This window comes from Thunnus thynnus, chromosome 15 (genome assembly GCF_963924715.1).
Source record: "Thunnus thynnus chromosome 15, fThuThy2.1, whole genome shotgun sequence".
Taxonomy (NCBI): Eukaryota; Metazoa; Chordata; class Actinopteri; order Scombriformes; family Scombridae; genus Thunnus; species Thunnus thynnus.
This window is the reverse complement of record NC_089531.1, coordinates 9,634,029-9,741,933: the sequence shown is the minus strand read 5'-3', so window position 1 is coordinate 9,741,933 and position 107,905 is coordinate 9,634,029. Positions and strand designations below refer to the sequence as shown.

Here is a 107,905-nt window from a genome sequence, read left to right as displayed (position 1 = left end):
GGACACCATAAACGTCATTATGATACTTCGTCTGAGAACCACTAATGTATGTACAAAATGTTTGTGCCAATTCAACCTCTGGATGTTGAGCTATTTCACAGGATAAATGAAAACTTTGATCTGCTGGTGGTAGATAAAAATCAAGAGATCACCAAAGTAATTATGATTCATCCTCTTTCATGACAATTCACTCAATACCCGTTGAGATTGATGACCAAAGTCAGTAGGATTCATCCTCTAGGATCATGAATGTCTGTACAAAATTGTACAATTGGCAATCCAGTTCAATCTGGACTGAAGTAGTGAACCAACACTTAAAAACCCTTTAACATAGACAAAAACACCAAGATTCTTGGCTTGTCAAAATCTGAGAGATCTCACAATCGTCTCTGTTAGTTGATCAAACGGTGTCTGTGTCTGACAGAGCCGATGATCAGCAGTTTATTCTGAGTTTAAAGGCAGGAAGTTATGTGACATCCAGTTTTTCACAGCAGTCAGATGAGCCTCTGATTTACCAGCAATGGTGCGATCGTTTGCCTTCATGAGCACGTACAGCTGAGTATCATCAGCGTGTTAGCGGAAATTGAATTCAGTGACTGACTTTAATTTGGCTGAGAGGTGAAATATCAAGAGACAAGCAGAGGGCCAAGAACAGAGCCCTGAGGTCCAGATCACCTCTTCTTCATTAAACACTTCCAGAGAAATACCACATTTCTGCTTAACCTTAAAGACACAAATGTATCTTGTCCAGCTGCAATCACAAAAAAACCTCTGATTTGATCTGCACTCGGATTGACTTTGGCTAAGAGAGTGGCAGCTGAGGGCTCAATTAATAAACAATTGTTCTATTATTGGCGTTGCATTAGCTCAAAGCAAACAAGCTGTCTTCTTAGGAAAAATGTGGTTATGTAAACAGGTTTTAACATCACACACTGCAATGCATCTTGCACTGAAAAACCAAACACATCTCAATTTTTATGTGGGTGTGCAGACAGCCTGACTTAAAAAAAAAAAGAGCCAAGTCTCATAGAGAAAACTGAGCAGCCTCTGTGATAATGATAACCATCATTCATTCATACAAAATAAACCAACATACAGACAGAAATGCTGCATTAATGTTCAGATCTCTGTGTGGAAAGACAACCTCTTGCAAAAAAAAAAAAAAAAAAGTTCCACTATTCAAATGTGCCATTTTAAGTTGTTGTAGCAGAAACAGGTGAGTCATAAAGCTCAACTGAGCCAGGAGTCCCACTGTGCAGTCTGCAGGAAGCTTGTGATATGATGGTGGGCGGCTGTCACACAATCACTTATTAATGAGTAGATTTGCTTCACTGCAGCAAAGTTTTCTTTGGGTGACAGTGTGTTTCTCAGAGCTAGTTTGCAGCAACTGCAGCTACTGACTCGATATAAAAAAAAAAAATAAAAAAAAATGTAAAAACTGTTCAGGCTGCAGTTTAGTTTAAAATCTGGGTCATCTGTTCTCACACTAAAATTGTTTCCAGTTTAAATTAAATTAATAAAGCCTGTCGATAGCGTGATGCATTCTCATTCAAGTAGATATCTTTCAACGTTAGTCTTTTTAGTGCCAAAGACCCTTTTTTTTGTTACTTCCACTGCAGCTCAACAGGGAAACACAAAGAGGGAATGCTGCTGAAGCCTCATATAAGCTGCAAATCAACTTTTAAATGCATTTTTGCACAAATGGACTGTATTGATACACTGTGGATTTTGGCCTCCATCACTTACACTGAAAGCACATTTTTAAGGGCATCTTTTAATAGCCAGTACGAACAAGTGAACCTATCCTTTAACATTTTTTCATCACATGTTGCTGTTGCTCTGCTAACAAGGTGCTGCACATGGAACCGGTTGCCAGGTGAAAACGTTTGATTTATTTACGCATTTAACCGAGAGCTATTTCTGTCTATATGGCAAAAAATAGCATGGCCTTTTTGGTTCAGTGATGTGTCATAGATGGACTCACTCACTCTCACGGTCACCATAATTTAAGGGATATAGACAGAGGATAAAAATTAGATGCACTAGTGCACCCAGGCAAGCATTGCAGGAGGTTAACCCAGAAAATATCCACCTTAAAATACTAAATAAAATAGATAATCACAAATAATAATAAACAATAGTTGCTGCAAAAAAATCCATCTTACCACCTTATATCAGTAAGTCTAAAACTTTACTTTTTTAAAATGACAAAATCTGTCATCTTGTTTATCAGAACTTTCTCTAAGTGAGTGGGATGTGAAAACATGCTGCATTATGGGGTGGCCTTGATTCATGGCACTCTCACATATTTATTAAAAGAAATGTGAAAATGAGCAGGAGTTAAAATTTCCCTCCCCTGCTGTTAGATCTTTTTGTCATTTTTTGTCACTTGTTAGCAGAAAAAGCTACCGTGGAAAATGTGAGTTGGACACTGGGGAAATACTAACGTGCAAAAAGTGAGAGTAATTCAGAAAGGTCATCTGAAACGCCACCTTACTCATTTGATTCCACACTATGTGTTCACATATATACGTTGTAACCAAAAGATCTGTACATTTGGAGTAGTTTTCCAACTGATCAAATACACAAATCTGTGGTGGAAGAAGTCCTCAGATCCTACACTTAAGGAAAAGTACCAATACAGCAACGTGAAAATACTCCATTACAAATAAAAATCCTGCATGAAAAATCCTACTCATGTAAAAGTATATAAGTATTGGCAGCAAAATATACTTTAAGTATTAAAGCATAGTATTCATTTGGTCCCTCTGACTGGCATATTACCATATATGACATCATTAGATTATTAATATTGAAGCATCAGTGTGCAAGCAGCATGTTACTGTTGTAGCTGCTGGAGGTGGAGCTAGTTTGAAAAATGCTAACTGTTTGCATCAGCTAATATTGGCTCAAGTCCTTGTTTAAAACATTAAAGATTGACAGCAATTATGTGTTTTGTATTTTGGTGGCACAGAGACCTTTACAAAAGTTTTTTGCAGTCAAAAAATGTTATTGTATTAATGAAAGAAAAGTGTATTTTCTCTGGAGATATAGTAGCTGCTTTAGCCTGACTGACAGTTGAGCTAACAGGGAAACACAATGATAATAAACTGGTTTTGCTAACTGACAGACTGTAAAAATGTTGGCTGTGATACTGAAGAAAACATTTAACATATTTCAGCTTCTAAAATGGTCAAGCTATACGACTAAAGGTGATCTTTACACCTGGAGGTAAGTTTTCAAGCTGTTCACATACAAGGTGCTGCAGCTAACTAGCTTAGCTCATAGCTAGCTAGCTAGCAAGGCTACAAACTGACATTGCTAGCTCGTTAAACAAGCAAAGTGGAAAGACAAAGATGTGTGATTATGTTTGAGGATAAGAAGACAGCTAATATTTACTGCTTTTCACAGTTCAGTGCTCTTTTGTGGTTGTTTTAAACCAGTTTGTTTTGAGTTAGCTTCCTCTCACCCTTAAAACGGTGTGATGGTTACTTCTTTACCCAAATTAAGTTGAAAATGAAATGTTTGATTGGCTATATACATAAAAAAAACCTTAATTCAGGTAAAGGCATGGACAGGTTGGACACAAAATGCATTTGACACAAAAAGCATTTGAGCATTCATTTAGCTATTTGATTATTGATTAATCTTCAGATTTTCTCAATTAATGTATGTATAATTTGCTCTATAAAATGTCTGCAAATAGTGAAAAATGATCTTCACATTTTATTGTTTTATCCTACTGACAGCCCAAAACCCAAATATATCCCATTATACTATCATAGGAGACTAAGAAAACCAGAAATATTTCCATTTGAAAAGCTGTTGCCATTTTTGTTTTAAAAATCACTTTTAACAATTAGTTGATTATTAAAATTGTTAGTTTATTTTTTATGTTGTGCGACTAAATGATTATTTGACTAAATTGTTTAAGTTCTAATTAATGAATTAAATTAACTATATTTATTTGTCAGGGACCATGTATAATATACATGTATTATTGCAAACAAACAGAAGAGATGCTTTGTTCTTTTAGCTAAAACTACTTTCCATCTGCAGTCAATACAAAATACATTACAGAAATATATTTATTATTATATATGCTGTATACATTTAGTTAATTTCAAACACCATGCAGACATTTTAATGGTTTTATGTTTTTTTTTTATAACTTGGTCCTAATTTTATTCTGCCACATTTTTCATATGATATATTTTTATGTTATATATGTACAATTTTATATAATTTTTAAAATGACAAAATAAAAATTAAATACTAACTGCAATGTACAATAATAATAACCATAATTTTAAAAAAAAATACCTACCTTACTTTTATTAATTGCTCCAATTTTATATTTTACATAATTTCATGTAGGCCTAGTTATGTTGTGGATTTATACTGTATTTATGTATCCATGTATTCATGCAAGGCTCTGTACAGACTGTGGCAACAAATTTCAAGCTATTTAAATAGCAGATATACAAAATAAACACCAGAACATGGTTATCTGGGAGGACAAATCCCATAAAATAATCCTTTTCGTGCAGTGTTTTTGAACTGTAGTTACATCAGTGGCTGATTAGCACCAAGTGGAGGCTACAGTTCACCCATGTTTTTGTTATTTACCACCACGGGCATCAGTGCCGGTGCAGAAAGGCCCACTGTTATGTCCCTGCTGCGGGTTTGTGCATGGGAAAGCCCGGTCGGTAGTGGCGGAGGGGCACAACGTGACCTGACAACAAGGAACCTCCGGGAAAACCGTCAGTCCTAAACTATGTGCCGAGGAGAGGGCGGGTGGGGGTCCGCCTAGGGGGGGAGGTTTACGACAAACGACGCGGCATGCGGCCACTCGTTTTCGGACAAGAAACGACTCGTACCGCGAGAATTAGGAGGAGGCTTAATTTTAACGAAAATGGATCCAGACCAAGACAAATTTATGGTTCCGCTGGTTTTAAAACAAATTATCAGCTATGCGACTGCGACCGTCGGGAGCCCCCCGCTGCCCGGAGAGGACACCCCGTGGCTGGGAGGCGGAGACGGGACCCCCGTTGACGTCAGTGGGCCTGTCTGTTTCCTGCAATAGAAAGTGAGAGACAAGGTGAAGGGAGAAATACAGAGCCGTATCCCCCCCCTCTCTTTCTCCTTACACTAAAGGTGTGTTACAACCCTGACACTAGCTAAAACTGCACCTGTGAGTATGAATAAATTCAGTTTGAGTGCGCTTGTTTTGTTTTCCTGCGTGTGTTTTTGAGTGAGAGCCGCTTGCCGGAGCGGGGTTTCTGTCACTGTGATATAGGTCGCTCTCGGTAGCTGCAGCGCCTCAGAGAGTCAGACATGCTTCTATCGCTTTTCCACCGTGTGTCTCTCGTCCGGGGTTTTGGCCTGTCGTTAACTTTAAACGGTCTTTAAAGTCTAGTTAAAGCAAGGCAAGAGGTTGCGTAGCTGGCCGGTTTTGGCGCAGTGTTGTTTTTGTTGTGTGTGTGGACTTCTGCAGCAAACCGTGCAAAAAACCACCGAGGAGAGGCAACTTGTGATCCTCTACGCTGCGCTCTTTGTTGCTCCGTTTTTTTAAAAAAAATTATTGTGCACCGTTATAGGTAAGCCAGAAGCTATTTCTGTCAGCTCGGGTACCTCTCATGTGTTCACTGTCATCGCTAATGTTGTGATTAAATGTGCATGTGTGGAAAGGGCTGAAGGGGAGCCGTCGCGGCGGGGGTTTATGTCGGATGAACGGGGAAGTGTCCCATTCGAGCGCTGTTCCAGAGACAGTGAGGGGTTTTCCCTGGCTCCTCCCTCACTTACAGGGCGTTCACGTGTTGCAGCAGGCACAAAATACGCTATTCCCACGCATTGTTTTTGCTGACTTCATTCCATGCAGCTATGCCAATAATTCCCTTCCCTTTTAGCTGTGTTTACCATGACTGCACCAGATGAACCTCACTCTCACTCACCCCCCCTAACCGCCTTCTGCAACGTGGAGCAAGAAAAAACATGTTCAGCATCGCTTTATGTTCATATGTTGTGATTTTTTACAAGCTTTCAAATCATGCCACACAATCAGATTCCCGTCACAGTGCGTGTATCGTCGCTTTCCTGCTTTTACATAACGCCGGTTGATGATCCTCAGGTGTGAAATCATCATTAGTCACCTGCCTTTGCATTCCAGCCTGACTCGGTTAGGACATAGCGTTACAGCGCAGCTTGAGTCACCGGTATGCTTTTTTTTTTTTCTTTCTTGTGTCACTTGGGTGTTTCCTCAAATATCAAACACACATACATACACACACATACACACACAAACACACACACACACACACACATAGATGCAGGCAGGCAGGCAGGCTGGCAGACGGACTGACAGACACCCCAGGGAAAAATGCGCACATCTCTCTCCTCCCGCCTCATCCGCGCCGTCGAACCTGCACCAAAACAAAAAAAAAATGCATTGTGCATCACTGACTGAAGCAGCCAGGTGAGAAGCTCTTCATGTTTCTGTCGTGTGACTTGAATGTGTGTGTGTGTGTGTGTGCCTTTTTTTTTAATGTGTGTGTGTGTGCGCGAACCCGGTGCAGCTATAAGGCTCCCGGCCGTGCACAGCGAGTCCACCGAAATCCACCGTAAGATGATGTCATTGCTCTAGCGCCACATGTACCAACTGTATATGGAGAGAAAAACCATCATCCAGTTGTAGTAAGTGTTATGTAATAATGGTGAGGGGGAGACAAAAGGCTGATTCCTTAAGCACTGCAACGTGCATTGCACTGGCATGGGTAAGAGTTGTCGTTGGGGGGGACCATGGGAGAGATGATGCAAGGGGCAAGAAAGCATAAAAAAATATATATTGATATGAGATGTTTACTTCATGATTTGATGTTTTTCTGTCTAAGATCTCTCATTGCAGTGGTGAGCTTTTCTTCTGTGGTTGTTTATGCATATCAGGCAGCTCTGTGGGCTTCACACGTCCTTGGTAACATTTAACTTGAGCGCCCACCTTTTTTGCCTGACGTTGCTTTAACCCTAACCAGAATTTGCATGACACCTTTAAAAGCGTTTAATCTTTTGTTTTATAAAAGGGCAACCGAGTTGAAACATTTCCCCTGTGAAGGTGGGTTCAGTCACTGTTGTTTTGGTTTTTTTTTTTGTATGTTTTGCGTAGACTTTCTGCAGTGATCTAACGTGAGCAGGGAGATAACTCTGATAGTAACCTCTGTGTGGCCCGGTGGCCCCGAGCGATCACTGCTGGTACACACACAGAACACACTCACAGGACCTTATTGTTTGCATGATTTGTCATCCGGGCTGACATTCATCAAAGTGAAGAGCAGGCACCCTGTATCAGGCGGCTGACATGTCAATCAGACATTTCCCATAAACAGCAACGGATCCTGCACCTCTCTCTTGTCTTTTCTGTTGAGATCAGAGTGGCAGATAGCAGCTGCTGCAGAGGTTATATTGATATGGGGAGAAGATATTCACACCTCCTCCCACTGACAGCAGACAGTAGCCTGAGCCCACCGCACTTGCACATTATTACAGAGCAGCTCAGAGAGGAGAGGCCTGAAATGAAAAAGTCCAGCCTGGGCACCTGTTAGAGGAATAAACTCAATCAGTAGCTCTGTCCTGGACTCCCAGACAGCTGCCAAGTGAGAGCAGGAGGAGGCTACACGCTGCAAGGCCAGTATAGTGCCTTATTGATGCGTTGAGTTCATGTTCAGCTGATTCTGACTCTTGTTTTTCTTTTCTGTAGATGTACCCAGACTGCGGCTCAGGAGTCGGCTCTTCTCGAGGTCCAACATTAGACCCCGCTTTCCCCAAGATGCACCTGTGAACTGAGGCGGGAAAAGATGCCGCGCACCAAGCAGAACAACCCGAAAAATTTAAAAGGTGAGTTTGCGCTGCACCTACTCACGTCTATGCTGTGTTCGGAAGTAGCATTTCAAATCGATTGGCGGATTTGTTGGTTTGGATGCAAAGAGGAAATGCTCGGTTGTCTCGCCTAACCACAAAGCAATTAGATCATCACTTACTTTTGGCCTGAAAGATGTGATGAGAATAGCCTTTATTTCCTTCCTGTGTGATAGAGGTGGAGCAGGCGTTCTTCTTAAAGACGTAAAGATACAATCATGTGATAAAATACTGAATAATATTGACTTGATGTGTTAAAAACAACTTGTTGTTGATGTCTTGTCTGGTTGTTTAGACCTCACATCAGCTTTTTTGCTCTCCTCATGGGATTTCTAAGTTCCACTCACACTCATCTGGGTACCTCTGCTTGAAATAAGTCTTTTGCGGTGTCGTCACTCTCTTCTTACACTGTTGAAATGTTACCGTGCTTTGTTTTAGATCTTTTACAACCAAACCACTTCCACACTTCAAAAGTTGCTTCCTTTTATTTTTGGAGCAAACCAGTGTTGCCAGTTTTGGTGGGGTTTTTTTCCACCTAGTTTAGCTATTTTTTTATTTGATTGTTCAGGTAAAAATCAATTTTGGCAGCGTTTGATCGTTTGGATGACTTTTTGTAACATTTGGACGGTTTCCTGGTTTCCTTCTCTAACTTGTATAGAGATTAGGTTGACATGGATGCTGGAGAGGATGTAACTTGCACATTTCCAGGTCTATATTTTTATTCTGGGGCTCTACTGGAATATCTCGTCATGATTTACAGTTAAAAAAAACTCCTTATTTATCTTATACTGGCTATTTATGCAGCCCATCAGTTCAGCCTCTGTCTGAAACAGGCAGTTTCAGCAGTCCAGTCTCTCCTGAACGCTTCATTTCTCCTCTTGCACTCAACCACAGAACATATCCGAGAGGCCTGATGCAGCCATAGTTAGTGTCACTTTAACAAAATATCATCATATCTCAGTTCAGACTTATTATTTCAAACTCGCATATGTTGGAAGGAAAAAACACTCAATCTGATGCAAAAATTTGGATATATTCAAGTCGATTGAGCAGTTTTGAGGCTCTAACTGGGCTACTTGTCAGTCAATAGTGGCAGCACTGTAATGTTACTTCCTCTTTCAGCTGTGCTTGTGTGTTATCGTGATACGTGGACGCACATATTATGACACATCAACCTATCAATGATACCGAAGCTTAATTTTGATCAGATTAAGACTCATGCCGGTATTATCATCAACAATACGTTCACCCCTCTGTCTTATCACACTTTCTGGTTTTTATGGTGAGAATCTGCATTACTGATGTTATACGTTGTCTTTGCCAACACATGTAATAACACACAGCAGAGTGTGTGGCTGCATTGTTTGCTTTTGATCCCCCCTCACTGGCCATCATGTGGTAATACAGTGACTATAGTCCCAAATCTGATGAGGTCAGAGCGGCGAACGAAGACGCGTATTTATCCAAACAGTATTTAGCGTGTAATTATATGTCGGCACGAGAGGGAAAATACATTTTAGATGAGGTGAATCTTTAATGACCCTCACGCAGCAGCAGCAGCAACAAAGACTCAAAAGACACATATTACAGATAATGGGGCTGACAGAGCATATTGAAAGCTACAGCATCCTGCCACGCTAATACAAGGACACCAATTGGCTTGAAGGGTTCCGTGTTATGTTGAGAATTGACAGATTTACGTGTCAACAGACGTTTGCAGTTCACAGATCTCCGGTTTTTGCAGCGTTACATGCTGGGTGTGAAAATGTGCATCATTGCCATTCCCCAGCAGTAGATCCACACAGCAGATTTCCTAATGTCTGCGAGCAGCGAGCCAGAGTCCTCTGTTTATTTATCTTATAAACACTTCCTGTGCGCTCTCTTTTTTTTTTTTTTCATGCAGCTTACTTGGCCAAACAACATAAATAATTAAGTTTCAGAACAGTACATTGCATCGCCCAACAGAGGACAATAGAAACAGCAGCCAAATGATACTTGATTCTATTTTTAATGGTAATCGGTCCCCTGCTTCTTGTGGTGCAGACAGTAGCGCTGCAGCTGCTGCAGTGTTTTTGGATTTTTTTTTTTTTTTTTTTTAAATTGAGGATGAAAGACTGGACTTGAAAAGACTGTAATTGGCAGTAATTTGATTTGCATGGTAAAATCTTTAATGGTGATTAAAAAATGCTGGTGCTTTTCCCTTTTCTGCAGGGATTATTCTGAAGTTCTGTTATCCAAATCCGAGGCTTTACAGTGTTTTAAAGGGTAAACAATTGAGTTTAAATGCCTTTTTAGGAAAAGCAGAAGTGTTTTATTCTTTTGCCTGAACAGCATAATAGTATCTTGGAGTGTTAATGTGAACTTGACGTGACTCGCCATCCTCAGTTCTGGTGAAATTTCTCAACATTATGTGGGGACTACCCAGTTCACTTCCTCATCGTCTAATAACTTGTTGAGACATTTGTTTGGCTTCTTGTTTGTGGCATTTGACCCAGTTCATCACCGTTCCTCACAGCCAGCCTGCACTTAAGGCGTTTCCTTCATCAGACAGGAAATGCTAATTGCATGGCATGCTATCACATGCTTAAAGTCTGCTGTGGAGAATGTCTTTTTCCTGGAAACTCAAAAAAAAAAAAAAAAAAAAAATCCTCCTCATACTGCCTTGAAGCCATCACATGATGATGCTTAATGCCCAAGATTGGCTTTAAAAAACACTCAGCTTGAAGCTAAATGGGCCTTTAACACAGCTATAAGAATTTTTATATTCCTGTTTTTTTGCTAAAACTTTGCAGCAATTAATCTTAGCAGAGATTATAACCCCCAAAGGTCGTATTTAATTCAGTATTCTGAGTTTTTGGCTGGATGAGAGGAAGCCTCGTCTCTGGGCTTTTCTGCCTCAGAGGCTTGGCAGCAGTCTGACACTCGTATAAAAGGAACCACACTAACGTTTTCTCCCCTGCTCGTCTGAAATCTTGACTTGACACACTTTGTCCTGTCAGGGGGGGACACAAAGACCTGAATTGTTTTATTGACACCATCCAGACCCGGCTGCATTGCTGACATCTATCAGGTGAATTTAAGGCATTCTTGCAGGTTTGTGTGAGAGCAGAAAGAGAAAATGTACAAGCTTGCTGTCAGTAAAGCTGCTCTAGATTAAACTTTATACGGACCATGGTGAGATAGAGTGAATATATTGCATTATTTAAAAAAAAAACCCTGTGTAAATGTTACAAAGGGTGTTTACTTTTTGCATTTTATAGTTATAATCTAATACAGCAACCCTGCAATGAATCCTTATCTGATGAACATATAATGATTAGTTTTTGTTGACACTGTGGCAGAGGGAAGTAAAAAATCTCCGTTGATTGACAGAAAATTAATCTGCAGCTATTTTGATAAACAAATAATTGTTTGATTTATCTTTTCAAGCAGAAATGCCAAGAATTAGCCGGTTCCACCTTCTTATTTATGAGGATTTGCTGCTTTTCTCTTTTTTTTTTTTTTTAATATAATTGTAAATTGAATATCTTTTTGAACTGTCGGTCGAACAAAACAAGAGATTTGAAGACGTGACTTTGAGCTCTTGTGAAAGTTGAGCTGGATAGTTTCACAGAGTTTCATCATCACGACAATTTGATAGACAAAACAAATAATCGGAAAAAATTAGCAGCCGATGAATCAGTGGTGATATAATCGTGAGTTGCAGCCGTAAATTACATTCATAGTGGTGTTTTTTTAATGCCATCCTCCATTCACATCGTCAAAACATAACAGTGACGTTACATACAGTATATGAAGTAACACCAGTAAATGAAGTAGTATTCTCCGTCAGATAAAAAGGCTTTGATGCTGTGTTTAACTTAAAATAATGAATTACCTAAATTAACTGTGCTTATTAGTTAAATGTTCAAAAGTGAAACTGGTTTATATTTAAGGACAAAACTCTACAACCTGCATTCAGGTTGTTTTTAAAAGGTTATTTGTCGGTTAAAGTGGGCGAGTTGTCTCCTCACTTTCCTCCATTGCAGCATCTGCAGCTTGCGTTGCAGCCAGTTCCTTTTTATGTAAGCGAACGAATCAGCTGTTGTTCTTGTGGATCTGATCAGGTTTGGTTGTCTCAGACTGTGTTGAGGGGCTGAGATTTGATGTGTTTGAGCTCATTTAATGCGACAAATCTTTACATCGCTTTCTCTGACTGTCACCTTTTTGTGCACCAGTGTGCATGTTCAGGATTGTTATGTGGCTTTGTTGTTTTTTTTTTAACATAGAGAAACATTATTAAAATATCCTAAAAGCACTCAAGTCACTTTAGGATCCACTGCTGTAGAAACACCTGCATGGCTGTAGATTGTTGCAGGTGTACATAATAAGCTGGTAACTCTGCGTGTAAGTGCACAAATGAACAAAACAAACAGCAGAGAGGAAGGAACTTTGAGTCTGTTGTGGTTTTGGCTAATCTTTGGGCTACTTTTGGGAGAGCATACTTGGCTGTATTTTTTATCTGAATCATCACAATAAACCATCACATGCTGTAAACAGTAACAGAGGAATTGTCGGACTCAGTTATTTTCTGATCCCTTTTTTTCTCTCCTTTAGACGTAAGGAAAGAAAAACCCCAGTCACAGGCAACAAGTGATTCATTTACCCTCGAGGGACAGTCGGGAGATTCATTCATGATACTTGGCAGCCTAATAAAGTAAAGGTCAAAGTGGTGAAATGCAAAAATATTAAAAAAAAAATTCACTCACTTGCAGAAGCATTTTATAAACCTTAAAGGCTGCACATTCCACATGTTCTGAAGTCTGCCAAGTGCTTGTCAGTATATTCATGTGCTCCTGTGTGTGTGTGTGTGTTTGCATTGTCAGGAATGAGTCTATGACGCAGGTTGCGGGTAACAATGCAGGAAGTTAGGAACTCCTGTCCCCCCACCTCTCAATGTTTTGTTTACTTTTCTCAAACAGCTGGTCTCCAAGCAGCTCTGGCGGGATATGCAGTGGTTTCCCCCTCAGACAGACACTCATTCTCTGCGGACATCAGCAGAAACACAAAGCTCACTGCTGGCAGGAGAAACTTTGAATTCGTGAAATATTATTTTACTGATATATTCAGTACAAACTGTTACACCAAACTTAAACTTCAAAAACAAACTAAACCGTAGAGTTCTACCGACTGTATCACAAGTGTTTCTCTGTGACTCTAAATTGAAAGTAAATGCGTGTCGCTCATGCACATTGAGCACCCACTGATGAAGATATGAGATGTATTTGAAAGCTCCAGAAAAAAGCTAGAAAGTGGACCTGGAGTTTAGTCTTAACTATACGTTGCAGTCAGTGTCCCCAGGTAATCAATCCAACCAATTTAAATGTCGGTCTAGTAGGCCAGCCTACAGAGAGTTTCACTGTGTTTTTCCACCCTGGAAAAAAAAAAAAGTCTGTTGTTTCATAAACCTAAAATAATTTAACGTTTTGTTCCATGCTATGAATCACACCCGCGAACATGTCAGCTGGAAATTTTCAAGCTGAACAATTTTAGCTTGTGTTTATAACTTGTATGTTTGTATTTATCAGTGGTGTGTCCGGTTTAAAAGGGTGTTTATGTGTCTATTTTAACAAAATGTTTGTGTACGTTGGAAATCTCTTGTTGGATGAGTGAAGCTAACTTCCTCCTCTCATTGCTGCTAACACAAACTACTTCAGAAGCTCAAGTAAATACTTTAAAGAGGACGTATCATGCACATTTCCTGGTCTATATTTATATTCCGGGGCTCTGAAAGTATATCTTAACATGATTTACAGTTCAAAAAACTCCTTATTTATCTCATACTGGCTCTTAATGCAGCCTCCGTCTGAAACGGGCAGTTTTAGCTCCTGTCTCTTTAAGGCCCGCCTCCTGATGAGCCCGCTCTGTTCTGATTGGTTAGCTTTCAGCTAAGGAGGCTTCAGTAAGATTTAGCTTTTTTTTTCTTGTTAACTCGAAATGGAAACTTCACAAATACATCCGTACATGTTCGTGCCCGATCAGAATCTGATTAGAAATATGCGAGTATTTTAACGTAAACAACCTGTGGAACAACCTTAGCAACAAAGGCTAAAAACAGATGTAGGCGATCTGACATCAGTTTCGATGAGGAAGTGGAGTGTCACTTTGCAAAAACAACAGGCTAAAACTGGCAGGGAGCATTTTTAAATACATCTTATGTCAAATTTTGGACCTTTGACCATGTTTAACAAAGACATCCAACATCATAACACTATAAAAATAACAGAAAATCAAAAAATGCATGATATGTGTCCTTTTAAATTAAAAAAAAAAAAGTTTCTGCTGTGGTGCATAGCTGGAACCATGTTGATAAATCTGTTTGTGAAAGTGTTAATGTGTGTGTAAAACCATATGAATAGTATTCACCTCAGTTTTAAGTACAACAGTTGTGGCATAGGATGTGTGGCCTAGTTAGGTGCAACGGAAAAATGTGACCCAAAGTTGAAACCCACTGATTCAGAAATGAGTGCAGTATATTAACCTTTTCTCACAACGTGCGCTGAGCTACTTTCTCTCTCTCTTTCTGTCTCTTTGTACATTTAGTCTCTGTGGTCCGTTTCTCTTTCTCCTGCGGCTGTAAGTGGGTTCATCCAGACGGTACCTCCACCGTCTGTGTGTGTGTGTGTGTGTGTGTGGCGTTTGGTTTTTCCTCTACCGTCCTCTGCAGCGCCATCCCTCCTCTCAAAGTGCCCCCCCCCACCTGAAAATGCCCAGACTTGTTAGCAACACCAGTGTTTATAGAACTGACTCTGCATTCCTCTTGTCTTATAAAAGGCTGCTCGCACCAAAGCCCCTACAGGTCTGGTCCCCTGTTTTAACGGAGAACATGCTGCGTGATAAATGGTGAACAACTGCAGTGAAAGGGGGTACATTTAACAAGGTGGAAAATGTTTACCCTATAAAGCCGATGCAGGGAGACGGAGATGGAGTTTCCCATCCCTCTGACATCCTTCACTGCGTTGACAAGGATGTTTATGCAAAGAAATAAAGTTTGTGTATTTTATTACATTAACCTGATGGCTGATTAATGTTTAGAAGTATAATTTGCAGGGACGGTGGATTTATTACGCTTTAATCAGGTGCAAAATTGTCTCCGCGAGCCAAAATTTGGGGAAGGATGACGACAACCAGATAAATCCAGTTCAGATCTCCATCTTTTTAAATTGACAAAGTTCAGCTTGTGTTATTTTTCACCGCCTCAGTAATTTTCAACAAACTGACAACAGTTTCCTGTTAATGATCAACCGTGACTCTGAGCTCAGCGCTGACTGTGGTTAAATATCCAGGGTCAGAATCAACTACGCCGGCAACCAACACTAATCAAAGTTACACGCTAACCTAGAGACGGGCCCGACTCTGGACACACACACACACACACACACACACACACACACACACACACACACACACACAGGCGTTTGTTTGTTGCTTTACAGCTACAGCGGGCTTTTCTGGCCTTGTCTGCCCTTGTTACAAGGAGCTTCATTTAACCCTCACAAGTATCTTATAACGAATGTCTGAGAGGTTTGAGATGCCTGTTCCGTCAGCTCTTTAGTTTGGCCTTTTACTTCGTCTCTGACCTGCCGTCGGGTTCCTCCCAACTTTATATAATCTCTGAGTCAGGCCACAGTTTGTGTTCCTGCATACCACACAGGCAACCATTTGCATTGTAGAAAACTGAATCATTGAATGACTGATGAGGAAATAAATCTTTAACCCTGTGCTGATCGCTGAAGTTTTTGAAGCCACACTGAAATTTAAAGTATTTTCTTACAGAAATCAGTGTTTATACACTCTAGATTCTTGGTGTTTGTTCCTATTTATGAAACTATCAGGTCAATTTTTTTTTATTTTTCCGCTGTGATGGTGCAATACGGTGCAATATCTGTTTGGGTCATCACTAAAAGTAGTTTATAATGTCTAAGGCTGCTACTAGTTGTTATTACCATTATTGATTAATCTCTCTTGAGTAAATGTTCAGTAATAATTCAGAAAACAGTGAACAGTGTCCACGTTGATGTCTCCAAATGTCTTGCTTTGTCCAACCAACAGTCCCAACACCTCACACAACATATCCAGTGACTGAAAAACCGAGAAAAGCATCAAATCCTCATAAAGTAGCTGCTGGAACCAGAGAATTCTTGGCATTTTTTTCTTAATAAGGGTGAAACGATCAATTGATTATCAGAATAGTTTCTGATTTGTTACAGCTCTGATAATATCAGTTCAACTCCAGCAGCCACACAGGCGGTTAACAAGCTCAGCGGCTGATGTTGTTAGTTTTGTTTTGTCCCGTCTGTGATTTAAACACTCCCTTAGTTACTCTTGTGTTTACGTTACAGGACTGCTTGTTGCTGTGAGGTTTGACAGGTCTTTTATTTTGCTGTCAAGACATCTGGACACATAAACAAGGGACGGCTAATGCTCTAACGCTAACGAAACACAAAACAGTGTGTGTAGGAGCAGCTGATGACTCATCAGGTGTTGAAATAACATGAATCTAGTGGGAACGCGCTAACATTAGCTAGACTAGCTTCCAGTTTCATAGTGGAATATAAACATAACAGCACAGTGTATCTGTCCAAACGTTAAATGTAAAGAAAAACGTCTTAAATAATTAATTATATAACCAACGCAGGTTTGTCAAACAATAGGGAAAAAAACGTGCATCAGCATTCGTGAGCTAAAGGGATGTTCTCCGGTTGGTAGTTGACACTGCGTCTCCTAGCAACGACTGTTCTCAAGTGTCATTCAACCGTTGCCATGGGAAACACCCACCCAGAAGCTCGAAGCTTAAGATGCTATTTCCACATGTCCAAAAATATATGGATGTATTTGGAAAAAATTAAAAAATCTGCACATTAATTTCTGTTTTCTTACACAAAAAGTGCAAAGAATTCAAATTTCAGTTGGACTTTAAATGTGCTGTCAAATAATGAGCTACTGCGGTTTAGCTTATAAAAAAAACAAAACAAAAACAAGTTTGCTTATGTAAATGGCCGAGCAGTGCAGAGAAAGAGTTAACAACCTGGCCTCAGCGAATGGATTTTTACATGTTGTGTCATGCTTAGGCAGCCAAACCAGTGTTTCCGTACGGTCCCTTCAAATTACAGTGTGTGTGAATGCGGCGAGATTCACACAAAGGGAACTTCTCTCCCAGAGGCAGGAATAAACCCGGGTTTTAGCAACAGTAACTACAACAGACAGGCTGAAACTAGTTCAGGGATGTCTGTTTAACTTGGTGGTAACCTCAGAGAAGCTTTCACTTTGACAGAGAGGCAGAGCTCGGACAGAGAGGGAGGAATTTTTATGGCCATATTTTGTGTGAATGAAATTGAATATGATGAAAAAAAAAAAAAAAAAGAGAGAGGGCTTCTGCTCACTTTGCCATCCTGAAATGTGGGTTAATATCTATTCCTTCTTTTTAATGGAGTAAAAGCATATACTTTAGTCCTTTTTCACCGTGTGCTGGCTTTAACAGCAGGCGCATTGCACAAAATACATTTTTGATGATGGAAAATGTGATTATGAGCTTCAGCTTTTTAAAGTGTCTTGTGCCCTTTTTTTTCCATTGTGTGTATGTGTGTGTGAGCTCTAATTGTGAGGTGATTCTCACAAATGGAAGTGTTTTTAATCACCTCGGGCCTCCGCTAAGTGGAGGGCAGTCGCTCCCTGACAAATCAGCCCTCAGGGCAACGATCGCGATGGTGGCCAAGACGGGAACCTCCCCAACACCTGGTAACATCTGGTTTTGAGGAAACCAATTTGTCAGTTAGCTAATTTGCAAAGATTTCAGATGGCAGCTTGTTGTTGTTTTATTATTATTTTAGAACTTTTTTTTTCGCATCTACATTTCAAGGCTTGATGATGTGAACCAAACCACCAGTGAAACACATTTCTTGTCTTTCTTGTGTTTATATGTAGTAAAATAAGAAAATGTTGAGGATAAATATGAGGATTGATGATGCATATTTATAAATGAATAAGTAAATGTTTGTTGGATATTAATTAGGTGCTGAAGCAGTAAAACAAATCAATGTGTTTTTATCTACAGTAGCGATGCCAGACCGTTTGATTTTAACAGGTCTTTCTAGTTTCGAGACACATCTTGATGATTTTGCCTGCGGTGCTCAGAGATAAGTTGTTGGCAGTTTTTCTTTCATTCCTCACAGTAAGAATATCCTGTTTTTTTTTTTTCTTTTCCTATTGTGAGCTGAAATTTATCTCCCATAATAACAGCTCTGTGTTGAACCAAAGACCTAATATTGAACAATCTGTTAATCCTAATGTGCGTCTTTAATTACTGCTCTGGAAAAGGTCAACCAGTTGAACCTATAAGACTGTAACTGAATGAATGATCAATAATTAGGCCGTTTTCAATCAAATAAAAAGTATAAAAAAACCATATAAATTCAATTTAATTGACATATTTTTTACATTAGATCTCCTGTACAGTGACCGTGATGCAGATAAAGCAGGAAATGTTTTAAATGTCAAACCTCACAGAGGCTTTCAATTTCGTGATTGTGTTTTAATGATACTGTTACAGTTCTGTGGTTGTAAATTAGTGTCTCTCAGCCTCCTTCTGCTGAAGTCCTACTTCAGGTTTTTCTTCCTCCCACCTCACCTAAACCAATTTCCTCTGTGCAGACTCTCAGTTTGAATGTCTGTCAAACTCCTGCCTGTTTATCAGACGTTGGTGACTAATACCATAGCTAACACCCCGCCCGCCTGCTTGTGCAGAGAAAGGTCTTGCGTTTGTGTGTTTCAAATGTGAGCACGTATATATATATATATATATGTGTGTGTGTTTGTGCGTGTGTCCCTCTGTTCGTTAAGCCGTGAAGCTTCTCATCTGTGCCGTGAGCGTCGCTCTGTGGAGGCAGAGATGTATTTTTCTTGCGAGACAAAATGTTCTACAAATCATCAAGGCATCATTCATTAACGGCCTGTCAGAGCCCTTTTTACCTGTCGCTGATAAAGACGTCCACGGCTGAGGCAGATGTGCGTTCATCTGTCACCATGAGCCCGCCACCCACTCTGCCATTTACGTACGAACCCCCGAATACCGATGACCTGCCTGTTCATAGCCTCATGTGTGCGTCCCGGCCTTCATCTTGGGTCTGTAACAAGGACTGCCGCCCAATCAGTCAAATTATTTGGCTTAAACTTTTCAAAGTGAAGCATTAGTGAAGGGCTCAGGCAGTCCGAGTTAAATTGGAGCTAACGAACGGTGACCTTCTCGTACTTGTTAGCCTCATAAACCTTTTGCGTGCACACACACACACACACACGCACCTTTTCCCTCCACAGGTGAGCTCTTTGCGGCCTGGGGAGCCACTTCCTGGAAACTTGGTTGAGCAGCATTGATGTTGGCAACTCAGAAAGGTGAGCGTTGGCGTCGGAGCGGGAATGATGAGGGGAAAAAACAGGGTGGGGGCCGGCAGGATTTGCCTCTACTCGCGTCAGCACAGAGACTCTAGAATAGTGGAACAAATTCTCCCTGCGGTGGCGAAACAGGACCGATGCAGGGGCTGGATGTCACATTATTTGGAGATGTGCTCATGACACATCGAGGGGGTGGAGAGCTCCTATACACACTGAGGATGTATGTCATCTGCAGCAGTGAAATGCCCCAACAAAACCTGCCTCTGTTAAGACGGGGGCTGCTGATTCCCGGGGGGTCCTTTTTTACGATTGTGGGGAAAATGTGACGCGAGTTAAGCTGCTGGAGTTAGAGGTAAAAAAAAAAAAAAAAAAAAAGAAATAAAATAAAAAAGCTTTGGAAAAACTGCTCAAATTTTTTAAAAAGAAGCTATCGTCTGCCAGCCGGAAACCCTTAAATGGGTGGTTGTGTGGGGGCGCTTTTCTCTGTGTGTTTGTGTGCAGCTGCATGTGTGTGTATGTGTGTGTGTATGCAGAGCTGGCATTGCTTAATGGTTTGCACAAGCAAAGCCCAATGTAGGGGTTGCCAGGGAAACAGAGCAGCATGAGTCTCGGTCTGCAGGTGCTGTTCCTTGTGTCCTACTGCTGGAACCTCCTACGAATACGGAGGGAGGGAAGAGAGAGAGAGAGAGAGGGGTAAAAAAAGACGACTGAGGGCAGGAAAAGCATTGAGATAGAGCTGAGATAAAATGTTAAAAAAAACAAAAAAAAAAAACAGAAAAGTTGGGAATTTGGTGACTGTAACATTGAGCAAGAGTTGAGTAGATGTAGAGACACATACTGAAGCATGTGCAATGACAGAAACGGGGTAATTTCACACCAAGGGAGTCTTTGACTATAAGTCGAGGACCTCTGCAGCCTCGCACCAGGGGACCGTAACCAAAGTCACACTCATGCTGTCAGAGACGGTTTTGGAGGAGGAGGGGGGGGGCTCTAAAGAGGGAGAGAGGCAACAACAATACTGTCAATTCAAGCCAGAGTGTCTGGCAGAGAGAGGGGCAGCGAGGTCTGAGGTTTGACAGAGGTGGCTCCGTTAACAATCGCTGAATGTGTGCATGTCAGTTTAGATCTGGAGGGGAGAGAGGGGAGAGGGGAGGGGGGGAGCCGCCGTTTCCACTTCTGTCCTCTCCTTGGCGAGTGAGTGACAAGCCCAGAGGTACATTCAGACACTCCTAGCTGCTTCAAAAAACACGCTCCACCATGAATCCCCCCCTCCCCCAACCCCACTCCCCCACTCTTTTTCCTCGTCATCCTTTTTCCAGTCAACGCTCGTCTGGTCCAGTCAGACTCCCGCTCAGATCATGCATTGATTCATAAGGCCGTTTGGAGAGCTGCTGACTCTGATTTCCCCCTACGAACGTTTATGGACACAGCCATCCTGCTATTAGTATTAATGGGAGCAGATAGCTGCAGCAATATAATAGATCACTACATAATTAATTCAATGTCAGTGTCTTAATTCTGCACACGGCACACACATTAGACATCTGGGACTTTAACCCTGATGTATTCTCTTCAGTTATTACACATATTATGTTGAATTTAAGATCATAAAAGATGTGAAAGTTTCAGTTTGTCAGTCCGGTCAGCCTTCATGGGACCTCGTCCTTGACTGGAAGCGACAGGTCTTCTGTTGCCGTGCCCACCAGATGTTGAGGGCTAGGTGGGCAGATGGGTGAGAAGCCTGTGTAGTTTCCTTAAGGTCGGGCCGTGGGCTGTATTTATCAACACTGACACTTGCTGTTTCTCTGCTGCGTGGGACGTCTGCCATCATCACTGCAGCACACCAGCCAATCAGAGCACAGCTGTGTGGTTGTGTGCTGCTTAAGAGTCACATGCATCAGGGGGGGGAATGACTAACTATCAGGGGCCCCCATGGGAACGGAAGCTGTTGCTTTGCTTACAGGCGACAAAAGGCCCTCTGTAGCGACCCCCTCTAACAACATTTAAAACCCCCGTCAGAAGACATGTCAATTTAGCTTTCTTAAAAATCTCCACACAACAGTTTCTCTGCTCCATTAGAGATTATCCTGCCGCCTCGCCTCACTGGTCCTTTCAAGTGTTTTTTTTTTTTTTTTTTTTTTTCCTCCCTCCTAAACACTTAGTGATCTGTGAAGATGCTCGGGAAGGGGTGGGGGGGGGGGGGATTTTTAAGAAGGCTATGCATTTAGCAGCACAACAAGCAATTTGAAATGATTAGAGGAAATTGCAGTGAGCCTTTTGTGGTGTGCAGTGAAGGATATTCTGCTGTGTGTTTGCTGATATGACACAGCTGAGACAATAGTTACTTATGATGGTGCTGCTAACACATCGTGTCTGCTCTTACTTGCTCATTTTATGCATTTGTGCCCAAAAAAAAAATTACCTGGGTTTTTGGTGCTGATACCAAAACAATACTTTTTTGATTACTTACTCTGAGAGCAGCGCTACCAGACACTGAAAACTAAATTATTGTACAAAGACTGCAGAATTATCATGTTTCAGTGTAAATATTGTACATTCAGGACCAGGCTGCAGCACACCTGGAACTGACTTTGCAATATGTATGAATTTGTGTCGCTCTTGAGTTCAGCGAGTAAACGTCTGTAAGCTCCGACTTCAGGCCAGCGTTTATTATGTAGGCAGGGACACCAGGACACATAGCGTGTAAGCAAATGGTTTTCAGCACCATGAACCAAAGGTGACTTGTGGAGTTTTTTAAACAATAGTTGTGCCATGAATTTATTAGAAATCACCATTGTGTTTGTGTTGCAAAACATTGCACGCACACACACGGGTGACACAGGTCACATCCTTCCTGGTTTCTCACCATTCTGCTGATTAACAGCTGGCGGTGGTAACACACAAAGAAACCTAGCAACAAAGTCAACATTGATTATAAACGATGCAGGATTTGAAATATTCAGAAAGTTGAGTTCGTTAATATCTTATGAAGAAGGACATGCGTGTGACACACTCGTTAGGCGTCGGTGCGTTTTGGTGGTAAATACTGAATGTAAACAAAACTTGTTTGTTTACAAGAAAACCGGTTTGTGCAGCATGCCGTACACTTTCGGTCAATCTTTGCTCGCAGGCATTCATGATGTTTGCATGCACTCGTTTGTACAGATGTGTTCTCATTATCTGTTAATAGATTAAATACTTAATCTGCACAGATAGAAAACAGATAAGAGTAATTGATTAGTCGTTTGGTCCATAAAGTGTTAAAAAAATGCTGAAAAATGTTGATCACTGTTTCCCAAAGCTAAAAATGACGTCCTCAAATATCCTCTTTCTTTGTTTACGGTACAAATATGATCATTATCATGCACCTGGCAACACTGTTTGAGAAAGAGAAACATTTATTTTTCAACAAAACACTTCACACATTTCTTTCTTCATTTCATAAAAGAAGCCAAATTCCTCAAATGTAGATGTACATCTGCTTGTGTTTGGACAACAAGACTTTTTCTTAAGTAAAACTGCCAAAAACTTGATTTAAATCAGCAACTGTCTGATCAAAGAGTAAGTAAACAACTCCAGGAATCTGACCAGATATTTGATGTCAGCTTTCGCTACGTGACTGTTTTTGATACTCGATACAATGGACGCCCTCAGCCTGTCATGGTCTGGATGTTGTTCACTCAGAGTCAAGGGACACATACGGGTTTCACTCGTCAGTCAGCAGAAAGCAGGATGCTGAATAATGAAGCTGAAAGCTATATAACTCCAGACTGGGGGCGTTTTACTGGAATCACTGGACCCTTCGCATGTCAGCAAACAAGTTCCGTCTGTGTGGCCTCTTAAAAAAAAAAAAAGAAAGAAAAAACAGGGGCCCCGCCTCATATCGCTGCCTGTTCATTCATAAACTCTGCTCTTTGTTTTGTTTCCTCGCTGCTTGTGTAGGCCAGTTGCCATCAGCAGGAAATCTGTTGTTTCATCTGTGCGGTTTGTGTGTTTGTAAGGTATTGACTGAGCGTGGAGGCGGAGGAGTGGGAGGAAGTGAGCGTGTATGGCCTGAAGAGTTAGATGTCAGAGGAGAAGGAGTGGACGGGTGAGGAGGAGGGGAGAGGGGGAGAGGGGAGAGAGTTTTGTCCTTGACTGGTCAGACCTGGTGGATTCCAGCAAGTCAATAGTGAAAGATTGAAAGCCCCAGGACAGCATGTGAGTCATCAGGAAGGTATCACGGGGTCAGCAAGGTCAGGTCAATATTTTAAAGACATGTAGTGGTGTATGTACGCACGCACACACACGTTTAGAGAGGGGTCAGGAGGTTGACGACCATCCTCGGCTCGTTTCAGGAGTGGAGACAGCAGTGACAGGTGGGAGTCAGGTGCGAGAACATGATACATTGTCTGACGAAAGCTTTGCGATCGAGGGAAACTCGTGCTACGCTCCTTTCGGCGGGGTCAATCGGTCACGTCGAACATCCGTCAGGCGATAGCGTCGAGCCGGTTATCAGGTCAGTCGACTGTAGGGAAAAAAAAAAGCTCTTTCAGACGGAGAGCCGCTCAGCCGTGCAGCGATGCCGTGTTTCTGCAGCCACGGACAAAGATAAATGCCACCCACCTCTGTCGACACCCACCGAAAAAGCCTCGACGAGAGGGGTGAAAAGGAGTGAAAATGAAGAGAAGGGCGAAGCAGCAGTTGAGGGCGGGGAAGGGGACGTGGATGGCAGAGAGCCAGAGCCGAGGGTGTGAAAGAGAGGGAGAATGATGTCAGGTTAGGAGAACGATAGGGATAAACGTAAAGAGGGTTAATAGGGAGGCTGTGAAAATATGTGTAAGAGGGAGGAAAGAGGAGGAGGAGGAGGAGGAGGAGGAGGAAGGGGTGCTGCCTGCTGGCAAAGCTTCATCCTCTTGCGTAACATGGGCCATCTCTTCCTTTAGCTGCTGTTGCCATGGGGAGAGATGGTGGTGAGGGGGGGCAGGAGGGGGGGGGTTCTCAGCGCCGTATCCCTCACGGTTGGGAGAGACTCTGGGGAATTCTGAGCCGAGCGACGATCCCCGACCTCTCCGCCAACAGCGCTTCGCTGAGGAAAAGCAGGAGGGAAACGGGGTTGATCTTAAAACCCGCCGGTTATATTTTTAGACTTTGCATTCTGGAAGATTTCAGAGGAAGCACTAAGCGAGGCTGCCGGCCACCGACTAAAGAATTTAAAATAAAATTAAGGAAGCTACTTGCATGTGAAACTGGCATGTGAGGGAGTCAGAAGTTGTGTGTTTGCGTGTGTGTGTTTATAGGAACCTGCAGGGCGTTGATGTGTGACTCAAGCTCTGATTCAGGTGTGTCTTTATAAAATTAAATCCTGGCATTGTTTATAACCGCGTTGTTGATTTGCATGTGCACGCCATGACTGTTGGTGAGTTTCAGCAGCATGTACAGGTGTTGCTGCAGTTCAGGTGCTGTGTTTCTGAAGGTGTGTGTGTGTGTGTATGTATACTACATGTATCCTGGGTAGTAGTGTCGTTACTTACAATTAGTAGAAATATTGGTCAGTAAACTAAAATGAATCCACAGCAAGTCTGACCATCACTTAAAAGATTTCAACATTTTGCTGCTTTCTTTCTAACACACAAAGCTGGAGACAGGATGTGGTTAGCTTAGCTTAGCATAAAGGCTGGAAACAGGTGGAAATAGCTAGCCTGGCTCTATCTGAAGTGGTAAAAACAGCACCTCTTATCAACACGTTATATCATTTGATTTGAAACAGAATTGGAAAAAGTGGTTTTACTGGGAGTTACATGCTGTAATCTCTTTTGGTGAATGACAGCTGGAGTCTTGTCATCACAGCAAGACTAAACACTCCTGACCTGTGACTAATGCACAGACATGAGACTGATATCTATTTTCTGATCTCGCTCTCAAAAAAAAAAAAGCAAAGCAAAACAGCGTCTTCCCCCCCCACATATTTTCCTTTAGCTATTGTGTAAAATGCTAAACATTCTCCGGTTACAGCTTCTCAAATATGAGGATTTGTTGATTTTTTTTTTTCACAATATAACATCATTTTAACTAAGTATATTTAAGATTTTGACTGTTTGTTGGACAAAACAACTGTTGTTTTTCACATTTTATAGACTAAACCCTTATAGGCATCACAAAGGCGCAGCGTGTGACCCATCAAAACACCCGCAAGCATTGTTTTCTACATAAGCCCACACACTGATGGTGTCCTGATGCGCGTCAGCTCGTCAGGATACACCGCAGTCATATTTCCCAGCATCGATCCGCATAATCTCTTCAGAAAAGTATAATTTTTAAATCACATTTGCCTCATTGGATTGACACATCTCGGCTGCTTTTTCCGTCTGGTGTGACTGACGTGACACAGCTGGTTGTGTGAAAACTTCAAAATGAATCATAAAGAATTAATTAAGAGTTTAATAATTTATTTTAAAGACTTGGAATATGTGCGGGATCAATTATACAGAGGTCGCCATCCTTTTAATACCGTATTCCCTCAAATAAAAGACAATAGTCAATTAAAAGCTGGGTCTCCTAATAATGGCTGGGGGCCAAAAACAAGAATGGATAAACTCCTGGTGCCTGTTATATAATGTGCCAGTTAAGCATAAATAGTAGTTACCTGGATGTAAGTCCAGGTCTATGAGTACATGCGTAGCTCTCTAACTGACCGTCACAGAGGGGAGGGGCACAGAGGAGACGTTATATAATTTAAATACAGGGATAACAACACATGTTTTAATAATAATGATGGCAGCGACACTACAGTGCAGATCAGCGTCAAGGAGGCTTTGTACTAAAATATGAGCAAATATGCTTATCAAATGAAGAAATAAAGGCTTCTCTCTCTAATATAAGCCTGCTTCCAATAAAGGTCTGGTCCCCTCTGCTGGGCCGCTATTAGAGGAAATACGGTATCTCTTGTTGCATTTAATTTCTCAGGTATTAAATTCACTTAATTGCTCCCATCTGGTTATTTTATCTGCAGCCTGTTTCTGAATTGTTTCCATAAGACATCATGATACTTATTAACATCTCAATAATAAACTACATACAGCGTGACAGAAGATTATTACAGCTGTACTCAGCAGACCTCTCTCCCCGTGTGTCGATGCGGAGGCGGGTTGAGGTTAACCCTGTGCGTCACACGTCCCTCTCTCTCTCTGTCTGACTCTACAGATTATTTTCTTTCAGGTTCTTCTCCTATTAGCGCCTTCATTAGTCCCACCGCGGTACGTCGCGGCTGTCCCCGGCGCTCGCACCTCACCCTACACAGATAGGATCAATGCACAGAACAGATAGATAAGTATTTATAGCCTCTGTAGGGGCGTGGGAGGTTGAATGCCACAAGTAGGTTAGCGGCTAATCTGATGTTGACACTGTGTGTGTGTGTGTGTGTATGAGAGCGAGTTGCATATAGAGGAATTAAAGCTGTTTTTAGAGCCTCCATCCTTCTTTGTTTTTGCTTTTTTTTTTTATAGAAAGAGGGCTGCTCTGCTCGGGGAAGTCAGTGCACAGTGAGGCAGGCAGGCAGGGCTTTCCCTGATTTAGAGTAGGGATTAAAAAAAAAAAAAAAAAAGGAGGACGAGGAGGGAGGAGAAGAGAAGGAGGAGGAGGAGGAGGGGAGGGGGGGGAGAAGGAACACGAAGGCAGGCAGGCAGGCAGGGAGGAGAAAGAAGCGTGGTTGCTACACTGACAGTGGAGAAACCAGGCAGAAGTGGGAAGTGAAAGCTCGGCTCTCGACACACACACACAGCTGTGTGTTACTGTGTGTGTGTGTGTGTTATTGTGTGCGTGTGTGTGTGTGTGTGTCTTGAGTGTGAGGACAGACGGCGGCCAGACGCTCGGCTTTCCGCTCTGCAGTGGCATTTCAGTTTTTCTCCTTTTTCTTTTCTGTTGTTTTTTTTTTTTTTTGGGTAGAGGGGAGAGAGAGAGGGGAGAGAGAGGGTGTGGAGGAGGAGGAGGAGGAGGAGGAGGAGGGCGGCCCAGGAATGTCAGCGGTTATTGGTTGGGAAAGTGTCTGTCTGAGTCGGGAATGTCAGGTGTTCCCCCGTAAGCGCGTCTGACTCCGGGAGGGAAAGCCAGCCTGCCAGCCGCTCTCTGAGAAAAGTGTCGACTTGAAAACACAGCCGACTTCTTTGGTTCACTAACAGGTATTGTGCAGCGCTGCGAGAGCTTGTCTGTGTGTGTGTGTGTGTGTGTGTGTGTGTGTGTGTGTGTGTGTGTGTGTGACTGCTGCTGATCAGTGTCTGTTTTTATTCCTCGCTGCAGGCTTTTGTTTCAGTGTGGGTAGTTCAGTTTCATTGTCTGTTTGTTTTATTTTATTATTATTATTTTCAGTCTTTCTCCTCATTTTCTCTTGTGCTATTGCATCATATCAAAATGTAATTGTTCCCTTATCAAACTTGCAGTTTTTAGTGTTGTTTTTAAAGAATGCTCGATCCTGCTGTTGTTGGGTTTCACATCTTTTAAGGCTCTGATTTATTGATTTAATTTGCCGATAATTTTCTTGATTATCATTGGTTGATAAAGTCAGGAAGTGAAAAATGTACATCACAATCTCCCAGATCCCAAGTCTTCAGATTGTGTTTTTTTTTTTTGTTTTGTTTGACTAACAATCAAAAACCTGAAGATGTCCAAGCACTTTTCAATAACAGGGCAATTCAAGACATTTTAAAAAAGCATTTTTAGGCACATATATACATTTATTCAGTTTATTAGTATATAAGTAAGATAAACTGGAACCATCTTTGGCATCTTTTTGGGCTCGACTTGATAAACTGATTATCAAAATAGTTGATCTGTAGATCATCTAATCAACTAATTGTTTCAGTTCTTTTTTATTTTATATGATGAATTCAACAGAAAAGAAGCCGAATGTCATAAAGTACAAAAGTTTTCTCAAGACTTTTTCCTTATTAAAGTATGATTGTCACGTTTATTATCACACACCAGCCAACGAATCTCCTTCTGCTCGTCCATCCTTCTGCCTTTTTGCATCTTTTTCTAAGTAACAACAATGTCGGTCAAGGGGTTAATGGCTCCAGCGGCTCACTAACCCGGCTCCAGCGCTCGTCTGCGGCGTTGTATTCCTCCTCCTCCTCCTACTCCTCTTCCTCCTCCTCCTCCTCCTTCTCCTCCTCCTCCTCCTCCTCGGCCAGGCAGAAGCAGCAGTAGCAGCAGCTTGACGTACTACAAGAGCGGGAGGACAGGATAAGCCTGTGTACTGCAGCCGGGGATGAGCTGTAGGTGTTATGCAACAGCTCGGTCCAGAGATAGAGCAGAGCTGAACTTAGACACTTCTGACTTCTTCCACACACCATGAGATCATCAGGCTCACTTAGCTTCCCTCCCGCCCGCCCGCGAGCTGCTCCCCCGCTGGGCTGCTTCATGTAAGAATAGATGTTCCTATTATAGAAGAAAAATACTACCAAGTCAGGTACGAGTGCTGTTGCATTAGGACGTCCTTTTTTGTTAATTGCTTTGCTTTTTGTCTTTTCTGCTGTAAATGCATTACGATCCTTTTTAAATGCATCATCTTATTAGCGCTCCTGGTAACATCCACCTCAGCAGCTGCCTCCGTTAATCCCCCCGGTGTTGCAGGATTTCCTGTTTGCCACATTGTCTTAATTAGAGAAAAGGATGTTATTAGAAGTTGATTAGTTGATTGATGAATCTGAAACCGTTTTGATAATCGTTCAAGTCGTTTCTCAGGCACATTTGGTTCCAGCTTCTCCAAATGTGAGAATCTGCTGCTTTTGCTTCTCTTACATTAAAGTGAACAGAAAGTCTTTGTCGTTACTCAACTGGCTGAAAACGGATGAATTCAAAACGATCTGTTAGTAGATCAACAGAAAATTAATCTGCAACTATTTTGGCAATCGTTTTAAGTCATTTCTCATGCAAAAATATCAAAAATGTTCCGGTTCCAGCTTCTCAAATGTGATGATTTGCGGCTTTTGCTTCTCTTACATTAAAAGTGAACTGAAATTTCTTTGTTGTTACTCAACCTGCTGAAAACAGATGCAGATAGAAAAAAGGATCGACAGGCAGCAGGAAATTTGTTAGTTGCCATTAAATGTGATAAAAAAACAAAACAAACAAACTACAGACTTTTGTACTTTGATATTCATCTTTTCTGGCTGAATTCAAAATGTGAAATAAGTAGAGTTGCAACCATTAGTTGATTAATCAACTAGTCGATTCAGAGGAAATTATTTCTGCAACTATTTTGATGTTTGATAAATCATTTCAGTCCTTTCTTGGGCAAAAAAGGCAAAAGAATTCATGGTTTCAGTGGGTGAGAATTTGCTGCTTTTGGGGTCTAGAAAGTTGTGATTGGTTGTTTTTCATTGTTTTCTAATGTTTTATTGGCTAAACGATTCATCAGTTACGAGAATAATCATCAGTTGCATCAACATTTTTGTGCTCGGATGGACGGATGAACATTTGAGCATAACAGTTTTGTTTCGTAAGACACAGACATGATGTTTGTTACCACTGTTGTAACTCTGATGTGAGGAGAGAAGAACGGGCAGTTGGAGGGCTGGAGGCAGGAAGGAGACGGGGAGGGGAGAAAACAAGGGGAGTAAAAGAAGGGTGATGATGATAGAAAGAGGCAGAAAGAGGGAGGAGAGCTGGAAGACAAGGTGGGGAAATTGAGGATTGAGAAAATGAGGAGAGGAGGAGGAGGAGGAGGAGGAGGTGGAGGAACATGAAAAGACAGTGAGGGAACGCCATGTCTCCACACGGCGCTGCGCTGCGCTCGGTGCAGTTATGTAACGTTACCTCCCGCCTGCTACTGATGGCAGAGGAAAGCACAGAGTAACAGCAGTGAATGGCGTGGAAGTGGGCGGCAACAACAACAACAATAACATCATCACAGAGGACGAAGCGGTATCCATCAGAAACATATCAAAGGTCAAAAGCAGCTTTTACACCCTCTGTTTTTTTAGCTCCATGTAATTCCCCAGAAATCAACCTGCTACAGAGGAGCGGTGTTGTTCGCCAGATTGTCGAAACCCTGAACATCACCGAGGATCAGGGACATGCGGTCACAACGGGGCTCTTTACTAGAATAATATGTCATTTGGCACAATCTTTGCAGGGTCATGCGGATGCACAGTCTCACTCTGGCTGGCAACTGTTACATTAAAACACCTCTTGTACAAAAAATTAGCTTAACCGACTTATTTCTGTCACTGGTTTTAAAAGGTGGATTTCTGCTTCACTGGTTGAGGTCTACAGGGGCTGTCTGTTGGGGCCGCTGTCGAGACACGTCCCTCTGTGTTTACATGCAGGACCGGCCATGTATATGTGAGAGCGTGTATGTGCTAAATGAGCTATAAAAGCAGATGGTTGTCTGGCGGCATCCACAGAGAGAGAGAAACCAGAGAGAGCCTCAGAGCAGCTGCAGGAAAGCCCTGTGGGAGTCCACAGAGCCGGCCACCGGTCTCCCTAGGCAAGCCGACAGCAACACAACACGCTGTAACTACACACTGTAACTACACACCGCGCGCTGCTGCAGAGCGCAGGAACACACTGCTACGTATATATAAATCTCCCTTTGAAAACACTGCGTCCGTGTTGGATTTCATCACTAAATGCCTTCGAGAAGTCGCGGCGCATGAAGACTTCAGGTGTTAATCTGACAGATTCTTGACAGTTATTTATTAAATGATATACTGTATGTTGGGGGCTCATACTGTGATGTTTTCATACTGCATTTCCCAGAGGTCTCCTGTCAGTCAAAACTGTTCTGTGATGTCTTTTTCTTCGGATTTTTTTTTTTGTTGACAAGGTGTCTGTAAGTGGCGATGATTGCTCACTACGACCAAGTTCCTTATTCGCCCCTCCTCCCCAAAAAAACAAAAACAAAACCGAAGACTATCACTTCCTTTGCACTGTGCCAATTTTACACGAGGTTTAGTTTACTGGTCACAAGGACAAGTCACTCATTGAAAATAGTTGTATAATGTCTTCTGTAGCACAGGAGAAAATAACCCTCATTATGTCATAGTGATGTCATCGGGGTTGATGACAATGTTGGACTGGGGACTTTAAATTTAGAACAGAAAGCCTTCATCACAAACCGAGGAGTTTTTAAGATGTTAGTGTTTACAGGGCAGGAAGGGTTCAATGAAATATACTGTTAGTTGCATTATGGGAAATGTAGGATTCAGTGTTTTTCGGATTCTTTTTGTCACAGTGCAGTTAGGTAGTTGTGTTGAAGCTGAGCTGCTGCTGTCAACAGACAGAATGATCCAACTTCCCGTCCTCGGATGTTTGTACCCCCAAGTTGAACTTGCCATGTCTGAGCTCGGCGTACTTGGTATTGAGAAAAGTTTGATGTCAAACTGGCTTCAGTCAAAGCCCGTTCACCAGGTTTTGACTCGGTCTTGTTACAGTAAGATCTGTCTTTTGAAAGTATCCCAACTTTATGAAAGTGCTACACTTAATTGCTGGAGAACCCCTCTCACTACTGTGCTCAAATGATTTTGTCGATCGACAGAGATATAATCAACAACAATTTCGATAATTAATTGACAGTTTGTCATTTGTAAAGCAAAAATGTCAAACATCTGCTGGTCCCTGCTTCTCAAATGTGAGGATTATTTCAGCTTTTTGTTGTTTTATATCAAAGTTTTTAGGCTGTTGATCGGACAAAACAAGCATTTTGAAGATGAACCTCTGGCTCTTGGAAATTGTGAAAATTTTCTGACATTTTATAGACTTAATGATTAATTGATAATGAAGATATTTGTTGCAGTTCAACCAAATACTGGCTGTTAAGTGAGTAAGTAAGGTAAAGAAATGTGTCTTCATCCTGCAGTCAGGCAAAGGAGAAACATTTGCTTAAAGTAAATCATAATGGGCATTTATGGTGTTAACAGGTCTCACATATTTCCATGTTCAACACTTTACACACACTCACAGCGATCACAACAGCCCTCGTTAACATCGTAGCTCCTCCCCTGAGGGCGAGCAGTGGGAGGCAGCGGGTGGAGGAGAGTGTGATGGTTGAGAGAGAGAGCCTTGTTTTGCAATCTCAACAGAGGAGAGGAGGAGGGGGGGGGGGAGAAAAGAGGGAAGGAGGAGGAGAATGTGCGGGAACCGAGATACTGAAGCCGAGGCCGAGCGGGATCCGATTGCTGTTTTGTAACATGATCAATGACCTTGCGTACCTTCAGATCCTTATTTCCTGTACAGGCTCGTTGCCTTTTTGTTACACTCACTGATTCTCACTGTAACAGCCTCATAAGCTCCAGATCTAATTAAGAGTTGTCTCTTTTCCTAGAAGGCTCTGTGTTTGTAATAGTCTCTCCTCCCATAGCGGGGATGGCACTGTGATTAGATTCAGAGATACGAGAGCAATATCTGTCAACCAGTTAAAACTTATTGGCCAAAATTGTGTTAGATTCCTCTGATTGGACTGGCGGTGGCATCAAAGCCTCTGACTTATAGATCGGTCTGATAGTGAGCGGTCGTGTACCGGCTCCTCTGGGACGATGCGCTGAACTTCTTGACAGTTTAACCAAAAATAGCCGTCAATAGTCGGCCGTTAGTGACTGCGCTGGGTCTCAGACTGCAGTCCGACATTTGGGTTTTGATAAAAGCTTGAACGAATCTGCTCATTTTAAGACGCACAAAAGAACATTTGAATGTGGCCTTTGTGCTCGACTGTATGCGTTTAAGTTTTGAGAGGAAGCCAAGTGAAAAGAAGGTTATGATGGGAGCTTTCTGAATAGAAGTAGTGATAAAAAAAAAAAAAAAAAAAAAAAAGGCAAAGAAAGTGTGTGATTGAGTTTTGTTATTCATCAGCCTTTCCCACATGGTTTTGGATTGGTTTTCCGTTCGGTATTCAGAGTATGATGGGGTCACCGTGGGCGGCTGGTTGCACTTATACTATGCAGAGAGAGGACATTTTTGGCAACAAAGACGGTTCAGTTCGTGACTATTTTGCAGCTGAATGACTGCGAGGGTGAGCGTCTGTGTTCTGTTTGTGGACGTCTTTAACCTAATGGACACCCGGCACACAGAGGGCAGGGTATTAGAGGTTACTAGCTGGATTACTTCATTCAGGCCTGTTGCATTATCACCAGCTCAGCTGTCATTAACTCAGATGTTCCCACAGGGATGAGACGGCGTCCTCCACTGCTCCCTGCACTTTCCACTCACGCACACATGAAGGGGTGCAGTGTTTGCAGAATGATCCGTCTGTAGGTCATTTTTAAGAACAGTAGAGACTCTGCGCTAAGCCGTCGAAGTGAGTCAGTGCTTATTTTTTGCTTTCAACTCGCCAACACCAACTTCACGCTGTTGCTTTGGGCAGCCTAATTACAGAGCACGATGTTGATGGTTGAGTTTTTGCCTGTGAAGTATTTATCTTCGGTACCCCGGCAATGACACTGCAGAAAGTGCTTGGTCACACTGTTTGTTGTCCCTGGCCTCGGTAAATATTTACCAGATTTGCTGAAACCTCTTTTGCGGCCAAACTGTAAAACCCTTAGAATTCCCCTCAGTGACTAATCCAAAAATAAAACGAGAGGGAGCTTCCTCTTTTTTTTTTTGAAGTTTCCCAAAGTACAGTACAGCGAGGGGAGATGTACAGGCGAGCAGGGGGATGCTTTTGTCATTTAACGCCTGGCCGGTTGTGTTATGTAACGCAGCAGGCCGAGCGGGGTGAATCGTCCTCCTTTAAATATCGACCCCGGGCCTTTTAAAAGCTCGCTGTGAGCCCTCACACAGTGACCCGGAGGCTGAATCTGACTGAGACCCTGCAGCTTTATCTCATCCTGTTAGTGTGAACATCTCTCTCTCTCTTGTCAGTCAGTCAGTCAGTCAGTGTTTACCAGGCTGCTCTGCAACTCCTTTTTAAGAGCTTCAGCTGAGTGGCACAAATAAATGTTGACTTGAATTCTCACAAGATCCTGCAGTTTTCATGGCCACGCTCAGCCTCGAGTGTCTCTTTCTGGAGTTAAAAACAATAATGCTGCTGAGTATCTTCATTTTTCACAGATTCAGCAGCAGGTGTTTACTGTTCTTAAGGCGCAATGTGACAAAATGTATTTATAAATGGTAGAGCTGCAATGATTATTTGATTGAGAGAAAATTAGTCTGCAACTATTTTTTAAGAAAAGATACCAAATATTTGCTGGTTTCAGCTTCTCAGATATCATCTTTTTTATTTATTTATATAGCAACAAATCATTTACAACGACCCAATGTTCCCCCGTGAGCAAGCACTTGGCAACAGCTGCAAGGAAAAAACTCCCTTTTAACGGGAATAAACCTTGAGCGGAACCGGGCTCTAGGTGGGCGGCCATCTGCCTTGACTGGTTGGGTTGAGGAGAGATTTCAGATATGAGGATCTGCTGCATGTTTTTTTTTTTATCATATATGATAGTAAATTAAATCTGTTTTGGTTGAGGAGGTCATTTTTGACTCTGGGAAGTTGTGAGGGGGGGAGGGGTTCCCCACTTTCTTATTGATGTTTCATAAACTAAACAATTAATCTATTCAATTGAGAGAATAATCTGCATATCAATCATAATGAAAGCGCTCATTAGGGGCAGCCCTAATATATGGAGATTTTATAGAAGGGGAAAATTGAATTTGACTTATTTTAATTAAATGAAAACACATTTAAACTTGACTATACAAAGAAGGAAATTCACAGGTCAGAGCTGCCAAAAATAGAAGCAAACGGATGTTACAGTTAAAGAACAAAAGCCCCCTTCGCTTAAAAAAAAAAAGTTTGTTTTTTTTCTTGTTCCTTCAGTCGGATGTTTGAGCTTCACTGTGTAAAATGATGTATGTGTTTGACACTAGAAGACTGTTTTCACATCCATCTGCTGAAGAAGGAAAGTCTCTCTGCGTTCACCTTAAATCTGAGTTTAAAACATTTACATAACAGCACGATTTGCGACATCACAATGAGTTAGGAGTTAATTGTGGTCCAATGTGCAACTCACACAAGTTTAATGTTTAAACTTAAAACCTCCAGTGCAAGTAGGAAACGTCTTGAATCCAGAACAGCCAAACTTTTAACCTGTATTTAAAGAGGGATCAGGAGTAATCTTAACAAAATGATTTAACTTTTGTTGGGGGAAACCATATCAGACACAAATTATTATTCAGCACAGATAAGTTTTATGTCTGAAACCATGTCTGAAGAGGAGCTTTAAGGAAACTCTGTCACATCAAGCACACAAAAACCAAACACAAACAATACTACTGCTAGAAAAGCAATCTCACTATTAAAAGGGAACAGAAAAAAAAAGACGCTGTAGGATCAGAATTTGAGGTTTTAAAAAAAAAAAGAAGAAAAGAAGTCATCCTCTGGTGAGTTGTCCTCACCCGTTCAGTGAGCTGTTGGGCAACCAGCAGCAGTTGGGAGGGCACGTTAAATCCCTCCCCCTGCGAGGCAAACGGAGAGAAGGAGGGAGAGCCAGAGAAGGATCCCCTGGAGGGTGCCAAAGCCTTAAGTGACGTCACTGGCCTGTTCTGTTTGGGCAGGCCCTCCTCTCCTCCTCCCTCCTCCCTCCTCCTCCTCCCCTGCCCCCCCCCACCCCTCCTCCCCCCCCCCCACCCCTCTTCCTGGGCCTTACAGGAATTCCCCTCCTCGTCACATTATTCTGAGGAAACCGCTGGCAACGCCCTGAACCGCTGAAGAGCCACAGCTGATAGGGCGGAAACACAGACTTGTGACTGCCTGTGTTGACACAGGAGTATGTATGCACTTGTTGTTCTTTCTCCAGTCGCCTTTTGTTCCCGAAACAAAAGGAGTCGCTGAGTGTTTGTTCCATGAAACATCAGCAGAGTCGGGGGTAAGAAGTGAACATTTTGTCCTATAGACTATTGTGAAACACGCTCAAACAAAGCACACACTGAGGTGATGCATTATTTACTCTTATATAGTAACTGTTTGTGTTGTTTGGGACTCTGACGTCAGATGTGTGTGTGTGTGTGTGTGTGTATACGTGCGTAAAACTCCAGTTACGTTTTCAGCGTCTGGGATGTACAGATTTGACTTGCTGCTAAAAGCCACCGTCCACAGAAACATCTCTGCTCTCGTCCAAACTGAACAAGACAGCTGCCGTCAAAGTGAACGACGCAGACAGGAAGCAGTGTGCTGTCACTCAACCGTGGCGCCGTGGTAACCAAGAACAAGTGGGCAGTGGGACAGTCGGGCCTGAGGGAGCCTGTTTTTTTTTTGTTTTTGTTTTTTTTCTGCTGCTGCTGCTGCTGTGAAGTACAGTTCCTTCAATGTAAGGCTTTCAGTTTTGATTTGACAGATGCTGTGGGAACCAGGCTGTTCTGTAGAAAACAGACTCATGTCTAAGTTCTGGGTTTAATTTGTAATGAAGTTTGATTTTTATTACCGTTACTAATTACTGTACAGCTTTTCTCTCTCTGTGAGGCAAACATCTGGCAAGCTTTACTGAAATGTTGTATCGATTTAGTGCTTAGCTTTTGTGCATAAAAACAAGTCAACCTCGGGCAAAGTACTGATTGATTTACAACTGTTTTCTGTATTTATCTCAATTTTTTTAATTGTTTGGTGTATAAAATGTCAGAAAATAGTCCAAATTGCTTGTTTTATTGGACCAACAGTCCAAAACCCAAAGATACTAAGTTTAATTGAAGTTGAAAGTTTGTTCTTGACGTTGGAAACAGTAGTTGACACAAAACCACAAGGTCCATTCAGTAGCTGTTCTGGAGCTTTTGATCATATCACATGATCTTCCTCAGCAGACAAAGTCGCCCTGTGATGGAAGAAGACATTTTTTGAGCATTTAGTAGACTTCTTGTCTTGAGCTGCAATGATTAGTCGATTAATCGATCGATAGAAAATTAATTGGTAACTATTTTGAATCATTTATTGACTCCAGCTTCTTAAATATGAATATTTCTGGTTTCTTTAATTGTCCGTGATAGAAAGGTGAATATCTTTGGGTTGTGGACTGTTGGTTGGGACAAAACGAGAAATTTTGGGTTGCATTTTTGGGAAACTGGTGAGCAACATTTTTCACCATTTTCTGACATTTTATAGACCAAATAACTAATCGATGAATCCATAATGAACATAGTTGTTAGTTGTAGCTCTATTCTAGTCCATGTTGGCTGCGATCGAAAGCTCCAGAACATTTGTTGAATGAACCTTGTTGTTGTGAGATTGAAGAACTGTCACCGTCATAGACAATGAAAAGCAGAAATGTTCACATTTAAGAAGCTAGAACTAACAAATGTTTGGCATTTTTGCAATTGCAATCAATCTTTTCAGCTCTAATTGACATGAAATATATTAAAGGTCTTTTGAAGTCTGGGCTGCATGCGACGCCCCTTCCTTCCTTAGCTGAGGTATAGAGTTTACTGTATATGCAAAATATGTTTTCGCACAGAAACACGTTTCCTGTCCCACAAGGCGCGTCGATACATCGTTTGAAAACACTCTGGCCGACGCTCACTGAGCTCAGTAAAGTGAAACCGCCGCCGCACTGTTGGTTCTGTGTCACGGTCCTCACGATCCCGGGGGGGAAGTGGAGACACTGACTGGATAGTTTGACATGCAGCTTGTTTTGGTTCCACTTTTTTTAGCCTCCACAAAGAAAGAAGTGGGTGTTTGTGTACAGTCGAAGGTTTTGTTGCTGGATTTCAATGAGTGTTTCACTTCTTATCTGAGACAGTTTGGCTCAAAGGATGACAAAAATCAGAACTGAGAAGTTGCTCAGAGTTGAAGACTTTTTATGGATTTTATAGAACAGTAGACGTGTAGTAGAGCTGAAACTAATCTAATCTAACTGTAATAATAATAATCTAATCTTATAATAATAAATTATTCAAACAATATAAAACACTAGATGCAACGTTACGCCATAACTCATGGAATAATCGTCCACCATCTTACCTTGGTATTGTTTACAGTCGCCACCTATGGGCAGCAGCTATGGTTGTCGGCTGTGCAGCACCTAATTTTACTGCCATCACTTTCCACACATATATAATATAAAATATAGTATAGAATAAAAAGTCTTTACTGTTTGCTACCAAGTAACGGACCGGCTGAGTTGTGAGCTCTCAACAGCATTGATCTGTTAGATAAACAGATCAGTTATAACCAGCAAACATTGTTTTAATGTTAGCTACACTAACTTAGAGCTCAACGCTAACGTTTAGTAGCATTATAACAAAGTCATTAATACAACCCAAACTGCTGATTCCATGCCAGATTTATTTTTTGCCAGAATTTATGACGTTAATAAATATATTAATATATTACAGCAGGTTCAGTTCTCTCTTGTAATTGCCTTCCAATATAAACCATAATACTGAATCTATTTAGCATTTCTACATAAAAGATATTGCTTAATGTAGTATATTAGCCACTCAGAACATCAAAGACAGTTCTTACATATTAAGTTAAGGCAAAATGGAAAAATTAAAATCACCGTCTGCAATATAAATGCACAATTATGAGATTATTTTCATGATTGAGAGCATGATTTGTTCTCTTGGAGCTAAAATAATCAAAATTCTACCAGATTCCCTGTTTTTTGGTTCATTCTAAACAGGCACAGTCGTCTCATTACTTTGAATCAAAAACAGTGTTGGTGTATTGGTAGAAAAATACAATCATTATAAAGACGACATAAGCCTCTTTCACTACAGGTTCCAATTACAGTGAGTTTAAAACTGGATCCAGTTAAGATGGCTGCCATATGGCTCCGTCCCAGAATGACAAGACATTATGACACATCACATCTAGTCTTTTATATCTATGAGTGTTACAGCCACTATCTTATATCTATAGACTGAAGAACCCAAAGCTGACACTCAGACACAAACAATAATCTTGTCAACCTGTTTTTGGTTTTTTTTTATCAGATAGCTCCTGATTTAAATCTTTTTTTTTTGCCATTTTAAAACCGTTATTGCTGCCACCATGACAAAAGTCAGTTAAATATCAATAAAAACGAGAAAGGTTTCTCATAATAACATGAAAAGGATCGTGTTATAACGAGAATAATTTGTTGTTGTAACAAGAAACTGACCACTTTTTTTTGTTAAAGTGCATCTGCTTGTGTTCAGAACATTTAACAGTAGCAGACAAACATGTTTCGGTATCATTTCGGTGATCGTTACTTGCAGCCCTGCTGTGTGCTGATGTGCAGAATGTGGGGTCTGATTGTAAATACCTGATTCTATTCTTAATTTTTCTGGGCAGCTTGTGATTTGTTTTACTACGGCTGAAAACAGGCTTTACAGGCTTCACACCTCCGTGATTTTTGCAACTGCGAGGGAAGGAAATCATTATTTTGTGTTTCTTGGCACCGCGTTTCTGTATTGTGTTTTGGAAGTCTGGCTTTTTATCATCTATTTTGGTGCAGGCAGATTTTTTGGGGAAGGTTAAATGTGTGTGTTCTGAAAACGATGGAAGAGGGTAATATTCACATTCGTCTCCGCCTGCACCATTAAACCCCTTACATACATACACACACACACACACATACACACACAAACACACCTCTTCCCACCCAGTAGATTTCTCGTTATATCAATTTTTCACAGGGGTGCCCACGCAGTCCCAATAATCAGTGGCCTCCAGTCTGCTGCTTCTTCCACCTACAGTTTCCTGCGGGGGCAGCAGTACTGTACAGATACCGCACCAAACCACTGTCTTTGTCTGTGTGTGTGTGTGTGTGTGCAGGAGAGAGATTGTGATCAATATTTCATTTGTTGACTGGGTGTTGGCAGTTTCATCACGAATTATTGGGAGGACAGAGTGATAACGACGCCTCTAAACACATCCTCTAATTATTATCATTATATAAAACAGGGCAGGTAATTCAGACAGGTAAATCCACATAACTATATTGTTCATCATGTATGTTTTTGTTGTTCTGTGTACAAGATGTGCATCTCTCCCCCTTTTATAGCCATATATTATTAAAAGGTGCCTGCCCGAAGCTCTAGTTAATGCTGTAATTTTTTTTTTTTTTTTTTAAACTCATACCTGGTCTGGCTCCGTCGTTACCGTTCAACATGCTGTTTCATGCCGCACATAAACAGTCTCCCTCAGTCTTTCCCAGCGGAGGGTAAACAGCCAGAGGGGCTGCTTCCCTCCACCTTGTGGCTCCCAGTAGTGGGATGTTTAGCAGTCAGCAGCTGATCTCCAGGCTGCAGAGAAAGCAGGACTTGCTTCGCTTGAATGCTTTGTTTTTATGCCGAGTATGAAATCTAAAATCTTTCCTTCTCTCCCCTTCTTTCTTTTGTCTGTATTTAGGGATCAGTTTCAGTATCATTTCTAGCGCCAGTCTTACATGAAATGATTAATCGACTCGTGGATCGACAGAAAATCAATCGGCAGCTATTTTGATTATGGATTAATCGTGTTTCCAGCCTCTCCAGTATGAGGATTTGCTGCCTTTTTTTCCATTTTGTATCATTGCACACAAAGTATTTTGGGTTTTTAGACAAAACAAACAATCTGAAGATGTCAGAACATTGTTATGGGTTTCTTTCATCATTTTGGGACATTTTATAAACCAAAACAGTTCATCCATTAATCGAGAAAATAATCAGTAGATTAATCTATGATGTTACAGCCCTTAAAAGAAAAGTTTTTAAACATTAAATCTTATTACAACTAAGCCTGAATAAAATAATCCACCTGATCAAAGAATAAGTAAACAACTTTTCCAACCTAACCAGATGTGCCAGCTTTTGGTACGTCAGTGTTCAACGTTCTGTGCTACAAAACTGAGCTGCAACTAATGACTATTTTGTAAATATTTATAAATCGATTTACCACTTTGTTTGTAAGATGACAGAAAACAGTGAAAAATACCATCACAAGCTCCCAGAGACCAAGGTGATGTCTTCAAATGTCTTGTTTTGTCTAACCAACAGATCAAAATCCAAAGATATTAAATTCACAATGATATAAAAACATAAAAGTAGCTAATCCTCACATTCGAGGGACTGGAACAAACAAATATTTGCAGTGTTTCCCTTGATAAAAGACTTTAAGTAATGAACCAATAGTTGATGGTAAATAAATGATAAATTTTCTATTGATTGATTTTTTTCAGCACACATCAGTTGGCACCAAAAAAGTAGCTCTATCTGTATCTTTTCACTCTCTTTCCTCAGTCTCCATCTGTCATCTGTCGGTCGTTCTCTCTATCTGTGTCCTTTTGTGTCCATTAGGTTTGATAGAGCGAGCCACTGCAGCTCCCAGTCCGGCTAATATGTGGAAGGAGAGGGGGAGGAAGTCACTTTGCGCTCTCCTCTAAGCAGGCTGATGATGATAGACTGCAGGGTAATAGGACACTCTCGCTATGGCGGGGGATTCCTCTGCTCTGCATCATCATCTTAGCACACAGTACTTCCTGTAGCCCCCCCCCCCCCCCCCCCCCTCCCTCTGCGAGTCTCTCAGTCTCAGCCTTGATTTTCGGTCTGGTTCATCTCCCTCGGGGCCGCTGGGAGCGTCTTTGTACGGGCGTGTCCGTGAAGATAAAGAATGTGTCAGATGCTGACAGTAACCCTTATGTCTGCTTACTGCATGGGTCAGCTGCTGAGGGCTGCAAAAACTGCTGCGTCTCCTCTACAGGCCACAGAAAGAAAGCTGAGATAAGATCAACAGACTTCCTCTAAAGATGACGAGGAATTCTGCAAAGCTCATACATCCCCTCTGCTGTACGAGCCGTTCCTTGTTGAATAATCCCATTATTATTGAGTCATGGTTGCTATTACGTGTGTGATATAAAAATGTAATTATATGAAAGAACAAACTGAGTATTTGTCAAAGTTAACAAAACTCAGGATTTGGCTACAAACTACTTTCTTTTTTACAGCTGGTGCAACTGGCAAGCTGTCAGCCTCTCTGTCTGTTTATTCTCCTCTAATCACAGCTAGAAAATTTAAAACGCTGTCCAAAAGCCGTGTAGGGTAGAGCTGTAGATACTGCGGTACTTAATCAATTGTCTGGTTTATAAAATGTCAAAAATAGTCCTGATGTCTTCAGACTGCTTTGTTCTGTCTGAAAACTTCAAAACCAAAAGTGATTCAATATATTATGTAAGACCAAAAAAAAAAAAAAAAAAAAAAAACAGCAGGAAATGTTCACATTTGTCATCAACCACATGATTTTTTGTCATTTTTGATTGAAAAATAATTCAACATATCACAATTGCTGTTGATGAATTTTCTGTCGATCAGCTAATTGGTAAAATGATTAATCAGAGTTTTCAGTTCTGTTGATAGAATTTAAATGTCTTGCTGACTGCTCTGTTTGTCTCGTTGTTGTTGGAAAATGACCTTGTTTGGCTGTAGCTGACGAGTATTTTTTTTAAATCAGTTAATCTGCCAAATACTTTGTTGATTAATCGATTGTTTGTTCCAGAAAATATCTTTCTATTATATCACAAGTTCCCAGGGGCTGATATGATAAATTTAGATAGCTTTTTTTTGTCTCAACAGCATTTAAAAACACAAAGATCACAAAGACCAACTAAAGCAGGGAATCTTGACATTTAAGAGGCTGAAACCAGCAATTTTGGCATTTTTGCTTTGAAAAACAACAAATTTTCTGTCAATCAGCTCATGAATTAGATGTGCTGTGATGTAGTTTTCAGTTCAACCAGCAGCATTCAAGTCTTCCTGTACGGCCTGTTTTTGTTGAGTTGGAAAATGTCCTTGTTAGTGGCTGCTCTAAGAATGCATCACCCTCTGTGAGGGTGTGTTTGCTGTGTGGTGTGTGTGTGTGTGTGTGTGTTTGCGTGTTTGCACACAGCCGGGCGTGTACAGCAGGCTGGTGGAGGTGCTTGAGTTACATAATCTCCATCTCCCTCCCGCACAGTGACAGGGAAGAAGGGGGCAGCTGCCGACTCCGATCTCGTCATCTTCAGCCTGCTGAGGCACTCCTTTTCCTTTCCTCTCTATAGTTTAGTACGCTACACTGTGCAGCCCGCATCCAGCTGGCGGTGCAACCATCCCTTTGTCTCCAGACATCATCCTGTTATCATCCAAACATCAAACTCAATCCACCTGGCTGGTCCTCTCCTCGCTGTGTGTGTGTTTGTGCGTCTGTCTGAGCTGTTATATCAACGAGCGCTTTATCTGCACTAACAGGCAAATGACTTTAACCTTTAACTCTTACAATATCATTTGTTCTAGTTCATTAAATATGCCGTGATAAAGTGTGAGATGATTTACTGCAGCACTTGCATCATTACTGCTGGTGGACGCCCATCTGCCCGCACACAGTGGTCCTCTGGTATTGTTCAGGCTTGTTGCTGGCATACTGGTGTTTACAAAACAACGATTCCTCCCTCCCCCACTCCCCCCAACACATATCTTTGATGCTAGCAGGAAGAGCCAAGCCATCAGGGCCATCTGAAACACGTGAACATAGTGCATATGGACCCCGTAAAAAGCTGCCACTACGTCGTTGATGGCCGCCATTTGGCATGGTGAGGCCCAGCAGGGCAGGCTGTTGAACAGAATATGAGTGTTCCAGGCTGGCTGGGAGGGTAGGAGGGTGTGTGGAGCCTGGTGGTGATTTGTCGGCCAACAGGCAGAGGGAGAGAGGGGGGGGGGGGGGGCAGTGCCAGGAAGATGCAGTTGTGTTGCTGCTCCATGTGGGCTGCCACTTCGCTGTAGTGTAATATGTTATTCATTCGACTGGCAGAAGTTTGGTTTATTAGGTCCATTTTCCAGAAGCGAGTTGGCGTTCCAGCTCATTAGAATGTGTTTGTATCTGCGGTTGTTACGACCACGTCTTCCCTGATTATTGTCTGTCAAACGCCTTCACGTAGTTTTGGATGGGCTTCCCCTCCCACTGAGCAGCCCCCCTCCTCCCCCCCAGCCATAGCTGATGGGTTGTAGATTTACATCAGGTGGGCGTTGGGATTCAAAAGCCGGCATGTTTCTCATGTATTGACGTCACTGAGGCCCTCGAGGCACGAGTGATCACATTTCCCACTCGGAAGATGCGGGGGGGGGGGGGGCATTAAAGATTCGTGGTCGTCATGACAGCGATCAGTGAGGAGGCCGACTCCCTCGCCCACAAACTCCTGCGTAATTGACATGCACTCGCCCACTCTAGTCCCTCCCATCCTGATCCTCGCATATCTTTTAGATATCACGTTGCGTAGATCAAAGATCACGAGTCTGCCACCTTGAGACTGAGGGCGAACCTCGATCTGCAATTCACTTCCCTCCTGTTCTCTGCTCAAAGACCCAAAACTATACGCTGCATTACAAGAGTTATTAGAGGGGTCAGGTAGATAAAGGAGGGATAGATCAGTAAACAAAACAAAACAGGCATTTATAATTTATCTTTTCTATGTTTTTTTTGTTTTTTTTAACAGTGAGTAACAGTTATCAGATGTAGATCAATCTCTTTTATGATTTGAGTAAGATGGAATATCACTTCCACATGTTTAAGTCACATTAGAGGAGAGTGTTGATTTAAAGTCTACTAAATTATTAAAGCCAGTCAGACAATTCACATGCTTTTTGCTTACAATACAGCCGACTTAAGCATACCAAGCCCCTTAGGCAAGAGGTTCAATGTCCTTTTCAGAGCCTTGATAATTGTTTGTGTCATTTGTTGGTTGGAAGGAGCTTTAACTCTGGTAAAAAAAATAAAAATAAAAAAAAAGAGTTTGTCAGTACTGTACAGTGTTGTTAAGTGGCATCCTACAAACCTTTTCTCTGTTTTGTTTCAGACCATACTTTTAAACAGTTTAGTTATAAGTGGGGCCTTTATGAGTTTAGTACCCTCTGACTGTTTTCTCTCCCTGCCCTCGCAGTTTCGTGGTCATGTTCCACAGTGTGCTCTGGTTTTCATCACGAGCAACACGCAACATTTGTGTACATTCCTTTCCGTGTTTTCCCATGGGTACGGGACAATTACACGCTTTTCAGATGGCATGCCGAACGTCTCGAAGCCCCCATACAGCCGTCGTAAAGACCACCTCGGCAACCCCAGCAGCCCTAACGAGGGAAATATGAACAACCGTATAATCATTCCCTGCTGTCTTAATAACGGGCACTGTGGATGGAATATTTTGTCCTTATTGAAGGGTGAGGGATGAGGGGGAGTGCTGCCTTGTCCCTTTCCACTCATTGGAGCTGGTGTTTTCCGTTTTTTTCCACGGTTCAGAGCTTGACTTCATGGGTGTCATTCAGCATGAGGGGTCTTGTTTGTGGTTTATTATGTAAGGAGTGCAATCTGATCTATAATAGCTTATACTCTGCTCTCCTACCATACACAACCACTAATAAGATTTTTGTTGGGCAGTAATCACTTACGCCTTGGTTTGCCAGTGCGGTCTAATACAAGACATATGTATCAAGCTGTGCAAACAATGAAGCATATGCTAGCGAAAATCTACCTCCAAATCTTCTAACCGCTAAAATAAGCATTTATTATCTCAAATTGGTTCGCAATAACATAGCCATTTACTCGAGGAAGCTGTGAGGTTACAGTGTGGTAACTATGACACAGAGGAAAGCTCCAGGAGCCGCTCTGTTTGGAGAAATACCAGCTTCATTGCCAGGAAAACACAGCCTACCTGATTCTTTTGTCGGAGGGCGTTCACCGTGGTCATTTATATGCAAATAGACAAGATACACAAGCACATAGCTATCTCCTCTGTCTGTCTACCTTTTTTTTTTTTTTTTTTTCCCAAAGGCTCACAAATAAACAAACACTCTGCCCTCTTCTCATGCGCCTCCGTTGCTGTGTTTCTGCTGGCAGGGTGCCTTTGTTTTGCTCCACGGCAGCGCAGGGGTGGGGACACATTATGTAATCTGTGGCGTGTGCCTGGGATATAGAGAGAGAAAGAGAGAGCGAGAGAGATGATGAAGGGTGTGACTGTGGTGTAACACACACACACACACACACACACACACACACACGTACGCGCGCGCGCAAACGCACACACACGCGATGACATAATCCACTGACCTCTTCTGTGGCCCGCTCGTGTCCACCCCTCCTCCGAGTATTCCCGGCATTGCATTACTGTGATTTTGGGAACCACAAGAAGAACATCCTCTTTCACCCTCCATTAACATTTGTGCAATCTAGGACAAAATTGTTACCATTGGTCCTCGAGGACTCTAATGTCATGTGCAGGGCACTGAAGCCACAGTGGGTTTATTTTTCCGTCTATTTTCCGCGGTCACGGGAGGCAGAAACATGCTACAGTCGTGCTGTGCTCGATATTTTCCTCTGTGCTTAATGTGAGTGTGTTGCATGCACACTTGCACTTTCAGATGTAGAATGCTAATCATTGTTGTTGTTTTTTTTTTACTGATTTTCATGGTGCAATACCCGATTTTTAAAAATTCAGATTGGCTGAAACTGCAAGAAGACACAAATCTCTGTAGTTTCAAGTGGTTTTACAGTTTTTTAAGTTTTCTTGCAGCAACCACAGCTCAGAATGTATTTCAATTAACAGCAAAATGGGGAGAATATAAAAAAGCTGCTGATTCTGCATGAGATTTTTTTTAAGGTAATGAGAAAAACTAATATTATTTTTTATAAATTAGACTTATACATTCACAGATTTATATATGCCTCTTTCAACAGCCTGTAGAAGTGCAGGAAAACAGAGGCTTTACCTCTTCTCTCTCACTTTATTCCACTGTGTGTGTAATGGGTTCACATCACGTTGAGCCAGCGTATATAATTAATATTGATTACAGTAACACACAGTCAGTGCTGTGTCACCTCCCACACATCCATATGTCTCATACAGAAACATGTTCTTCACCTGCTGGATTGTGGGTGATGATTGTGACTTATAAAAGGGCTGAGTGGAATGAATTTGTCTTCCCCGAAGGGTGTAAACAGCGTTTTGATATGTAAATTGATCTGTGGGTTTAGTGCTCACTCAGTGATAATGAGAATGAACCCACCATATTGACTTGTTAGTAGACTTTAACCTTTATTTCATACAGGTTCACACTTTTATTTCTGTAAGTGGGTGTGCTTGTATGGTTGTATTTTTATGTGCACGCACAGGCGTACTCTCTTCATGATTACAGTAGTTTCCATAATAGAATAGTGCTCTCTCTCGGCTATGGAAGAATATCTGTTTTTCATTTAAAAGACCTTCATCCTGCTACAGCCGTGTGGGAAGCATCCCCAGTAGTTACATGTAATTATATCACATTAGTTACATTCTGCACTGCCTTCACCGTGGAGTCTGTGTGCATCTGTGCAGCAATGTTCCTCGTGCTCAATATGGTTTCTATTCTTGTGTTACAGATAAAATCGAAGAAGCACAGAAAGAGCTTAAAGACCCCAAAAGCTCACAGAAAGGTAAGATTTTTTTTTTTTCTCAACACTTTGGATTAAAAGTAACGAATTAAATTTATTTTTAAAGAAGAAATGAATTGAATGCCTTCTCTTTTATTTGGAAGGAATTTCGTAAGAGATTTTCTGTTTTCTTATTCACCACCAGCTTAAAAGGAATAAAATTAATGATGTAACCTAAAATAGGGTTTTCACTAAAATCACAAAATAATTCAGTGGTCTGGATTGTAAAGGATTTACACACAATAATCAAATTTATTATAGGGTGTGTTTATCATTGCAGTGTTCTTTTATTAAAATTAGCTTTATTTACATGTAAGTGGAGTTAAAAATACTTTCTGGTTACCACTTGTTGCAGTAGCAGATCCAGCTGCTGTGAAGCATCTGGACTTTTGCGGCACTTAAATGTTTCTGCTTCAGTGAAACTATTTGCAATATATTAAAAGTTTCATTTGGGTTGCACATTCCTTAGAGAATATTTCACAGCAGTGACCTGTCATAACAACAGTTTTAAATTCACATTTCAATTTCTCTGACACATTGAAATGTGAGGACCAAGTTAATGATTAAATACGATAGTTTGCATCCGAGGAAGTAATGATTATACAGGAAATGTTTTATCACTTAAAGAAAACAAGAGATATCATCAGGTAACAATGCAATAACTGTAGTGTTACTGCAATGTACAGCACTAACGCTACAGTAATGGGAGTATTATGTAACTTCATTCAAATAGAAAAGTCATCTTGGTTAAGCAATTGGCAGCGTCATGGTGTCTGTTTAAGCTTTGCCTGAGAATTAACCAGCTGAGCAAACTTTAAAACTGCAACGTTGTCATTTAAAAAAACACCCAACTTATTTGTAGGACATGCAAGCTTTGATTGAATCATCCACTGTAAATGAGATTGGGAGGAGACGCTAAATAGAAAGGATACAAATAAGAATATCTCAATCCCCTTCTCAAAGTACAGCAAGTACTGATGACCCTTCCTTACCAGTCAAAGGTTAATCTCCATTACAACCCTCTTTAAAAAGAAGTTAAATCTGTCAGTAGTTCCTTCACACAGGATCGCTAAGGCATGGTCTTTATTTTACATTAAAAATTAGCTTCAGACAGTCATGGAAAAAGCTTAGCTACTGTTTGAAAGAATTTGCTGATTGGATGATTTCTTATTTTTATATGAAAATAGCCTTAACAGCTTTTTCTAACAATAAACATTATAGCTGAGGATTGACACTGACACATGTTTGTTTATGAAGTACTTTTTTATGATGGAAAACTTGCGGTGAAGTCATGGAATCTCTTTTGCAGACGGAGAACTAATCCTTTTCCCATGTCTCTTAGCAGTTGATATAAATGTGTTTCTTTGCAAGGCATCTTTCAGACCGGGTTATTGTAGAAAAATCACAAGGTTTACTTTGAGAGCATTTCATATTGGTTTTGTGCTGCCTTCAAGGCTCTTTGGGTGCATGTTTGTGTGGAGAATGGATTAACTCATGTAAAGACAAGGCGTTCCTCAAGCTAATTATGCCAGTGGCCCCGAAGGAGCCCTGACCTCATCCTGGGAAATACCTACACACGCCAGGAAACAGTGACAGGGCATTGCTAAACTTAAGCATCGTGTCCTTTTAAAAACACCTGCTTGAATCAGTATTGCAGGGACAACATGACAAATTATGGGACACCATGGTATGGGCGTGCCCTTTTAAAACAGAGCTGCTTTATTATTAGTGGCAGTGTTGAAATCATACACATGCAGTTTGTCTGTGCTGCTTTAGTTAATTGTTTTCTTTTTAATCGGCCAATCCTACGTAGGTTTTTGAACAGCAAGAAAAGGAAGAAAGGATTGTTTTCTTATGTAATGAAGTGTGGGCCTCTTCAGCATTAGTCACACACCAAATAAATAAAAGTAAGGGTGATGTGTCTAAGTTGAGTATATCCCACTTCAACAAAAACAGTTACTGATGAAATCACTGTAAACACAAAGTAAAGATTAAAGAGATTTAATGTGGTTATGGTAATGTGGTGGTAGGGTTATGCTTTACTTATGCTGTAGAGCACAATATCTTGTTATATAACAGCTGTGAATGTTATACATAAATTATGTCATTGTATTGAACTATAATTAAAATGCTGCAATCACACATGTATTCCGCATGTTCGTCAGCATTGAATTGATGGTTTTAAGAATGACTGTATGACATTACAAAGCAATTAGAACAAGATTATTATTTGTGTTTCAGTCTGAAAACAGTGTTAAGTGTTGTAAAACCATAATGGTCACCAGAGCTTATGTGTGTGTAGGTGTAGAAATAACATTAAACATAAAGTTTTTACAATAGGGAGTAGTAATATAAAGTTAAAGCAATGAGGAGGTAATGCATATATAACAATTAAAAATACTGTAGTAATTTAAACATTAGTGTTTTGTTGTTTTCTTTTTGGGTCTAACAAAGAAATGTAATGTCATGTAGGTGTACCAAAAACTTGTTTTTCATGGGTAATGTCTTCATTTTGTCCTCTGTTTGCCAAAAGAGGTTTTAAGGAAAATGTGACTAATAGATGACAAGTGTAGTAATTAGACTTGATAATTCCCTCTACAATTAGTTGATGCTTATCACTGGATATTAAATGTCTGGGATAGAATCATGTTTGTTCATCATTATGGGGAAAAACTGTACTCATTGTTTTCTTTCATGGGTTAAACTGTGGAAGTAAATTTTGGATGAGAATTCTATTTAATATTACAGATAGACAGAGCTAAAAAAAAAAAAGAAGAAAAAAAACCACACCAGGTCAAGCTTTGAGTCTTGGTGGACTTTTGGACTCTTGGAAATAGTCTCTCTATTTTTAAACCAAATGACTAAATGTCTAAAAATTCTGATCCCTTAATCTAATATAACATGCTACATTTATCTGCAGTCTATTTTTTATTTATTTAAGTGTGTCAAGTTTCAAAAGCCAATAAGGAATCCAATTCAGCACAGAAAATAGAATTTATTTTCTCAGCAGGGACTGTTGTGCTCAATCTGCCCATATGGTACAGTGGAGAAAAAGGTTTAGAAAAAGATGGTGTTTTTGTGCCAACTCTGCTTTTCTTTGTTTCTCATTGTTGTCTGTTTGTCCACAGGGATATCTGAAAGCAGTCGAAGAAATGCAGATAACATAAAAGGCCTGAAGAGGAAAAAGGTTGTTGCAGAGAATCAGCTGAAGAAAATTCCTAAATCTCCAGTGAAGAAGCCTCTGCAGTTGAAAACATCTGAAACTGCTCTCCACGGATCATCGTCCAAGGAAACTACAACTTCTTGCTCCTCCTCCTCCAACAGCCCTTCCCACAATCCTTCAACATCACCCAGTGAGAAAAGAGACCAACAGTATGCCCAATCAGTTGCACCATCCCCTGATAAAGGGGCATCTTCCACTGACCAAGAAAGGCTGAAGCAGGAGGAAACGTCTTCTAGGCCACCATCACATGAGCCTGCAGATGGTGAGGAGGGCTCTTTGATAACAGCTGAAGTGTCTCAGCACAAAGAGAGCAAAGATCCCAGCTTTGAGGGAGATCCTTACCACACCAGTGCTCCACTTGATGTCCTACTTAAGGCCATGGAGCCTGACTTTAGTACTCTGGCTGAGAGGAAAAACTCTTTGCAAGTTACAGCCATTGGAAAACCAGTTTCCACCCTTGATGCTCAATCCAGTGGTGAACTAACAACAATGCCAGCTGCCAATGTTGGTCTCCAGACCCAAACTTCCCATATGCAGACTTATTATATTGACAAACAAGGCAACTTCATTGGCATTGCAGCACCACTACAGGGAAATGTGCAGACATCTACACAGGGTACCCCCTTGCAGTCCTCTCCGCTTGCCACACCGCATTTTATGCCCGTTGCTTCGAATCCAGAAAAGCCTGGCTTGCACATGAGCTTTAATACTGGACCATCCACTATAACTCATGCGCCTGTTCCCTCCGGCTCCAATGCTTTGCCACAAAGCCAACCACCTATAGTGCACACATGCCAGTCCCTCTCAGCAAGTGTTCCCAGCACCATTCAGGTCCCAGTTACACCTGGAAGCAACCAAATTCAGATGACAACTGTAATGAACTTTGGTGCTGAACAGGTCTCAAAGGACCAAAAACCTAAAAAGCCAGGAAAGTATGTTTGTGAATACTGCAGCCGAGCATGTGCAAAACCCAGTGTGCTGCTCAAACACATAAGGTCTCACACAGGAGAGAGACCATACCCCTGTGTTACTTGTGGCTTCTCATTCAAAACCAAGAGTAACTTGTACAAGCACAAGAAATCCCATGCTCATGCTATAAAACTGGGTCTCATTGCACGCTCTGAATCTGGAGGTGGATCACTATCACAAGAATCTGACAAAGCCCTCGGAACACATTCGGAGGCGGAGGAGAGCGGGGACAGTGATGAGGAAGGTAGCACTGCAGACTTGGACCCTGAATCATCACAGAGCAGTGTGGCAGCTTTATCGGAAAACAGTTTACAGAGTGCAGGTACAACCCAAGCAAGCCACGGGGAAGCGGACTCGTCAGCTGTGTTTGACTCAATGAAACCAGCCCTTGGTCAGAGGGCTCATGAGCCCAAAGTGACGGCTGCACTTCCAAAAGTTGTTGTATATCCAGTTAATGTCTCCCCTCTGAGGGCAGATAGCCCGAGAGTTACAGGTGCAGCACCTGAGCAAGCTGCAGCACAACGGCAACGAGAGTGCCAGACTGGTAATCTGAGATCAAACATCACAGTCCTGTCATCTCTGAAAGAAGTGGATGGTACAAATCAATCACTAGATACTGTAAGTGAAGATGAAGACCAACAGTGCAAGTCTCCACTGTTAGTTGGACACGCACAGCTTCAGAGGCAACAAGCGACAGACTTTTCTCAACAGCAACAGGCTAAGTGCCTACTTAGTCCCCGCAGTTTGGGAAGCACAGATTCTGGCTACTTCTCACGCTCTGAAAGTGCTGACCAGGCCATGAGTCCACCTAGCCCATTTGTAAAGATAACTCCCCCAGACATTGACATAGCCAAGAGTACTCTTCCCATTGTCCCTCCTGTGGTTGCTGCAGTAATGCATGTAGCAGCTGAGCAAAAGCCAAGGGCCATAGAAGGACAGATGCGTCCACCATTAGAAGCAAAAGCACTCTCTCTGGAAGAACGAATTTCAAAGTTGATATCAGATAATGAGGCAGTGGTTGACAACAAGCAGCTGGACAGTGTCAAACCAAGGAGAACATCTCTCTCAAGGAGAGGTAGCATAGACTCCCCTAAATCATACATATTTAAAGACTCTTTTCAGTTTGATCTTAAACCAATGGGAAGACGGTCAAGTTCCAGCTCAGACATCCCTAAGTCCCCATTCACCCCCACAGATAAATCAAAGCCAGTATTTCTTCTCTCTGTACCTTCTCAATACCCGCCAATGGATTGTTTGCCAATAACAAGGAGTAACTCTATGCCTACTACACCAGGACATTCTGCTCTCCCCCTCAATGTTGCCCCCCTCCCCCACCCTTTGCGAATTTGTCAGTCATTTGATGACAAAATTAGTTCATTGAATGATGATGTATTTTCATCAGCCCCGTCAACCCCAAATCCAGCAATACATTCTCGCACCTTAGTCAGACAAGCAGCAGTGGAGGACTTCTCCACAAGTGAGGGGCATGGCCTCCCTTCTGTTCGCTCTATGGATGAAGGCTATCATGGTCTAAGCAATTCCACAGAACTAATGCAAAGAAGCAGATCTTTTGAGTACAACCAGGACAGAAACAGAAAGCCTCAGCAGAATAAAGGCACAATGTATGAGTGTGAAACTTGTCGTAACCGGTACAGAAAGTTAGAGAATTTTGAAACTCACAAGAAATTTTACTGCTCTGAGCTCCATGGTCCAAAAAACAAGCCAAATGCTGTTAAAGAAACAGATCAAGATGTTTTTCATGTTAACATACAACAGCCTCTAGTCCCTAGATCAACTATTGGTTCAGGAATACTTGATCAACAGACATCAATTAGGAAGAGAAGGAAAATGAAAAGTGTTGGAGATGAGGATGATCAATCTCCAACTGACACCATTCCACCTTGTTCAGTTAGTTTTGATTCATGTCAGCTACCAACAGCTCTGGCAAGTCGGACTTTTTCTCAGCATGCTGTAATAGTAGACATCCAGCCCAAAAACAACCAGTCAAAGCTACCTCAGATTCAGCTCATAGCAAGAGGTATGAATACTTCAGATTCCAGACTGTCACCAATACGAGAAACCCAAATCAGCACCTCTAGTAAAGGAGAGATGCAAAGGCAAGGCAGCGGTACTTCAGTCATTAGACACACCAACTCTCTCAGCAGACCCAATTCATTTGAGACAGAATCTATTGACAGGGCCTCTCCTGTTGATTGTATGGAAAAAGATCCCTTAAACAAGCCCAAAACAGATGCAATTATAAATGCTTCAGCTGACAGCTACCATGAAAAAATGTCCAAACCCAAGAGTGCTGACTTTGGAAAACAAAGGATGGAACAATGCACTGATGGTACAGTAACAGCAGTTAGTGAAAACTCTACTCCTGTCCATCAGTCTCGTCTGGTTCGTCAAAACAACATCCAGGTCCCTGAGATTTTGGTCACAGAGGAGCCCGACAGAGAACATGAATCACAGACTTCTGAGCCAGCAGATAAGCCTGCAGATCAATTCAGCTGGCCTCAGAGAAGTGAGAGTTTGTCAAAGTTACCCGCAGAGAAACTTCCGCCTAAAAAGAAAAGAATTCGTCTTGCTCAAATGGACCACTCCTCAGGTGAATCCAGTTTTGAGTCCAGCCTCTCACGAAGCCTCAGCAGGGACAGCAGTCTATCTCGCTGTTCGAGCATTTCAGCCTCTTTTGACAGGGATGAACAATCTAGGTCAGAGAGTCCATCTAGAGGGGAGTGTGTCAGCAAAATTCCAGAGGCTCAAGGTCTGCCAACAGCCTTCAACACCCTTGGTGTGCCTGGAATGATGAGGCGTGCCGCATCTGAACAGATCACTTGTACTCAACCCTCTGTGGAGATTTCATGTGACTATCGTAGCAAGTCTTTTGACTGTGGCAATGTATCTCCCAGCAGATCTCTGTCACCTGTTGGCCAGCCAAAAAGTGGACAAATCTCGCAACTTTCTCAGGTGCCACTTATTGAAAGGAGGCGGGGGCCATTAGTTCGCCAAATGTCTTTAAAAATAGGCCCAGAGAGTCAGCAACCTGTTCGGAAAGCTGTCATACCTCTAGATAAACCTCCCATTACAAATGTTAGCTCTTTATCTCAGAATAGATCCCAGCAAATTCATATTGCCAATAGGCGCAACATGGCTCAACCTTTTATCTTACATTCTGGAGAACCACCCTTGCAAAAGAATGAGCAAATGGTGCAAAGTATTCATTTGGGCAGCCCGACTCAGCAGCCTCAAGTCCATGGCCTTCCACACCCTTGGCATCAAACATCAAGGGTTCAAATATGCCAAAAGTTACAACAACCTCTGAGCCAGATCTTAGTTTGTCGTGAGAATGTCCAAAATAAGCCAGCTGACTCTGAAGAAAAGAAATGTTTTGTGCCCAAATACCAATTGCAGTGTCCTGCCATGAGAGCTAGCCAAACATTTTCATTCTCCAACACACAGGGAACTCAGATAGCCTTGCCAGTTTTAACAATACCTATTGCCAATCCAATTTTGAGCATTTCAAAATCATCAGATGTACTCCAAAATGTATACGTTGCTCAACCCAATCAACGGGTGTCTGAGATTAAGACAAAGACTGGAGTTTTGCCAGGTGAACAGCAAAGGGATCCATTCAGTCAAACCCAAGGTGCTATAACATTGCCACAGATCCTGATCACTCCTGAGCAGATGCACCCTGCTCCCTCTGTGTCCAATAAAAATACCATCCCATCCAGTCACAGTGTAGATAGTGATGCCCATGCTGTACCAGCTGTTAAGAAGGATAGGACTCAAATTGTTAGCAGTCATAACCATACAGGAGAACGAGCACCTTCTCTTGGGTCTTTACATTGCACACAGAAACTGGCATCAGTAACACTCTGCCCACAGCAGGAACCCACTGCCTCAAGTAAAAGAATGCTGTCACCTGCCAACAGCTTGGACATCTACATGGAAAAGCACCAAAAACGAGCTAAAGATGAGCATGGTGTGGCCTGTCTAACTGATGGCAGATCAGTCAATTATCTTAACTCCAAGATGTCAGAGGTGACCCGACAGCGGAAGCTAACACTTGTTAGGCAGGTTTGCACAACTGAACCAGTGGATAGTCCCATCGAAACTGAGGCACCACCTTTGCCTCAGGTTAAAACAGACAGAGAGAAGGACTCAGAGGCTATTGATGACATTAAGCCAATGTCACCTGACAGTGCTGGGCTGGAAAAAGACATAAGCACTGTTATTCCTGAAGAGGCTGGCCCTGCCCTAAATACTACACCTGGTGGCCAGGGCAGCTCTATGCCAGCTAATAACACTCTGAAGCCTCAAGAGAAACCTGAGGAACAGAGGTGGACTCCTACCAAATCTCCTATTAGGCCCTCCAGCTTCCATGGTGGTCAGGTGAAACTGACCACATCTGTTTCTGTGGTTAACACAAAAGACAGCCATCGCCTGTCTTTCCCCAGCCTGAAGACTGCTACCACTTTCACATGGTGTTTCTTGATGAAGAGGAAACCTCTTCATGTGCCACAGACTGACCTGAAGACTTCAGCATATGCTGCCTGGACAGTCAGCCCAAACAACCCTAACCCACTTGGGTTGCCCACCAAGGTGGTCATGTCTTTGTTTGACTCCAAGCAGAGCTCTAAGAAAATACACTACACCTCGGCCATAAGAACTTGTGGAAAATCTGATATCTTGTCTTACTCAGGCAAGCTGAAAGACATCATGCCAAGGGTAAGAACTAATTTCCTGCACAGTTTAGACAATCTTAATGTTTCTTGTATATTACTGCCTTGTTTATTGAATCATATTGATAAACACATCAATTACATCTCTCTGCAGCTGCCAATAACCCAGAAGTCTGTATCAATTGAAACCAGAAGTAAAGTGCAACCAGAAACTCAGGCCAGCAGTGAGTCAGACAAGGACTTGGCATCTAAAACAGAACCAAGACGGGTCAAAATATTTGATGGCGGGTACGATTCTAAACAATTAATTAAATGAATCAATTAATTAATTTAATATCAAAATTAGAACTCTTATTTGCTTAAGTTTTATGTGTTTGTCTTCCATGTTATGTTAACCTTATGCCTGCAACCCCACAGATACAAATCTAATGAAGAGTATGTCTACGTACGTGGGCGTGGGCGCGGTAAATACATCTGTGAGGAATGTGGGATCCGCTGTAAGAAACCCAGCATGCTGCGTAAACATATTCGCACCCACTCTGATGTCCGGCCATACCACTGTGTCCACTGCAACTTCTCCTTCAAGACAAAAGGTTAGAGCTTAGTGGTTAGTCAGTGTTTAAAGCTGTAAATCTAAAACCACAACTCCTTTATTTGGGTACATATGTTATGATATAATAGAGATGTTTTTTTTTGGCAATGAAATATTTTCCTATCAACCTTTGATTAAAATTCCAAGTTTGAAGTTAGTGAAACTTAGTTTTTCCCTTCTTGCAGTGCATAGACAGTGTCAGTACTTTCACACTAATCAACTGTCTAGAAAATAATTGAAATGTATTCTCAAGTCAAGTTAATATAGTACATCATCACATAGTACATGATCCAGATATTACCCATATATGAGATTTTTGTCTCTTTTTTGCATTATTTTATGATATATTTAATTGTATGTAGTTCTAAATTACTGGATACACTCACCATGATGAATTTAGTTCCACAAATCTTAATTGGAAAAAAAAAATGTTCGCACACTTCACTTACATCTGAACATACAATTTTTTTCCACCACAATTTACATCTGAGACTATATATTTGAATAGACTTGAACTGCTACATTCACTTATTCTTTTTAGGAGCTATGAAATTAAAGATGTGGTTTCACCATCTCTTAAACCAAGACAGTATGATTCACCATTCTTTATCGAACTTGCCTACCCACGCGACACTGCAGAACAGTACTTGGTGTCAGAGCAACCCACGTTCATTTAAAAATGTCTTTATCAGTTACTCACCCTTTACATACAGCTTGCCCAAAGACCGTATTCTCTTACATAAACTCCTTCTGTGCTATTGTTCAAGCTCTACCCACCTATAAGACCTTTCTGCCTCTCTTCTTGCAGGAAATCTGACCAAGCACATGAAATCCAAGGCCCACAGTAAGAAGTGCATGGAGATGGGGGTGCCTGAGGGTCTCATTGAGGATCAAGATGCAGAGGACTCTGGTACAGTGCTTCACCGCTCAGCCTTAGCCTAGGGGAAAATATAGTAGGATTATTGTGTGCTTGAAGCCACAGTTTTTAAAACAAAATTTTAAAAAATGAAGGGTTTTTTAATAATTAAGGGTTTCTTAACAGTATCTTGTCAGATATGTATTAGTGACTTCTACAGAAAGGTCTTGTTTACCCCATTTGCTTTGGTTTCAAACAACAGGATCGCCCTTCTTTAAATAGTTCTGTTGATGGCATGAGATATAAAACACAGATTGTCCCTGTTTGTGCTCTGTTGCTATGTCGATCAATAGCTTTGCCATGGTCTAATTAGAAATTCTAAATGCAGCTTCTTCCTCTGTTAACTCAAAGCGCATGTGGGCGGCATGCACAGCGTTTAGAAAGAGGAAATTGCTGCGTCTAATTTTAGAAAAAAAAAAAAAAGAGAGAGAGAAGCTGCCTGAAAGCATTCTATGGTCCCAGTCTCTAAGAGCATATTTGTTTTTCCTCCTCTGCCTGTGATGGAGCTCAGGGGCGTATAGTGGTCTAGGGTGTAAAACACTAGTGCTGCACCAGCACAAAACATCAATTTTATTCTTAGTGGTGGATTTTCTCACCGTGAGAGAGAAACCTAGATGATAATGGAAGACTTTTAATGAATGAAAGTGATAGAGATGCTTCTGAAGATGCTTTCTTTTTTCATACTAGCTGTGATGACTCATATTTTCTGCAGAATACTGAGAATAGACATCCCCCTCACTTACAGTATTCTCTCATCTGCAGGAGACCGCAGTCATGTGAGCAGTGCTGACCGTCAAGATTCAGATGGTGATGACTCCGATGGCCCTGATGATGAAGAGAATGACGACAACGAGGAGGAAGAGGAGGACAGCCAAGCAGAGTCTGGCCTGTCTACCAATCCTTCTGTTTCTGCAAGCCCGCAGCATATTCCTTCCAAAGAGGCTGAGATACCTCCTAGCGCCCTCCTCGCCCAGATGTCAATCAGCTCAGTTTCCCTCCCTCTATCCCAGCCTCCAGCCCCTGAATCCCACACATCAGACTCAGAATCTGTCCCCATGATGAGCCCCGTGTCCCTGAGCAAGCAGATATCCATCTCTGGGTGCTGCTCCAGCTCAATGCCCCTTCCTTACTCTCCTCCACCTGTTGCCACCACATCAGACTCCTACATCTCAGACACAGAGTCAGTGCACATGATGAGCCCAGTGTCACCATGCAGGCAGATGTCCATCGACTACCCTGACTTTGATGTGCCCCCTAGTCCCCCAGTGCCAGGCAAGGGCTTCAAGCTTGGCCAGGTGAGACCCATGTATTCTCATTGTGTGTCTCTCCACCACCCCCTACCTGCCTCCCTTCTTTCCTATCCATACCCTTACTTTGAATCCTGCATGCGAGGCACTTCCACAAAGCTCCTGTGAATGCTCTAAAAAAAAAGAAAAAGGTGAATAGTCTTATAATAATGATTTGATTAGGCTTGGTGGATTGATCCAAATACGATTTCATCTTCTTCAAATCTTCAAGGATTGTGCCACAGCTAAGTCACAAAATAAGATTGAATATCTATTTTTTTTTCTCTCTTTTCATAGGACACCATTTCTGCCCCTCATTCTGTGCCAACCAGTGAATCGGGCATACCAGTGGACCGGAGCACTCAGACTTCCTATGCTTCTCAAGGTCTTATGCACTTTCCCCAACATGGTCTATCTCAAACACCAGGAGCAGAGACACAGACCCACCTGTTCAGTCACCTGCCTCTGCACTCCCAGCAGCCTTCTCGCTCCTCTTACAGTATGGTCCCAGTTGGGGGGATCCAGCTGGTGCCCGCTGGCCTGGCAGCTTACTCCACCTTTGTACCGATCCAGGCTGGCCCTGTCCAGCTCACCATTCCAGCAGTGAGCGTCATTCACAGAAACACGAGCCCGTTACCAGCTCCCAACACTCCACCCCAGCCGGAGGGCTTGCAAACACAGCCCCTTGTGGTCCAGGAGCCAATCAGTAGTGTTGTGCCCTGCTTCCCCCTGGGGCAGGTCGCTGGCTTGCAGGCTCAAACAATACAGCCAGTGGGTCTGGAGACACTCAACCTCATGGGGCTGACCAACACGGGCCTGGCACCCACCCAGCTGCTACCCCAGCAAGGGCTCACCCTCAATGCCACCCTGGGCCTGCAGGTTTTAGCTGCCAACCCCACCTCCCAAAGCAGCACCGGCCCCCAGACACATGTGCCGGGCCTGCAGATAGTTAACATCGCCCTGCCTGCCATCATTCCTTCTCTAAGCCCTCTGTCTGCCCTTAGTCCTCTCCCCGGGTCTTCTGAGAGGCAGGGCAGCCCAGACGCTCTGGCAGCACAGCCATCTCAAATTGAACATCCTTCAAGGAGTTGCATGCCTGCTTCCCCGCCGGCCCCTTTGATGGTCAACAGCCCTCCAGAACTGACCTCAGGCAGCAGGCCCAGCCCTGGAGGTGCAGCAGAGCTCATACAGACTTTGGAGAGGGAAGAAAGAAATAAATCCCCACAGCAGCATCCATCACCAGCTCCACAGAGTCGAGCAGACAGTGTTAAGGATTCACCAGTTGAGGGAGCTAGTGATCCTGCACCTCCCAGACCACTGCCAGTGTCCAGCTGGCAGAAGGTAACTGATGACTATAATGAGGTATCCAGTGATGATGAAGACAGACTGGTCATTGCCACCTGAAGACCCCCAAGCGGAAAGCTCTTCTATGTTCTCTTTTTGTAATTCTTGTCACTTTGTAAGACTGAAAACACTTCTTCAGGGGTTTGTTTCTTTGCAAATCACCTTTCAAAGCACAGATGCTGACCTTCATATTGTACGTGCAATCATATGACAATTATAATGATGACCAATCATTTTATTTTTACTTTTTTGTCAGCTCCAATTTTTTTTGTACATGTTGTATAGACAATTGTGCCTTTATGGAGTTTCTTGTTTAGGAACCTGTACATAATTCCTTATAAATTCAGTAGTTGCTTGTGTTTATTTCAAAAAACTAGAAGTAAAGAGAGGCATAACAATGGAGGATATGAGTTTTATTTTGGAGGACTTGTCATTCGTAAATTTATGGAATTATAAATGTTGTACTGGTATATGTACATTTCTATGGATTATGGGGCAATGTTTCTGTGTACAGATGTTGTGTTCAACTATTTATTATAATCCATCTAGTGCCCATTATGATTCATAAGTCCATAGGTATGTGCATTATGGTAGCTTTACATTGCTGTATCAATATTCTTAATTGTATCAGTAAAAATTTGTTTACAAACAAAGTGATGTCACTGTATTTTGTTGGTCAAACACTAAAAATATAGTACATATTTCACTGGACATCAAAAACAGATAACACATTCATACACTAACATTAAATCATAGACAATCAGAGTATTAGAGTATTAATTCTAATTAACAGATGAAATTTATCAATACAAATTGTTGGAGTCAGTGTTAACAGTGGGGCCGTGGAGTGGATCAAATTCTCTAAATCGTTTTGAAACATCATGATTTACTCTTATTGATATATAATATTGTAGTGATCATATTTTCCATATTAAAACATAAAAGAATTGGAGGAACAACAATGAATCGATTAGTCAACTGTCAGAAAATAAATCTGCAATAATTTTGATGATCAAGTTATCATTTCGGTCATTTTATAAACATAAACTCACTCATCCAAGCTTTGCAAATGTGAATATTTTCTGTTTTTTTAAGTCTCCAGATTTGGTGATAGTTTACATACCAAACGCTTTATTGATTCATTGAGAAAACAATTAGTAGATTAATTGATAATGAAAATAGTAATTATTTGCAGCCTAAACTGGCTGCTGAAAGTCAAGTAGAAAAATAAAGCATTTCACTCCAAAATGAGTTTTGAAGTAAGTGATAATGTAGTATATACTACATAGAAAGGAGGACTGTGATTAATGGCTATTATGTCCAGCTCAATATTAAAAAATGTTTATACCCAGCAACAATAATCTGATTAATTAATATGTGCACTTTTATAATATACTACAAGTTACTCTACAGCAAATTAGAGATATTTAGTTGTTAAATCACTTACAGCATCTGCATGAGGTCTGACTAATCAACCACTGAGATCCTCCGCAGAGCCCAAATAAAGCCTCTTGCATGACAATGAAACATTCAGCATAAGATGAACCAGTTCTTAAAATAAATGACTGGATACGTGTCTGTAACAATAGTTGTGACATTTGTGTGTCACTCAAAATCATTTTCCACCACTATAATTATATACTGTACCATTCTGCTTTCTAACATTTCTATGGAGCTCAACAGAGACATAAACTGAAATATTACTATTGTGTTTTTTTCTGTATGAAGACAATAATGTAAACATTTCACGCCGCATACAGTAAAAACAATTACATCTCCTTCAACATCCCACTAACTATAAAAGGTGACATGTACTGTGGAGCAAAGATCATTTAGATTCAATCCTCATGAGACAACTTCATGATCCTCTCAACATCACACTGATAACAGTTAATTAAAAAATCACCATTTGGCCAATCAAATGAGTGGCACTTGATGAAAAATTATATTTGTTTTAATTTACACCTCCAGGTAAAGTAATGGTTAAAGAGCTCTCAGAGGACCAGGACCAAACATAACAATCTGGCCTCAATGAGGGAAATTCTACTCTCATCTCAAGAGGCTTTACTGTGATAACCTGCTTGTTCCCATTCAGAAGGTGACTCATCCATCTAGAGTATAGACCCCCTCCTTCCTCAGGGCTGACTGAAACCTGTAGAGGATGCAATAACAAAGTGAACAGAGACCTCTAGAGGTGAATATCTGCTAGTGCTAAGAAGACAAATGAAGGCTGATGGAAGTCCACTAAATCCCAAGCATAGTCAGAACAAAAGTCTTACATAACACATCATCACCACAGCATCACAGCAGCTGCACGGTCTCACTAGATAAACTCGAGAGTCCAAATTTGAACTGAAACATAACAAATCTGCCAGCTCTGCTCTGTTGTTTCTGTCCTGTATGAAGAGAGAGGACAGCTACTCCTGCCAGTAGCACAAGCTGTTCCCCTGGCCAGTGGAAACTCCTAACACTAGCCTCTGATTAGGGGCCTCAAAGGTGCAGCATGTCAGGATACTTTACTCAAGACTTTCCCACTTTATGCATGCACGCATACACACGAACACAGTCAATTTTCCACCACTGCCTTATACACACAATGTCTCCGTGTGTGTGTGTGTGTGTGTGTGTGTGAGTGATTTATGGAGATGAAGTACCCCTCAGTTTCCACAGTTTTTCCCTCCACCAACAACCATTAGATTAACAGCCACTTTGGAACCAGTTTATACGTTCAGTAATCAGCATCACTTCATTAATCAGTTAATAAAACACAGCAGTTGTGGAGCACAAGGTACAGAGCCAGCAGGACCTTATATTCATCGCAAGGGGATGATGTAAGACAACATGCAATCAGGAAGACAGACTGCCTAGTAGGTTAGATTTGATTATACATATATGTTTTGGATTTTAAGCAGAATTAATGCTCTATAAATAAGACACTTCATCTAGTTATAGCTCAGATTGTTGTGAAGAGTTGTGCTCAAAAAGAACAATATGTAAAAAATGTGTTGTTATGTCATACTGGGTGTCTAATATAAGGCTTTAAGACTAAAATACTATATTCTTAGGGTCAGTGAATAAGGTGCATTACACTTTGATTTATTTTCCAACTCAGTTCTCCAGTCCAGATCATGCAAAGGGCAACATCCCCTCGTACCAGGCAGCTTCTTTGTCTGCAGCAGTGCAACTAATGTATAGAAACAAAGTTCAAACTCTGATACGTGACAAGATTGCTGCTTTAGAACAGGGTAAAATATCTATCAAGAAGTACTTTTACTGCTGAAACTAAGTGAGTTTATGATATACTTGCACTTTTTCAGTATACATTTGATACCATTTTCATTTAAAATTATTTTTATGTACATATTGAGGTTTGTTACTACTGTTTTTCAAAAGGCAAGAAAAATGGTGAAGACCACATTGTGCTATTGTCATCAAATCAAGTGGATTTTATATTGATAAATAATATCTCATCACTTTAAGAAATACTAGTGATATGGATGAATTCACATTAATGGAGTTACAGTCAGGATGCCCCACTGAGGCTGTTGAGGCACTTTTGTACTTGTCTTGCACTAAAAATGTAGTTTATTACTGGACACTATGACTGAACTGTACAGTGTATATTCAAAACATAACTGTAGTTATAGTATGGACATAGGTTTTAGTCCTGTCTCTATTCTCAGATTGTTTATTATTCATGTCATGACATCTCTCTGAGTGTCCTGATCTCAACTGTATTGTGATTTTAATCTGAGGAATCAGATCTCTGACTGAATTTGAGGCTAAATTTTATGGTAAATGCCCCCTTGGTTATTTTTCTCTGTTCTTAGTGTATTTTCTTTTCCACTTTTGTTTTTTCCATTTTAGTATTGCTTTACCTGCATTTTTTATGCCTATTTTTATGTCTCCCTTCCAAAAGAGGTTTCCATCCTTAACAGTTTTTACCTGGTTAAATTTTAAAAAAGAAATAAGATAAAATATGTGACTTTGCTGCTCTAACATGGTAGTTTTTCTCCTACCTCTACTCAATCTATCTATCTATCTATCTATCTATCTATCTATCTATCTATTAGTTGAGTAGTTTTCAGTAAGACATATTGTATGTAATCTCATTTCTTCTGGAGTGATGTTTAAGTCAAGTAACAACACCTCATATCTATAATTTCTACACTTCTGCTTAAGATTATAATTGATCACATCACATAAATCCCATCAGTCTACATGCTCCAGTAGTACTTCTGTATGCAATGCTCACCATAAAAACTGAAAAATGCTGTCACTTGACTGCCACCTGCTGTTTGAAAAGTAAACTCCACATCCAAGAAGAGCGGCGGCAGTGTGGCACAGGTCGCATTCAATCACCCGGCGTCCCCTTCCCCTCCTCCCATTCCCTAACTCGGAACCAAGAAATCTCAAAGTCCTGAAGTTGGCTTGCACGGCTGCTTATCAGCGACCGACTACTAACAAACAGCATTGTCTGGGTAAGAGCCAAAGGACAAAACTGTGCGGCGCTGCAGGAGGAGGAGGGGAGGTGGGAAGCACTTGTATAAAGTCAAAGGGCTGAACATGTGGGGCCACATTGACAGAGAGGCTCCAGACTGACGCCTCTGCGCTCCTGCGTCAATCTCTGAGGACGCTCATTGCAACATTTTTGCGAAGCAGGGATACACTGGATGATTTTTATTTCACTTGTTGTGGATTATTTATTTTCTTGAGCAAAATTTTTATTTTAGAAGAGCCTTTAAAGATGGATACATACATTTTGATTACCGTTTTGTCAGTGATGTACTCTTGGATTTTGTGCACAGGTAATTTTTTGCATCATCCTCCCAACAGCCAAAAGAATAGATTTAGCTGTTTAATCTAAGCAACAACACTAATTGTGGGTAAAATACAATTACTTGTATTATGTAAACGTTTAAATTTGACTCATACCTTTTGCATAAGTGCAGATCAAAATCTTGCTGCAAATGCATCATTAGGCTACCCTTTCCTGACATATAACATAGGTTAGTTATAGGTTTACAGTTTATGGACTCTGTTTTGATAACGATGATTTACTTGCAGTCCTATCAGCACCAGCTGGAGAGACACCCACCGCCTCCACCGTCACCCAGGAGCGCCATGTACGGACCAAGCGCTGCTCCTGCGCCACCTTCCTGGACAAGGAGTGCGTCTACTTCTGCCACCTGGACATCATATGGGTCAATACACCTGAGTAAGTCACTTTTAGCGTAATATTGTTTGACAACAGTTGCAGAAAAATTTAGTTTAACCTTTAAGAGGTTGTTTTTGGAAAATAAAAATGTATTAATAATGAATTACCCATATTGGATACAGGTTTAAATACAAAACAATACTACAATATGATAGACAAGTAGCTAACAGTAAGCTAACTGTAAATTAACGTTTTTGCGGGTGGGGACGCTAAGTTAACTGTTTTGGGGGGTAAATTAACTGTAGGCTACATAAAGTGCTGTTTTGCCTACCTTGTCAGTCCTGGATACATGTAACTTTGATAAATGGACTGTCACAAGCAGATTGAAACGTATTTTACCGTCATACATTCCTCGGTTTACCTAAATTGCTCGTTTTTTTTAACGTTGATTTCAGTTATTTGACTCTAACTGTGTCCCTGTCTCATCTAGGCGCGTGGTCTCCTACGGACTGGGCAACGCTCCCAGGACGAGGCGCGCGGTCGCGGACTCCATGGCAACCAACAGCGGACCTCGCTGCCAGTGCCTCCGCGAGAACGACAACACATGCAGAAACTTCTGCCGACTGGAAAACCACCTCAGGTACTTTTAACACTGCTTCAAACCACATCGTAAACAAGCAATGACAACCGTAAGCAACATATCTATCATGTTTATTGTCGGTGATAACCTACTAAAAAACGAGGCTATCATTTTGTGCTTGTTTCCACCGCATGTTAGAACAAGTTTCGTTTCTTAAATGGGCTCCTAAATGCGTCGAAACAGCGGGATGAGTAATTGAAATGTTATCTAGCTGTCATCATCATGTGTGTTTTCTTTTTTTTTTTTGTTTCGCTCACAGGTATGAGACATCGCCAGACACGGTGATCCGCTCCGCCGAGGGCGATGGTTGTGCTGGGGAGCAGTGCAAACACAAGCTGGCAGCCGACACGGGCAGGATTAAGAGGTAAGACAACCCGCTCAGACTGAAGAAGACTGAATGCCTTAAAGTGTGTTTGCAGAAAAAAATATAAATGGACACGGTAATTATATAACCTCACGCAACATTGAGGTCTTTTGTAGGGCACGTCATTTCTGCATGCATAAAACCCTCTGAGAGAGTCCTGAGAGATAAAAGCAGTCAGCACGTGTTTTAGAGGCAGAAATTTGGGAGATTAACCTTCAAGCAGGGAATTCCCCGTATATTATGATGACTAAGCACCATTATGAATTCCATAAAACCTCTAAGATTGTGTGGAATTTACTAAAAAGTAAGCTGCATCACTTTTTCACCCTCAACTTAAGAGTAATGTGGGTTATGGCTCCTCTCTTCACTCATGTCCCATCTTGTTACAAAATTAAACCCTCTCAAAGTTTGCGGCGCCTTACGTCTGCACTGTGACACATTAATAAACGGAAAAATAAACTTCCATCTACTTGAGACATTTAGAAGTGTGTTGTGCATGACACTTGGCATACTTGGCTGTTTGAATGTGAGTGACAGACAGCTTGAAATCCACCTAGCTGTAGGCTTTACCTTTCGCATAACCTGAGAGCTCAGTGGTTCGGATGTCTGATTGCTTTTTCTGTCTTGTGTCTGCAGGATGAGGAGCAGCAACAAGAAACGGGTGTCGCCTCTAGCTCTCAGGGCTGCGTTGAAAACCCGCCTGCTGCTCGAGAAGTGGAGGGTGAGACAGCGCCACAGGGCAAGAGCATGGGAGGGCGAGAGCTCAGCCTCCTAAAAGAAGACAGATAACCTCCGCACCTTGTCATACAGAGGGGGAAAGAGTTTCATAACCCTTCTCTAAAGCCATCTGCCAAAGAGGAGTCCCTCAAGAAGACACTGGAGAGCCCCACGCAAGGCCGGAAAAACGTTCTCCGTGTTGGCTCGATGGCCGTCCTGAGGTGTCTGCAGCAGAGCAGAAAGCATTTACACCTCGACTTGGTTGCACTTCATCAGACAGATGAACGAGGTCAGAGACAATACAAGGGGAGTTCAGGTGAAGACAGATAAGCTGAACAGAGGACTTGGCCCCCACTCTGCAAAAATCAAAGACATTTATTGATCTTTTCAGGTGTCACGGTCAGACTCAGTCGCTCTAAAGTCGCTGTAACATCATCTGGACTCAAAAAAACCCCACCAAATAGCATTTCAAAAACTTTCCTGACATTACTGGGAGCAGTTAATAGAAATCTCTCAACCAAACACTGCCATATATGGATGAAGGCAGTTCTACTTATTATATTTCAAACATGCCATTATTTTTCTCCCACAGATGCCTCCGTAGAAGGGATTATGTGTCTTGTGTCATCACTTTACTCAAGACATTTTTTCACTGACTGAAACTATTTACTGCATTTACGTAACAGGTCGTCTCCTGTATGTCAGGACACAGGTCATTCTAGCTGTGTCGTACTGTAGCTCCTGGGAGTTTTCCATGCTATCACAGATTGGTTTGCATTTAGCATAATTTAATTTTTCACTAAATATGTTATGTTTGCTGTCGCTACTACGTACTGTGTGTTATTTATTTATTCATTTCATACATTGTAATCTGATGGCCATATTGGTTGTATGTTTGGTTTTGTCATTTCTATGAAATGTTTTGTCACTGAGGTGCCATATTCTGGCCAAACTTTAATAAATTTTTACACACTTATTTAAAACTAACTGATCAACTCCTTCTTCTTCTTTGGATCATAATTACGCCGATCTTTGAAGCTAAAATAGATGACAGACAGGAGAGAAGCTTTGACTCTCGTAAATCATTGTAAATCATAAAATAGAAAAAGCAAAAGTGAAAGAAAAACGAGTGAGACGGTGTGAGAGATCTGGATAAAGAGAGGGACAGACTCATGTCATAACAAGAAAGTGTTGATGTGGAAGACAAAGAGGCAAAAAACAATAAAGCCCTGCTAACTCTGCTCTTTTATCTGTGTGCCAAACCAGTGTATACACAGCAATTTCTGAATCAGCTGAAAGTGGATTCAAGGTTTTTTCCAGTAGCTTGGATTTCAAAGAAATCCAACACGTTGTTTATTTTCAGCCCTGCGATGATCTTATTTCTCTAAAATATCTTCTGGATATCAACAATCTACCACCTTCCAGCTTGAGCTTTTCCATCCTTTGCTAACAGGTGACTCAGCAAAATTCAACAAAGAGTCACTCTTATGTTAACCTCTTAACTACCTGACCTGGCCTTTAGAGACCCACCTATCCACTCACCTCTGGCACCTTATTGCAGATAACAGCTATTATTAACAGCTGCTGTCCCTTCATCAACCTTTACCACTCTTCCTTCAGGGGCCTTGCATCTGTTTTTTCTCCCTAAATGAACTCAGACCTCCTGGCACTTCCGCAGATATTTTTAATTTCGACTTGGATCAGCTTCATTTCATTTCAGTTAATCACTCATCCAGCTAATATCGCTGCTGTCAAAATAAAACCTTGGGTCTTTCTGCGAATGCCAACTTCCCAGGAACTAAGAGAAATGCCTGTTTGAGATAATCACATTACTTTTCTTTTAAAAAAAAGTTTTAGCCCAAGATGCCGAATTTCCCAACCCATAAAACAAGCGTGTTATTCTTCAGTTCATGTGAAAATGTAAAAACCATTAAACTTGGATTTCACTGAACAGCAAAACCATTTCTACCAAAAAAAAAACCCTAATTAAGACTCACCCAGTAAATTTGGACACTGTTAAAAAAACTGACAAACTTTCAAGCTCTGTAATTTCTTTTAGGTATAAGAGTCTTCAAAGTAGAAAATTCTTTAAGGCGTTTTCTATCATCACAAACACTTTTTTCAAATTTTGCGAAGGAGAGATTAAAGCAGTGTGAACGTGTCGCATCAATATGTCAGATTCGTCCCTTTTGGATCTCGGTTCTTGCAGATGAACGTCCTACGAGTTATTCTTGGGTTCATTTCAAACAGTGGTGCTCCCATCATTCGTCAGAGTGCTGCTTGAACTGGCAGCGGAGAACAATCCAATGCAAATTGGTTGAAAAGTCTTATCTATCCAGCCCATTTAGCAAACAAATCCATGCAGGATTTTGTGCCTCGGGCTTATTGTAAGAAACACTGTTGTGTCCCTCTTGCGTGCAGAGTCCAATAATAATAATAATACTGATGTCATATTTTCCAGACAGACCTAGTTTTTGTTTGCAAAACAATTTTAAGACATGTCTGGTGCAGCAGTCAGTCAGGACTGCAGATAAAGACAATAGAGGATGGCAGAGAAAGTTTAGACATGCAAGAAGAGTGTTCAGCTAGATTTAATCCCACGATAAAGGTACAGCGTTCGCTGGTTTATGTAGCCAAACAAACATCTTGTTAAAAGAGGGGGATCTGCTGATGTGTATCTTCTCTCTTGTATAAGGAAATGCAATCAAGTCAACAAGAAACCAGCATTATAATGCAGAAAGTTATTTATCTACATGTTGCATAACAAGAGAAAGCAAATATAGATGCCAACACAGATGATGCTTTTCTATTTAAAAGTGGTTCTTTTACAGTAAAAGTAAAAGTACTGCATTCAAACTTTTATATAGGTAAAAGTAAACAAGTATTATCAGCAAAATGTACCATAAGTACCAAATATAAAAGTGCACATTACGAGGATAAATGGTCTCCTTTAGCATGTGAGCAACTACTTTATACACTGTTGAGTAGTTCTGATCTGTGTAATGTAATGTAGTTTTATCACATGACTGAGAAACTGTGTGAAAGTATAGCTGTTAAATAAATGCAGTGGGATAAAATACAGTATTTGCATCTTAAATGTAGTGGAGTAGAAGCATAAAACATAAATAAGAAAGACTCAAGTAAACTTCAAGTACTTCCAAACTGTAAGAAAAAACATACAGCATTTGAGTAAATGTACTTATTTACTATGCACCATATCGCTGCAGCCCTTACACTGATTGAGCTTGTTATCAGATTACCTTTATCAACATGTCTGCTGCATGTTGGCGTCTATGATTTAGCTCATTCGCTCTTATCTTCAAGATCATTACAGGCCGTTTTACGTCATGAGGCAGCAATAACTTTTATTAAGCTGTCAGTTCTGCAGAGGCATTGCTAAAAGGAGATGCCTCCATGTACCTGCACATTGAAGAGGTTAACAGAATGTGGACGGGCCCGGGACCCAAAACAATGGCACTTACCCTCTGAGCTATGCAGCTCTATGCAAGAAACTCCCCTGAGACATTAGCTTTTGGCATAACTCATTAGTCTATTGAATAGAGCGAGCGCTAACATAATAGCCCATTACACAGCAAGGAATCTCCTCAACTCGACAGGAATTCTCCAGCTCAGGAGCCGAACAATAGGACTCTGTGCAAGGAACATCTGGGCGGGGCGGACTGGCCTCGATTTCTGACGTCTGACCAACACCCTTCTCTACCTCCACACGCCCAGGTTTCCAACTAACACTCCCCGCTGTGCCAAGACATCTCACGAAACCCTGCCGCAGCCCAACCAGAGGGGATTAATTACTTTGGCTGGTGTAGTCAAAGTCAGGATTTGGTTGAAAAGGTCACCAGGAGTCAGCTGGATGACTGAGCACCATGAGAAACCTATCAGGGAGGTTTACTTGAGGAGTGGGGGTTGGATCGGTGGGGGGCGCTGCGGGGGGTAAGAGATGTCTGCTAGGCAGGAGAAAGTCAGACTGGCAACTTCAGCCTTGAGTGAATTTGATTCGTCATCACGTGGAGATGAGAATGGAGTGGGAGTTGGATCGGTGGGGGGGGGGGCAGCGGGGGGTAAGAGATGTCTGCTAGGCAGGAGAAAGTCAGACTGGCAACTTCAGCCTTGAGTGAATTTGATTTGTCGTCACGTGGAGATGAGAATGGAGATGACACACTTCTCAGACAGTAGATTAAGGGAATCTGTACAGGTATCTCTCAGCACTCTGTCTGCCTGTAATCCTGCTCTCAGTCCTACCCAACCCAGCTTCTCCCTCCCTCCCTCTATCCCTCCCTGCCCTGCCTGCCAGGAGCACAACAAATACTGAAAAGCATTACAGAATATCCCCTAGACATTTAAAAAATGTTTTGCTGACGAGCACAAATGAGAGGATGAGTCGTGTCTGCAGTTATGCTTGGGCGCTTTTCCTGGCTTTATTTAACTTTGCTGTACTTTGAAATCAAAGAGAGTGGGGGGCCCTGTCACCCACTGCTCATATACACATTTGGAGGGAATGTTCAGAATGCGAGGAATTATACACCATGTTTCATAAACCAGCCACGGTCTGAACTATGTCATCCGAAATTAACTAAGGGATGATGAAAAACACTTATTCCATAGGATCTAAATATATACATATTACATAAGACATATATACAGTTGATACGTACAGATAGTAAATGCATTGGAAAAGATGCATTTATTTGGCACTTGAAGTAATTATTTGCATTTTTGTTGGAGTGGCTAACAGGTGTTAGTCTTAGAGCATACCAGATGGAGTAATTCCCCCTGTCGAACATTCATCAATGTCTGACAAGAAAAGGCCTGAGGGTGTGCTATCCACAAGTGCAGTTTTCTCTCGGTGCATGCTTTAAATAGCAGAATTAACTTCACGGGGTCATATTTTGAAGTTATGATTCCCTTGAGGCTTTATTCTAAATAGAATTAAAATGGTTCAAGGTTATCTTATTCCAATAATAATGTGTTGCTGATGGGAATGTCCCTTTCGGCTTGAGAAGTTTTGACCCATATTTCTCCTTTAATTGTCAACATTAAGCGCTGAGATATTGGACCTAGAATAAACATTACATTATCTGGGAAAACACTTTGCCGTGCCAACACTGCACACAGACAGATATCAATCTGATTTGGGTTTCCAAAGATAATTTCATAGACATATACATAAGGAAATGGGGACACTCGCTAACAGTAGCATGCACAGTGTTATTAAGGGCGTCTGTGTTGCTGTTTGTTTTGCTCTCCTTTGTCACTGTGTTTGTTTACATTGGTAGGTAGGTGGAGATGAAACTCTAATTCTGCCATTCCCTTTTTTCTTGCTTTGTCTCTCTCAACACATGATGAAAATCCCTTGTGAAGGATGCACAAGGTAAACGTTGATAGACACTGATGGTGTGTAAGAAGCAGTGAAGGCTTCTCCTTTGTGTGTAAAACATTTCAAAACAAACATTTCATCAGCGATTAATGCCATTATCTCAGTTCTAATTTGCTAATGTGTGTAAATAGCAATGCCATACTTCAGTCTTTAGACTAAGTGGGTTTGGAACAACAACTACTTTGTGTTAAATGATTTACCTCTGTAATTTCATTTGGCGCAGCTTGTCCAACAACACACAAACTGTGTGTCGAACACATTTTGACACAAGGCCAACATTTCCATAAATAACATGGACTTTTCTGGGTTTAAATTTATATTTTGGGGCTCTGCTGGTATATCTTTGCATGATTTACAGTTCAAAAAACTCCTTATTTTTCTTATACTGGTTCTTTATGCAACCCCTCAGTTCAGCCTCTGTCTGAAAGAAGCTGTTTTATCTCCTGTCTCTTTAAGGCCCGCCTCCTGATGAGCCCACTCTGTTCTGATTGGCCAGCTCGGGAGGCTACATAAACAAACAGTAGCCGTAGGATTTCACTTCTTTTTCTCATAATTTACACGAAATTTAAACTTCTCAAATATATCTGTACATGTTCAAGCCAGAATCTGATCTGAAATATTCAAGCAGACAACGTGAACAACCTACGGAACCAACTTAGCAACCACCTTAGCAACAAAGGCTACGGAGCTGACGGCTGTTTTTGGGCATTAACAAACTGACATCTGACATCCTCACGAAGTGGAGGTAATATTAATATACAAACGAAGCGTTCAGTGCAGGTTGAAACCCTAACTTTTGACTTGCAGGGAACATTTTACAGTACATACGTTCACCTCAAGACTTTTGATCATGTTTAACATAGACATCTGACATCATAACAGTATAAAAGCATGACATGTACCCTTAAAAATTCTATATTTTACTGTGCAGTAAATAGTTTGGATATCCAACATGTCAGTAACTTGTATAACAAGAAAAAAATCTTGTTTTTTGCTTCATGGCGTACTAGTTTTCAAATTATGTAATATTTTCCAAAACTATTTCAAACACCCAAGAGCTGGGAAGACATTTAACTGTTTGAAAATCCACCAAAATTTGAGTTACACAATCAGCTTTGGGATGCAATTCAAAATACAGTGACATCCAAGAAATAGTTTGACTTTGTGTTGCTTCCTTTATGAGAGTAAGATATCAATCTCATTTTTATAAATATTTCTGTACACATTTCTGTACATATTTAGACATTTTGGGAAAATATGCTTATTCACTCTCTTTTAGAGAGTCAGATGAGAAGATTGATACCACTCTTATGTCTGTATATTCAATATAAGGCTAGAGCCAGGAGACTGTTAGCTTAGTTTAGTATCTGAAATCAGGAAAAAAACAGCTAGCCTGGCTCTGTCCAAAGGTAACAAAAAAAAAATCCACCTACCAACACCGCTAATGCTCACTAATTAACATGTTATATCTTGTTTGATTGACCTGCACAGAAACCGAAGTGTAAAAAAGACAAGATGTCTGCCAGAAGCAGTGACTAAGCTGTTAGTTTTATCATACTCGTACTCATACTTACAGACAAAACTATTCCTTTAAGGACGGAGCTGGAGTCAGGACATGTTTAACCTAGTTTCACATAAAGAAAGCAGTGAGTGAAACAAATACACCCACCAGCACCTCTAAAGCTCACTAATTAACACATTGTATTTTGTTTGTTTAATCCCTACATAAACAGAAATGTAAAAACAACAATTTGCGGATGTTATGGTTTTATTTTTAAACTCTGGACAGAGCAAGAATAGCGATTTCCCTGTTTCCAGTATTTTTGCTAAGATTAAAGCTAAAATTAGATTAATATTTATCTTCTCATCTCAGTCTCAGAAAAGAAACACATTTCCCAAAATGTTGGACTCTTCCTTTAACAACAGCTTCACACACTGACCCTGAACACACCTAACCCAGTTTGTTATGAGAGATAAATGACCTGAGCCAGTCTTCAGAGCCTCCGCCATCCAGCTGCCAGCGACAGCAAACCTGGGCTGGGACAGCACCGAGAGTCCGGGTTGTTGTTTTGACAGGACGACTGCCAAGTGATAAACTTCGGGGTTAGACTCATTGTGTCAAGTCTTTTTATACTCCATCATCATCCTCTTTAGCTCAGCCTTTCATTGTATATGGCTGTGCCAAGATGATTGTTCATGTTGTGGCCTGGAATTTTTAATTCCCCTCTATTGTCAACAAAAAATTTAGTGGTTAAATCAGACAGCAGTCTCAGCCAAAACAATAACACATGTCACTAGCTATTTTCAACTCTGCATTGACAGTATTCTTAATATCTCTGGAGATATTTTTATAACCTCATGAATTCAGCTGCATTTTGTCACATAATCATTATTCAATTATTTTTCAAGGAGTGACAGATAATCTTTGGACAATCAGATTACATAACGTGCTGACATTTCTGCTTGTAATAAATGTTGTTTGAATAAGTCAGAACTTTGTCCAAGCCTTGATTGCGACAGGTAGCACTATATCATCGTGTCACTTTATTATACCATCGCAGACTTGCAATATTTAAGCAGATTTAATAGAACAAATAAGCTGGTTGCAGCAGCCTTCTATGTGTATCCAGTTTCTTAGGTGTGTTAAGTTAGATCGATGTAGTTCAGTGGAAGTTCAGAGATTTAATCCCATCCTGAGGCGGGAAATAAGGGAGGAACAATACGGGATGAGCTGCAGAAAAAAAGTGCTCTAAAAATACGGGATCTTGCAGGAATGAGAAGACTGTTGACATGTGTGCACTGGCACAATGTGGATGCAGCCCGAGATGTAGACATCCAAATTCTTTGAAGTGAGGAGCAGCGCAGGCCAACAGGTCTGTGCAAAGTGCAATCAGAGGAATGAGCTGGGGCACTTACAGGTGAGGCCTTATTGGAAGGGCCACTGCTCACACTCAATCTGTTTAAATTTGGTGTGTGATCTGCTGTAAACTGTGAGCTTTCAGGCCTGAAACATATCAGTACAGAGAAGGACATGTGGAACATTTGGAGAGGATTCCTTCATGTTATCATAAGGTCTGCGACACCAGTTTCTCAACCTTTTCAGTATGTAACCCCTTAAAGTTACCCTGTGCAGTTTTTGACCACTAGTAGCGCTATGGAGCAATGTTTTTATGAGCTGGTCCCCATTGTGACACTGGTTTGTATTGAACATTTGCAAGAAGCGCAATTCATATCCTGTTGTGGTGACGCTATTAAACCAATCGACATTTGGTGATGTTAACGCTCCAACAAACAGAACAATGTGCTAACAAAGACAGTGACGAAGAAGACTGCGTGCAAGTAAACATAGAGGTGAACGATGCACAATTTAAAATATTTTTTAGAAGCAGCTCTGCAATGTTTTATGAGGAAAGAAATGCATTCAACACATTTGTTTTTGTGAGAAACAATGAATGTAAATGTAACTTTTGTTTGTTTACAAGAAAACTCCAAATGGCACCTTTAATACAAAGAGTGGCATCAAGCTTCTTGTAAAAGCAAATAGTTTTGTTTCAGTTTGTTTTTGGAAATTATTTTTACAACAGAATTACCCTTTAACTAATTTCAGTTTGTAATTGAGCTCACATAATCCTCCACACTACAGTACCATGTACAAGGATGTACAATAGCACAAACAAAAGAATGAACTACATTATATGGAAGACATAATCCATTACCTTGACCCCCTTCAGTAAAAGTACTGTACATACTGTAGATGTGGATGATATCCACAGGTTGGCTAATATCCTTGAAAATTATCTGCAAGGCCGAGGGGTTAAACACTTACATCACTGATAAACTGGAACTGTACCGTAACTGTTAACCTTCATTTGGTTTGGTTACGAAAGTTTCTCTTTTTTCTCTTTTACTCTGTAACACATTCCAGACATATTTGCTGCAAGACTTTGTCCTATTTCCCAAAGAATCTGTCAGTCTCCACCGAGGCCCCGCACGTCCCCACTCAACACTGAATACCACACTCGCAGCACCAGCGGAAATATAGACGGTGCAGACAGCGCAGCTGCACTAGAGGCCCACGGTCTGACAGGTCCTGTGGTCCCATCATGTGAGAGATTGAGAATCACAGAGAGATGTATGAGTGGTACGGACAGAAAGAAGAGCTGCTACAGATACATATAGGTCTTTTTTCATAAAATTTAAGGGAATCAGGTGTAACCAGACTAAATGTGTGTTCAGACAGAAATTGGGCACATGAATTTGCATACCAAGTAAATGGAAAAACTTGGATGCCAACCCACCTGGGGCAGCGCAAATTAACAAGAAGACGTGTCTGTGAGAGTTGAAAATATCCTGGAGCTTTATGAATCTGTTTCATGAACCTACAGAAAGAACTGGAGAGCCTGGTGAGTTCGGAGTTCAGTCAGAGGCTGCATCGAACACAAACACAGGCCCGCTCCTGTATCAAAGTCATATTAATGACCCGAGGCAAAAATTCACTTTGCTCCTTGTCTGAACAAACCTCAAGAGCCTACAGTCATACTAGCAGCTCTGTGAGGCTATAGTTTAGTACAGCTTTGCTTTGAGCTAAATGCTAACATCAGTATGCTAACATGCTAACAATAACCACACTGACATGCTGATGCAAACATTCCCGGAGGATGAATCATGCTGATTTTAGTGATTATCTGACTTTCTATCTAGCACCATAATGAGGATCATGGTGTTGTTTTTTTATTGAAATGTTTCGACAGTTACTGGATGGATTGCCATGAAATTTGGTGCAGACATTCATGTCTCCCTCAGGATGAATCAACTCTGGTGATCCCTTAATTTTTCATCCAGCATCATCACCACGTCAATATTTAGTTTATGACTAAATGCCTGTAAAACTAATGACAGAGCTGCTAGCATGGCTGTTGACTCTTAGTCTTGTAATTGTTCATTTTGTACATTAACTCATCTTCATAATTTATCTAAAAGTACCTTGCTACTGTTTGCACTTTCTGATTTGTTATACGGTTACTTTGTGCCATCACAATGAATCAACTCTAATCTAATATGAAGTACATTGAAATTGAACAAAAATGTCAACAAAGCTTTGCAGAGCTAGATTTTAATAATATATGTATGCATATATGTGGGCAAACATCAGCATTAGTACAGCGATTAATTTTGTGCTGTTGTGCAAAACCCTGCACCCTCTTGCAGTTTTGCAGTCTGAAGTGCTTCTTCTGTTACACAAGCATGAGCAACCAAAGTTTATGTAAACGTCCCAATTATAGTCAACTGAAAGGTCAACTGTTGATGTGATTATCTGACTGTTTGTGTGAATTGGTCCATTTTTCCAAAGTGTAGTCTGGACAATACAATTCAGCTCACTGCCAGTAAAACAGCCACCATTTTGATGCAGTGTGTGTGTGTGTGTGTGTGCATGTATGTGTGCTTATTTATATGCATGTGCATGTGCATCTCACTATGGCCTGTCATCACAAGCAACAGCCACTGACTTCCAGACAAAGTTGCGCACAAACTGAGCTCACTGACACTAAAAAGATAAGTGTTTCCACATTCTGCTATCATTCCTGACTGTCAGCAATAACCGAACTACTACCGTCTTATAATGTTGCTGTGACCCATCGCTGAATAATATACCCTCTCCCTCACTGCTTTGGTGCTATCTCCCAGAAACAAAACATGATTGTGTGCACCTGCAAGATGTTGAGGCAGTCGTTCCCAAACAAAACTCAAACTCTGTCAACAGCGTGTGAGTCCGCTGACAACTAACACACTGTCAGACAACTGTAACCCAAACAACATGAAAGATTATCACAACCGAAAGTGAACCCCCACCTAAACTGATGTATCTAACGAGAAGATGTGTCATTTAGAGTAAATGTTAGTAGAAAATTATGTAACATGCTTAAAATGAAACTGAAATTGTAATACATTAATGTTTTTTTTAAAATTGTAATTCAACAGTGTGCTGCCAATGCAGGAGATGTTATAAATTCAAATGATTAAGGAGAATGTGTTCACAGTTATTAAAAGCACCAAATGTGGATAAAAAAGGGATTAGGATACAAATCATGTATTCATTCCTCCTTAGAAATAACAGGACATGGCTTTTTGCACAAAGATACAAATGTTGTAGACTATGTTGTTGCTGCACGCTGACTAATTTTCAACCCAAAGTTAGCCAAGCCATACCCTGTGGGAATCTCTGCTGCTTGTTCATCTCAAAAATGAATCACAACTTACAAAAAAGAGGAAGAGGAAAACATGGCTCATAATTTGTTAACAGCAATCTACTATTTGTCACACATTTCTGTGGTAAATCATTCAGTTAACTGTTAAAAATTAATCCACATACCTGGACCACACCTGCTGGAGTGAACTGAGATTTAGGAGGGTTTTTTTTTTTAGATGCCAAAATTCTTGTGACCCTTGTGCAACAGTGTGATCAAGTAGTCATGAGAATTTAAGTATGGTAAACTTTTGTATTCAATTTTAACAGTATGTAGGAATTGCAAAAAAAAAAAAGGTGATATATTTCAAACCTGCTTTTACTTCTTTATTTGACACGGTTATATGGTATGAGTCAAAGAAATGATCTAACAAATGTCCTGTCCACTTAGAGGTCAGGACCCCAACATTTGGACAGCAGCATAAGGTTTGTTCATTAGGAGGTTTGGTTTAGAAGATCTGGACCAGACATACGATATCTTTCTTAAATAATAGCGCTCACATTTACAAAATACATGGTAATGACGCAGTAATGTGACAACCTAGCTATAAAAATATCTTCTTACTATAACTTTAACCAAAACATCTATAAAAAAAGATTTATTGTTTAACAGAATGCATAACTGCCCTGTTATTGGTGGTTGTGATGATTTATATAGCATTTAGACAAGTTACAATCTAAATTTTATTGTCGACAAGTTTCGTAATTAATGCTTTAGGTCAATTACCAGAAGCCAAAGTGTCAAACATGTGCTCCTCCCAGCTTCTCAGAATGTGAGGATTTCCTGTTTTATGCTGTTTTGAATCATTGTTAATTAAATACGTTTTGGTTTTTGACTGTTGATTGGCCAATACAAGTAATTTAAAGACGTCACCTGGCTTTGAGAAGTTGTTATTTTTTTACAATATACCAACATATTCCAAACAAAAGGTTTAATAGATTAATTTAAAAAATGCTAAACAGATTGATCGATAATAAAAATAATAGTTAGTTGCAGCCTTAATAGAAACTACAAATGAACTAAGGATGGCAGCATGCCTGTTGGAGGGTCAGATCTCATCCCTCCTCTCCCGCCTCGACTGTGGGGCCCAGATGTTCTACCTGATCCCCACAGGGGTCCCGCACCAACCATGCCTTTATGAGGGCTATTTGGGACGCCATTCAGGCCGTGATGACCTTCCCTTCAGGCCAGGGCCTCGGGGCAGAGAGGGAGGTGCAGAGAAACAACAGGGTCAATCAAATCCCCTCCCTGCTTTGAATGGCCTCCATTCGTCCAAACTTCACAAGCTCAAGAGAAATATAATGGTGAAACACTGGGAACGGACACATGAAGGCAGCAACTGTGACACTGTTGCACTTCTAAAACAACTGAAGAGGGTGAGAGGTCGCAAGTTAGGTGTTGTGGTTGTAACTAAGATAAAGATAAGCTCTGATTGTCTCGACTTTAGTCCTGTTAAATATAAACTTCAAATGCAGTACGGCAGCTGTTACATACATAAACTACTACTGTAACACCTGCAAACCCACAGATGGTACAGTAGCAGTTTGCAGGTGTGACCTCAAACGCTATATTATCTATGACTCTTTGACATAAAGCTGACAAAAGATAAGAATATTACAGCAAATCTGGAGGTTTATGTTTTGGTCTGGGATAAAAGGAAAATGTACATCATTCTTGTTTGGGTGCTGTATTAAAATTAAATATTATGCACTGCTTTGTAGTAATCGTCTGACATCACATACTGTACCAAAACACTGCTCCTTTTGATGGCAACATGAAATGTAACTGATGCCTCTTGTCAGCTTGTAAACACTGAGCAGCATGTTCCATAAATATTTAATTTGTTCTTATGAGTGTAACGTACATAGAACATGGACAAAGTCTACTTCAAGCTTATTATCAATTGTATAGCAAATATATTATACAGTTATAAAATTATGCAGTCTAAATAAAAAAAATAAAAACAAGATCTAAATTTTGAAGCTCCAATAGCGGCCCCTAGAGGTTGTTCCTGGGGGATGCAGCCCTGTTAGCGTTCAGTACACAGTAAAAACTAACTTTAATAGTATACTGTTTGAGCAGGTTGTTGGAAGTTGTAGTACATAAGAAATCATTGCACTTTTACATTTTGTGTGCAAACAGATGTCATGAAACACAAAAAAGAAAGAAAAATGTTTTCCCAGGAGTAAAACTTTCACTTTCAGTCTCTCTATTCAGCATTTATAAGCAGTATTCAAACACTTAAGAACTTTATAACACACTATAATGTGTTACGAGCAGATATATGCTGCAATTGTAACTTCTCTGAAGTCATTTTATCATTACAACTGTGTTTTACTATATTATCATTTATCATATTTTAATACATCAACATCAACATTATGGGGCCCACATGAAGAGTAAATGTTTGTATACTGCTTATAAATGCTAATATTGGGGACTTGTAGTGGATATGAAGCAGTAAATAAAGTTTACGTAATTTATTACAAGGATTTACACTCAAATCAACAATTATATAATAAACATGACAAATATAAACATATAAATAAAAAGAGAAACCCATTTTATCTTTTGTGGTGAGAGTGCCACCATGTTACGGTACTATAAACTGTGACGTCACAGGGCTGGTTGGACTGGCTGAGTTCAACAGACACAAAGATAGAAACAGTGAACGGTAAAGACAAAGATAGAAACAGTGGATGTCTGTGGAAAGTTTAACAATCCAGAATTTCATCATATCAGTACGATCAATTAAAACACAATTTACAGTCATATACATATGTCACCAGACAGGCAACAGAAGGCTGGTTTTCACTTCCCAAGGCAAACACTCATTTCCTTAAACGCACAGTAGTAGGTAGAGTAATGAAAACATGGAATTCTTTACCACTGGTACTGACTAAATTAACACAGAAATCAATGTTTAAAAAGCAAATAAGGACACACCTGGCAACAACATATTTGTAGGATGCTTCGCATATGCAGATTTGTAGTTTTTTGCTGTGTAAGTTGTACTCATACATATTAATGTTTTCTAATATATGTCTCATGTATGCCATTTGTGTTGACTGTAATGTTTAATGTATGTTTTAAAATGTGGACCCCAAGAAGACTAGCTGTGATTTAGGGCACAGCTAATGGGGATCCTAACAAATAAACAAATAAACAGTGAATGGTAGAGACAAAGATAGTGAGACAGTGAAAGATGGAGACTGGGAAGCCACAGGACAGAAGAAGACAAAAAGGAGGCCACTACTGTATTGCTCCTGGATGTACAAATGAGTTTTATAGGGTGAAAGCCACGGACAAGCCCATTTTCATAAACTGCAGCTGAAACGGAGAACAGTACTGCTGCGCTGGGTAGCGGCACTAATGAGAGAGAGCCCTCCGATGGGCATTGACTCCCGGGTTTGAACATTTTCTGGAGGGAGATTAGATAGAGAAGACCTTTGAGGTGGGCAAGCTAGTGGTCCGCCGGACCAACAGACTAAAGCCTCAAGTTGCTCCGTCTGTTTTAAATTTCACCGCCTATAACATGAGCTCTACCGACCACCCAACATACTCTGACAACAGCGGAACAGAGTCATTGATCACATCTTTCACTCCAGACAGAAGCATTCATGAACAACTGGAGGCCTGACTTGTTTTTGTTGTTTTTTTTAACCACAACTAAATAAGCATTTTAATGTCAGCTCAACCTGCTCACTACTGCACTGGTTTTATTCATGACCAACATGACCATAACACTAATAAATCAATATCAATATGAGCCAATAGTGGCAGCAGTAGGCTAAATAATATATTTATGTATATGGAAATTTTTCAGTATTTCAGTCTAGTCTAGCTTTTGCCTTTTACTGAACTTATATTTTAGATACTACCAGTTGATAATCAGTCTCTAAAAACTAGTACTAGTAACTATTATAGAAAACAAAAAAAAAATCATTGGTTAATTAATAAAATCTAATAAATTAATAAAAAAAATAATGATGTGATTTCAAACGTATATTAAGTACACACTAATGTTGTAGATGCAGCTGAAAAATCAGCCTGCCTAGTTAGGTGACAGCGACAATTAGATCATCAAGTATATGCTTATAGGCTTTCCGAGCTCTGTAGCAAAGGAGAAGTACATTGATCAGCATTTTATATTTTCCGCCAAACACAACCACCTCCTCACACATTTCCTGCAAGATCATTAACAATAATATAGTGTCATGTCCGTTTCGTACAGTTCCCGGTTCTTGCTAAGTTCCCCTTTTCCAACAATCACTTCTGAGAATCTGGGTCACCATGTAAAATGCACCTCGGATAACCTTTCTATTTCTTCTTTCCTAACAGAATAGACATTAAGTCCCCCAGACAAAAAAGTGAAAAACACCTTGGCAAGACATCTTACTTAAAAACAGAACAATGTGATGACAACATATAAAGGTCAATAGAGTTTTATTGCACCTGTGAGAAGCTTCTTCATTTCCCTTTTGCATTTTATTGCAGGACAGTATTGTTCATGGATTCTGAGTCCTTATCTGTACAAAGCTGAAAAATCGACCCATTAAAGGTAAATGTTTGCTCGTTCGATTTTGATACTTTTAGTGTACAAGTGGACATTTGGACTGAAACATCAGGAAGTCACTAAGAAAAACAGCGTTGTCCTATGGGATTAATATCCATAGTGAATGTAAATGAAAATGTGGCCATTAGTTGGACATAGGTGCCTGGTTATGTATTAAAAATGGGGGAGCAAACTTGGAAAGGTACATAATTGGTGGGGGGATCTAGGGTTCCTCCCACATTTAAAAAAAATTGTAATTTAAAACAAATTTCCTGCATTTCTACACTACCTAACCTCTTGCTTTAAATCAATAAAGAGCCACCTGCACTAGTCTAGATTAGTTAGATTGAGGGTGCTATGGCAACCAGGAATGCATCAAGAACAGTGTATAATTGGGTGGATGACGGCAGGAAATGATCATTAGAAGAATGGCTATTTCATATTTGAAATTATATTCATAAAAACATTATGTAGCCTAAAATGTTAGTAGGTTGCAGGCTACTAGGCCATCTTCAAGGTTAAACAAGGACAAACAATTTATTTAATGAAATAGTCTTACAACACATCACTATATGACTTGTATAATTAAACCTGGTTAAACAATGTTAAACCTGAGGGCTGCTATTCTCAATACTCACATGGCCATCTTCAAAGTCTAACAACTGCAACAAAGTAAAAACAATTTGGATGAATGAAATGGCCTGACAACAACTATCTAATTCCAATCCCACACACAGGTTCTAGTGGTAGCTATTGTAGTTGTAATGTTATACAGGAATGAATAATCATAACCTAAAAAGCAGATTATTTTAATCTACATTATCTCAAATCAAGGACTATTTTAATGTACAACTCAGAAGGTGATTTTTGCTTCTCGAGACTTAAAAAGGTGCCATTTTAGTTGAGGACTAGACCTTACTTGACCTTAGAGTAAACTTTTGCTCTCATTTTGCCTGTATGAGAAAATGAGAGAAAAATCAGAATAATGACAGCTCAGCACAGAGCAGCCGGATGAGGGATCACTACACCGAGTGATGCCGTCATCGTATTTAAACATTATTCCATCCAAAGTCTGGTCTGGCTAAAACTGAAACTACAGCAGAGTATTTAGCAGAAGTCTAAACAAGTTATTTTCCCATGCTGAACATTTGACTGTTTGTTAATTCAGACACTTTCACGCTGTGAGGAAAAGCTTTGCTCTGTCTGTCTGTCTCTCACAGGTTGGACTGAACAAACTCAAAGGGTGGTCCGAAAACATCAGATTTTTTATTACTTGTTTTTGTCAGTTGCTGAAAATAGAAAAATGATCATTGATATAGCCTGCTTAAATATAATCACCTCATTGCAGGGACTGTGTGATGATAAGTTTATTTTTAAAAAGACAAAAAGGGGGGTAGCAAAACCATAACTTTGCTTCCCCTAATTAAATAATAGTGATGCATTTGCTCCACTTGCTCCATTGCTCAGGTGCCTATGGTGATAAGGACCCTAAACAAAAGTTCTGGAGGTCACCAAAATTATTCAGAATCATGCTCTGGGGACCATGAATATGTATATCAAAGTTTAAGGTAATCTGGTCAGTAAATGTCACAACATCTTTGTTTGCAGGGCTGACAACTGGTGGGACAAAAAAAAACCTACACTTAAACCACAAAAACAATAATTACAAGGATTTTCTGATTCTGAAAAAGCAAAACAACTAGAAAAAAAAAGGTGCAAAAACGGTAAAAATATGATTTTGTCCAGTTCTGCCCTGTGTTCAGCCTGTGTGGTCCTGTGTGTTGTTGTTCGGCTTTGTGTTTATTTAGTGATAACAGCAAAGACAACAGCTCTTTGTCTTCTTTTCAATCACTGTACTGAACATATAAGCTTGAGTTGAAGCACAGCTGACGATCATATTTACCGCCCTGTGAGACACTGACACTTTTATTATACATTATTTGCTGTAGTTTTTAAGTGTTAAGATTTAGGTTTCTGTGTTGTAGGTTTTATTACGTCCCTTCACAGCATGTGGCTCACTCTAGACTGCCTCAGGCGAGGTAATTGAAGCACAATGCCGACACGCTTTTCACTGAGAGAACAAACTTATCTAGGTGGTTATAAATTATGCCTTGACATTTTATGCTGACGCTGATGTATTATCACTGTCATTGTCTTAAAAATGGTGATATTTGTGTTGTCTTGCTCTAAAAAACAACAACTGACTCATATAGAGACTAAGTATTTGTAGCATAAAGCCGCTGTTTGCTCACAATCTTCTCTCCTCTTGGAGTTTCTCTCTATGGGCTGCATATATCCTACAGACTTTATGGTTTCCCCAGACCCAACATCCACTTTCCAGACCACACAGGTCATCACTACCAGCAACAAGGGAGTAAGAAACCAACAGAGGTTAAATACAAGCCTCTTTTGATCACAGCAGTATGATGACAAGCCAAATATTTCTTCAGTAGTTTGATGAATAAAAGTCTAAAGTTTCCCACAATTATGTTTTTTTCACGGGAATGTGGTAACATAAATGTCTAAATGAGGTGCATGACAACATTGTGCGGTGATATTCTACTGTATAGCTGCCACACCTACAGTAACACTAATCAGATTAAAAGATTATTTCTCTGATGACAAATAATCCGCACCCAGTTTATTATTTAAACTTTCAGTCATAAACCTTTATCAGAATATCTCTCCATGCACTTTGTGACTCATAAACATGGGGTGCAAAAGATTTCAGTATTCAAATTTGCATAAAGAAAGTGACTAAAAATTTGCATTGACTTCAATCTGAACACACCTCAAGAAGCATTGACTTTCATGCAGGGAATGTGAGTCTCCGTCCGGTAACAGACCTGCATTGATGTGTGTCTTTCATTAAACAAAGCCACAATGTTTTAGTCTGAGATTGTCCTCCCAAGAATAACTACAGCATCAGTCGTTTCAGTAAATGCCCAGAAAAGACATGTTTACGTTCAAGTAACAAAGCCCTCTAGTGGCCGTAGAAATTACAACTTTTGTCCGCAGAGTCATATCCGATTAATGTTGTTATAGAGCTACAAAGTACACAAAGTCAGAGTCAGGGGGAATGGGTGGGTCAACAAAACATCAATAGACATGAGAGCAATTGAGAGCAGAGCGGAGCAGAGGAGAGAGACAGAGACAGTGATTTAACCTGGTCGCTACGCAACGATTCCCGACCTCACACCCTGCGTGCTGTTATTGGCTGGAGGCTATACACCTGCTGCCTAAAGGTTGACGCCCAGAAACATCCCTAACACAGCAAAATAATAAGAAAATACAGGCGGAGGGCGGGGTCTCTGCAGATAAATACTCCACATATAGTGGGTCATAAGTGTTGAACCTCAACCAGATCAAATAACATTTTTATTTTTGCAACAGTGGTTTAACAAATGACATCAGTTCAGAAAACACTTATGTATGTTGTTCTAGAGGGCTTAAATTTTGTCTGTACAATATGTATTACTGTGTATTGTTGTTAAATTGTTGACCTGACTTACATAATCCAGGATTCTGCAGAAGCATTCGATACTGATATGATGAAAAGGTTCCTGTAGGTCCAAACAACCGATAACATTTTTAAATTGACATCTTTTTGGATGGGATTCTTCAATGTGTGAATATCCAAAAACAGAATATCCAAAAACATCAGTATATTCCTTTAATAACGTGACAACACTTAAGTTCGGTATTCCAAGATTATAAAAAGGAACAAAGTTGTGTTGTCTGTCTGAGTGAGCGGAAGTGATAATGGTATTGTGACACATTTATCTTTTATTTAATGCACTGGTCATATTTATTTAGCTGAGTGTATCCTGTCAGTTGTTCCTATTCAGAGCTGTTGTGTTCTTGTGTCCGCCGTGTGGCCTGGCCAAGCTCTTTTATCTCCTTAGTAAAACACCTCATATCACCGTTCTGGCCGTTGTGATGCAGACATCCGGACTGATCAATGTAAATTTCCCTTTCATGCTCACTTGCCAAAAGGCACAGACAGGAGGATGCAAACTGGCTGTGTGTGTGTGTGTATGTGTGTGTATGTGTGTGAGTGTGCAGTGAAGCCAAAGGACAGATCGCTTTCTACACTCTCTTAGTCTCTTGACCCTTTATCTGCCTCAGGAACTGCACTGCGAGGATGACAGCAGCATGATGAAATGGCAGCCTTTAGAACTGGGAGTGAAAAACATGGCATGATTTATCTTGGCAGCTTGTTTGTTATTCTTAACAAGGCATTTAGAGAGCGCAGAGAAAAAAAAAAAAATCTAATGTCCCTTTGTAGATAGGAGCAATTTCACCGCCAGAATCAAAACAGCCACTTTTCAAAAGTGACTACCCGGAGGAATGCCAGAGCGAGCCAGCATCTAGCCTCACCTGAGTGACTCGTGTTGTTTTTGGAGAGGCAGGAAATGAAAGACAACTGATGATGTGACAGTTTGGGGCACAGTGGAAGACTGGTGGTTAAGTGGAAGAGCTTGAGCTCAGTGTCACACTTTATATCTGTCTGCCTTCTGGCTGTCTCCAAAGTCTATTATTAGCCTGATTATTGACTGAAATGCAATTTTGTTTCCATTTAATTCACTCACCTTGACTTTTTTCTTCCTGTTAGCCAATTTCTGGTAGCAAGAGGGGGTTAATTTGTCATGTTTTGCCCTATTTGCCCAATCAGTAGCTAGTGACATACTGTATCCATCGTAGTGCAGTTATTCTCAGTTGTCACGAAAGCTGTGATTGCGGTTGCTAGGAGCGGTAAACATTTTTCATGACAATCCAAAATATATGCCTATTTAAGAGTTGGTATTTCTACAAATCAACTTGCAACAACTTGTACAGCTTTGTCAATTTCTTCCAGTGCTTGTTGCTATTTTTCTGTCACTATTTTTCTTGGATGTAGTTAGCAGGCTAGCTACTCTATGTGGGAAGATGATGTCCCCACTCTTTATCTAATCATTCTTAAGCCAACAAAAAAGCTCTCACTGGTCAACCAACCGAGGAAACTGTTGTCAATGAGCACAAAAAATGTTCCCGTCCCCTCTGTTGCTGAGAATCTAGCTACATCCCTGTATTTGAATCTCTCAACTAATCAAAAATGTGGGTGATTCAGAGGTCTGGAACAAAGCTATGTCTATATTAAACCTGCATAAGCTAGGTTTAAACACAAGCTGTAAACACAACAGACATATTGTTTTATAAAGTTTATATGGTCAACAATTACCTATTTACATGTCCAGCGGATACAAAGCAACATTTGCATTCACTTGGAGTCGTGTTTCTGTCCATCTAGTAAACATTACTCTAAAATTTCACTTTTCTTCTTCTTCTTTTAGCTCTATTTTTGTCTCCTGAGGGAAATACCTAGCTCTTTAGCTACTTAACGCTCCACTGTTTGTTAGCTTTTTACTAACTTTATCTGTCTGCTGTTTGGTGCTAAGCAGGTAGTGTACAGTGGGTTTTCAGAGCTTTTTCACTGACAACAGCAGCTTTGACGAGAAAAAAAAACAGTGCTGAATAAAAACAGTAAAGTTACGGGTGTAAAACCGAAACAATGAGTTGAACGATGCTAAGACACAATTTTCTGTGGGTTCGTCACTCTGAACAACTGTCACATTACACATACGTACATATACACATAATTTTAGATTAAGAGATTAAAATGAAAATGTCAGTTATAAAATATGTACATTTAGATTTCATTCTTTATACTTTTCATTACAGTGCATTAACCCATTACCCATTATGTTTGATTGACTAGCATTGCATAATGGACTTGTCACCACAAATACATTATAAACACCACTTAGAAAACGAGTGTTTATTTCCTGTCATTTACAAACTGGAAAGAACTGGATTTCTCTGCACAGGAACTAAGTTGAACCCCACTTCTCAGACTTATTGTGTTAGAGGCTTGTTGGTCACTGAACCTGAAACGAGCATGCTCTCCTGAAAGGCCAGAGGAAGACAAGAGTCACGGACAAAAGGCTGAAAGAAAGAGAGGAATGAAGTGAACAAGAGAAGAAAAAAAAACTTGTCCAGGAAGGTTACAGTGCAAAGTGTCGGCATGGGGTGAAGCAGAATCAAGTGGGCTCAAAGCAGAACTACAGGAGGCCTGTATTAGTGAAAAATGCTTTTTTAATATGCCAATACACCTACATATGACTAATAATTACTGAATTTACAGTTAACATGCTGTGGTGTGATTTTAACACCCCGGCGTGCTTCTCTGTCTAATTGCCTGGACTACTTTCTCCCTGGCTGGGGTGAGATCACACCAGTTTCCACCAGTTTCCTGTTGTTTTTTTCATACACATTTCGCCATGTTGATGTTATCTCTTTCTCAGAATGAACCAGGATGGATTCTCATCTGATCTCGAGATTAAATGCACAAAATACCTGAGTTGGTATTCATTCTATTTGTAGGAATACACAAATAGTGGTGACAGAGGCATGAAGATACAGATCAGTATAAGCAGTTATCCTGAATTTCATCTTTATGTAAACACATTTAAAATAAACATGAGAAACACAACAGCCATTTTCATTCATGCCACAGTCATCACGATGATCTGCACTTTGAGTGATGCAACCTCAAGTCAATAACGAAAATGCTTTAAAATCCCAAATAATCCAAGACGTTGGACATATTCGATTCACTAAGCTTCATTTAACTTCTTCCAGCTCACTTGATTTGCTGAATAGACGGCTGATTCTGTGTTTGTTCAATGTAGTTCACCTGCAGATGGTGAGAACAGTTGTGTTGCTAACCTCATATGTTTTGTTTATTAGATAACAGGCCGCCTTATACTGAAAAGACATTCATAAAGATAACATTTTTCTACAGAAGTCCAACATTTTGGGAAATACACTTATTTCCTTTCTTGCCAAGACTTAGATGAGAAGATTGATACCACTCTCATGTCTGTAAACTAAATATGAGGCTACAGACAAATACTGGTTACCTTGGCTTTGCATAAAGACTGGAAACAGAGTTCAACAGCTAGCTTGATTCTGTCCAAAGGTAACAAAATCTTCTTGCCAGCACCTCTAAAGCTCACAAATAAACACGTTATATCTTGTTCGATTAATCCATGTCAAAACCGAAGTGTAAAAAAGACAAGTTGTGGTTTCACGGAGATTAATGTGCCGGACAATTTTTTGGCTACACGCAGGGACTTCCTGGAGACTTGTCATCATCGTGAGGTTACCAGGCAACCAACTCCAGGAAGTTAGTCCAGCGCACAAATCCCTGTAAAATGTCCAATTATTCCTTTTATATCAGTTGTATCATATTGCAACTCATTCGATTTTACATATCACTGTTGTCAATGCAGTCTTGGTAATTTTCATGTTTCCTCTGTAGGTTGGGAGAAAATCAGACACATTTAGCCTTGGATACAGTTTTTACATTGATTGTGCACACAATTTTTTATAAGTGTATACCCAAATTACACAAAATCAAAGGGTTAAAACTCTGTAACAAGCAGCAGCCTGCTGGTAGGTCAGTCATTACAAACTCATCCCAAAAATCCTAAAGCTTCTACTGATTACAAATGTACAAGACTAAATTTTGGGGTAATGTGTCCAAAATATGTGCAAGAAATCTACATATTTGCATCTGATGAAATGGCACAACCATTAAAAACACACAGTCTTGGGTTTCAATATTTTCCTGTAAAATGATACTGTAATATATATATATATATATATATATATATATATATATATATATATATATATATATATATATATATATATATATATATATATATATATATATATGATCAGACAGAGATGATTTCTCCAAACTTAAAGCCATTTAACTGGAAATAAAAGAGGAGAACAGGGTTTTAAGGGTTTTAAAAGTGATACACTGGTATAAGTTTCATATCAATTTCAGCTTTTAAACCAACATGGACGAGAAGTTCTGAAAGTCTCAGAAAATCTACAGTTGGGCGAACTCCATCTGCCGAGGAAGATTGAAAGCTCCAGAACAACTGCTAAATGGACCTTGTGAGATATTGCTTTATCAAGTAGGATATTTAAACATTAACTGAAGAAATAGTATCCCCCAATGTTTCCTCATGGTTAACTGTTATAATAACAAAACAATAAAAAGGATAAAGAGTAATACATGCAGGTCTAGAAAACATTGATGTTTAAGAGATTTTATGTTTTCTCCCAGCAGCGTCATTATGTCTGCGTGTTGTTATTGTTGGACGACAGCAAACATCAGCAAATCCCTGTTAACACCTGCTGAAAGAGTTTATAACTCCTGATGACTCCATTTGGACATTTGTTATTTTTTAATTTCTATGCAGGCAGATCCTTACAAAACACCCTTATCCACATTCTTCATCTCGGCCTGATGCTGGTGTCACCGGCAGCTCTCCCCTCCCTCCCTGGACGTACTTAGGTAACGAGCTTTGGGCAAGCCTGGCTAAGCATGAAATATTTTGGCAAAGCGCTGGTGTCACCGCCTGTTTGTAGAACGAGCCTAACTCTCTCCTAATTCCTGACCTGTCCCTCAGAGATCCCTGGCAACAACACCATAGATCAAAGCTAGACCCAAAGGTCGCAGAGTTCAGGCCCCTGGTGGGACGATTAAAGCCATCAAAGACCCTGTGGAAACAACGGCTACACACACACACACACAAGCACATGCAATAAACTTTATAGTTTCTCTGGTCGCACTATGAAATATTTTCTGGTGTTGCTGAGGCGATCAGAAAGGCTAATGGCATGCGGTGTGTCTCCATCGACAATGAGGTCAGTCAGTCAGCTCAAATATGAGGAAACAGCCCCTTCGCTTCTCTGTCACGCTAATCCCAAAGCCATGAGCCTGCAGCATCCCGCGCTGCCTGACAGATACACACCTCAAAACACTCTTAACTGCTCCATTACCTCTCTGCCACAGGCCGCAGGCGTCGACAGACAGCTTCTTACTGGGGTAATCCTGCAGCTCACAGTGGGTTCAGTCAGATGAGGGGGTGAAATGGGTGATGGCGTGTGCGGGGGAAGGTTTAGGGTGACAGAAGTTGGAGGAACCAGTGATGCCCAGAGGGAGCAGGGATGACTGACGCCACTAAGCTTCTGACATGTTGTACGTGACTTCTTTATTAATGATAATAGTAGTATTATTATAAAGCACATTTAAGAGCAGTTACAAAGTGATTAAGAATGGGTCTATTAAAAACTGTGACAGCAAAAGTAATAAAAATCAGAGCCACAATATGAACACTGGACACTGAGTCAAACTTCAGAGGCTATGATGAATTATCACTATGGAAATAGTTTTTCTTGCTGTGTAAGGATGCAGGTCAGTAAAGGCTTCGTCTCAAATGGGAAAACAAAGTCCTAATATTTGGAACTGTCTTGACTATGTATGAACCAGAGCTGCAGCCTTGACACTTAAAGTCAGTCACAAAAATGAGGACGTGAGAGGACGTGAGAGGACGTGAGAGGACGTGAGAGGACGTGAGAGGACTACTAACACTTGAATCTCTAAAGATTTGACTCAAGAGTTCAAGTCTAAAGTTTTAAATCCAAGAAAAATAAATATACATGCAGCACTGAAAGGACTCAGTGATGTAAAAATGCTTTGACAACTTTGACATGCAAGTTTCTTCTTTTTAAGACTTAATTTGGCTTTGTCTCGCTCTCAAAGACTTGTGGCATGACTTCAGAGACTCGGGTTTGACTTGGGCTGGGTATCGAACCTCTGTACTTTTCAGGGTACAAATTCAAATGTGTCTGTTTAAGTTTGGCATTAAATAACAGGTCAGATTTGAAGTCATGCATCAGATATCACAGATTTAAATGATAATTTAACCAATTTTGGATTATTTTATTTAGGTAAAGCTCTTGTACGACTGCTTGTGTTTAAGCAACATTTAACATCTTACAAATTGTAAAGTTTCTTAAGTTAAATGAGTTAAGGTGTTGTTGAAACATTTTTTATTTCCCTCAAGGTAAGGTATTTCAAAAATAAGTTTAAAGTTGGTGTCAGTCCTGAAACTCATTTATCGTATCTCCATTAGTATCAAAACATTTCAAACAATACAAAGCCCAGGTGTAGACACAAACAGGAATGATGGAAAAAAATGAGGAAATCAAGACATAACACAGACCATTATTCATCAAATCTCTTGTTCCAGTGAGAATCCACTGCTGCATTTTGTATGAGTTTAAACCAAACATTGAGAGTCAGAACTTTTGCCAAATCTCCCATTTCTGAGTTGAGGGAAAACTTTAAAACAGGAGGAGGAAGAGGAGAGGGAGAGAGAGATGAACAATAGGCACCATGACGGTAATGCTTGGTAATGCCTGGCATACTGACTACACCTCAGTCACATAAACAGGCTGAATGTGAGTACAGAAATGGGGGGCGAGGGGGGACAGCTCCTAACTGGTCCGAAGCAGTTTGTGTGGGCAGCTGGCATCATTCAGTCACCACCACACTGTGAACAGCATCCTCTTCCTCAGCCTGCTGTCTCTTTCAGCATCATCCTAATGCATCCGAGCTTGTTTGTTCAATCAACTGTTACAGGTGACAGACCTCCCGTGAGTTCTGCAAACTTTCCACGATCTGCTGCGTTCAAGTTGAGTGAAATCAGCCGAAAAAATGCGGATGGATTTGCTTGCGTAACTCTTTAAGGTGTCACTTCAAGCATTGTGAACATTTTTATGCTTCAGCTTCAGTCCCAAAAGCTCCTCTGAAGCTTCGCAGGTGGGGTCTGGGACGTCTCAGTGTGGAACATAAGACAGTGTTGTACAAGTCACTAATCGCTAACTGTGGCTTAATGTTTAGCACGCAGACGCGCTGGGAGAGCGCAGGTAAACCAGACAAAGAACGATATGACTAAGACTTGCGTGATATCAGGGCCGCCATGGTCCCCTCAGGGAATATTACATGTACAGTAAGTATGCTTGCAGGCACCTGCTAAGGATTTTGGAAAAAGAAATTCCTCACATTCATGTTCTCTGCGCTCCGCACTGACCCCTCAGTTCACACACCAGCATTCCTGAGGTACTGGAGGAAAGAATGATAATTTCTTTCCAGCTTCACTAATGCAACAAGCCACAGCCTTTGTCCTGCGCACATTCCTCCGACACATGGAGCAGATTTAGGCAACGATGGCCTGACAGCTGATCTTTAGCTGATGATGTTTGGAGCCACAGGCGAGCGTTGTATATGAGAAGGCAGGCTGATACACACATGTCAACATCTGCAGACACAAGGAGCGCAGTTTGTGATGGAAAGAGACTAAATCAACCGAATCATCATGCATCAAACTGTCTGATCAGCTCCTTTGTAATAGAAGGCACAGTTGCTTAGTTTCCACTGTTACCTCACAGCGGGAAGGTCCTGGTTTGAACCTGGGCGGACAGTCCAAAGACACACAGGTTAGGCGAATACAAAAATATAATCTTATTATGTTTTTATCATGGTTTCATTTATTTGGCAGTGAGGATAGACAGGAAATTGGGTGGGAGAGAGACTGAGAGAGGGAGGGGATAACGAGTAACAAACCAGAATTCAGGATGCACACTGATCGTTATCAGATAGCTCAGGTTTTTACACTGCTAAATGAATTGTTTAGCAAATAAAGTAGTTAACTACATACTTATTCTTATATAACACATAACATCCAGAGGAAAGACTGTCCATCTTTGGCAGCAGAATATGAATTCCTCAACTTTACTGTGTAGTAGTGCTGTGACCATCGGAAAAACCTTTAGGTCCAAGTCAAAAGTTTGGACTTATAAGCTGCCTGGGACACTAACTTCAAGGAAGAGCCCCAAGAGATATTAAAGCACTTTTACACTGACTCAGTGATGCAAAAAACGCCATACTACAGTACGTATCACTGCTCTTTCATTCAATGAAAGGGAAAGAATGTTGAAAATAGGAACTCACTAGATCTAGTTTTTAGTGACTTTTAAGGTGGAAAAACATCTACATAAGGAAAGTGTAAAATAAAAATTTCATGAACGCTGAGTTCCATAAGATGTTCCTGGATCCTGGACTGAACACTGGAAATTGCCCAGAGGGGAGTCATTTAATATAACATTATATTATGATGGAAAGAGAAATTTAAGGAAAGAAAGAAAGACAGAAAGTGCTTGAGTGGCCTCACAAGAAAGAGAGAGCATACGAGAGATGGAAACAGTGAAACTTAAAATCATTTGGTGCTTTTTTAAACGTAATTATATATATATATATGTAGTCTAACAATTCTATATACTTCTGTGTCTTATTTGTTTAATAGACACTCTAGCTCTTGGTCTTCTCTCAGTTAATACATAATAAAAACGTCAAATCAGAAGTAGAGATAGTCAGAAAGACTGAAAAACTGACATCCTTCCCTGTTAAGGAGCAATAGTTGTATGAAGAAAATTATAATTTCCTCATTAATATGTAAATTTATGCCAGAAGGTGCTCCAGCATCTAATTAAATGTTTTTGACACTGTGGTGCAAAGCTGCTATCGTGTTTTGATTTTGAGGTATTGTGTTCACATGAATACAGCTACACACACACACAGACTAATTGGAATCACCATGGCAACATAATGTCCCACATACCAGGTATCATAGTGAAAGATATGATCACTACAGATATTTTTTTTTAATTAGAAAAGTGATGTGTTTTAGTATTACGACAATCAAACAGTCAAACTCTTGATCACCCTCATTATGAGTTGACTCTTTTTGGATTTTCCCTTCTTGTCGCTCCGTCTCTGCATGACTGAGTCGGCATGTTCAGGGAGATCACGTGACATTTCTGAGCGGTCAGATCACTGTTTGTTTAGCGTTGGAATATCTGTGTGTGTAGCTGCAGGAGGTCTCTGCTCTGTGTCGGGGTGAGACCAGAGAGGCCCCACCTGGAAGTACTTCTCCGGGGTCAAAGGTCAATGCTATTGAACCTGAGTGACAACGTCTATACACAAACAAAAAACACTGAGTGTAATGAGAGAAATGTTGAGGTTCACAGGAACACAGGAAAATGTAGTCTTCATCTGTCACATTATTCTTTGTTCTTTCTTGTTTGCTTTTCCAAAATACTTTTTTATCAAAATACACAATGCTTTGATGTTTTATTAACTTTCTTACATCTACAATAAATGATAAATATTGGAGTTATAATTAATTAATTAAGTATTAATGCTCAATGCCTAAAAAACCTTTTAGTATATGTGTCAATATTTGCTACTTTTACATAGTAAATGATGCAGGTTTGGTTTGATTTTTTTTTTTTAATTTGGAAAAATCCTTTTAAGTTTTAATGATATATAGATGTATATATGGAATCATAACAAAACATAATCAAAATGCACTATATAAATATATATAACATTAACAACACAAGAAAATGAAAAATTGGAAAAAAAAGGAATAAAATTAATAATAATTGTTTCCCCTTTAACTGTACAGATCTGGCAGGCCGTCAGGCGAATGAGAACCCCCGTCAGGCCAAAAATATCTTTTTTTAATGCCAAAAATAACACCAAGTACAATAGCATTTGGGGGCGTCTCTGTGCAGCGCTGTTCCGAAATGTAAGTCAACCTGTGCCATTGCCCGGGAAACTCTTGGTAGCGTAGCTCCTTTAAGGAACAGGGTAGTGCGTAACGTGTGTGCGTAGCAAGTAAGCGAGTGTGAGCGGAGCAGAGGAAAAGGTTAGCAGGAAGTTGTCGATCTGGCAGTAAATGTACAGTACAGACTACAGTGTGTCAGTTAATAAATGCTGCAGCTTCTCAAAACAAAAAAAGTCATATCTGTTGTTTCCCCGACTGCTGGAGAAGTAAAGGGGGTTAGCTCCAAAGTTAGCAACAATGGGTTAGCCTGACGTGAAGACACTAAACAGAGAAATAGAGAATGGAGAAATGTGTGGCTGCTGCTCAGTGCATACCCCAACGCCCCCAGACCACCGCCGCCACCATCTTAAAGCAGTCAACCTAGAGGAAACACTGAATTATCATATATAAGTGGTGCAGAATTAATCAGTTAATATTTAAATAGTCCTACAGATTTCAGTGCATTTCATTTGATTTAGTTTTGAAGTGGGATCCCGTAAGTCCAAAATTTCACAAGGTAACCAGGTATCATAATGTAACAAACCGTCATTTCCCTTTAAATCAGTAGTGATACTTTCCATCAGAAGAAACCTGTAGTTGAAAGATTTTGACGCATAAAAAAAAGTTTGATTGATTCTTTTTATTTGAATTGAAACAATTGATGTATCAATTATAAACCAAACTCCTTTTTTCCTCATTGTAGCTTTGACCTCAGTGTAGCCCGATTGTTTCACACAATAATAGGAAGCATTAAAGAGTTTTAATATCAGGAGAGGCATCTCTTGTGACATTGTTTATCATGAGGGTAGGAGCACAAAACTGACAGCTACAGGAAAGCATCCGCCGGGGAGGTTCCCTCACATGAACAGAAAAGAATAGGTGTCACGTTGTTTAGTTACTCTGTTTTCAGGGTGTGAAGGATGCCAGCTAACCTCAGTATTAGAAAAATCTGCTCGAGGATGCCAGCCGTGCCAAAATAACAAGGTGCCACAGGAAGCGCAGGAATCTAACTAGAAACAACAACATCAGCAACGGCATGAGCTCCCAGATTTCTTTCAAAACAACAACAACAACAGAGCTTATTTCTGCAGACTGAGTCCTTCTCTCTTACTGTCTGTTTTGCCTGTCGGCGGTGATAAGACATTTTCCAAGAAGCCACGCTCTTTGCGTTCGTGTAATTTCTGAAACACAAAGCAACGTGATTCAGAAAGCACGACTGATAAAAGTATTGTGAAGATAACGGTGCATAAAAGAGGTCATGATGCTTTTTGAACAATCATCATAAAGACAAAAGCAGCAAAAACCATAAAGTCACAAGCATCAGCAGCACTTTGACCCACATAGAACATGAGCCCAGATTCAAGCAAGGTCACCGAACCATCTCGCCGAGTATTTAGTCTATTCAGCGATCGCTCCTCATAACATCCACGGGGGGTTCGCAGTCTTCGTGTCTCTGCTTATCGAGGCATGCCAGACATTCCCTCCACTGTGTGTGTGTGTGTGTGTGTGTTTGTGTGCGTGGAAATGTTTGTGTGTGCATGCTCTGACCTGAGCACAGACATGAACATAACATGTGAATTCACCTCCTCAAAATTCCAAACACTTGTTGCACCCACGAGCCAAAACAAGGGGATGGTTTCCTGTTTTGTTCTCCGACCTTTTGAAAGGAGAGACTCCCACCTTTCCACCACCCACCGTCCATCTAACCTCCCCCCTTCCCCTCAATCCCCTCAAACACAGACTCCCTCCTTCTCTCTTCAGTTTCATAAGAAAAAAGGATGGAAAGTTTGGAGAGGAAAGCTGAAAAGCTTTCAATGTCTCTATCAGTAATTAGTTTTCCATTTCAGACAGTTTCTCTGTGGGGCAATTTAATTCACAGCTTTTGTGTCTTATCTTGCTCACAAAAAGCTACGTTGCCTGTCTGTAAGCTACCTGTTCCATAAACATGCAGCGTGGCTTCCTGTTGTTCACTCCACACTTTCCTAAGATCAAGTGGTGCTGAAACATTAATGAAACCACTAGAGCTTAAAGGTACAGTACATGATGTAAGACTGGCCTACACGAAGAGCTGTGAGGGCTATTCTTTTTACAGCACATCCCACAGGTTGTGCAGTTAACTACTATTTAAAAGGTGCTTTACACAAAATCTAGTCCATCAGCCTCTTTGCCCAAACTCTCAGACTCTGGTGTGTTTCTTTTGTAGTGTGAAAGCAAAGCAACCAAAGGATATTATGATAGCATGAATTCAAAAGCTAAACAACTATTAAATACATCTGCTGATTGTGAACTGTCAGGGAGGCGATTTGTATAAGCAGCTAGTAGTGGCCCAGGCCTTTATTTAGCTCAACTGCAGAGGGTACCAAACCTTTATTGGAAGCAGGCTTATAGTAGACAGAGGCCTAATTTGCTCTGTTTGATAAGTCTATTTGCTAATATTTTAGTATGAAGCCTCCTAGTTTTCTGATCCTCTTCCGTTTGTTTACCAGTAATTACAGTAATCCGCACCAGCTAACTTCAGGTTAGCCCTCTGCTAACTTGAATGGGGATTAAATAACTGAATCGTGCAGCTCCTCTAGACTTTCCAAATGTAATCAGACGAATCGGTTGTGTGTGTTGTGTTCCATTAATAACATAATGAGTGCCAAACAGGCAGCAGGTTGGCGGGTGGGGTCGACACGGAAGATGGAACTGTGACTCGAGACCGTGGATGTTTGTGTCACGGTTCGGGTCTCAGTTTCACAACCGTTACACCCCTATGTGAGAGTGAGGATTTTTGGCTATAAATCCAAAAGTGAAAAGGACTTTGAACAGGCAGGTGTTGAGCCTGTTCACTACTCTGTATTTGGCCTCATTAAAAAGTGAGTGAGATGTAATTATTCCTCCTGTAATATTACTTTGGTCGAGCCAGTCGCAACGTTATATCCTCCTCCTCATGTGTACAAGTGTGTTATTACGGTAATGAGGTTTTTCCACTTGGAAGAACTGAATAATCCATCAACAAAGCGCGGTTAGTCGTCGCTTTCATTTACTTTATATTCGACTAATGATATTAGGGTCTGATTCAGACAGCGAGATGAAAAAAACACACTATTGTTCTAAACGCCAAATCAATTTCACTTGCTCCAGGAGGTTATGACTCAAGAGAATTCACTGTGGAATTAACAAGGTATCATATTCAACATATTATGAAAAGGAAATGGTCTGTTTCCAATCACTAATTCCACTTCAGACACATTTTAGAGGACCTCAGGTAGCTGCATGAAAACTTCCAGAACCTTTCACTGTGGAATTTCACAGTACAGGCCTTTCAAATATATTATGAACTAAAAGACAAGTTGTTCTACTCAGAATACTTTTAAAAAGACGTAGAAAGGCACATGTACGCGCAGGAGGAAATAACGTGGCAGCTGGCTTGACCGCAGTGTAATATTACAGTACAAGATGCCTCTTTTTCATCCTGTTTCTGCCTTTTCATCTTCATTCATAACATGAGGTGGATAATAATAATGCTCATAATCAGTTATTTCTTTGTGAGCTCTTTGTGATACCAGAGAAGATAAATAAATAAACAGATAAAAGGAAGTGAAGTGGTGCATGAGTCATTTCCCTACGTGTATGGTGTTATATATATTATATATATAGCAGAGATGTGAGAGAGATACACTGTGAAGAGATCGTCCGAGTGTTTTCAAAGACACAGCAGGGACATGAGAAAGGGGAATTGAGTTGAGAGAGAGGTTTCCTTCTTTGTGTGATTATAATTCCTTTACAAAATATATTTCACATGCTTGCAATAAACGTTTTTATGTGTTAAAAATGTCCAATTACGTGCTCAGAAATGAAACACAAATAACTCCAGACATGTGGCTTCATGTAGTGATGATGATGCATGATAACGTCACTAAAGTTCAACTTTGCTATTTTACAAAACAGTTGGTTTTACCTCCATATTTGAAGTAAATGTTTTATAGTCAGTATCTTTAAATCATTATCAAATTAATTCAGACCTGCATGTGGACGGCAACACAACAGAACAGGAATTTCCTTCTTTGGGTGTGTCTGAAATTACTCCTTTGTTTATTTATTAACTGCTCTCTATTTAATAAACACTAAGTAGTTTACTCTGTAGTTAGCAGTAAACTGAGATTCCAGACACTAATGAATCATCACTGACAGGTGGTCTATCACATGACTGTAATTCTTCTTCATTCATCTATTAAATGTGACATATTGCATTGTGGGATTGTTACAGAATGTGGAAACTACACATTTTTTAGGGATTCTACATAGACCACAAATTTTACACAAAAAGAAATGGCGGACAGTAAATTTAGAGCACAATAAAGTAAATAGGGAATGACTGCAGATACTGCTATGGCTTTCAACCACCTCACAAAGTTAATATTATTTGGCTAGATGGGGAGCACTAAATCAGTTAGAAATTAAGGAGAAGAAGAAATAAGAAGCCTTCTGTTGTCTGCTTGCTGTTTCAATAATAAATATTACACCATTATCATTTTAAATTGCATATATGTGCTGTGGTAGAACGCAAAATTTGGCAAGTGTAGTGACAGTAACAAAGTTGGGAGGACTTGGCAAACGGTTAATTAAGGAAGATTTCCTGTGGTTACAAGTTAAAATAGATAAAACAGGACACTTCAATGCACTAAATGTGGGTTAAGTATCAATCACAGTTACATTGGATATATATGTACTTGTTAAAAGTCCAGTCTGCATTGTTCTTATAAAACAAATTGACAGGACGTTCATTTTACATTCATATGCAACATACTATTGTGTTTTTTATTTCCCTCATTTCATTCTTGTGTAACACCTCATTAAATCGATATCAAATTAAATCAGACCTACTGGTTGACAGCTGTCAACACAGGAAATTCTTTCTTTGTCTATTCCACATAATAGTAAAGGTAGAGGTGTTTCCGTTGTTCCAGTAAAAGTAAAGAATGAGGATCTGACATTTTTAGAGGAATCCTTGCTGTAAATAAACCGGGAAGGGAAGGGGGTTAGACGGGAGGTGGTGAGCTGTGCGGGGAGGGGAGGGAGGCTCTTTTATTGCAACAGTTGATTGTTCTCAGAGTCAAAACAACGCACGCTCAAGCCACTGTGGACTGGCATTGTAATAACAAACAATCCTTATTTTCTGCCATCGAGGTTTACACAATCTGAATTGTCAGGCGGTGGAAAAGGCGAGAGCTAGGCTGCAGCCAAAGTGGGTGCAAGTATCTGCCTGCACAACGCGGGATCGCAATAACAGGAACCACAGAGTGGCTCCTGCAGCGCTGCAGATAAGAGCCACGCTGAATGAGGACCTGAGGCTGTTTAAGCTGCCTCATAAAAAGTTCCAGTAATGAATAATGCTGGTAATATTCTACTACTATTCAAGACAAAACATTGCTTGGAATCTGAGAGGACAAACCCAAAACGTTCCGTACATGACGCATCAAAACGTCAACCTCTGACAACCGTTCTGAGTGCATCATGGAATGACTTCTTTTTCTTAAACAGACAACGTCAGCGCTGATGGTGACATGTGTTTGTCTCACTAATTGACAGCGATTTTCTCCCCTTTATGCCTTTCAGACAGCTCTGATGTCATGGAAAACATAGAATGACAACAACTTCAGGAATGCCGCTCGCTTTAAATCCTCATGTGTACTCCTCTATGCCCTCACAAACCATAAACTCAGCAGGACGTCGCCATTGAATGTAAAGGTGAAATAATAAACTCTGCCACGCCAGTTTCCATTTCCTGTGTCTGCACGCTGATTGACTGTGATTTTCTGTCCGATGTTTTGGACAAGATTCCCGGGCAACTACCAATTAATGTCAAACGTCTTGGCTGTTGGTCTCTTAAAGTGAAAATATTATGAAATTACTAACCAGTATCTCAAAAACAAACACGCTTATCTGCCTTTATCATCAGTGAACAGAGGTTGCCCGAGGAAAAGACCTTCCACCGTGTTATGTAATTCTAATTGAGACTTTTTTTGCAGTAAAACGAGGTCAGGTTGAATTTGTTTAATGTGTTGTTTAACCTATAATACAAGTTGGCATGTTGTGTGTGCGTGCTCCTGCTGACAAACTGCAGTGCTGAATGTAGACACCACACGCTGTGATTACAAAACGCTAAATGAATGTGCTCCTCCGAAGGGTATACTTGTCCATAAACAAACCTGTGGTTTGCACTGACTTGCATTTCAAGGTCTTGTAATCATTACAAACTTAGATTAATCATTTTAAATATAGATAACAGCTCTTGCATAAAAGCCTCCTCATGATGCAGGCTTACAAAAATAACACCAAAGAAGAGGAGGATACAGCAGGTATATCTGGCAAATGCTAAAATTGGAACGTAAACATAAATTAAAATATAATTTCAGCTGAATTTGAGATGTATGGCCTACATAAAATTGTGGAGATATGGATTAAATCCTAGAAATTACATTTATATGCTACTAAAGAGTTTTGCAACACACATTTTGAGGGAAATATAATTGCTCCCTGGATTATGTTCACTGGCAAAGTGTTTTCCAATATAGAAACGTTTATTTACCACACACAACTCATAGAGAGGCGGTCGAGGTGGAGAGTGGTTGCAAATGCATGAGGTGTTGTCAACAAAAGCACTCTTTGAGTTAGAAATCTACATAAACAGTCACTTTATTACACAATCCTCATCCTAGTAGTGTTCATCGCAGCAGAAGTTATTTGCATTTTTTCCTGAGGAAATCCAGTAATTATGTATTACCAGTATTATCTTAACACTGCAGCAGACCGTTCGTCACCCTGTAAAATCACCACTGGTCATTTTTAGATTTCTGTTTGTGGATTAAAATAGACTGCAACCTATGATTAATTTGTATTAATGATAATATGATTAATAAATGCCTGTTATTATTTCCCAGTCTTTAAATGTCAAAACAACAGTCCAAAACTCAAAGATATTCAGTTTCTATCATGTATGATGAAGAAAATAATTAAATCATCACATCTGAGAAGCTAAATATATTGGCATATTTGCTTAAAAAAATGACAATTATTCAATTATCAAAACAGTTGGCGATTGAGTTTCAGTCAGTTGACTAATTGATTAGTTGATTGACTAATCGTTACAGCACAAGATTAAAAAAAGCTTTAGAGGTGTTGGTGGGTCTTGAACTTTAGAGAGAGTCGGGGTCGCTGTTTAGTCCTTATGCCAATTTTTATGTTATGCTTGGCTAATTGCCTCCTGGCTTCAGCTACATATCCTTCTGCAGCGCACAGACATGAGAGCGGTATTGATCTTCTCATCTAACTCTCAGCAAGAAAATGTCCCAAAATGTCAAACTATTCCTTTAACATAACCATAAAAATGTTTGCAAAAATTCAAGAGATGCATACTTTTGTGCTAAACAATGTCAGTCGACAACTTAATTAATTTAATATTCAATTAATAAGTAATTCCAATTAATTTTGAGCATCGTGGCCTAGATTCTAAACCCATGGTGATATAAAAACACAGAAGTGTGGCAGAAATCTCTCTGAACTATGGATACCCCTGAGGCATACGAGCCAAAGCCACATTCTTACCACTCCTCATGAGGAGTTCCCAAACAGTCAAAACAACAAACGCGTTCAGGGGAAGTGAAAAGATGGTGGGCTTCAAATCAAGGGTTTCTTAAGAATTTCGGTAAAACATAACAAAGAGAGCGAGAGAGAGCTGCTCAGCAACGCGGTGATTCAGAGTAACACAGAGTTCAAACAAACAACAATGACCATCTAAACTACTTTCCCCTTTGGCTGTGCTGGTGTTTGCTGTTTGCTTGTTATTCAGGTTAAACTGGAACACGCACATGTGTTCCTCCTCATCATGGACTCTGCATTAAGGACAAGGAAGTGCGCCAGGTTATTATGAAAGGCAGACAGGTTCAGTTATGTTGGAGGTTTGCAGTTATACTGACTTTGATCTGAGTTTTACTGTATTTCTCATTTGATAAAAAAATGTTGCTATGGGCGAAAAGGCTTTCACAACAAAACACTCCCTCTAAGTGTTGTAGCTGAGTCACCAAATCTTCAGTACAAGTTCAGTCTTTAATGTTCAAATCAAAGACACCAAGTCAAGTTTTAAAGGGAGAAATACACCAATTTTTACACATCAAAGTCTGTTTACGGATGTTGTGGAGTACTACTGCATATGTGAAAAAAGTATCCGCCTTTTGTGGCTCCTGAGGGAGCTGCGCAAAGTCTGATAAATTGCCTCAAGCGATCTCTTGAATCAGTGTCAGCTGGGGTTGATGACTACTGGTTGGTATGGAGCTAGAAAGAAGTGAAGTTACCAGACTTCTGTAGCCCGCTCTTCATCTCTGCTTGAAGCTAGCGGCTCGAGGCAACATTAGCCACTACTAGCTTATATTAGAGTGTCCAACTGAACGGTCTGTGGTCGAGATGCATTGTGGGCACTGAATAAAAAAGATGATATTCTCTGATTCTGCTGCATCAATTGTCATCTTTTTTTTTTAAACTGTCCATTGTGAATGCTAAATCAGTAGTGCTCCTTTAAGTCCACATAACTCAAGTTCACGTGCGATTGAACAGTTAGCTCAAACATTACCTGATTAAGTTAAACTTCAAAGCAATAATGTAGTTTTCATGATGCATAACACAAATACAAACGGGGTAGAAAATCTAATGGAGAAGCACGACTAACGCATGTGCTTCCATACATGCCTGGATGCATGACTACAGAGAAGGTGTCCAGTGGTTGTGTTATGCATTGATGTGCATTGTGCACAACTATTCTGATGGTAGTGGTTTCTTCCGGGATTATATCGCCCCCCCATAACTGGAGCACGAGTGATCACTGAGTGATTTGATGAGTCTGAGTAGTCTGTGTGCTACCGCCTTCAAAACATAATCACAACACATCAAAACCAAATTAAAGAATGATGGTTATTGGAACAATGCCGTTCATCTCTCCAGTAGAGTTCAGAGACTTCATTTTGTTTTTTGCTTTAATTTTTCACTCATCTTTAGGTTAAAGGTGCACAGACTTGCTGCATTATTACATTATTATTATTATTATTATTCACTGCAATACCGCATGTATTGCATGCAACAGCAGGCACCCTTATGTGTGTCAGTTTCCTTTACAGTCAACATTCATGAAAACTTCTATGAGAGTAAAAAGTGATTTTATAAACTCATGTGAGACACTGTTGACAGAAACTCCAAAAAAAAAAAAAAAAAAGAATATGTTCAGTGGAGAAACAAGCAAGTATGAAACTAAAAGACAATAACAAGTTATGAGGACATGTGAGAAGAAGCCTTTTAATGACTTTGGATCCTCCTTCAAATTACTGGGTTATATAAGTAATTAGGGATGGGCTCTGATAGCTGGCTGCATTTAAGTGAAATAAATCTTTCATTTTCTATTATGGCAAAGACCAATGTGCTAAACACGCAAGTAGCCATTTACTGGAATAACAAATGTGTAATCTGTCTGCCACAATTAATGTTTTAGATCTCTGAGTGTCGATATTTTGACTTTGGTTATTTAAAAATGAATGAAAACTGAGCCTAAATATAACTGATAAATGATTTTAAATGACTCAAATTCGATAAAATGCCTCAAACCCAAAACGCATCTAAATAAAACTGTTAAATTGAAATGTGTTTTTTGATTAGTGTTGAGAATTTAGTTAATTACAGAGAATTAAATGTCTGATCTAATTTCTGATGGCAGATTACCTTTACCTTTTCATAGCCCTATTTAATTATACACTACATAATAGAAACAAAAGTCATGTAAAAATATATGAAACTGACTTAAAATGCCAACATGTCCTGGGTGATGAGTTCACTGTCCTGCTGCTCACTGATAAACCTTTCAGACCTTGATTAGAATTTGGGACCATGTGCATCCCTGTTCTCTTTGATCTGAGGGATATTTACAAGCCTGTTTGACATTTGGGACACAACGCACATACAGTTAATGTAAAATCAATTTAAACAAAGCTCACAATAAGTGGCAGAGCCATCTTCATCAAAGTTATCACCTGACAAGCATCTGTTATGAGAAACAATCTCATCTGGTACTCTGTGTCAACACGTAATCTTGATGTTGGCCAAGTGACTATGCACACTTTCCGATTCAAAACACTGATAATATGTGTAGTCATGTGAATATTGATTGAGACTTGTTTCACTGAGGTTATATTAGCGTCCTGGTAAAGGGGCTCAAGAACAGCCGGGAAGGTTTGTCCAAGATCCTTTGGTAAATCAGAAAAGTAACAACCCTTTAAGGGGACATATTGGGTAGCATTTCCAGGTCCATATTTTTATCTTGGGCTCTACTGAAATACCGTTGCATGACTTACAGTTAAAAAAACTTCTTACTTAACATGATGTTTTATCTCTCCGGGAAAGTAAAAAAACAAACAAAGCATCCAGAGCAGCTGAAACCTGGCTTTTGTCTTACAGGGAGCGGTTCAGCCTCCAGATGTTTGGACCATTCAACCATTGTTTTTAAACATTAGGACCTCGGACTATCAACAGTG

The 107,905-nt window shown here is 40.6% G+C and overlaps 2 protein-coding genes and 1 long non-coding RNA gene across 6 annotated transcripts; 2 read left to right on the top strand and 1 right to left on the bottom strand.

The window, feature by feature from the left end:
• The first annotated feature begins 5,050 nt into the window (after positions 1-5,050).
• On the top strand, positions 5,051-61,367 carry hivep1 (HIVEP zinc finger 1). Of its 3 annotated transcripts, none has more exons than XM_067612430.1 (9): positions 5,051-5,194; positions 7,751-7,887; positions 47,627-47,680; positions 50,806-56,606; positions 56,715-56,848; positions 56,978-57,153; positions 57,961-58,062; positions 58,831-59,363; positions 59,652-61,367. In XM_067612430.1, exons 2-9 carry the CDS (start codon positions 7,848-7,850, stop codon positions 60,756-60,758), a joined length of 7,947 nt encoding a protein of 2,648 aa, XP_067468531.1. In that variant the 5' UTR covers positions 5,051-5,194; positions 7,751-7,847; the 3' UTR covers positions 60,759-61,367. The 3 variants fall into 3 exon arrangements, with proteins under 3 accessions (XP_067468531.1, XP_067468533.1, XP_067468532.1); XM_067612432.1 differs by having other exon boundaries at positions 5,058-5,157; XM_067612431.1 differs by lacking the exon at positions 5,051-5,194 and adding an exon at positions 5,223-6,475.
• On the bottom strand, positions 39,205-58,019 carry LOC137198572 (uncharacterized). 2 transcript variants are annotated; one of them, XR_010931654.1, is made up of 3 exons: positions 57,930-58,019; positions 57,010-57,139; positions 39,205-46,174 (listed from the first exon to the last, which is right to left on the bottom strand). It is a non-coding gene; the product is annotated as an uncharacterized lncRNA (long non-coding RNA). The 2 variants fall into 2 exon arrangements; XR_010931653.1 differs by lacking the exon at positions 39,205-46,174 and adding an exon at positions 50,653-50,811.
• Positions 61,368-65,093: 3,726 nt separating the features above from the next.
• edn1 (endothelin 1) lies at positions 65,094-68,564 on the top strand. The gene is made up of 5 exons (XM_067612433.1): positions 65,094-65,506; positions 65,766-65,916; positions 66,347-66,496; positions 66,756-66,860; positions 67,497-68,564. The coding sequence occupies exons 1-5, from the start codon at positions 65,446-65,448 to the stop codon at positions 67,633-67,635; spliced, it is 606 nt and encodes a 201-aa protein (XP_067468534.1). The 5' UTR covers positions 65,094-65,445; the 3' UTR covers positions 67,636-68,564.
• Positions 68,565-107,905: the final 39,341 nt, after the last annotated feature.

Excerpts from the sequence above, each read along its gene's own strand:
- edn1 (XM_067612433.1), top strand. The coding sequence starts at position 65,446 with ATGGATACATACATTTTGATTACCGTTTTGTCAGTGATGTACTCTTGG. Across the intron at positions 65,917-66,346 it reads ATATGGGTCAATACACCTGA|GCGCGTGGTCTCCTACGGAC; the intron begins GTAAGTCACTTT and ends TGTCTCATCTAG. Across the intron at positions 66,497-66,755 it reads CGACTGGAAAACCACCTCAG|GTATGAGACATCGCCAGACA; the intron begins GTACTTTTAACA and ends TTTCGCTCACAG.
- hivep1 (XM_067612430.1), top strand. The coding sequence starts at position 7,848 with ATGCCGCGCACCAAGCAGAACAACCCGAAAAATTTAAAAG. Across the intron at positions 7,888-47,626 it reads CAACCCGAAAAATTTAAAAG|ATAAAATCGAAGAAGCACAG; the intron begins GTGAGTTTGCGC and ends CTTGTGTTACAG. Across the intron at positions 56,607-56,714 it reads TGAAAGACATCATGCCAAGG|CTGCCAATAACCCAGAAGTC; the intron begins GTAAGAACTAAT and ends ATCTCTCTGCAG.